At 39.2% G+C, this 144,179-nt stretch overlaps 1 protein-coding gene and 1 long non-coding RNA gene across 10 annotated transcripts; one reads left to right on the forward strand and one right to left on the reverse strand.

The window, feature by feature from the left end:
- Positions 1 to 3,014: 3,014 nt before the first annotated feature.
- On the reverse strand, positions 3,015 to 22,644 carry LOC135311923 (uncharacterized). 4 transcript variants are annotated; one of them, XR_010371475.1, is made up of 4 exons: positions 20,824 to 21,599; positions 8,701 to 18,508; positions 7,958 to 8,164; positions 3,015 to 3,858 (listed from the first exon to the last, which is right to left on the reverse strand). It is a non-coding gene; the product is annotated as an uncharacterized LOC135311923 (long non-coding RNA). The 4 variants fall into 4 exon arrangements; XR_010371474.1 differs by lacking the exon at positions 3,015 to 3,858 and adding an exon at positions 21,823 to 22,644 and having other exon boundaries at positions 7,888 to 8,164; positions 20,824 to 20,981; XR_010371473.1 differs by lacking the exon at positions 3,015 to 3,858 and adding an exon at positions 21,650 to 22,644 and having other exon boundaries at positions 7,888 to 8,164; positions 20,824 to 20,981.
- A 432-nt stretch (positions 22,645 to 23,076) lies between these two features.
- Positions 23,077 to 71,700, forward strand: PCMTD1 (protein-L-isoaspartate (D-aspartate) O-methyltransferase domain containing 1). 6 transcript variants are annotated; one of them, XM_064442729.1, is made up of 8 exons: positions 23,077 to 23,376; positions 25,307 to 25,433; positions 45,384 to 45,810; positions 49,893 to 49,995; positions 62,184 to 62,355; positions 62,918 to 62,938; positions 63,941 to 64,064; positions 69,013 to 71,700. In XM_064442729.1, exons 3-8 carry the CDS (start codon positions 45,504 to 45,506, stop codon positions 69,381 to 69,383), a joined length of 1,098 nt encoding a protein of 365 aa, XP_064298799.1. In that variant the 5' UTR covers positions 23,077 to 23,376; positions 25,307 to 25,433; positions 45,384 to 45,503; the 3' UTR covers positions 69,384 to 71,700. The 6 variants fall into 6 exon arrangements, with proteins under 6 accessions (XP_064298799.1, XP_064298800.1, XP_064298798.1 ...); XM_064442730.1 differs by lacking the exon at positions 25,307 to 25,433 and adding an exon at positions 44,970 to 45,013; XM_064442728.1 differs by lacking the exon at positions 25,307 to 25,433.
- Positions 71,701 to 144,179: the final 72,479 nt, after the last annotated feature.

A 144,179-nucleotide genomic window follows, 5' to 3' on the forward strand; every position in this document is an offset into this window, starting at 1 on the left:
CCCTATGAATGAAACCAACTTTTTCAAAAAATAAATGACCTGTTCCAAGCCCCAGAAGCTGATAAGCCACAAAACAGAATCTAGATGGCAATTACTCATTTGAACTGTAATATGTGCCATGAGTTTCCATTTCCCTTAGTCTCTCCTGAGCTGGTCTCTTTAGGGTTTATTAGGAATGGCTTCGACTAATGGATTTACCATAGAGACAGTCTGTCACTGTTTTGCTGTCCCAGTAGCCTCCTGATTTTTCAGATCCTGTTCAGATTGCCATGCCAAATGGCATCCACATAACTGGAAGACATGCCTTCAATTTCTGGGGCCTCACGCCTGCCGTAGATAATATCAAATGCTTTCAATTATATCTCTTGACAATTTCTGCTGCTCTTTCCAGGTAGGAAGGTCTAGATCCTCCTGTCTTCATCCCCACAAATAGTCAGCTCACTGTTCTGGTGGAGCACTGCCTCAAGGCTTTTAAAAATTGAAGTACAGTCAGACACTTAAAAATGGACCATAGTTTTCTCAGCCAATTGGCACATCTCAGCTTAACTGCCGAAACAGGGCTTTCACAGGAATTTCTTTGAGAGATCTTAAAGACACGAGCAGGGTACTCACAGTAACAGGGCAGTCGTGATCTAAAGATTGGTTTTTGAATGTACAGAACGGTTTTCAGTCAAAGGGATGTAAAAGTTGAAGTAACTGGAGTGTTGTGGAGTTTTTTAGTCATTTTCAATAAAAATGTGTGGGTGAAACGGGTTTGACCCTTTATAAGCAAGAGTTACTTTTATTTTTTTTTTTTCTTTTCACATTGTGTGTGTGTGTGTGTGTGACCTCCAGGAATAAAAACAGCTGGGGATACCAAAGTCAATTCCCTTCTGCCTTTCTTTATATGGAGCTGGTATTTATAACGAGCCTCCAGTCAGCTCTGTCACGTTAAAATGAACTTTCTGAATTATTGTTGTTCGCCTGATTTCACAATCAGCCCTTTGCAACCCACTACACTGTCACTAGCAATCTGACCAAAGGCAAAAATTTCTTTAATGTCTAGATTGGTTTATGTTGGATAATCTCAACAATTTTCAGCAGCAGTAGTATTTAAACATAGGTGGAGTGGAAGATAACAGAAAATCTGAATTTTCAAAAAGCCTCAGGTATCCGCTTTTCTTTCTCATCTGCTGGAATCCTGTAAGTTATAAATGTTGTGGGCTTTTTTCTTTTTTATTTCTGTCTTGCTAATACTTTGTGTCATGTCTTGGGTGTAAAGGTTAGCAAGTTTTAAGACTGATGGTCTTTGACATAGGAAAGTGACCTCTCTGTTAGAAAGCCAGTAGATTTATACAGCTACATATGACTACTGTGTTTAAAAACTTGGGTCAAGAAAATTATCAATTTATCTATCAGGTATATCTCTGTTGTCCTTTTGATGTGGATAGAGTGTACAAACTATCGTCTTTTGGAGCAGCACAGGAATAAAGTGGCCAGACACAGTACCTTTACTTACAGCCTGAATTCATTTCCAGTTACCACTTCCTATATATTTTTCTTTACTTTTCCATTACCACCTCTGCTTACTGCTTTTCAAAGAAAGACAGTACCGGGTAGATGAGACTGGAGGCAGGGACAAGGGGTTGCCTCTGCCTATTGTCCATTCATCATCTTTTCAATCATCTTTCCATCCCCTCTCCTACAAAAACACAAAACACTAGCTAGGTAACTCTTCTTCCCATATATATATATCTGCTGGGGTAAAATAAAATACTTCCGCTGTCTGTTTCTGGTAACCGTTAAAAAAAGATTCACAGCAGTTCTTTTTAAGAAAATGTATTAGGTATACAAAGCATTAATAACGTTTAAAAAATAATTTTAAAAAATTTCTTATCTCTGGCAGCAACAGAACTGTTCAGCTGCTAGGGTCCAGGTCAACATGAGCTTTGAAAAAATGCTAGAGGTAGGCCACTGATGCATATTACCAGGATAAATCCTTTCTTTGTCATCTAGTCTTCTTTGTGCAATAATGACCCATAGGCCTAAACTCTGAATAAGATGTGATTTCTTTCTAGTCCTATGATAGTGCAATTCAGACTAGTGCAATTAAGTCTGCCCGTAATTCTGCTTCAGCACTGGCAGGAGTTTTACCTGTTGCAAGGACAGTACAGCTCGCCCATGACAGGGCTGCAAGACCTTTGTACCTCTTCGAAGCAGCTCTGAATAAAACCTCACTACTAACCTCAGCCACTTGTCAAAAGAGTTATCAAAACTGTACATAGCTAGAATAGCTCTGTCACTGAGCTATAAATCAAGGGGGAAGAAAGGATGCACTCCCAATTCTCAATTCCCGCTTTTCCACTACTTGAACTTGACATAAAACATGTGCACCACCAGAGGGCATTACATGCCTCAATAAAATGCAGACTGATAATTTGAAAGGAAGGGGAAATTCTTCTGGCCTTCTTAGGATATTGGACATCTTATATAACTAACCAAAAGCTTAACACAAACTGAACTATCCCAAGCACTGGGTCTATCAGATATTTCTCAAGTACTCATTCACTCCAGGAGCTCTTTTACCGGGAAAAATAGTAAATTAACTAGTTCTCACTTGTAAACAAAGGGTGAAACAAAACTATTAGAACTGAAAACATGTTTTTCCTTTTAAACAGATGAATCTGAGGAAAAACTAAGAAGAGCATGTTTATTTTCTACCTAGTCATTGCATAGTTTTTGTTTTAATTTGTCCTACTGCTTAGCTAACACACTGCAGCCTTGTTCTACCTAGTGAGCCATGTGTTTATGTAGATTTTGCTTTACTATCAAGTAACACTGAATTCCATCAGCTGGGGAGCCAGTCTTTTGGATATCATTAGTTATAGAAATATGGCACACTACATTTGTAATTTTAAAATTATATTAGAAAAATAAATCTTTCTTGCTTTCATTTTACAAGTCTGTAATCTTGCATAAGTATCCTGAACATTTTTTCTTCATCTCAAAGAGCTTAACCTGTAGACAGCCTCTAAATTTATATCTATAAATTGTAATTTTATATAAATCAACAAAAATTAACATAGTCATTAGCAATGAAAGACAATGACTGGGGAAAACACAAAGAAAACAGCATTTGTCGTAGTTCTGTGCCGCTTTTCATAGCAATTGGCTTGTGTGCATTTAATTTTTTTCAAAGTCTGAGGGTTTTAGCAGCCCTTGAAACGATCCCTTGATTTCAAACACGAAAACAACTTTATCATGAAAAAACAAATTGTTGATCTTGAGATTCGAAAAGAAGTTCTCTCACAAACATTTTTCTACCAAGTAATATCTTGCTACTTCATACTACTGTTGTATTTCTGTTCTTCAGGTAGAAGTAGGGTCTCCAGGGAAAGCAATACAACAGGAGAGTTCACATACTAATGCATCAATGCGTAATTATGTGTTACCAGATAATCTAATACACACTTCTTCAGTATAGCACACTAGCAATTTTCTAGAATGATCTTTTTTTAAAAAAAAGAAAAAAAAAAAAAGAGGGTAAAGAATCACCTTTATTTCAACCTAGCAGACAAAATTTGGAAACATCTGTAGTTCTGAAATGCATTAAAAACAATGCTTACTGAATAAACTACATAAAGTAACACATTGCTTTCTATAAATACACTGAATTACCTTTGAAGTTGTTGATGAAACTTTGTTATGTAAGAAAAAATCTAAAATGTAGATAAGTCATCAAATACTAAGAATGAAAAGCGATTTCTTCAGTGGAACACTTTTTTTTACACAAGGATGTACAGAATATGGTAGCCAATGATCGTTTCATACAAAGCATTCCAGCTCTTCAAGTTTGTAGATGAGTACGTAACTTCAGATCTTAGAATGTAAACATAACATAGTAATTATTTGTTTGTTTACAAGGAAGGCACATGCAGTGACCTAAATCTATTGCTTGGATATCACAAGTCCATTGGGTCATTTTCAAGGTGATTTACAGAATACCATTTCTGGGTAGGATGCACTCACTTGCCTGTCCATCCAGCATGGTTTTGCTTCCTTACTTGAATACTGGCATAGCAAATTAATAGCTTATCATAATGTATATATCAGAAATGTAACATCTGGAAGTACAATGTCTACATTTAAGTCCAATTCTAAAATTAAAATACTATTTCCTTCTGCTTCAGAGGACCACAGGAAAAATGTCCTTCCAATAAAAGGATAAATGAGACAGGTATACAAACACACACAGACACTTTGTGTATATTTTCCTTATACTTATTTCAGAACTCGGCAAAACACTCCATTGGGTGTAGATGAGAAAAGCCCTTGTCCAGCTAAGCCTAAAATGATCTTAACTTTCAGTATCATCTAGGCTGCTCTACAAACAGGAAGGAGTGTGCTAGGAAGCAAAGGCTAATTGGTCTTGAAAGCAGCTGTCCTGACAAGTAGAATATATATTCACGAGAAACTATGGGGCAATATTAATTCAAACTCTAAGGTTAATAAGGATAGTATTTGAAATGTAAAACTCTCTAACACAAACAAAAAAGTTCTTTGAGGTTAAGCTTTGATGTTTAGTGACTGTTATCCACAAAGACTGTAAGTCAGTGAACTACAACTCAGCTCAAAGCCCATTTCTGGATATGGCAGTCCCATGCCACACTGCTGTAAAAGCTTAGGCAGGTGCTCTGAAATTCGAGCTATCAAAGTCAAGGAGATTGCTCTCAGGATAAAAAAAAAAATACCTTGTGCTTCATGTTGGAAGGAAGAGGTGGCAGAAAGCCGTAAAAATTCCTTACATTTCCTACTGCTTTTTTTGACTTTTTAAAAATGTCAGCTGTGTATCACAAACACCGTGTAACCCAGTTGGCATGCAAAGAGATTAATTTGCCTCATGTCAGCCAATGCCTCTTAAGTAAAAACTTCTGCAGAAATTATAAAGAAAGACTTAGGTATGTGGTAAATTTTCACCCTTATCTTAACCAGTAATAAGCTTAATGAAAAGTTATGCTCTCTAGCCAAAAGGCTGGCTTTCAACAAATGTTTTGAATAGTCATTGTTACTACATCATTATCACATCTGATTCATGAATGGGGGGGGGGGCTTTTTTTTTTTCTTTTAACACCATTTTTTCTTTTTGATAGACAATAGATAGAAGGGAGTTGCTAAGAGTTATCCCAGATTATAGCAAATCCTGGACAAAAGTGAAATTTAGTTTAACCCACGTGGGGAAAAATATGCTGCCACGACTACTGGTGCCGAGAATAGGAACTGCAGGTCAATGGCAGCAGCTGGAGGGAGTCTAAAAAAGAGGTGAGAGGATAGAAGTCAAGAGCGTGATCAGGGGAGAGAGGCCTCTGCATCAACTTGTAAATAAGCCCTCTAATAACATTTGCTACTTTGTTAGCATTTGAACAATTCAGACTCAGATATGAAAGATTGTTTTAGCTCCCTTCTCTCTTATGCAGGTCCTGGATGGCTTTAAGCAAAACACTTCTTATCTGAATAATGAGGATAAGAATAACAACATTTATCTATCTCAAAGGGCTGATTATGAGAATAAATTAGATGCTCAGATGTTACAGTAATGCGTTCCAGTAAATCAAAAAGAATTTTCCAAACAAAATAGATCACGTTTACATTATTTTTAGAAACCTACAATTCAAAATTCCCTTTTTGGCAATCATAAACTGTCTGTACGTAAGTAAGGAATTTCTGGATGGTTAATCCCAAAAATGTGAAGAACACTTATCAGGGAATACTTCAGCTAGTTGACAGCAGAATAGATAAAGAGGAGACTATTAAATTATTAAATGACCTACACTACAGCTTCTCATACGCAGTTTTGCAGCTGGAGAAGTGACTGCTAGGATGCTTAGTTTGGTCTCTTCAAAATGTCTACAGTGAGGCTCTGGTTTGAAAAGTGATTATGTAAAAATAGCACTTCCTACTCAGCAGATTTGTTCTTGTGTGCTTTAGTGGGGAGAGAGAAAAAAGAAAAAAAAAAAATCACTGCATGTCTTCACTGCTGAGCCACCGTATCTCTGGGGGAAGAGACTGCTTTACTCCAGTTCATGCAACTTCATCAAAATCACCAATTTAAAGCTATAGTGTACCTAAGCAAAACCTATCATTTCAAAATTGTGCCCTGCATAACCTCATTACCTTCAGCTGAATGGAAATGAATGAAATGAAAGGAAATAAATCCTTCAGACTGAAAAATCATGATTGGATTTCCTCCAGCTTCCTATCATCACCCAAACTAATCAAGCTATTTCTCCCCCAGGTGGAAAATGAAAAGAAAGAAAGAGGTGATGATGATCCTTTTTTTAAAAATTTGGCAGGTAGTCTCAGAGCATGGAGCCCAGATAAGTTTCAAGAGGTTACATGAGGACTACAGAAGGCTAATAGTATGATAACAGCTGCTAGTACAGGGATGTAAGCAATGAAAAAACCAGATCATGCAGTTTGGCCAGCCTGTTGCCAGGGTTGCCAGACTCCTGAGTGATGGAGTGGGCTTTACCACTATTAGCTGCTTCCAAAGAATCAATATATCACAACAAATGTTCCTCTTTCAGCCTTTCAAAAGAAGTCGTCTTTATCAGTATGATCTTTTTCCCCAAGAAGAGCAGATGAAGAAGCTCTTGTAAAAAGGAAAAAAAAACAAAGTACAATTCTTAACACTGGAAAATGCATACTTAGTATCTGTCTAGAGATTTGAAAGGATACTTTGATCATTCTTGCCAATTACATACCTGTTAGAGGCAAGTGTATTTACATATTTAATATTCAGCTAATCTCCAAAAACTTCTTTGATCAAACAGACATGCCATTTATCCTCAAACGCTGTGCCAAAATCTCATCTCTAGATAGCCTAATGTGTGAAGTGATGAATTTGTTTTTAAGTCTTTTACAGAATGCCTTCCATTTTTCACTTCAGATTAAAACACCTACCCTTTTAACAAGTGTATTGCCTCTCCTGAACACTATCTTTAAATATAAAAGAAATCATACCAGAATGGTTCCCTTAGGGTTTTGCCTTTTGACATTTCTCTGCTCAGAAAACTTCTGAGAAGGAAAACTAATGACATTATGCTTGCAGACACAATCCGTTTCTAAATGAACAGAAATGTCTACATATTTTTCCTTCCTATCTGTGACACATTCTAGTGTGCCTTGTAGACACAGATCCTGAATGACCTTCACTAAGTCCCTGAAGCAGCAGGCTTACAAGCTTGACTAGCCCTAGAACTACAAGTTCTGTGTTAGCGTTTCTGCACTCACTGAAAATGGAAAGATTACTTTGTAAGTCTGCAGGAAAAAAGCGCAAAGGTTCTGACAGAAGCCAGTCCAGCAACAGAGGTTTTGCAACAGAATCTGGACTCAGGTCTGTTACGTTAGAGCTAGACATGACAAATCCCAACCCAAAGGTGTCATATTTTTGTGATCAAATTGTGTTCTTACGTAATACGTGCTTTCCAAGCAATGTCTAAGCTTGTAATTCTTTCCTTCTTCAGTGCCAAGCCTTCTCTTAGATATCCTCAAAAAACTCCCAAAATGAAAATCCACCCAAAAGTGGTTTATTCAACAACGAAAGAGATAGAAACACAGCATCACGATTCCTTTATGCACCTAGAATGGAGTATTTGCTTTGAACCTCAGACTGGGTCTTGGAGACCTTTCAAGCATGGTCTACATGTATACTGAGGAAGTACTGGGCATTCCTCTCGTTACAGTACCAGGCATTCTAGCAGTAGGGAGTTAAGACCTCTGGCAAGTAAGGCATACAGTCCGATAACTAAACTGTAATATAGCTGGAGTCACTGTCAGCAAAGCACCCCTTTACAGTCCTAAAATTGAAGTGCCACGAATGAGTCTCTTAGAAAAAAACAAACACTGTCAGACGTGCAGGATGATTTTATTGTCAAGTCCTATCAAAATTACTCTAGTATTTTCCCAGACTACTCCTTACCATTGCCACTTTGGGGAGCAAGTGTATGAGGCTGCGTATGCAGGCAGCTCTGGTCTATCCCACCACAGCAGGCTGGGGTCCACCCATCAGCAGTATGGCTCATCAGAGGCACTCAGGACTTGAAGGAATAACCGGTTTTGTACGATTGTTTCATGGTGTGAGATGCAACTGTACAGACTTTGAGCATGGACCGCAGAGCTCGCTAACCTATAAGATGCAAAATAAACAATCAAATATTAGAGAGAAACAATTACAGAAAAAATGCTCCTTTGTAGAGTGTAGCAACCTTCTCATCCTCATATCACAAAAATATTTTGGAGGTTGTAGAGCATTTTTTCTAACCAAGGATTAGATCAGCAAACAGTAGAACTCACTACAAGAATACAAATAATATTCTTAAAAATTTACAAAGATAAAATTAAATAGCCTTCAGCGAGAAGGCTTTTTTAGGGTTTTCTTTCCAAATCACTAGACTGGTTTTTTTCTTCCCCTTAGTCAAAAGACTCATTTTCTTTGCAAAAATGTTTTTTTTTCTACCTGGGAAAAATGTGTAGAAACAGTTTTACTGAGAAGAATTCTGACACTTTCCTGGCAAGTTGCAGTGATGCCTGGTGAAAGTAGCTAAATTTTGCTCTGGAAGAAATTTGCAAAAACTCATGAAAACAGCTTTTGAACTCATCCAAATGTCATCCCCCTAAAGACAAATCTAAAAAGAAATGTCAGGATTGTAATTTTTTACTCACTTCAGGAACTCCATTTGGTATACTGCCTATACGTTAAAATATTAAAGATTTTTTTTTTTGCCACAGAAAAACCACTGACTTCGAAGTGTTGGTTCTTCTCTTTTGAAGCTGCCCAAACTGGGTATCTATCATCTAATTTATCCAGGAGACTGTTTTGCTTCTAGCAATCTCACTTTGAAGCCTCCAAAATCTGGTAAGACCTATTAATGGAAAAAAAAAAGTTATGTTTTTGGTTTTGTTTTGGTGAGCGCTCCAGTCATGAAAAGAAAGTTCACAAGAAATTTGCATCCAACTAAGCAGCATGACAGGGACTTTAAACCATCTATTCCTGACAAAACTCATCTTCAGTGTAATGCTTTTTATATCCCCTGTCTTCATAGTTCATCTCCTAAATGAACTTTAGAAGCCTCTCATTTAAATCCTTCATGGGTATAACCTGTTAAAAGGTGCTTCAGATGACAACTTAATAAAGGCTGATCACGTGAAAACAGAACTGAACAAGATGAGATGAAATTAGAGTACTAGTCTTGGGTTTCCCTATTATTTTTTTTCTAATTCTGAGAAATTTGTTTAACCTTGCTGTGCTTCATTGTGCTCGCTATGAAATAAGGATAATGACACATGCCTATTCTACAAAGATCTGGGAAAATTATTATCTTTACACTGAAAAGCTATGGGAATGAAAAGTATCATTACTTCACTGTTATTTAATTTTATTAAAAATTAATCTTCAACTCCCATTAAAGTTTTTGGTTTTAAATATAACAAGAATTATATTTAAATTTTCTCTATGGGTAAAGATGTTTACTTATTGAATTGATTGGCAGATCCAAGTCCTTTTAGAAAAATAGAGTCCATCCTCTGTTTGAAGGAGGAAGAAGCCCTATCAAGTTTTTATCACTGGTTTAGTTTGGATTCTTCCCAGCCATTTTGTAGTGTTTCAGGTCTATGAGCTTTTGGGTTTTGCTAGCATTACAATGCTGCTCTAGTAATTACACTGTGAAGAAAAATAATCTAAAAATAAGCTAAAGAAATCAAGCTCTCTGGTGTTAACTTCCCAGATGGGAGGAGAACAACAGTAGGATGCTGACTAAACACAAATCTCTCTGCAGCTTTTTAATAAACATTCCTTAATACAGTGCTGACATAAATAAGCAGTTTCAGATAATTTTTTGTTAAATATGAATCTTATGACAGATCCAAGGTCCCACTAAAATTTACTAACAATTAGGAGTAGCACAACATAACGCCCTCCTTCCTTTGCACCAACCAGTGACTGTGTTTCTGAAAGCAACTCTTGCAAAATAAGAAGAGTTGTTAGCAGAAAGATATCTACATCAATATCACAAGGTCAGAAGCTACTTGATCTGTTAAAAGGGAGCATTGTGATAGTGAGCTACACAGGTGAGATGCGGTAATAAAATCATATAATAACATTCCCTGTTCCCAAAGAATTTACACTCTATTATTAGGCAGAGGAAATAATGAAGAGATTTTGGATGATACTGACCTTTGCAATAACACCACCTTTGGGTGTTACCTGACCCTGTGACCATTTCCAGAAAAAAAAAGTGTGCAAGAATAACCCTAAAAATATTTAGAGGATGCTTAAATAATAACCATCAAGGAATGGTTTTACTAGAGTTAAATTTTTTTATATCTATATTTATATTTTAATAAGTTTTTATCGCTTCCAATAAAATGTAGGTATTGAGTAAGCTGGTTTGAAAATCTGACAACTGGTTATAGTAGGTCAGATTTACATCCTAGTGCGCTGGAACGTTTACATCATGTCTCACTAAGAAGGCAATTGGCATTATTTGAATGCTGGGTCTGTACCTTGCCGTGTTCCCATGTCTTTTCCTTTCTGTGAAATGAAAAGCATATTTCATCCTCTAACTAGAAATGTCTTCAGACATTACAGTCCCCTGCAGCTCTGAGTCACAAATCAAGTACTTATTACAGTCTGGACTCTCAGTGCCTGATTGCGTTTTGATTCCCAAGTTCTGATTGCGATGAATGGTGTCGCTCTTCTGCAAGAGCTAAACTAGTTTTAAAAAGCCACACAGACACTGCAACCATATACTTAGTTTGTTTCTGTTGCAGAAAAATGATTAGCCTGTGATAAAAGAAATTAATTCTAATGTTTGAAGGGCATCAGTGAATGAATTAAATGAAGGTTCTGTAAGACTTCTCTTATATTTAATCACCAGAATAAAGAAGAGCTACTGTTATCTTCTGCAATGATCCTTCCTGGCTGCAGGGTAGAAAGTCAGAATAAAGAAAGGTAATACATTGACTTTATTAATGTCAGCGGTAGTAAAGATAGTACCAAATGAAAGGCCACAAAAAAAGCCTCAGGGTCACTTGGCTAGACGAACTTGCAACAGCAGTGTATGCACATTACAGAAGGAATTGAAGCTACACTGACAGCCAAGGTCTAACGGGCCCAAAAGTTATAAGCAAGAAATTTCACAAAAATTTTTAAGGATATGGGATAAAGTTGGCTTGAAAAATGTCTAAAGCTGCTTCTGTGTCATAACAGAGAAGAAAAAACCCTAAACTAGAATCCAAGAAAGTATGCCATTTGTAAAATTATTCAGAACAACCCTTAGATGCCTATGATGCATCTTTCATTGTGGCTTTCTAAAAGCTGTTTCTAGTGAATTACACCAGCAAATAAGATGCTTCTACTGTCTCTTCTTCACAGCTGAGGTTCAGGAAATTACTGCAATCCCTTTTTCTTTTATATTTGTAAATATTCCTCTAAAGATTCTGGCAACTTTTGGAAGGTATTAGACTATCATGAAATACATTAAGAGCTATGCAGTAGCCTTCATATAATTTTTTTTGAATGTTAAAAGATGTGTACAAAGAAAGTAGAGTGTGATTAAAGAGCTTTAGTTGTGTGGGGTCTTTTTGTTTTATACACCTATTTTTCATCTGTCTGTGTAATTTTACCCTTAATACAGAAGTATATGAAGAAACCCCATGAACCCAGTTGGATACCAAATAATATCATTTGTCACGAATTTTAGCTACGTGCTTATTTACATGCTGCTTAGTTTCTAGTGGCTTCTACTGTCCTAGAGACTTGAAACCATTTGGATGCTATTCTATTAATAGGTCTTAATCACTAACTTTGTGTCATTATGGGTTCAGTTTGCTATTATATGCCAAAAATACAAATGGCTTTATTCAGGTGTTTAAAACACACTGAGAAAAAGTATCAGTTACCTTCTTAGAGAAAGGAAAGTTCTTGAGCTTCATTTCCCATTCTGCAGATTAAGCCCTCTTTCTAGAGAACAAGAGCTTTAAATCAGCAGGGCTCTGCAATTACCGACTACTTAGAAGCCAAAGTGAGATTTAAATGTAAACGTTTGCCTGCCACAGACAGATTTACCTGTAATCTAGAGTACACTCAGAGTTCTGTTTTTTCAATAGGAAATGGTTATGTGAAGCACTGAAACACCTGAAAATTAGCTAGATACAGACTTTAAAACCAGGAAAGCCAACGGAAATAATTAGTAGGCATTCTCTAACATTAACAAATTGTTCAGAATTCTGTTAAATAAAGTTCCATTCCTTGAGGGAGGAAAAAGAGGTTTGTATTATCCTTGCATTTTTGCCTGCTTCAGTAGCAGGGTATTAAGTCATACAGAGGCAAACGTAGCACATAAAATAATTAATTGTATTATTTTTCTTCAATATACTAAGACTTTAATTGTTGCAGGATCACATTCTGCCATTGCTATAATGTATAGCAAAATGTTAGCAGAATACATTTATACTTTTCTATCTCAGAGTCCACTGAAGACTTTCTTGCCACTGAAAGGCTCAACGCACACACAAGAAGAAACGCCATGTAGGTATACCCTCACACTTGCATGTAGCCCCATTGATTTCAGGCTGTTATTTTACTTGAGAAGTTGCAGACTTCAGCAGAGCAATTTTCACACTGTACAAAAACCCAATCAAATAACTTCATCTCTCATACATGGGTTTTCTTCAATGGATTTTTTTCTTTTCATCTAATTGTATGAAAAAGTAGAGACTAAGTAAAACAGTTAAATGCATATAATCCATATGAAGATGTATAGTTGTTTTATTGCCAAGTATTTGATTATTTAGGTTTTTTATTTATTGGGGTTAGTAGAAAATGGAGAGCTGCCAGGAAGCAATATGAAACAATCTTTCACATGATGTAAAGGGTGGAGACTTCAGCACTGATTCAGATCTTCTGGATTACAAAATGCTCAGTCCTGTAGCTGCACACAAGAATGAGCTGGCTTTAACAAGATCTTCCACTAAGAAGAAGTAAGGGGAAAACACTGGCCTTCGGCATTTACTCAAGGCTTAATGCAAGCATTGGTCTGCTTACTTGTCCTTGCCTTGCACATTAAGATATATGCATTAGGCCAAATAAAACAAATGAGAAAGATCACAAACCTATTTGACAACAATTATCCATATAATTTCTACAAGAGACCTAATGCCTGCTAAGGTAATCTGAAACAATCAGAAGCTTTTTAACTTGGTGTACGTTAAACATGACTAATCAGTACAATCTTAATTTGGCTATTATACCCTGCACTCATGTATTCACTGCAAAGTTTGGCCTCCCACCTTATGTCATGACAGAGCTCCCTTTGGGCTTGATCAGTTGAAAAGCTCAAAGTCAGGGCTGAGTGCAGCAATAGGCTGTAATGGCCCTGACGAGCCCCACCTGGGACAGCCACTCACAACCCCTGCCTACAGCCCCAGAAGATCCATTTAGCCTCAGGCTGCTCTATGTTGTAGGTGTACCTACCATTCCCATCCCTGCACTGCTGTTCAGGTTTCCTGGGTTCACCTTATATCTAGCTTGTTGTCTTGCTTTTTGCCTTATGTTCCTTGGACTGTTCATAGGATCTGTTGCTGTTACCACCCTGCGTTGCTTATCTAGCTCAGGCGCTACTGGACTGTGCACTGGCAATGAGGGCACTGCTCATCCTGTGCTGTGGCAGCTCTCATCTCCTGGTTTGCCTTTAACCTTAGAGTCTTGCTCTTGCTGCTCCCTGGTACTCAGTGGCTACCATTCCAGTCAAAAGTGAATCTCTCTTAGAAATGAGGCACCTGAAAGCACTCAGCGTATCATGCAAATAGTTATGCCTGGAGGAGCCCAGGTCTACCACTCTTAGGATCAGCATATTTCACTTACAAGATTTGCCCTCAGAATCTTTTTTTTTTTTCCTTTTCCTTCTTTAGCTGCTCTTGCTTTTCAGAACCTTTCTAAAATGTGCTAGTGACACTTCCTCCATGATGCAGACCTACAGTCTAGTTGTGCTTCAATCTATATGGCTTTGTATGAGAATAGTTGAAGGCAGAAAATATATTGCAGTCAGTGCTAGCAGAAACAGATGCAGAAATGACCAAAGAGAGGTTAGTATAGTCAAAAAGAGAAAAAAAAAAAGTTAAAATCTTGAGCCTTGTTTTGCACTAGTCTCATTAGCTATTTTATGCAACCTATTCTAACTTCTCAGATCCTGGTTTCATGTCATGCTCTTTTCCTTCTCTCTCATCCTTTGTTTCCTGCCTTGTCCTTTTACCCACCTTCTCTCCTTTGCTCTTCCTTAATCTTCTCACTAACTTTACATGCCATAAAGTCGTGAAACTAACTGTATGTTTGCTACTGCCATATAGTTCACTCATGTATATTGTTCCCCATAGCCACATTCAATTAATTAATTTCAATGGCAGTATCTTACTTAGCTAACCTCTCATAATTTTTACCTTTCTCACCAGTGCTTCAAGAACTGGAAGAATAAAACGGGAGAATATTCAGGTCATTTAATTTCTTCTACTACATACCTAAAGGTGTCGTGTACAGCCACAGATGAGGGATTCTAGGAAAGCATTGTAATTAACTGGTTGAGAACAGATCTGTTCCAGAGATCCTTTACATCTCTTGACAATCTAGTTTCATATAACTTATAAATAATGTGCTCCTCAGACACAGTTATGAAGTTTCACTTTGACTGCCCCAGCCATCTGCACATACATCAAAGGCTTAACAATGGTCAACTGCATCATCCAAAAAGCAGATAAAAGCAAAAAAATTGGTGTAAAACCTCTGCCAAATTTGGAGGAAAACCTCAATTGTTTTTTTGGAAAGCATCAAGAGTTTGGATGCAGCCAAAATAAAAGAATGTTTTGTTAGAAGACATTTAAAAAGCAATCTGCGTGCTGAATATTGATCACAAATCTTTTGTTAGGTCTGTTGGATCTAAAATATTCTTTCTCTGTTTCTCATAAAAATACTTAAAACGTAGAATATTATATAGAATATAAAGATAACTTTCCTCATCTTTCTTAAAGATAAAAGCAGCACGTAAGAAATACCTACATAACAGATTGTCCCTGTAAGTAGATGGTTGGTCTTAAAAGCTTCTGAAATTGTTGCATATAGGCCAGATGACTAATGATAGTAAGAGGGCTAATGATAGTGTACTATCAACCCATATACAGAAGAGAGGCTCAACAAGTTAGATGTTAATTCATACAAATTAAATTACACATAATTCCATGTTTGTTTAACAAAATCGGGCAAACTTACAGGCAAATTATTTAAGATACAAAATACAGTAACTTCCTTTTAACATGAGTCGTTCAAGGGAAGCTCTTAAACTGTTTGGTTTCAAACTATTAATCATGGTGGCATATAATTTTTCTCACTTCAAAGGACTGTGTTGCTTCTAAAGAAAATAGCAATATAAATTTAGCAAAACACCCTATTGATTTAAGCAAAGGATGACACAGAGTCTGTTGTTGACTCACTGTCAGTTACAGCCAGAGACAAATCAACATATTTCCATGGAGAATGTCTCGTGCTTGCAGTTTACAATCAATGACTAGGACAGAGGTGATAATGTATGACATTTTCTGATGACACAATCACTTTGTATCCTAATATACCTCTGAGACAAGTTACAAATGGTTGAAAGCAGAAACACTGAAAGAAGACATTTCTTTTCCCATCATGGGTCATGAGAAAAAAAAAATGGAAGTAGGTATCCATAAACTTTTGAAAGAATGGCTTAATATACTATATTTGTAAAATATCATTACAGATGAATAGGTTACTTCTATACATGAAATCTAAAAGACAAACACTTGTCTTGGTACCACATTCTAAAATATTTTTTAGCATATGATTGCATGACCAGATTTTATTTTATAGTACATCAACTGTTACCTAGATGTGATCAGTTTGTTATGTCTATGAACATTTGGTTATATACCCAGCAGTGACTACACGCCAGCCCGTTGCTATGATCTCAGGCTTGTTCTTAACAGAAGAAAAAAACCAGGAAGGCACAAGCAGTAAACTGGAAAAGTAATCTGAAGAATGCCAGACAGCTGATCACGAGACACATCCTTGAGACCAATGCCTATGGCCACAGATTCCATTTAATCTCATTTTTAATTTCATTTCAGTAATTTTCATCTTTAACTTAAAATATACGTACTTTTTTTCTAGCATGGGCTTTCCATGTTTCAAAATATGAAATGAGCATAACTTGTATTCTGACAGCTAAAATAACTTCTGGCTCTGTGTCATCCTTTGCCTGCAGCCAGAAGCACTCCCAACCTGACTGCTCCAGGAGGCCTGAGAGTGCTAACACCACCCTAGCAGAGAATTTCATGGCAAGGGAAAAAAAAAAGCCTCCTGAGCTTTTCTAACCAGATATATGCAGGTATATCAGTTTTGGTAATTAACACTGCTATTTTTGCTTACTCAAGTCAACAAAAGAAGTTTCTGCTACTATTGTATCTCTTTTCCTCTGACTTAAAAGGGGCAGGAGAGCTGGGATGCACAGATTACAGGCATGCCAAATAAATGTATGTGACTCAAACCCCAACACATTTTATTTGAAACTGATTCTGTGTTCTTCAGAACAGCACAATCGTAGCCCACACCACATGTAACACTGTTCAACTGCTCAATCCAATTCACGTCTGAGAAGAGTGTATTTCAAAATCTGCAGCAATGAAAATCTCTATTCCTAAAATTACAAATGCCTTAGCAGGTTATAGTACCAACTGTCTTCATGAAGGGGGGCAGGAGAAGGAGAGAGTGTGTAGTACTGAAAGAAAACTGAAGTGGCAAGTTTAAGACTTAAGACCAGTAGGAATACTCTACAAAATCACCTGGCACATAGACATAGCCTGGAGTAAATGATGATTTACTCCTTTTAAAGATGCCTTTTCCCATCAACTAGCTCTGGAGCTCTTGGGAGACATTATTCTGATCTAAAACTTGATCAGCATATAACCATTTTTATCTAAGACAGTTATGCTGGGTTTGTTTACTCAAATGGCAGATTAACAAGGCTGCAGATGCAGAGACACTAGAGCTTGCATATGTAGATCTTACCAGTCTTACGGGGGAAATCTTTTAAGTCTCACCTGTCAAAACAACACCATACAAATGTGACTAAACTACTTCCAGAGCCAGGCCACACCTGAAAGCTGTGTAGCTGCATTCCGGTTTCAGAGGTCCACATCAACAGCCTACAGAGCCAGCTGGATGTTTCAGTACTCATCAGATCTAGGGGTTACAATGTGATATGGGACTCTGCAGTCACACTAGTCCCTTACAGCTTAACTATCAGTGGTTTGGTGCTGTATCTGCAACTGAACAGACTCAGCTTGGGTTTGGCACTCTGTGCAGGCTGGTTCAGTTCCCTTCCTGGGAACTTGAACACCGCTTACTATAAATCTTTGGAAATGACATGATGGCTGCTGGGATACAGATGACAGCCACAGAAGGTACATTCCACATCTAGGAGCAAAGAATGCAAAAATAAAACATTTTAAAAATATGATAGGCAGGCCAAACGTGAAGGGTAAGACAAACTGCTTTCCAGCAGTTTTTTCATTACCTTTCCTTCTGTGTTACTTAACATTTTCTCAGTAGTACAGTATTTTTTGCTCTGAGACAAGATGTTAATGTGGGAAGACCAGGTCTGCACGAGAGAAGAAAGCCACTGCAGCACTTGTCCATTTCAGAGCCCCCTTCCTGAAACAGGCTACGCCAATGACAACATATGATACAGTGCGAAGTACGTGCTCACTGTATCCAATTGCCAGAAGTGACATCTACAGTAGGGAGCAGAGGTCAGTATCTGAAAACTGTAACTGCTACTTATACATGGTTTCTGTGCTTGTAAAACCGACCAGTCAAAGCTTGTCAAGAAGGAAAATCCACCAAAATACAGAAGGCAATGAAAAGAAAAATTAAAAAGACAAAGGAAGAGCTCAATACATATACTGCATGAAGGCAAGAACATCAGGCAGATCTCAGTGCAAGAAGACATACAAATCAGACAGAGAGAATCAACTATGATTTTAAAATGCTTGATAATTAAAGATGAAACAAAAGAGCAGAGTGAGATTAGATTGGGGGGAGGAAGTCCAGTAAGATTGAGGAAACTAGAGAAAAAGATTAGTTACATGTAAAATAAATGAGAAACGGGATGTTACACAAAGACTTAGCAGAATTTTTAAGTTTTAAACATAAAAAGTATATGTGTGTTCAGTGTAGTTTCAGTATGAAGACACTGGAGTTTTTTTATTTTGTAGAATAGAAGGAAAGCAGCAGCTTCTGATTTCCGCATCAGTCCAAACATTGGACTAAGAATAAGTTCAGAAAACAATGGATTCTTCCCATCCTCTTATGCTGCTTTTGGTGAAACTCTTTGTCCAGTTCTTCAGCTCCAACATTTTTAATTTCTAATGTCTGCAACATTGGCCATGGATTGTCCCTCTGATGCGAACAGTGAAAGAAATAGAAACAGCAATTACCGTTAACTCTGAAAACTCTGGTCCTACCATCTTTCTGAGGACAACTTTTTGTTTCTGCTCCATTGGTATAGTGGAAGATGATGGATATTTTCAATAACGAAAAATATGTGAGAAGAAACCCTATTAAATATGTAAGAATTGGCAATATTACATTTTTCACAATTATTTTATTCAGTTGAACCACTGACAGCTGGAACTATTTGCTGGGTTAGAAATTTATAATGTTAACACTTCTCACATCTATTTTAAAAATGACTTTCAATTTTTGTCTTAGCTTTTTGTCTGCCTATGATGTAATATCAGGTACTACCCACCCAGATCTTTTTATCATCCCACTCAAGCCAATTCATCTGAATATACAGACAGGGTCTATGGTTTAAATAGATATTTAACCTTAGCTTTATGGATTGGGTTATCTACTTACATTTCCATAGAATTTTGATTTTAACATATTTTATGTTGGTTCATTTCAATTTTACGACTCTATTGGGGTATTTTTTTAATGATGGCTTTCTGGACTACATGCAGAACCAACACTACATCCTGGTTTATTTTTTTATTTAATTTTACCACCTTCAAGAAGCATCAGTTGAAAACCTCAGGCAGAAGTAACCTCCAATAAAGAAGGAATTCTGATTGTTTAGATCTCAGGGCCACCATCAATTACTTCTTAATTATTTTTTTTCAAGCTGACTGAACCTCTATATAGCTAGATACTAGTTATAGCAAATGTGATTGAAGAAGTTAAGTGCTGACATTCAGAACAGTTCTTCAGATGTTTGTCAGTAAGGAAAACAAATGGCAGGTAACCCACAGAACAGTAAATATCCATAATTAAACCAGCTACATTAGGATTTCTTTCTACGTATTTGCACACAGTGTCTTTTTCACACCTAACGTGGAAGCCAAGGCAAAAAAATAAAGAGAATGAAAAATTACCAGAAAAACCTGGTTTCATTAACTGCAGAAAAGAGCAGAATCAGAAAACAATCACTGTTTCAGAATGATAGTAAGTTATGAGTACTTTCTAAAACATTGTGTCAACATTCAAATGAATGCACTACAGTGTGGAATAAGTAATTAGAAAGAGAGCTAAGGTGTAGGCCTCTTATACCCTTCTCCTTGCAATGGCTTTCCATAGCTAAACAAGCGAGTGAAGAAATTCTTGCTTGGTATGGATAATACTTAAGAAATCTAAACATTAAGAAATCCAACAAAACATTATACTGTCATAGCTTTATTAGAATTAGACTGTATTGAAGAACATAAAAAATATTTTAAACACTGTCAGCCAAAGCTCTGTCAAAAATCATCCATCTCTAACAATAAATTTTCAAGAAAAATACTTGTTTTGTATATATTTCCTGTAACAGTTGAAAATATTTTAAAATGGTTATTCAGTGACGCAGAAATAAGTTGAATCTGACTCAACTTAAATGCAATAATATGTAAATGGTTTTCATTAACTAAACTGAGATGTACAAAATTATAAGCAGTGTAAATTACACATTATTTGTTAGTTCTATGTTGGCAGGATTACATTCAAGGAATGCAGTTCGTACTTCACTACTTTTAAGCTAATGCCACTTTTAAGAAGGTCAAAATGCTGTTTTAGTCTAAAGAGGAACTTTTTTCTACATAGGTATATTTAACTTCTTATTTAACTAATCAATATATGTGACATAATCTTTATTTGAAATAGTTTTCATTATAAATTGCTGTGCATATCTAATTTTCTTTTCAGTATGATAATGGTTAAGTCTCAATACTTAACCTTAATTATCCCAAGTAGCAAATTTCAAATTTAGCGAACAAATGGCAGTCTTGAATACATATTTTTCTGTTAGGCATCTGAATGGTATAACCTCCACCAGGAGCACAGACTGAAGACAAACTGTAGTCTTCCACCTAGTTCAAACTTTATTTGCATCAGAATAAAGTACTGAAACACTAAATAATGCCTAAATCCGCAGAGACAGTAAAAAAACACCAAACTTTTACAGATTAATTAAGTTCTGGGGCTACATTAGCCTACACAACCCATTGTTTTATGAGGGTGAAAGGATGTTCACTGTGCTTCAGCTCTACATGGATTTTGAACTCAGCGAATTTATATCTAGAGCTTTGATGGGTCTGTCATTTAATACTTGAGATATGTTTTTTGAGAATATTAACTTACACTGAAATGAAAAGAAAGGTTACCCAAACTACGCACATCTCAAATTTAAAATAATGTGACAATAAATATAGATAGATACTGCAATAGAAAGTATGTACCTTACTTCTGTTTAGATCATGGATGACAGGAGTTAGAGTAGATCTGGAGAATCGTGCATGCTTGTGTACAATTTTCTGCGAGACCTGAATGCTGAAGCTTCTTTTCAGCTCTAAGAGAAGACAGTAGAATGCCCTTCCTAACTGGATATCCACGTCCACTGTAAATGGAAAAAAAAATGGTATTGGTTCAAGCATAACATGGTAATTTACAGGAGAGAAAAAAAAAAAGCTTATCAGAAAATTCCCTTAAAATTAAATGAGCCAAATCTGGCCATAACTTCTGTTCTGAGTGAATACTAATTAAGAGCACCTTGTCTGACAGGTAATGAGTAGGAGTTGGTCATGCATGAGAAGATCTAGGATGTGACGGGAAGAGAGGGAATGAAAAAACAGGAAACCCTCATACGTATGATAGGCAGGGAATTACACACACTTACTCCATCTACCTAAAAGTTCTTAACAGAAAAAATATTCATACTCAATGCCAGAAAAGATTAAGTTTACTGTCTGAGGGCAAGGTGTATGTGAATGTAAAAATGGAACTTTTCTCCTCCCCTCCGTTTTTTCCATGCAAGGGCAGAAGAGTTACAGCAGCAACAGTATAACAACTTGTAGGACCATTTGAATCCCTCGGTCCAGCTAACAAAAGACAGAATTATTTCTCAGTCATAACCCAGCAGAAACTCTCCCCCTTGTTTACAGTTATCTCCACCTCAGTTGTTGCCATCTACAACCATTGTGTGCTGCAGTTATCAACTAATTCTGTGTGTCCCTCCCCCGCCTCCCCTCCCCCCCACCAGAGTAATACTCACTCCTGGCCTCTTACCAGCTACATTTTTGTGTACTTTATTTCTCAGGGCTTTTACTTAGAAATCCTGTTCCACCAGTACTCAAACTTTGGCTAAAGCTCAAAACTTTATGCCTCTCAGCTGCATTTCGCAAATCTCAATGCTTAAACCACTCCAGATTGAATTATCTTTGTAAATGTCATCAAGTTACCTAAATTGGTGTTTTTACTGTAATAACCACTCTAGATCTTCAGGTTTTTATATCCAGTAGCCTGATAATCCATAACACTACACCTTTTGCCTGATCACTTGGTGAACATGAACTTGCTGTTACACAAGGGTGAATAACATCCATTTTCTGATACTGATCTCTAGTGTTTCATTCCTTTCCTCCATGGAAAACTGATTAGCCAAGCTGCTGCAAGCCCTGACACCTGTGTACTTTTAATTCTTCAAAACACCAGGAGCAGCTTACTTTCCCCACTCTCTGATTCCCCAGGTCTCGCGTCATTCCTCCAGCCTCCTTTGAAACCAAACACGACGCGGTGCCTTGAAAACCTCACTTGAGACCAGGCCTCAGAACGACCCAATACTTTCGATCAACCCAAGCTTTCCCCGCCTGCCCCGGGGCCCTGGGCTGCCTCGACCTCCGCTCGCTCCCGCCTATTCCCTTCCACGGGCCTTTCGCCTTTCCCTAATCCGAGTTTTCACTGGGATCTCTCTTCCTTCCTGGAGTTTTTCAAACTATCTCGTCTCTCAGAGCATCACCAACATCAGAGCCTGAAGTCCCTTCCCTCGGCGGGGGGTCACCGCCAGAGTCCCCTCGTGAGGAGGCCGACAGAGGCGGGATCCGGGAGACGCCCGCCCGGGCCGCCCCGCCCCTCCCCCTCGCTCATCAGAGGCAGGCGAAACCGCCGTAAAATTAGGAAGGCCGGTGAAAACCAGAGCCAATTTCAGACGGGCACTGGGGACCTCGCGCAACTTTCAAGACCCGGGGCTGAGCAGCTGCTCCTCCTCCTCCTCCCCCTCCCCCAGCCCCACCCCCACCCCCCAGCCGGTGCCGCCAGCCCCCCGCCCGCAACGCGGGGGGTTGTTTCGCGCCGCCCTTTCTCCAGTACGAGAAGCTACTCCTGTTTTCCTTCCTCCGCGGCTCAAGGGAGACACGGGGGCGCTGGTGACAGGGACGGCGGCGGCCCGGCCCTACTCCCAGGAAGGGGCCGCCGGCCTGGTGGGGGACAGGGGGGAGCCCGCGGCCGGGCGCCACCGCCACGGGAAGGATCCCCACGTCCCCAGGCGACTGGTGACGAGCGCCGTGAGCGCCGGCCTCCCATTGGCTCTCGGGCTGGCAAAGCACGGCCAATCGCGGCTGGAAGCGGAGCGGCTCGCCTTCCCCCTCCCTCCCGTCCGGGGGGGTGGAGGAGGTTCGCCGCCGGCGGAGGCAGGGTCACGTGACCTTCTGTTTACATCCTCTCAGCTGTTGGGGCCCCTCCTCCCCTCCCCTCCGCGCTCTCTCGCACCGACACGGACCGCAGAGACCTGCCGACCCGTCCGGTGTGCGGGCCGGGGCAGGGCGGCTCTGGGGGCACGCCGACCTCCGCTTGCGCCGGCTCCCCCCTCCCTCAGCGATCGCCCCTGCTGCGCTCCGGGCGGACGACCGCAGCGCTCTCCTGCCTACATCCTCCCCCCCCCCTCCCCCCCCTCCCGAAGCGGGTGCCGCCGCCGCCGCCGCCGCCCCGCTCAGGGTCCGGGGCCCGCTGCGGAACGGGTGAGTGTCCTGCGGGGAGGGGAGGGTGGGTAAGAGCAGCGCTCCCCGGCTGCGGCGTAGGGGCCGCCGTCGGACAACTGGGACGGGGAGTTGCGGCGGGGGGTGGCGGCGTGGGATCGGGGCCTACCGACCCCCCACCCTGCTCTCGCCCCCCCCCCCTCCCCCCCCGGGCGCTCCGGTTCCCATTGTCCGTTGGCACCGCACGCAGGCGCGTGCCCTTCTGAGGCGCGGGGGGGGGAGGTTGTTTTCGCGCAGCCGGGACGGGGTGAGGGCTTTGCTGCCGCTCGCGTCTGCGGTGTGGGGAGGGACGGGACGGCGAGAGTGTGCGTACGCCCTCGGCATCCCGCTGCCCCATCCACCCCCCGCGTCCTTTTCGCCGCCTGCGTAATAAGTCCTCTGTGGCCCAAGAAGGGCTGGGAGGAGAGGCGGTTGGTGCGGCTGCCGCCGGCCCGGGCCAGGTGTGAGGGGACGGGGACGAGAGAGAAGGTTCCAGCCTTGAGATGCGGGCTGGAAGGGGGGCAGAGGCAAGGCGAGGGCAGCGCTCGGCCCCCGCGGCGGCTGTGCGGCCTGCCCCCGCCCCGTGGCGCCTGGGGGGGGGGGCGAGGGGGGGTTGCTTCTGAGGACATGCGGTGAGAACGGGAGCTTGCCCCCCCCCCCCCCCCCCCCGAGTCCTTGTAACCTCAGGATGTTGAGGAAGCTGCGTCCTCCCCCTTTGGAGGAGGCAAAAGGGAGTGTGAGACAATATCTTGTTTTGTTTGAAGAAAAACCTATGGGCTAAGAAAGGGTACCTTCTCTTTAAGGAGGGGAGGTGGTGTGGCAGCAGCGAGGGGAAATTACTTTGTTTACATAAATCAAGCCTGTGAAACGCGCGATAACTTCGCTTTTCGCCCCGTAAGCCGCGGTGGGGGGGCGGCGGCAGGAGCCGGTGAGCCTTGCCCGGGGGGCAGGGGAGGGCTGACCGTGCCCCCCGCTTTGCCATAAACGCGCATTTTGTCTCTGTTTACATTGTGGTCTCTCTTTTGGCTGGGAGCAGCGTAAGGGGAGGAGCTGGAACTCGCTGCGGGGCAGCCACCTCCTCCTCCTCTCCCTGTTTTCTTTGTTGTTATCTTTTCGGGGGAGGCGTCCCGGGGTCACGTCTGCCTGTAGCTGAGCCGCGGTCTCTGGCTGATGTGATTCCTCTTCGGCCCGAAACCTCGGGCCGCCTTCTTCTGTGCTTGTGCAGCTCTTGACTTTCCTCCGTCGTCGCCCTCCTCCCCCGTGCCTCGGCTGTTGTCAGCGGCTCGCAGTGGAGTTGGAGGAAGGGGAAGGGAGGGCGGAGGGGGAAGGAATCTTGGCATTTATTTGATACGCAGTCAGCAGCCTGGGCCTGCTTTGTAAAGATCTGTCGTCTTTGACAGCTAAAGGGAAAAACGAAAAACCTCGTATGGTGGAAGGAGGGGTGTGTGTGTGTTCATTTTTTCTTGATGGGAGACGAAGGAGAACATCCTCAGGGTCTGTGAAAGAAGAGATTGAAGTGCTGAACTGCTGCAGTGTGTTGAGAATCCTTGTGTCCTTGCAGTACTTACCTGTGCCCACGTAGCTACTGTTCTCCCAGTGAGTGTTTTTTACTCCAGTCAAGTAAAAGTCAAGCACAGCTGAACTGCAGACTTTAGCAAAGAAGTAGTAGTTTTTTGTGCATGAGACACACGCACAAAAAAGAGACACGGGTAAGGATAGTCAGCACTTCAGTGAGTTAATGGAGATACCCAGTCCCTCTTGACCATATGCCCTCTGTGTTACAGAGAATGCCTTTAATATGCAAGATGCAAAACATCTTATGCTTAAAGTCAGTAAATTACAAGAGTGTATTGTGAGAATGCCTTTGTAACCATAATTCATTATTCTTGCAAATGAATCATAATATGTGTGATACATTTTTTTTCTTCCACAGGACCCTTACGTTACTCTGGCCACTGGGCAGACCATCTCTGGAAGGAATCAGGCTTGGATAAATGGAGCTGTCTTCTGTAGAACTCCTGCCTGATTTGTTGGGAAAGTTTGAAAAATATTTTGGATATGTAGGTGGACAAATATGTGAAAGATCTATTGGTATTTTAACTGACTTTGGGTGAATATTATAATGATAGGAATGTAAGAAGTACGTGAGTGAGGTCAGAGAGCCACAATGAGGGCTTTGGAGATGGACATTTAGCCAGATGTTCTTTACAACAGTCAGCATCCCTCAGAAATGCAAGGAAAAACAATTAGATGTTGTTGGGAGGTCTGCAGTGAGGAGAATATAATGAAGTCACAGAAACAGAAAAAAGTATGTAATACCGGACAGCCCTGGATGGCCAAATGTTATTACTGGGTCTGTGCAGGATTAGGTTTCTTCCCTGCATAACCTCTGATCTTCACTCCAAAAAAATCTTGTAAAAATCTTTCTGCCTTTCCTAATTGGCTTTCTTTCTGTGTTTTCTTTATCCAGTCTCAGACTTTGTGTTGTGACTTGTTGTGGTTTTTGACCAGCCAATTTCAATTTTGCAGTACTCTGTTTATAAATTTATGAAGTCTTGTCATCTTTATAGTCCTAATCTTGGCAGTTTTATGGTTTTTGTTGCAGTCTTGTGTTTGCCTGTCAGTGACTGCCCCAAACTGCAGCAGCTCCTTTTGAAGAGGCTCCTGCCTAATAGGAGGTTAACAGTAGAACCTGACTGCCAGACATGTATTATAGTTCTCCGTGCCCGTGCTGGGCTGTACCAGAGCAGTCACTTGGCTGTGTTTCTGTAAACTTGAAGTGCAGTTGCTTTGTGATAAGTGTGTATTCTGAAGCTAAAGGTAGGCTTAGGCATGATACCAGTGCAGGTGGAAGTCTCTAAAGAGCATGTTGCCTGTGATTTTTTTTTTTTTTTAGGCAAACTTGAAAGACAGAACAGTAGCAAATAGAGATCAAATTTGAAGTTCCTACTGCAAGACATGGTTAGTAATGCAGATGCAGGTGGTTTTTTCCCAAAGATGCTCCCAAAACTCATTATTGGCAAGATACTTTTTCAGTGCAGTGTTCCAGGAAGGTTTATGCCACGAGTTTTAAGATTTCCCCAAAACAAATAAATGAAAAGCAATTCTGAAATAGTTAGGCAATATGGGAATGCTCATCCAGTCTTCAGTACATGGTGCAAAACACCTGAGAATATAGTTACTGTTTCTGCATGAGAAGCGTCTTTACATGTACCTGTTCTTCTCATGTCCTGCTTTCTTCCCATTTTCAGCAGGAATATCACAGAGATTTGTTGTTTTACCCTGCTGAACTGACAGTGATGCTCTGTAGCTGATCATTAATTAGCTCTCTGTTAAGAAAAGTGCCTTGAAGTCTACAGCACTTGGCACTCTTGAATGCAAACATCACTGAATATTATCTCATTTATTTTGCCTTTTTAGAATGTAAATTCCTTAAAGCGAAAGTGGGAAGAATATAAGTGCCATCTTGTTTTGCAAATGAATAATCAGGTATGTGACTGGCCTAAGGCACTCCACGAACCTTCCAGTAGGGTCAGAAGTTGATCTGCATGTTTCATCTTCTCCAGCCAACAAGAGTGTGGATTTTTTGGATGGAGAATTCTTTTCATGTATCTGCTTTGTGGAAGTGTGTGACCACATTGTTCCACTTCTTTCTTTTAGGGAGTTTTACGGAGTAAAGTCAAGTAGTTTATATTAAATATTAGGGGCATAATTACATTAAAACATCAGGAAATAACTACTGTGCTCCAGTTCCTTTGGGACTTTTTTGTGTGTACTGGATGTTAATGAGAGCCTTCAGGCTTGCTTAATGCAAGCTGTTAAAGCAGTTGCTGCTGCTATGTTATTTAAGAAAATTGGGCTGGACTTCTGGGCCTTGAAGAAAGGATAGAATTTGTAGCAGCTTAGGATGCTGAATACAGTTTTTTTTCAGGAGTGAAAGATTAGCTGGCAGCCATTCAGAACAGTAGTGTTAGTCCTCTGTCCATTTTGGTTTGGTACATCATGCCAACTTCATGTTTCTGGGTTAGCGTTGCTACTGCAAAGTTGGCAGTGATGTTAACTAAACCCAAGGAGCTTGAAATCCTGATGAATATGTGTGTGGATTCTTGTTAAATGTCCTTCTGATCGGAATCTTATTGGAAACCTTGAAAGTAAGAAGTGAAGTAAAAGTAAACTGAAAGTAAACATGTCTTTGAAAATGGCAGATAGTGCAAAGAAACTTATTTCTGAAAGCAAGAAGTATTGGAAGTTGTAGCTAGAGAGCAGCTGTGGTGTCCAACGCTTGTATGTTGTGACTGCAATTGGTATGTGACATGTTTCTCCAAATTTTCAGTCCTTTAAATTGAAGCACAGAAATTTAAGTTTTCCTTCACTGTGAGGAGAAAACACTAGTTTAGAAGTCATCATAGAGCAGTTAAAAAAAAAAAAAAAAAAGACAACCCCCCCCCAAACTCCATAGCCCTAAAATAGTTTGGAGGTGACATCAGGAGTCACCATGGTAACTCTCAGGCTACTGATTCTGGTGTGTTCTCATGTGGGTGAGTTCTAGAGTGGAGAGGTGAGTACAGAGCAGGGGTAAACTTCTCTGGTTAGAGTGCTGTCTTGTGGCAGAGAAAGACTTGGAACCCACTGCTTAGAAGTTGCATTTAAAGAAGGCTAATTTTGAGGTTCTGGCTTTGGTCTGTATAGTCTGCAGGGAAGAAAGGATGAAAATATCTAGTTTATTACAAGTGCAGAACATTGGGTTCTATGACTTGCATGGAGTTAGAGATGTAAGATACCGTGTATGTTGTTAAGGTGACATAAAATATTGAGGCTTAGAATTTCTTCTGTCAGTATTGCATTTCACTCCAGATTTTCTTGAAGTAGTGTTTGCTCAGCACGCAGTTGCAAAACAAATGCTGAATTTGGATTTGCGGTGTTTCTAGGATGTAAAAGAAGACAAATGGAATTAATGTTTTAAAACCTTGTTTGAGGAAAGAATCCATAACTTGCTAACAAAAACTTAAAAATGAGGTTTAAAAATGAATTAAAAAAACTAATAGGCTTAGAGCAGGTGGTTTGATAGCGATGTGGGATGTTCGGAATCTTGCGTGAAGGACACTTACTGAAAGTGCTTCAGGGCATCTGAGTTGTCAGTATGGAGCTGTTAAATACAAGATACGGTTTACTGAAGGCCTACATTCTTCTGCAGTTAAAAAAGAGGAGAAAAGGGAGGGGGCGGGGAGAAGAAAAAACAATACGGTGGGCAGGATAAATCTAAGTATAGGTAGCAGGGCAGTTAGGAAAGGGAAAGCCTTTGTCTTGTTTGCTAATATGCGTGCTTCACTGGAGATTTTGTGCGTGTTTATAGACACACAGGCTCAAGGAATATGTGCACAACTAACCAGTTGTGCAACAGCATCATGACTCTGAACAGGATCTCTTTCCCGAGAGTTTTTAGAACCTGGTGATGACAGACTGCACAATTCAGTTCTGGCTACAAGTCAGAGTGTCTCCAGGTTCGTTCTCTTGGTCTCGTCTCTTACGAGTCTCTTGGCCAATGATGTCTTAACGTTTATCTGATTGCTTTTCCACTCCCAACTGTTACGTTCCTTTCAAAGGACACATCCCTCAGCTTGTGTTCTAAGAGTCTTAAATCACACAGCAACAGCAGCTCTTCTCGGTTATTTGTGGGGAAGTGAGGACAGGATGCGGGCAGAAGAGTTTTCTGTTGTGTTACTTAACACTAATTGTTGCCATATCGTAAGCCAAGTAGCTTATAGTTAGCATGAGCACCCAAAACAGCACTGGAGGTCTGTGTTTAAGCACCTGAATCACATAGCCAGTATCAAAGGCTTGCTGTTACTAATACAAAAGTTTTTCTTTGCATGATTTTTAAATAGAAAGCTGGCAGTAATCATTATTATTTCTTCCCTTTTTAAAAACAATTGGCTTGTTTAAGTCCTAAATGATAGGTGCATATTTCTAATGGCAAATTAAGAAATCTTGAAAACTATTTTCAGGACGAATAGCAACAACTTTGTGATACTGGATAATGTTCCACCAGGAGGCACCTGACTGTTGTTGGGAAGATTTTTTTCTTTTTTTTCCAGCTGATGTCTACAAATGTTTTTATAGATTTAGCTGTAGGAGTTAGAGTCAAATCAGAGTTCTTACGCAATAGTAGTTTAAGATGTAGTGAAAGGCAGCGTGCAGTAATATAGTAAATATAAAATACGTCCAGTCCTGAATGCAATTGTTCAAAGTATGTGTATTGGTACTATCCTTCAAGCAAAACAGAGAGCATTTGCTATCAGTTTCTGTTGTCATCAGGAGTGAAAAGGAACTAAATTTCAATGAGAACATCTCAGATATGACATGTCTTACTTAATTCTGTGTTCATATTTTTTTTTAAAAATAACAGAAAAGCAGCTTCTTCAAAAAGAGGTACCTGTATCAATGTATGGCTTCCATACGTGAAGCGAAGTGATTGGAATTGTTTATGGAATAGTCAGCTAGTGAATGGCATCCAGCAATTGATATACCTGTGGTGGCTCTGTCCCAAATGAAAGGCTTGAATCCTTTAAATGGTCGTTTTAGCACTGAAAGAGGAATTAGGACCGTGTGGTTGGGAGAAAACGGGAAGTGGTTACTATTCTAAGGATTTATTTGTGTTATTTCTGTGACGTGTTTTCAGTGGATATTCAGGAATTACCATGTGGTTTTCTTGACAAATATTTGAAAGAAAAAGCCATGTAATATTCCTCAACGCAGTCAGGACCACTGTGCCGTATAATAGTATATATATCAAAGTTAAAACAGATAAGAGAATTGGAGACGCTGTCCTGGTAATCATATTTCAACGCAATTGGTTTTGCTTGATAGGTATGGCTATAAAGTGTATGCAAGTTAGCATTGCTGAAAGAATGAACTCTGAAATTCACTGAAGGAGATGCTTAATTTCAGCACGCAAAGCAGAAGGTTAATATTCCTGCAGTACTAACAATTTCAAGTAATTAGGAACTCTGTGAGTACTTCTGCTAGGACATCAGTTTCCCATTAAAGGATTTGATTTCCATCTGAAAATGATGGAAAGTTCTTGTCTATTCATGTTGTTTGCGTTGGAGTCTGGCAGGTGGGGTTTTGCTGGCTCTTCTGCTGGGGCATGTGACCCCACTGTTTATTTGCAGAACTCTCCCCTTTACCCTTTTGAGAATGAACTGTGGTTTTTGTTTCCATTCCATGTAGTCACCTGCTGTCCAGTTTCTTAAGCTTTGCTGTGTTCTTCCTTCAGGAAACTCTAAATTTGGCATTACTGTAGTCAGGAGGTCAGTGAAACTGGAAGGACACAGGAAAGTTGAGTTGCTGAGTTTCTTGTAAATTCTGCTGAGCTGACAGTTGCAACATTATAAATCCCATAGGCCTTAGCTTCTGCTTATTTACTTCAGTTAATTACGCATTCGTTATGACTAAGACTCATTACTGCCGAGTTTCCTGAGATTCTCTGATGTTTTTTGGAGTACATTTGTCAGAAAAAGTCAATGTAGGATTTGACTTCTCCATTCTGGGATGCTCTGGATAAAGTGGAGTTGTTAATGATACAACTAAGGCAGGTTATGTGACTGTAGCAGCCTCTTGTGTTATATCTGTAAACTACACTTCTCTCAGGTGAAAACCATTTGCTTTGTATGACCAAAAAAAAAAACCCCTGATGCGGTAGAATTATGGGAATGAAGATACACATAGGCTGTGCAAGTGCAGAGCTGCTACGTCAAGCAATGATAGAAGGTTCTCAAATTCCATTTCTTAGTGAAGTATTTGTGTGAACATCTTGAAATGGTCACTGAAGTTTTCCCAAATGCTCCAAATTTCCTCCACACCACATCTGCTGTTGTTTGTACTGTAAATAAATCACAACTTTGTAGCCATATTTGTAATAGTACTTGATTCACACCTGGAGACAAAGAAAAAGAATAGTGCAGAAACATTTTCAAGTTAAAAATGTGCTTACGTATTTTGCTTTTGGATTTTAAAGAAGGCCTATAAGGAGTTTTGTTCAAGTATTTCTAGTTCTTAGTTCAGGCATGCGTGGCCCCAGGCCCAGCCAGTAGTGAGGCTGAGCACGTATTCTCGGTAGCACACAGATGTATTCAGCATGTATGTTTATAAATACGTAGTTGGCCACCACAACAACGCAGAAGACATGGCACTAACGCAAGCACAGACAGCGCCAACAGCCTTATCCTGTTGCCCTTTCTGATGGTCAAGCTGAACGTCTGCTAGTGGCAAACGCATGTATGGATCCTTCCAGTTACTGGGTTTAGACACCCATTCTGCCCTGAAACTGGCCCTTGGGTCCGTTTATCCCCCATTGCCTCTTGCACACACACACTGATGCTCAGCTACAGGTTCTCCATCCAGCAGCTCACTTGGAGCCCCCTTTTCCTCCAGCAGTCAACTCTTCCAGTTGCCTCAGTGGGACAGTCTGTCACATCCCTGGTTCCCAGGCCACTCTGCCAGTTTTCTGGCTAGTCCAGTTTGGTGCTCCCTGTAATCACACCCTGACCTGGAAAAGCTCACCACCTCCTTTGCAGGCACCACAGATCTGTGGGCACCTGTGACCTGTGGTGTGACTCTACTTGTCATGTAGACACACATGCAGACTGCATAGCCCCAGGAAAAGAGTTGCAAAAGGAGATTAATGGGCAGACAGGACAGACAGTGGTGATTTGGGGGAGAGCAGAGCTAGACACGTATTCTGACCTGCAACCTCTTCACATGTGACCTGTCCCTCTTGTCACCATAGCCCTCTGTTTTCCCATGCTTGTTTCTCCCCAGCCACTTTGATCCCTTGCTTTCCCCACCTTTGGTTCCTCCCGTAAACTTCCAGTAACAGGATTTGAGCAATCCCCAAGTGTCTTCTCTGCATCCCATGAGAAATCTGGTAGCCCTACAAGCAGTCACACCTCTCAGTCTGAAAAGTGCCCTGGAGAGGCCCAGTGGTGGTGGGGACAGCTAATGGTTCTCCTGTGATAGTCCTGGGAACAGCTGGGTGAGGTTTTTCTACCTGCAAGTGTGCCTCTCTGCTCCTTTGTCTGTGTGCAGAATAGGTTTTCATCACATAACCTAACTGCATTCACTTTGATATGTGCTGGCAAATAACGTTCAATCATTTGCAGGCACAGCTGAAAATTTACGGCCGAAGTTACCGGCTGGCCACAGAGATGTGAATTAAAGCGATACTGTTACAAAAGCAATACTTTGAAATGTTACCTCAAAGTGTAGGGTATTTTAATAGCAACAGGAACAAGGAGAGCGCTGGAACGATTGCATGAAGCTTTGTGGAACAGGCTTTGATTACAGGCTTTGGTAACAGTACCAAAGCTGTAACCATTTAAATTGCAAAATAAGGAGTTGTTGGTTGTGTTTTTCTTTTTTCTTTTTTTTTTTTTCCTGGATGACTTGCATTTTTGTAGAGACTTGGTAGATTTTTAAAGTATATTTAGTTCATACTTGGTTTGTATGTTTTGAGTTTTGATAAATCGTCGCTTTCTTTTGGTAAGAACTATGAAGGGATAGCTAATCTCTGTTTTGTATAAAGTAGGCATTGGATATCTTAAGAAATAGGGATTTATGGACAAGGTCACGTCATTCTAGAGTATGTTGTTTATGGATTTATGGTATGTCTGGAGGATTAGGCAGATTATGACATAGACCTTAAAGTGTGACGTTCTTGGAGATAGGCAGGATTTGGGGATTAAAAAGAAGTAAGTTACGTGCAAGTAGATATCCACCACTTTCTTTGAGATAAATTAAAAGCAACTGTTAGTGTGCACATGTTTTAATAAACAAGTTATATTAGAAGAAAGTAGTGAATCCAGTGTGATGCTTTCAGAAGATTGCATCAGATTGCAGCAGTGACAGAATTTTGTATCGTGGTTCTGAGAAAGAGAAGCAGGAAACAGAGCAGGTCTTACTCATTCATCCTTCTTGAAGATTACAAGCCTAAGTAATACAGTACCTTCTCAAAACATACCATTGTATTGCACTGGACTATCTTAAGACTCTAGTAAACAGGATCAGGACTTAAATTTTTTATTTATTTACCGTCTCAAAAGAAGGGGACACGTACTAAAAGTTGGGATTCTCAGTCTGTGAAAGTAAACATTTTGATTGTACGGTATTAAAAGTTGTTTATGCTGTGATTATTGTATGCTGGTTTGATGCTTTTAGATAGATTTCTAAAGGTCAAAAAAAACAAAGACTTTAGTGCACTTGGAGCTTGGTAAAGTTGATAGATTTTTTTTTTTTATTTGGGCCTGTTTTTTTGTGTTGTGTGTGTTTTGTTTTTTTTTTTTTAGAGACTGCAGTAAATGCATAGCTCTAAGATGAGGTTTCAAGTGTCAGGAATGTAGCCATCTTCTATTTTTACACTTGACCTCGTTTCTATTTTCTTTTGCTAAAGGCAACAGGCGTATGTTGTTCTGTTGCTGCTGGAAGTGGTTTAAATAAGTTGAAATGTTTATGTGCAATAAGCTTTTGAACTTTAGCACTGGCTAAAATAGTGAATATTTTGTTGCAGGCCACATTTAGCCTACTCAAAATTATATGAACTGTGACTTGATCTGCTAAGACTTGTAGCTGCAGAAACTACATCTGCGGAAAAAGGTTAGGAAAGTATGTTTCGGTTCATGTACTAAACCTGCTTTGTATTTCATTATAAAAGAGGATCACCCACCCCCTCACCCCCAGCTGTTACTGGTCGCTTTCTGAAGGTGATACTGAAAGTAAAGAAGCACCATATCTTCCTGTGGTTTGTTACCTTCTGGTCACCACAAACTAGATTATAAAGCATTTCCTTTCATGAAGTGAAACAGATTTTGTTTTTAAAATGTTGAGTATTTGTCTTATCCTTTATGTCAAGGTATCTTACTTGGCTTATGATCAGGATAATGTTAAAATTTGCAGAAATGTTTGTGTCACTTGTATGCCTTACGCCTTTTCAGACTAAAAAAGGACTACGTATTCCAGAAGTTTTTTGGTTTTGTGTGGGTTTTTTGGGTTGTTTTTGTTTTTTTTTTAACATGTCTCTACAACTCTTCTATTTCTTAACATTTGACTGTTATGGCTTATATAAACCTGCTTGAAATGAGTACTCTGTTAAATACCCTTGTACAAAGCTGTTTATTGTGGCAATGAGTTTTGCAGCCTGGTCACTCTGTAGCTCACTAATTCCTGTGAAATATGTGCACAGACAGCAGATTCTCTTGTGAAAAACAGGTGCGTGATACAGACTCAGTGACTATCGGACATCTGTATGTATTGAGCATCACCAATCATATCAGTCTTATGAAGGTCTGATATTTTAGTCTTGCACCAGTAAGCAAGCCACTGCTACCTGGCACCTCCTGTTTCTGTGGGTCTCTCAGGCCCTCCGGAGAAGCTTCTCTCCTTTCCCCTTTCTCCCAGCCAGCCTGTGATAACGCAATACTATTCAACTAGTTTGTACTAGATGGATTTAAAATAGTTGCCGTGTGGGAATGGGCAAAGCTGTAAGCTCACCTCCCAGGAGCTGAGACCTTAAAAAAGGGTGTATTATAAGGGGACTGCTGGGTTCTTTCATGGACACTGCTGTCAGAGGAAGGATAGAGTGTTTTCTGTATGTTGTACACTGGGTTAAGCTGACACCCTTTGCTTATGAGATCTTTTAGTGGAACTTCGACAGGTCACTAAGCTATCTTAGACTCCTCAGAGATAAAACCATTTTATGCAGCGTCTTACAAACAAGCACCTCCAAACTTTTTGGACTGTTGTGGGTAGAAAAGCAATATTAATTGTTTTGAAATCTACATTTGATGGGATACTATAGGGTAAACAGAATCGGGGCAGAGTTAGTGTTCCTTCACTCATAAAGGTATACATAAAACTTCTTGAGATGAAATCACCAGTTGGCACATAGCTGACCTCTAATGGTAAGCAGCAGGCTAGCAACTATTGTTGACATCTTGCCACCGCATACTGTGAAAAAAGCATGCCTTGCTGCCCTGATCAAGTACTATTACCAGGAATTGTCTAGTTCTACCACTCAAGCTGCGTCATGTGCTGCTGCTGACGTAGTCATCAGTTCTTGTTGTTGTCAATCAGGTATTAAGATTTTTGTTAGCAGTTAATGTTGCTCTCTGAATGTATTGAAATAATTTAGATTTTTAAACCTTGTAGTATCACTGGACTGACATAAACTTTTGTTCTTCAGTTTTTCTGATGATACTAGGTAACAGCATCTTACTGCTTTGGAAAATTATTTTCAGAGCACTTTAGAGGCTATTTTCTTATCAGTGCTTCTGTTCATCTGCTTCAGAATATGAGGAGGAGCTGGTTCTGGGGACTGAGCAGCAACCGATTATTAGTATTGTTCATGAGTAATGGGCAAACTCTTTATACCTGACTGACTGATGTCTTCTGCATAGGTAATGATGTCAGGTGCTTATAAATCTCATGAGACTTTTGCAAAGATGGGCTAATCAGAGTACTCCAGAGCTGTTTACCGTCTCATCAGTGTCTCATCCATGGAGGCTTTTTAATTTCACAAATAAGAGCATTTCTTAACAAAAGTGTTATGGCAGATACTGGCGAAATTAAAACTTAGTGTGAAATTAGACACTAGCAAATTCTTTTAAGAGAAGGGAGTGTTTCACTGCTTGGTACCCAATTAAAGCTTTTTGTAAGGTGAATGACTGGATTCAAAAAGGTTGTAGGTATGCAAATCCCATGTATTTGAGGTGGAAAGTGGCGGGGAAAGTAGTTTTGTGCAGATGACCAACAGATAGTCTTTACTAGTGATTGAATCCCTAAACTAGGGCAGTGAGACAGTTTTCCTGTCTCTCAGCTGGGAGTTTTTGTAGGATATAATTAAGAAAGGTCAGTTAGTGGCCCAGAGAGCATTCTAGGATGTGAACACTGAAGTTGGGTCTGTGGTGACCATAGTGACAATAATTGGACAATAGTAAGCATAGCCCTAAATAGGTAAAGAGCACATCTGGGGACTTGCTTTCTGAGGGTATAGGGCTGCTTTAGTATTTAGTGGGTATAGGTCTACACCTTTCCATTTCAGAAACTATCCTGTACTGTAGATTTCACCCCGGTATGGGAAACTACACTGCTAGCTATCTCGGGTGGAAATGGTGAACTCTTATTTCTTTGTTTTGAAGTATCAGTCAGAACACATTTGTGGTGTCATAGGTGGGAGACTGAAGAAGAAACTGCTTCTGAAATCTGGGAGGCTCAGCTTTGCAAATATTTTTTTGGTTCCCCAGATTTTAAGCAGTAGAATCATAGAATTGTTAAGGTTGGAAAAGACCTCTAAGATCATCAAGTCCAGCCACTAACCTATCACTGCCAAGTCCACCACTAAACCGTATCCTCAAGCAACACATCTACCCTTCTTTTAAATACCTCCAGGGATGGAGACTCTACCACCTCCCTGGGCAGCCTGTTCCAATGCCTGACAACCTTTTCGGTGAAGACATTTTTCCTAATATCCAATCTAAACTTCCCCTGGTGCAGCTTGAGGCCATTTTGTCTCGTCCTACTAGGGAGAAGAGACTGACCCCCACGTTGCTACAACCTCCTTTCAGGTAGTCGTAGAGAGCGATAAGGTCTCCCCTCAGCCTTCTCCAAACAACCCCAGCTCCCTCAGCCGCTCCTCATAAGACTTGTTCTCCAGACCCTTCACCAACTTTGCCTTTCTCTGGACACGCTCCAGCACCTGAATGTCCCTCTTGTAGTGAGGGGCCCAAAACTGCACACAGTACTCAAGGTGTGGCCTCACCAGCGCTGAGTACAGGGGCACAATCACTTCCTTACTCCTGCTGGCCTCACTATTCCTGATACATGCCAGGATGCCATTGGCCTTCTTGGCCAATTAGGCTCAGCAAGGACCAATTCTCCTTAGTCGATGCCCAGCCTATATCTTCCACGTGGCCATGACTCACATTCAGCCAGCTGACAACCAACACCCCAGGTCCTTTTCTGTTGGGCTTCTTTCCAGCCACTCTTCCCCAAGCCTGTAGCGTTGCATGGGGTTGTTGTGACCCAAGTGCAGGACCCAGCACTTAGCCTTGTTGAATCTATGGCCCAACGCTCCAGCCTGTCCAGGTTCCTCTGTAGGGCCTTCCTGCCCTCCAGGAGATCGACACTTCCACCCAGCTTGGTGTTATCTGCGAAGTTACTGAGGGTGCACTCAATCTCTTCATCCAGACCATCAATGAAGATATTGAACAGGACCAGCCCCAACACCGAGCCCTGGGGAACACCACTCATGACTGGCCGCCAACTGGATTTGACTCCATTCACCACCACTCTCTGGGCTCGGCTGTCCAGCCAGTTTTTAACCCAGTGCAGAGTGCACTTGTCCAAGCCGTGAGCAGCCAGCTTCTCCAGGAGAATGCTGTGTGAGACGGTGTCAAAGGCCTTACTAAAGTCCAGGTAGACAACGTCCACAGCCTTCCCCTCATCCACTAAGCAGGTCACCTTATCACAGAAGGAGACCAGGTTAGTGAGGCAGGACCTCCCTTTCATAAACCCATGCTGGCTGAGCCCGATACCCTGGGTGTCCCACATATGCTGCATAATGAGTTCTCAGTAAGGAGAACTGAGTCAGGATGTGGTGTTAAGCTACCCCTTAAAATTTCCATCCAGGAAATATGTAGCATTCTTTGGTTTGCTTTGTAATAAAGGGTAATGAATTTTAAAGTCTTTATTAACATACCTGAAAACAGGTCTGGCGTATAGATCTGGTATATAGAAAATGTTGCTTTCAGCATACAATCCTTGCCATTGTGTGAAGAGGGTAGATAGAATTTCAGCTGAGAAAAACAAATCCAGTACATAAGAAAACATAGACAGAGAAAGGAATCCATCCCAGTCCAAAGAAGCGGGGTGGGGGAAAAGTGAGGGTTTTTTTGTTGTTGTTACTGGATGGATAACCAACAAAATTCTATGTTGTTGTATTACATTTTACTTCAAGTTCCTGTGAACTGTCTTCAATAAAAAAAAAAGTAATAAAAACAAGTCAAAAGGTTCATTAGACAGTCAGCAAGGTTGGTCTAAAAATATTGTGTAACTACCAAGGTTAAGGTCATTTGATCATGAAATCTGTGCTGATGTGCTTGTGTTGTGGTTTAACCGCAGCTGGCAACCAAGCACCACACAGCTGCTCGCTCACTCTCCCCACCAGCCATGATGGGATGGGGGTGAGAATCAGAAAGGCAGAAGAAAACTTATGGGTTGCGCTAACAACAGTGTAATGACTGAAATGAAATAATAGTAAATTGTAGTGAGAAGGAAAACAACAAAAAAGAGGGATAGGAAAAAAAACTAGGAAAAACAAGTGATGTAACCACTCACCACCTGCCAACCAACACCCAACCAGTCCCTGAGTAACTCTTGCTGCCCTCCAACCAGCTCCCCCCAGTTTATACACTGAGCATGATGTCATTTGGTGTGGAATATCCGTTTGGCCGGCCAGTTTAGGTCAGCTGTCCCAGCTGTGTCCCCTCCAAACTCCTTGTGTAGCTCCTTGCTGGTAGAGCATAGGAAGCTGAGAAGTCCTTGACTTAGTTGTTCTAAGCAGTCCTTACACTAAAGCATCAGTGTGTTACCACATCATTCTCATGCTAAATCCAAAACACAGCACTACACAAACTACTCGGAAGAAAATCAACTCTATCCAGCCAAAACCATGACAGCTTGTCACTGCCCATACGCTTGTGGAGTGCCGTAAGCTTCAGTGCATCTTCTGAAAGAAATGCAGTACCACGTGTGGTGTTTTGTATGTTCAGGTGACTGGAGGTGGAGGAAGAGTGAGAGCAAGCACACACCTGGAATCTTGTATAAACAGCTGTTGAAGGCCTAAACACGAGGATCAGGGTTTAAGCTTACATCAGACTTGACAAACATTTTCTGCCCAAGTAGGTCAATGCAATTCAGGTTAAGTCAGTAGTTGTAGCTGTTTACATTCATTTGGCTTAACATTAATCCTGTGATCTGTTCCTTGTTCCATTGCTATATTACAAAGAGCCTTGAAGTATACTTTGTGGAATGCATTACATTGGAGAGCTATCTGTACTTGTCTTTTTACTTGTTTCTGGTTAACTTGAAAAGCTTCTTGAAATGATCCGCTGAACAGTAGGTTAAGAGTGAGTGTTTATGAGTGAGGTTAGTCTATACTCTAGACTTAAAAAATGTGCTGTGTTTCCAATAGAGTTTTCTGTAATGCACCAAGTAGTATGTTACTATATCCTGAAAACAAGAGTTTTCCTTCCTTTTAAACTATTCGGAGTGACAAAACAAATAGCTGTGGTAGAGAAGGCAATTCAAGCAGCACCTACTTTTCCAAATTTTCCAGTTAGACTTTTTATTGCTTTTAGTAGCAAGGCATATGTATAAAAGGTTAAAAAATTTTTGTAAAGGCTACATTCTGAAACACCTATGCATCCCACAGTTTATTCTTATTTTTGTAGTCACCTGCTATGATAACCTCCAGCACACAGTTCATATTTTGGTTTTCTCCAGCCTTTGCCTGGTGAAACTGTTGTTACATTTTCTCTTTTCCTTTCAGACAGTAGTCAGTCATTCTGGTTATTCAAAAGGTCCTGCTGAAATCTTAGACTCAGCTCTGCAGTTCGGCGTTGAATTTCCTCTTATGTGGCACTGTGGCACAATGCTTGGGATGAACAGGGAAGCTAAACTAAAAATGGAGTCCTTTTGTTGTAAGAGTTGTTGGATGGGCCGAGGACAGGCAAAACATGATCTTGAGTTCATTATGGCTGTGGGAGTGGCACGAATTGAGTCTGGTCAGAAGTAGGTCTAACACTTGGTCAGTGACCTGGGAAACTTTAAACCTCTGCTAATGAGAGTGGTGTTGCTGACTTCTGCCACGAGTAAACTGAAACTGTTAAATGGACTGAAGTTTTTCAAGTCCTCGTGCACTTTTGTGGTTAATTCCCTCCTATTGCCAGTCACAGAATATTCCTTTTTGGGGAAACTTAAAAGCTGACTCCTATGTCTATATTAGTGAGTAGTTGAGTGGTTTATTGTTCTCATCCACCTCCTCCCCTCCTCCTGGATAAGGGGGAAGGTTCACCAAGCAAATTTGTATGTCATCTGGGTTTAGAGTCTTGATTCACTGTGCTGTGGTGTGCTCCAAGCTGATAGCTTAGTGAAAAATAGTTCTAAGGAGGAGACTGATGTTAGTTCTGTGGAAGAGACTTGAAATATGGCTGATCCCATTTATTATATATTCGCTTCTACTTTCCCCCTTTGAAACAAAATAAAGAGTCAAGTTAGTAGGCCTAAATAACCTATATTTTTAAGGAGTCATCTGTGTAGAGTCAGCAAGATACTAAATATGTGAGATATTTGACATTGTATGGATTTAGCGAAGGCAAAGTTTTGTCTGTCAAATTAAGTGGATTCCTTGCTGGCATGGTATTTAATCTGTATTTAAGAGTGTGCAGTCCTTAGTGACCTCAGGAATTAACTTCAAGTGCAAATGTGTTTGTAAAAATTCTGAAATGTGCAAAACTTGCATCCCTTTGAGAGCTGGCAAAAAAAAATCTTGGCAAACCTTGTATCTGGTTACTAACTTCACAGATAAGAGTTCTGTGTAGCTTATAAAACGGTTAAGAATTAAAATGCACTCAGATTGGCAGCACTTCTTAGATTCACAGAGCCAAAGAGCACCTGTTCAACTGATGTAAAAATATTTTAAAAAAATCAGATTTATTTATGATAAGGAATGCCAGTAAAATTGGTGACAAGTTAGGTCAGAAACAGGTCAGAGGTGTTGTGATACCGTTGTGTGGATTTTTACAGAAACTAGAAAGCGTGTTGACATTTCATTTTTATTGTGAATATAAGAAACTTCAAGATAAAGTGTTCCAACTTGTAAAAATAAATTCATGAATAGTGTGGAGTGAGAAACAAGAGGTTTTTTAATTTTAGCTGTTTTTAATCAGTGAATGAACTTTATTATTCAAGGCTATATTGAAATTTTAACTCCTAAGCTACAATTTCTGTTGGCTTCTGTATTACAAAGATTCCGAAGGCTAAAGGCAATTGCTGCATTTTCTTATGCACCCTTCTGCTTACTTCTGAAATTTCTGTAACTTAGCATAATAGGCATCAGAATGCTGCTAGTGCTCTTTGTGAACTTTGTGCCTTTCACTCTAGGTATTGCTGAGCTTCAGAGGATGCTTTCTGAGAGCTTTGCAGCCTCTTATAAGTTTTATCGTAGTATGCTTTGCTGTCTTTATCTTGGTCCTGGGTCAGCTGTCACAAGAAGCTTTTACTAACTTGGCCTTTTTCTCCAGCTGTGCTAAAATTCCTTGTGTGGTGGTTTCTTATGTGTGTTTAAAAGAGTAGAAAATGTATCCTACTTCACACATCTATTGCCTCTGTTAGAAGCAGGTAATTTTCCTTTCATAAGGGAAAAGCTTACAAACATAAAAGCATTGGAGGGAAGTAAAATATCACAAAATATTTCTCTGGAGCACAAGAGGTCACTTTTCATGAAAAAATCTATTTAACTTCCTAGGGTGTTGTGGTTTGTTTTTGGTTTTGTTTTAACAAAAATACTTCCCACTTGAGTAGCATTTTGCAGAGCACCATAGTTGATTAATGAAAGAAAAAAAAAAAGCAAGGTATCTAAAGAGCAAACAATATCACTGTCTCTACCTAATGTCACCTTTTTCAGCTAGGGCAGTGTATCTAGAATAAGATGGAGCATTCAGCCATGCTTCCAGCTAGCCACTGTCTTGTGCTGCATAAGTGCCTTGTTCTTGAGAGGAGGCTCTCCGTTTTTGTTTTCCTCCCTACTATCCACAATGTCATGCTGTGTACCAGACCTTTCCTGCTCTTGCCTTTGAGATTCTAGTGGATGGGTGTGACCTGGTGGGTGTCACTTGGTGGGTGTCATCAGTGGAAAATCTTGTGATACTGCAGTAACTTTATCTGTCAGATAATACCAAGAATCTAAAATTACAAAATACCTAAAGAAATTAATTCTGGTTTAGCATAATGAGTGTATTAAATTTAGCAAATGTTATTTATGGGAAAGAAATGTTGTATGAAATCAGTAAAGCCTTTCTGAGAGAAGCAATAAAGCTTAAGGTTGGAAGAATTGCCTTTTTCCTTCTGAGCCATTGGTGTATTTGCCTGCTCACCAGTTGCATGTAGATAGTTGGTGAAGTTCTCCATCTGCTGGTGCGAGGTGGTGAGTGCACTCTCTAGTATAGGGCTGGAAGTGGTATTTCTGTTTCTCAAATGTAGCAGCTGCATTAATCTTCAAGAAACTCGGTTCTTACATTCATTTTTTAATCAAAATTATTTCCAGACAATCATCAATTTCTTAGGATGAAGGGATGACAAAAACTATAGTTTTGGTCGCTGTAGATTATTTAACTTGTTAACTATCACTTGATTCAGTGATTCATTGACCTTTTAGGTGTGATGCAAGTGCAGACAAGTGAGGTGGGCAGGAATACTTTCACAAATTATTTTTACTTTTTTAAAAAATCCTCAAGTTCTGTATTTCCTGTCTAAATTGTCCCTTAGTTTTTTTCACAGATAGGAAGGGACTTTCCTGTGGGATTAAACACACAGACTTAGCTCTGGAACACTATGGTGTTGAGAAGTGCAGTTTTTCTACTTTGACTGAAGTTTTTCCTGATAGTTGATAGTTGTGCCTGGTGACTTGCCTCTTTCCACTCCAGGATGTCAGTGAAAATTGGTTTTGCTAAAGGCAGAAGCACATAGCTAAGTGGTGAACAGTCATCATTTCACCCATGATTTTACCAGGGCTCTAGCAGCTCTGAGCATTCTGCTCTCCCCCCCACCCCCCTTCTTTTTTAAGTATGTTCATAGTTAAGGAGAAGCATTGTGACTGTATGATCTGGTAATTTGAGCTCGTATCCTTGAAATTTTAAACCTAGCTGTATATCTTAGCTCTGGTTCTATATGGTTATTCACTTGTATTAGTGACTTGGTGTTTCATGTAAATTAATGTAAGGCAAGGATAAGGAAACAATTCTGCCAGTCAGAATTGCAAATAGAAATTAGGTTTCCTTTGGAAGGTTGTTTTGTGATGGCCATCTAGAGAGGGGAGGGATAAGAATTGTGTAACTTTGGTGTTGGATACTGCAGACACTTTTTTTTTTGAGCAAGAAGAAAGTAGGCCAAAACAGATTTCAAAGTTTAGTTGTAGTTTTCCCTTATTTAGGATTATCTGAATCTTTATATATACCCTTTCTGCTCAGAACTGATTTTAATAGTTTTTATACTCCTTTGATTCTGGGCTTGGTGTTCAGAAAATTGAATCTACTCACTGGATGACAGTCCAGCCCGTGAGCATGGTTTTTGCATTCTCAAGGATGTCTCAGTGCTTTACTTCAGAAGCATAGCTGTTTACAGTTTAATCATTCAGGAAAATAGTTCAAACTCCAGAAGTCTTTGTTTAATGTTGCAGTGGCGGGGAGGGAACTATCAAATTTGAAGTTGCTTGAAGTTTCTGGAAGTTTCCATTTGGTTTTATGGAAAGGTTTATTAGTACTGTTTTGATAGAGACCTGTTAAATGTGGAAAAGGATTTATTAGTGTTCTAAGAAGGCTCTTCATTTAACGTTTCCTAAACTGAATTCCTAAACTTAGGAATTCACAAACGCAATCCAGATGCCCAGGGTCATTTAAATTACCAGAATGAAGCTGGTTCCTGACTCATGAATTTGCACAAATAGGCATGTACAAACAGGAATTTGTTGAATTGTGTTGGAGTATTCTTAGATAAAAGATTACATTCATAATTTTAAAAAGAATGCTCAGTGAAATATGGTTGTTTGAAGAGGCAGTTGGAACTTCTGAAAAGGTGATACTCAGCAATGCAATTACAGAGTCGGGGGTGAGTGTTTGGTTTTGTTATTTGGTTTTTGTTTTGGGGTTTTGTGGTTTTTTGTTGTTGTTTTTGCTTGTTTTGTTTTGGGTTTGTTTTTTTTTTTTTCCTGAACTAGGTTACCTAGAACATGCAACAAGGTTCATGATGGTCTTTTTATTTCTTTTGGCTACCCGAGCTGACTTTTTTGTAATTAATGTTAGTAACTAGCTCATTATGGGTACTCTCTTCATCTAGAAGTGGTAGATTAAACCTTTTGGTTTTCCTTTCTTTCAGTCTTCTGTTGCTGTTTTGCTGGTAGTTCATGCATTAAAAACGTTAACATGGATTTTATGAGTTTAGTGATTAATAATGTAATAACTGCAGACAAAATACAGATCTGAATGAATTATTTTGCAGTGAATATGCAGGGCAGAATTCATGAAACTTGCTTGTCCCTTAAGCGCCATCAAGCTGTTGAAAACTTCTAGGTACTTAAGGAATTCATATTCCTCTAGTGAATATGGCAGGCATTAGGAGGAACTCTGATACTCAAGGGTTTCCTGTGCTGAATCCAGAAGAGAGCACTGTGTGGTTGTGTCTGCACTAATATTCTGGTTCAGCTCAAAAGTGAACATCTGAGAAGCATTTCCTGGACATCACCACTCTCCTGGCTTTGACTCCCACTGCAGGTGATTCAGAGCATGTGAACCTGGTTCCTTTCAAACATAACTAGGTTGGTATATGCTCCAACTGCTGTTGAACGTTATTTCTCAGGATGGGACTAGAGCAGTTGCTGTCTCCCCAGATACATATAATATGGGTGACACGTTCTTAGCGCTGTTTTCAGTGCCCATGTAAACTCTTACGCTGCATTGCTTGCTAATGTAGACAGCCCATGTTGACCTATTAAAGCTAAGCTGGGAAACATTGGATTGAGTTAAAATCTTGAAGGGCAGAATTTTGATCAAGTGCTAGCTGTCCTGACTCTTAATAGTTCCACATCACAAAATGATCCAATATTAACAGTATTTCATCACCCCCTAATAGCTGTTGATTTGTTTCTATTTTGAAACTCAAGTTGTGTAAACATATCTATTTTCCAGGGTTTGTTTGTGATGTGCTTCTGAAAGAAGAACGGAGAATCCATTACATACTTACACTTTTGGGAAAACTCTCCTCCTAATGTATTTTGCAAGCTAACTGAATTACCATAGATATTCAGCATGGGAGGAGCTGTGAGTGCCGGAGAAGACAACGATGACTTAATTGATAACTTGAAAGAAGCTCAGTACATTCGCACTGAGAGTGTGGAGCAAGCCTTCAGAGCAATTGATCGTGGTGATTATTACCTGGAAGGTTACAGGGACAATGCTTATAAAGACTTGGCCTGGAAGCATGGAAATATACATTTGTCAGCACCTTGCATTTATTCTGAAGTCATGGAAGCACTGAAGCTTCAGCCTGGATTATCTTTTTTAAATCTGGGTAGTGGAACCGGATACTTGAGTACAATGGTGGGATTAATATTAGGTAACTTGAATGTTTTTATTTTAATATAATGTTTCTGCATATTTTTAGAAGATTATACAAGCCCTGTAAAACTTTACTTTCACTTTTAAAATGACAGTACTATACTTAAGTCTGGGTGTTTTGAGATGTGTTGTTAAAATAATGTGTATGTGATCTCCAAGCTGTTCACTGACACTGCAGTTCAGTGGCATTTCATGGAGTGTTTTGGAAGAGGCAGTTGTTCCTGCTTGCCTTTCTGTAGTCTAAAATTGTCATTTGAAAGGAAACAGTCCCTGTGTTGCTTAAAAGGAAAAGGCATTGAGAACAGGTTTTGAGAACTAACATTTTAGTCTGCGTTAGCACCATGTTTATACCCTTACTCTGGGTTACTGTTCTGAGTTTATGGAAGGAAAAATCTGAACTGCAAACACTAATGACTCTTGAAGAAACTTAATTAAAAAAATAAATATCAGCATGCAAACGATAATTTTAAAATACATTTATTTAATCATTTTATTAGTGAGAATGTTTTGGAATGTAGACTGATAAAACTTTAAGCACTGCATGTCTGTAGGTTTTTAAAACTATTCTAACAGATCAGCACTGTGTTTCTTCTTCTGTTTTCAAATACATTTCCTGTATGGAAAGAAGATGGAATTAAATATTGCTGTCTACATTCGAATTTCAAAACCTACCTGAGAAAGAAAAATGCTTTAATTCTTCCCCCCCTCCCCACTATTTAGAATATAGAGCATGTGTACCAACAAATATTTTTTTTACAAACAAATTTTGTTACATGAAATAACTTCATTTATTTTAGTATTTAGTTTTCATGGATATAATAGATAAAATAGTTTTCATACATCTAATGTTATTGACTGTATTACATGGAGTTTTCATATTTCCTTGGTTGCAGAAACCTTGCTGACAGGTAATATACAGATTCTGTATATATATATTTATGTACACAACTGAGGTGTGAAGAGTTGGTTTGCTAATTTTCAATTAGTTTAGTTACTTTCTGTCATCTGTGTGTATTTATTAAAGAGTAAAAGTTATCCCTAATAGTACATAACAAACATCACTTGTTGACATCTCCGGCAGTGTCTTTTGTTCCAGTTAATACCAATAAATTCCACAGATTCTACTGTTCTCTTGTGGAAACAGGAGTTATGTTCATTCACAGGTCAAAATAAAATAAAGAAAAAGATACCTACTCTATTACTGTGCCCTTTTCAAGAGTGTTTCTGTTTGAGAGTAGATATTTTTAATTAGTAGTATTTTAGGTTCAGCATTCTATTTCAATATTAAAACAATTAGTAATATTACTGTATTTTTTTCTCTGAAACGTTTGCTTAGGGTAGTGAGTAATGGTATTTATTTCTCTGCCTTGTGGAAAGCTTTGTTATTTCATTATTCTTTCTTATGATGTTGAAAAAGGAAATTGTTGCTTATGTATATTGCCCTTGCATCTGTGTATTTCTCTAACCTATTTTGAGTGGCTGTTTGTTTGGCTGCTGGGTGCTCCTGGGTTTGACCTCTCCCTGTCAAGCAGAATTCCTATCCCTTAGAATATTATATGCAGAGTTGAAGAAATTGAACAGGAAAAGACTTGTCTTCTTCAGAGGGTGAGATTGTCTGACAGACCCCGAGGAGCACGGTTACACTGCAGATATTCCCACAGAGGCAGCTCAGGTGATGATAGTTCTCTAGCAGGGCTGAGGAGCCTGGAGCAGCAGTGGTTTGGCTACTCACAGAAGAGGACTTTCTGTGTTTCGGTAGTGCTGTACCCAGTCTCCAAAGTCTGCTTAGTGTTGTAGTGTGGTTTGAGTGCTAGGTTAAGGCATGGAAGGTATAAATACAATTTGTGTGCCTTTATTTGCTTACTCTACTCCCTTTGATGAAATTATTAGTTACATATAATCATTATTCTTTATTTTAGTGTTTGTTTTAAACCAGGGAACAGCTGCTTTAGCAAAGAAAAATAAACAGAAGTAATTTTCTGACAAATCAACCATATATATTTTTAAAAGCTCACATTTTCTTAACCCAATTTCAGTGTGCACTGCAAATAGTAACAGAGAACCATGTGGGTTTTGACAGTAGTTGAAGATCTTTCAATTTGACAGTGTAGCGAGTAGTATTTCTGCCACATCAGCAGTGTCAAAATGACTAGATTAAATTAGCAAATAATTTTAAACTGGTAAACACTTGCAAGTATAGCAACATACCGAAAAAAAAAATTCAACCCACCACTCCATAGAGATTAGATTAACTGTAGTTGATACCATTAAAATATAAATATAGTTCAGACTAGATGGTGGAATTGCTAGCTCATCATGGTGAAAGAGCCAGTTGACTTTGGAGAGTAATAAAGAAGTTGGTTTAATGTTTTTAGAATGGCTGACTCTTTGCTTAAATCTACAGCTGTGACTTTCCTGATGAAAGAAGAGGACATGTTTCTTGTAATTCTGTTCGAATTATGAATACTGTGATTTATCATGATGCGGTGGTGTCTTGCATTTGTAGATTTAATTTCAAGCTGTTGGAGCAACTGACACAGGTGCTTTAGTTCTCTGTTTTTCAAAATCGAGTATTGAAAGGACTATATATGTGAATTTTGGGACAGATGAAGTGGACACATTTTTACGTTAAGAGGTTAAAGGAATGGTGATTAATTTTTAATTAAAGACGGCATACCTTGGATGCTGCTGCATGCTGTAGAACTGTAACTACACTGGTTAGCAACATCATAGCCTATTACTGTGTGAGGGAACATTAATTATTTAAACACCTAGGAAAGGATTGCCTATGCTAATGCTTCTCTTAATGTAATAGATAATAACCTAAACTTACAGTAGATTTGAGTGTCAACAGGAGGTATGTGTCTTCAAGTTTTAAGAACATCCCTCAGATGAACCACCTACCTCTTACCTGCCATCAGAGAGGTCTTACGAGCACTGCCTATGGCAAAGTATTGGATTGGTTTTATCTCACCTCTAGTAGCAAATGTTCTAAACTACGTTAAGAGCTGCAGTTATTAATCAGCTTAGTGACATTTTTTTCTTGCAGTAAAATGAAACCTTTCTCAGTAACCCTAGGTCTGTTTTTGTTGATTGGTGTCCTAGAAAAGACAAATTGAATTCTGTTTCATTGCAGTAACATCTTTGAGCTAAATATTTAGGAAATATTTAGAATGCAGTAGAGGATATAAATATAAATTTTGTCTAATCTTATTGATGTTTACTTTCTTTTCTTTCCCTTCCCTTTCCCTTTTCCAATTCTATGCTCCAATGACTAAAGCCCCTGGGCTATGAGTGCATGTTAAATATAGAATCCCCACAGCAAATGTGACTATCTGATTCGGATTCCTTCCTGATGTGGATAATCCTCATAACTGTCTCATGATTTTTCTTCCTGAAAAATACTATTAACTTTTGGCACACAAATTGACTTGGAAACCTACTTGGGTTTGATTGCAGGAAAGCAGTGCTGCAACTGTGATGGGATTGTGATGAGTGAACGTAATGTGGTCAATTTCAGTGTTCTAGATGGAAATTAATTATTATATAAGTAAATCAGGAGCAGACTTCTGATTTTTGAACCTGTAAAATAGAAGAGCAGATGTGGCTAAGGGATATAATACCCTGTCTCTGAATTGTCAAAAGCTGAAAATCTTGCTGTAAAAAAAATTTCAGAATTGAAGTACCAAAATACAGCCTAAATAATAATTTGAAATGTTTGTATTCCAACTAAATACTGCATTGAAAAATAAGTTGCTCAGACTGACAAGTGTAGTCAGATCAATTTTTTTTCTGCATGCTTATGAAGAAAATTAATTCTATAAAATTGTTTTGCCACAGTTCTGTCCCTGTTCTTTCATTGATCCTTTTGCCTTTTACTACCTTTTTAAGTATTGTTAATGCAGATGCAAAAAATAACTTAGTCTAGTGTTGGGAGATTTCTGTGTCTTACATGACGTTGGTGCTCTCACAGGTGAAGGGTATAATACTGTTCCATGCAGTTGTGCTGTGCTTAAAAAAAAAAAACAAAAAAACCCACAACAAACCAAAAACCTAACACCCTCCTGTTTTTATTTACAGGACCTTTTGGAATAAATCATGGAATAGAGCTTCATTCAGATGTGGTAGAATATGCCAAGGAAAAATTGGAGAGCTTCATAAAATACAGTGATAGCTTTGATAAGTAAGTATCTCATTTGTCTAGTTCACTTTGCAGCAACATTTTTGCTTTTAAAATAAGTGCGTCATTGCTTACGAGTTTAGGGAGGGGAGAAGAATGGCATCACACAATCGAAACATAAAACTTTAATTTTGTGACACTAGTTCATGAGGTAAGTTAAACCTTAAGAAACCACGCCTTAGAAGTCTGGGAATATTCCTGCTGTGTAATGCTTACCACAGTTGATTTCCCTGCATTTTGGCTGCGTGAATACATGCACACATATGTATGTGCATATATACATATGTACTTAAAGAATTACATGATATGCAGGTGTCTTTGTCTGCATTTATAGAGTAATTTGTATCCATTAAGTCAGTTTTTATTATATAACTGGGCATCATCTTTCTCTACAGTATTAACTTTTTTCTAATGTACCAATGTTGATCTAGACATGAGTATGTTTATCTGTTTGTCTTCATGTTTATTAACTGAAGAGATGGATTTAGGAGTATTTATATGTGCTTGTACACCACTCATTTTTACTGGTATACTTCTTGGTTACAGTGCTTTGAACGTTACTGGTTCTACCTACTGAACAATTTTTATATTGTTAGTTTTAATTTGGCAAATAAGAATCTGGATCTTGGACCTCTCTGCCTCTGTGAAAGGGAAACAACATTCTAGCTAGGACTGTTCTCTGTGAAGACTACTTTCCTTACAGGCAATATGTTCTCAAACAGTGATTATAAGGTAGCTTCTGGAAATGCAAAAAAGCTTTTGAATTATAGGAGTAGCCCAAGAAGTGCACATCCTATGCCTCTTCTTTTCCCTGATGGGCAGCAGAGAAAATTCAGTCCCTTTACCTCTGTTGTAATGTGTCTTATGAACTGCCATGCTCTTGGTTATGTTGGCTGGAGCTCAATCCACTTTTTTCCATAAACCAAACTTCTGGAGCTCTGGTCTGACCACAGGCCTTCCTCCTTCTGCTCCTAAGTAATAGAAGGGTCTTCATTAGAGTATAAAGTTAAGTTTAAAGTATCATCCTAGTGTTACCTAGATCTGAATTCAATTCTGTACTTATGGTATTGACAAGATTATTTTAGTACTATGTTCCCCCATTAGAATAAATAAAATTATGTAAGAGGAAATGCGTATGTTTCATTACTACTGTCTTAATTTACGTTATCTGAGGTTAATACGTACAGAAGCCAGAAAAAATAAAAATTGATTCAGTCTAGAACTTTATGGTGCACTTTATATAATCAGTTTTACAAAAATGTGTGTGAAATGTGGTCACTTGTGATCATTGCTAATATTGCACTAGTGGCTCTATTAAGTTAGATCTACCTGCCAGCTAATCAATTCCTGTGCATCCTGTATTCCTGCCTTTTTATAGGTGTGTGTACTTAGACATACAAAAAGTTGGTTTTGTTTGAAATGTCTTTCCAATCTGGTGATACATTTACGTGCAGAAATTAAGAGAAATTGAGTGAAGGGGTAGCAAGGAAATGTTGTTATTTAAACACAATCTGATTAGGATATATATGTAAATGAACATCAGAACACTGGGGTTTACACTTTAAAACATGCAAGAACTGGAAGAAAAACCCCAAAGTTGCTAAACTTAGCATAAGTGAGTGTCAATGTTGTATGTATATTGTGTTTGAAGGGAATAAGTGATCATGTAGTAAATGATCTAAATATTCTTAAAGGTGAAGAGGTGTATTTTCCCCTAATTCAACAAAGATCAGCTCTGGGGACAGTGTTATAAATGCTGTGTGTTATTTGAAATGATAGTTAGATTGATCTTTAGTTACATGGTGTTACTCCAATGAGGGAAAGAAGTCAGCAAGTTGGTGAACATGATCTAAACTTTATCACTAATTTGTGTGTTGTATCTTGGCATAAGCTTTGTAACAGTCCACCTTTTCCTCACAACAGTAAAATAGTAAGCAATGGCTACAGAAACATCCTCCTTACCAACCTAACAAAAATTATACTTCTATGAACGTGCTCTTTGATAGAAATCTATTTGGTAATAGCTGCACTGCAGCTGACATGGTACTGATTGACTGGTTAGATTTTGTGTTTTATGATGGGATTTGTAACTTGTCTGTGTAGCTGATTCTGATTAACTGCTTTCTTTGTAAATAATGTGGTTTTTAATGTAGTTAATGAAGATGGTGTGTGGGTTTTTCTGTGATGGGGTCCTCCTATATTCTTTTTTCAAATATAAAGTAATTTATACAGCATGTCTTGAATTTTAATCTGCCTTTCAAACTAATGTGCTCTGGGTCAGTAAGTCTGGTTTTGATTCTTGTTTCAGTAACTTCTTCCTGCATCTTCATTTATAAGTGAAAGATACTTCCCCAAAATTGTGCAGACTGTGGCATCTGAACTTAACTACTGATTTGGTCAGCTTAGTATTCGGATGAAAGACCACTTAAAAAAAAGGTGTGCGGTGTCTGTCTGCTGTTGAACACTGGTGTATACCTAGCAGGCGTCCTTAATGTTTGGAAATAGATTTTATGTGGCAGACTGGTATGAATGAGGCTAATTGTCTGAGTGGATGTGTGCCTGTGATGGGGAAAACACCTTACAATTGACAGCAACCTCTAACAAGGCACACGGGAGACAGAAGGAGCACAGAGACCACGATCCATTTTCCTGGCTGTAACAGAGTTACGCGGATGGGGAATTCTGTAAAACTTTGCATTGCCACTTCCCGCGTTCTTTCTTTAGTGTATAATGTTCTTTCGTCTGGTCTCAATATTTCAAGTGATCTACTTTTGAAACAAAAAGCAGGGTTTTAATCTTATGGGTAGGTACTTGGAGAGCTTCAACCTAGATCTTAAATAAATACTTTGTAACTTTGTGGTGTTCCTTCACTTGGAGCAATAGGCCATTGTCTTTGCATATGACTTCTGCGTGGATCTGGGTCATCATGATTTAGGTAGGGTTTTGCCTGCTAAAGCAAGATGGAATATTGCTTTGGTGCCACTTCTGTGGGGGAATGATTCAGTGTTTTGTGTTATAATTTTTTTCCTTGATTCCTGATAAGAACGTTGTTGAAATGTAATAAAAAATTTACTTTTCTATGATTGGGGTAGGTGCTTGACCAAAGACTGGAAGCAATGTAAAAATAGCAAGTCCAGAAGGATTTGAGACACGCTCCCTGCCTAAAGGGGGGGTTGTCTACCTCTGGTAGCTGGGCTTCTCTTGGTTTTGGCCTCTTGAACTCTTCATCGGAGGAAAAGCTTTTCAGGTACCTGCTTCAGAAAGACAAATAATTGGAGTAATCACTTGTATCTGTATCCATATCCCACCAATCTATAAAAATAGTTTTTCTCTAAATGGAGGTGGAGTTGTTCATCCTGAGAGGTAAAATGCTGTCTTGATTTTACTTGACAATATACGTTTGCCAGTTTGAAAAGGAGTGCCGTCTGAAAGCATCTGAAAAGTGTCATCATGGCTGAGGTGCAAGGATTTTAGGTATAGACTAAAGAAAGTTCTCTGAGTCAGAAATATGCATAAGGCTCTCTGTTGTTCTTAAAATCTTCAGGAAATGCATGCCAATTAAGGGGAAAAGAATCATTCCTTAAGAAGACTCTTATCTAAAACACATATGTGCAAGTATTAGGCCCCGCTTCACCTGTTTATTGAAGGGGAATGTGTTGTCTTTTCTGCTCCCAGTCAACTTCTAGACCTAGAATATCCAGCTCGGAGGGAGAGCCACAGGGCAAGGCTAGGTTGCCCATCTTCTAGCACCCTATCAAAAACCAAACCTGGGTAAGCTGGTGAAGTCCCTGCTGTGAAAGAAAATCACCAACCCTTCTCAGGATCAAAAGAAACTACTTCAATGGTAAGTGACAAGAACCCTAGTACTACTTCTGGGATAACTGTTATGGGTGAAACGTCTTCCTGAAGTCCTGTAGTAGATTTTGCTGGCATTGAAAAACAGTAAACTTAATCTTCCAATAGAATATTCGTTTGTGTTCATTGAAATTCAGGGTTCCTGCTAGGACTCTGAAGGCTTACATTCTTATCATTAAAGCACATTTGAAACATAAGGTTCCTTGTATACACACAAAGGAAATAAAGCTCCTGTCTGCCTGTACACCTGGTTAATAATTTCAGTAAAAATCTGGAGGAAATTTTTCTGCAGGAAAAGCAAACTGTCTCCAAAACGCACTGGTGGCTTTCTCAGTTTAAATTTTACTAATAACTTAGTCTTAGTTTCAAACAGCATAAACAATGTTTTGGGCTTTTCTAGTGGTGAATGAATTCTTGTTGAGTTTTAGTCTAACCAGAACAACACAGGGACTACAAGAATTCCAGTGGGATTCGTTGATGCCAGAGGCTATCTTAAACAAAAAGGAAAGGAAAGTAGGCTTTTGGAATATCCCATTTTCATTTAGAGATATTAAAGAGAAGTACTGTTTCTAATCACCTTGGAAACCCAGAAGGCTCCAAAATGACAACTCTGTCTATTTTTACCTAGGAAGGAAGTAAACCTGCATTTTTCAAGTAGTTGATAGTTGCAGAAATACATATTCTTGCCCTCTCAGAACCACACGTAAAATACCTTTTAGAAAGAAGTAAATAAATCCCATGGTGGACACTGCCTTTCTTTGGAAATCTCTCATTGCTACAAGTTTGATTGTATTTGGAACATTTGTTGTATTAAAGTAAGGGTTGACAATTGTCAGTGCATGGATCCTATAAAATCTGTTGCTTAACAAACACCTGCAGTGTAAAATACAATTTCAACCTATAAAACCATTTTTCTGCTTCAGTGGAAAAAAAGGCAAACACTCCTCTGATCTTATAAACAGATAGGTTGTTTTCCAGACTTGTATCCATGGATGTAATAGGGCCCTGACATTAAACTGAATTGACAGATTTTTTTTCTCATCTCCCTGTTCCTGCCCACTTTTTTTAAAATTCACTGTAGAATTGATAACAAGTATTCCTTCAGTATAATTCTTCATTTTGCCACCAAAGTTTAGAAAGACTACATAATAAAGTTTAAATTTTGTAAACCGGTGTAAAAGGGAGAGTAAGGCTAGTCATAAGTATTTTTAAGAACAAATGTTTGAATTTTTCTTCAGAAAGAGTAATGTGTTTTGGTCTACTTCAATGAAACTGATGAAATGGGAATCAGAAATTATAAACAAGATAGCTTAGATCATATAACGGAAGAACCAAGACAATTTTATTAAAAAATGGAGGTGACAAGTACAAGCAAATTAGAAATGCAGGTTTCTCACTCACTGTCCTACAGCATTGCCTGGAAGCTGAAAAAATGTTCAGGACAAAATTACTGAAGAGAAATTTTGCCAGTATCACTTCTGGCTATTACTCTAATGCTTATTAAAATTACTATTGTAATTGGATGCAAGGGACTTGAAAGTTGTCATTATAGATTTTGTTTTCAAAGATTTCATATTTTTATTTGTTTCTGTTTGTTCTAACATTTGTAGTGTACATGCAGAAGGTCTCACAAGCAATGATACTAATAGGAGGTAAAATGTATGTAATTTTTCAACAAAACACAGTAGCAATCCATGAGTATGCGTTTATACATGAACCAAAGACTAGTTTGGAGAGCTTGAAAAGATGCTTAAACGAGGTGGAGTGAACAATGGAGAAAAAATATTAAAAAAAAAAGGGGGAAGAACTTGCTGTCTTGCTGCCCTGCTGTTGTCCTAGTTAAAGTGCGTTAATTCTTTTCCTATTAAAAATAGTTTTCCCATATTAACTGATGCAGGTTTTAAGTTTCTTAGCTAGTGATTTAATCTTAAATGGGCATCACTGACAGGATATAACATGGGAAGTATTTATTGAGAAACAAATGGGAAAACCTTTTCCTGCAATATATAAGTAGCTTTAAATCTGATTGGTATTAGCTCTAAAGCAGTTTTGCAGTCAAGTAAAATGAGAAAGGCTAATGAGGCATAGAAATTGGAAAGTATTTCATTATTCTGTTGCACATTCTGTGGCACATTATAATACACAAAGCCACGTGAGCATTGACCTTCATTTGTGGTTTTCAAAGAAGATAAGTTTTATGTCAGTTTAAAACCTGAAAAATTGACTAAATGATCTGAAAGCTTCTTCAAGGCTTCTTTCACTGAATGCATTAACGTTTAAACAGGTTCTAGGAGTACTTGGAGTAAAATTATTGATTTATGGATTTCTTATGTTTGACATAAACAATACTTTCAGAGCTTCCCCTTTTAATGCAAATGGGCAAAGGAGCCAGAGCTTCCTAGATCAAATTATTTATAGCTTTTCAGTCTGTCTTAAAACAACCACAGGAAATGCTCATTTTTCACCTGCTGTAGCAGTGTTTCAAAAAGATAGGCCATTTTTTTGTTGGTGGAAAGAGTAAGAAACTTCTAAACCAATCTGCCAGAACTGATCTTTTTTTTTTAAACTGATTTCCACCAACAGCCCCCACCCCTTGCTCCCTTCTTTCCCCATCCTTGGGGGGTCCTTTTGCTGAAAATTTGGTCAGCAGTAAGCTGGAATTAGGACAGCAGTATATTAGTGTAGGACAAAATTAAATGGTATTTCCTTATCACGGTAGTAAAAATAGTTTAATGTTTTATCATATGTTTTCAGAGTCTACACATTTTGCAGATTCATTTCAATGTCTGGTTGTTGTATTTGAATGGTTTAAGGGAAGTTTTATATAAAGCTAATTTCATGAGTTATACTGGATTTACTACTCTGCTTTGGAATATGTATTAAAACCCATTTTATTTCCCATGAAAAGTTATTAATGAAATTTGTCTTGCAATTCTTTTGTTCCAGTGTAGTGTCACTGTAGTTCAAATGGCAAGTGTTAACAACTTGCCAACCTTTTCTTAGACATCATTAAAGTTCAAGAGTAGTCCTTTGTGCCCTAAATTTAAATAAATTTAAATAAATTTAAATAAATTTCCTATTAGAGGGGAATTACTTGAAGCAGCTTCATGGTACTGAATGAGATTTCAGACTTTTCGGAGGGTTTGAGTTGACTGACTAAAGGAAATGAGTGTGGATGGGAAAACAGTATACTAAATTCATTCTGAAATGGGTTTTCTTTCTATAAGGGTGGTGAGCAGCAAGCTGAGATGTAAGTGTGGTTAGTAAATACAGGGGTAGGCAGAAGTGTACTGTTAAATGAAGTCCTGGTATGAATGTATTACTCGAGAGGTGTAAAATTTAGCTGGAGTGCTGCTTGTTTTAAGAACTAATTAATTTTTGTCTTGGCAAAAGGCAAACCAGTTTAAATGGTTCCTCAGCACTGCTTTACTTTCAAAGCATCTTGTAACACGTTTTACTGTTTCCTTTAAACACAAGCCTGTGGAAGCTGAAAGTTGTTTTCCCTTCAAATTACTTGATTTTTCTCCCCAGTCTTACTAAACTTGTTCCTTTTTAAAGAATCAAGTATGTATAACACTTTAAAAAAAAAAAAAAAAAAAAGAAATTCATGCCTACTTGCCCCTAGTTTCATCTTCAAGAGACATCAAGATAACATCCTGCATTCATGAAGGCTAAATAGATAGACAAGCTTAGCCCAAGAAGCATCCTGTACATCTTCAGTATGAAGTAATTAAAGGGTAGGTTCTGTGCGTGGGTGTTATGGTAGGACAGACTGATGAATCCTGTTTGCTATTAGAGTAGGTTATTCTACTATGTTCTCTTTTTTTTAGATAATATCTTGTTATCACACAAATACTAGATTGGTGGATATGGATACAAAAGCAACAAACCTTAATCTTAGTTCTTTGCTATAAGTTTTTTTTTAAATGGATGTTAATTTTATTACAACTTTGTCTTGGTATATGGGGAATCTTCCTTAAAAGAGCATGGGCAGTTACAGTCTACTACTTGATTATTTTCTTAAGTTGCTGCAGCAAAGACAGAAGTGCACTTCAAATTCTGCAGAAAATTTTTTACATTCGGCTGGAAGAAAAGTACTGTGGATGTGTTGAGGGTGGCCTTGAAGCGGCCATCCTTGAGAGAGATGGATGACAAAAAATGCAAAAGATGGAAGGGCAGAATCAGATCAACACCTGTTTTATGTCCTTGAAACTGCTTGATTATCTTGGGCCATTGCTAAGAATTATCTGTGTGCGCTTAAATTTATCCTATGGCAAGTGCTTGTTTAAACAGAAATATTGCATTGTTATGTTATCTATAATGGGAACTCCTAATTTCTGTTCTTTTGGCTGTTGGTTCTCTCATAATCAAGATATGAGATCTAACTGAAGAACCTGATGTGATTAAAACGTCTTCAGATTGTTACAGCGCTTTATTTTTTCCCCTTTTTTGGCATCTGATGTATGAAATAAGAGGGGTTTTTCCATGTTGCTTATATAATGCCCTGCAGGGCTACCCTCGCCATTTGGTAGAGGTGAACAAACGGTAAAGAACACTTGGCATTCTTAGTTCCATTTCATGTCAGTAATTAAAAAATATTTAAGTGAAATATTAACTCATCTTGATAGCTTATGTGATTGTTAATACTGCATGTTAAAGCAATAAACCATATATTTTCAGCAGTGTCATTAATCTAATAAAAGATAGCTCAGTGTAACACAGAAGGAAATTGAATATCTCATATGTTTTGCTATCCTGAAGGCAATAGGAATAAATTCAACTTCTGGATATAGTGACAACTGGGAGTAAAATAATTTGGGTTTGATTAGATCAAGTTCCATTGTAAAACAGTGTGGTTGATACTACTTTCATACTATAAGACTAACAAGCTTGTGATGATGTTGGTAGGTGTTTCTAAAATTGTTTGCTCCCTTGTATTTGCAGAACCTTTGTATTTAAGCTTTAGATAATCTCCTGATCAAATGATTGAGTCTTTGATACTTCAGTAAAACTGAACTTAACTTTGCTTATTATTAAAATTATTTGGGAAAGTTAATAGAACAAGTTCTCAAAGTCATACTTTAATCTTTAATGCATGATAAATACATGCATTTATCAGCTCTTTCTGATTCAGAGGCGCGTGTATCTTTTTGCCAAAATGGAATCAGCTGAAGATTCAGGGAGTGGGAAGAGAGTCTGGTTGCATCACTGGTGAGGTTCACTTCACATGGGAGTGTGGAGGAGCAAGGTTCACTGTTGTAGAATTTAACTAAGTTTGAAGCGTCTGTAATATTCTACTGCATGAACTCTGTATGCCTTTATTTCTGGTATTTTGTCACAGCTCATACCATAACACATGAAGCAGTTGGTTCTGTGGGAAGCACAAATGAAGAGGGCTGGCTTTTGAACTTGCATGTTGCCATGACCAGAGGCAGTTTATAACTTTTTCCTCCTGTTTCTTCTACTCGCTTTTATTAAACTTTCTGAGTAACACGAAACTACAAGTGGCAATTCTTGAACTGCCTATGCTTGAGTGGGCAGCTAGCATACCAGTGCCGGCCAGCTGGGTGTTACCATTGCACAGCCAGGTGCGCTAAATCGACCCCCTTGTTTTTCATCTGACATGGACTAAAGAGATGTCTTCAGGAATTACATGTACCCTGGTCTCTAACGGTGTGTAGGTTTGCTGTGGGAAATTAGCCTTTCAGGAAACTCCTGCTGTTGATGAATTGGGTTGAAACTAGCTGAAGCTATGTGGGGGAGGAAGGTATTTTTTGAAGTAAATGGACTAACAGATAACGAGCTGTTTTGGTCATAAGCCTTGTGTCTCCACAAAACTGTGCTACTAACGTGGCGCACAGTCCAGCCAATTGGAAGTGTTTGTAGACAGAGTTGATCTCTAGTGCTTAACCGATCTCATTCTTAAAGGTGTGATAGGAAGTTGCTCTGTGTCTTCCTTTGCACTTTGTGCCCTTGTGGTTGCAAACTGTGGAGCTAAATGAGAAATTCTCTTCAGCTTTATTTTATTTGTAAGACCACTGTGGATTTTCATTCACAGCTCACGTATATAGTATTTTGTGTCTGGGGAGTGTTCTGTATGTTTTTGTTTTGTGGGCTTCTGTTTTGTCTTGTATTTTTGCTTCCTTGGAGAGTGTGGTGTTCCTCCTTGTTTTAAGAGGGTGTGACCAGTGGCTTCATGAGCTTTAGGGTGGTTTCTAGTAAAGGAAACAGTTCAGGAGTATCTGGTAATAAGCTTGCCAGCTTTCAGAGGAGCATTCTGAGAAGGTCAGAAATCATGAAGGTTGCCAGAGTAGGCAGGCAGGCTGTCTTCATTTTTCTAAAACTAACCAGGGACTGCCTCAAGATTTGAAACTGCATTTTAGAAAAGTACCATAATCTCTCTCTTTCTCCCTGCTCCCACCCCCCTTCCTCTTGTACTTCTGAAGCCCACAAAGGTACTTCCATTCAGACTTTCAAATTAAATCAATATGGTGATGCTTGACTTAAACTGTAGGAAACCTGAAATAAAAACTATAGCATGAACTGCCTGATTGACCTTCACTGAATGTAGAAAAATACATGATAGCCCAAGTTCTTATGAAATGAGATCACTTCTTCAGTGGTGTGATCAGCGCCTTGGGTTTCATATCCTTCCCAGTATTTAACCTTGCCTAATATATTTCTAGATCTTTCTGTGTTAATCTGAAGTTATTTCAACCACGGTTCAGGCTGGGCTAGCTGCCGAGTTGTGTGCAACAAGGCAGTCATTCCCAACTCCCCCTCCCTTTCCCTTTTTTCTTTTTAGTCTACCAGTGTTGTTTGTAGCTTTCAGTTTTTCCTCTGGATTTGGATGAGGAAACATCGTTATGGATTGTTGGCCACGTATAGCACATGAGCTGTGCAGTAGTTGTTAAAGGATTCTGGGATCTGCTTGTGATCAAAGAAGGGAACATTGCATTATTTTCAAGATCAAGCATCCCATCTTGGGGGAAAAAAGTATACTTCAAGCAAAAACTTAAGTTTAATAGAATTCTGATTTGTTAATGGCAGTGCTGTAGATAGGAAAGTCAGCCAAGCCTTATAGGCAGCATCCCTAAGCACTGAAAGTTGCCAAGCTTCGCTGTAACTGAAGGAATATTGGTTTGAATGTTGTCAGGTGTTGTAGTGGGATTTGCTACTGCTAGCCAAGTGAAAAAAAGAATTCTTTTCCAATGAGAGTCAGCTGTGAAGTTTATAAAAAGGCTGGATGTATTTGAAGAAGTTTTTAGAAAAAGGAATTCCTTCTGGATGAAGTTTGAGATGCATTGGATTTTAATACTGCCAGATGAATTTTATGAACTATTTCATGCAACAACAAGATGTTAGGTTGTACTTAATACTTTTTTCAAAGGAAACCATACATCCTCTCTATAATCAACTGTGTAACCTCTCTTCTTAACTTGAAAGTGTTTGGAGAAAACATAAAGTTACTTGCTGAAGGAATTTTTTTACAAAAAAGGTAATCTACATTTATTATGGCGTCAACAGCTGAAGCACTAAGGTGCTGCAGAGATTTGAAAAATGTCAGAAAATATCAATGTAATGGAGAATCTATGCAGCTTTGGCAATAAAGCTCTAGTCTGTATGTCTTTCCTTTGGCATTTCATGCAGTCACGGACTACATACAGTCCCTGCAACTTCTGTTATAAATGTAGATCCACTTAAAAGCAGTTGTATAATTTTAATTTGCTGATGAGAATTAGAACAGATGCTTCTGAGATAATGAAATTTTTTTCCCTTGCTTTATGTGTGGTCAAAAAATTCACAGACTCTTCCATTAAATTTGTTTTTTGGGAAAAGTGGATTGAGCTCAAGGTGGAAAATTGGGAGGTAGTGGAAAACGAGTCTTTTAAAAGCCTAATTTTAAAAAACTTGGATGGGGGGTATTAGGAAGTTAACTGCTCTAATATTTATTCAACAGCCTGGATATCACACATTGATAAGTACACTTATTTAAAGGCACTTCCACTGTATGGCTTGTAAGGTTTCTTTAGACAAATCTATTTGCTTGCAGTTAGAAGGTCTGATGCTTTGAGGCCTTCTCGGTTTTGCGTAATACGTAATTAAAATTGCTTACATATTTTTCTTTGGTCCCTGATGCAGCAGAAAAAAACCAGATTATTTTTGAAGTAGTATTGCCATAATACAGACTTTTAAACTATAGATGCTAATGTTTTTTCACTACATAAGCAAAGTTATGAAAATTATTTTTCTGTCTTTATCTGGACTGGCTTTTCTTAAAAATACTAATTTGAAATGTGTGTCCTCTGTTTTGTTTTTTTTCTTCTTCCCCTTAGATTTGAGTTCTGTGAACCTGCCTTTGTGGTTGGTAATTGTTTGGAAATAGCCTCAGACAGTCATCAATATGACCGGATTTACTGTGGAGCTGGAGTCCAGAAAGACCATGAAAACTACATGAAAATTTTATTGAAAGTTGGAGGCATTTTAGTAATGCCTATAGAAGATCAGGTGACTTAGTGACAATTTCCCCTTTTTATCTTTTAGTATGCGAAATATATAATTTAAGGAATGCTTTTAAATGTATATTTGACTAAGTTCAGCTATGTTCAGCTAATGATACCTTGATTTAGTGTTTTGCTGTAGTTAAGCAGATATTAGTCTTTTCAATGAAGTCTTGAAGTTTTTTCCCTTAAGCTTGTAGGAAAGCATCAGTATCCTGCTTCCATCAGTCTGTGGCAAAACTGTCTTCGGTGAAACCAGAACTCCATTCATAGTATTTTCAGTGTATTATACCAGTCCCAGCACTGCTTTGAATTCTCCTGCCACACAGACATTTTCAGTCAGTACTTCAAAACAAAGAAACCACCCTCTAAATGAAGAGATTTTATTTCAGAGAAATATCAAATAGTTATGATTAGTGGGACATAGTAAGGGGAGGAGAAAACTGAAGGAAAAATATTGCTTACTTCCAGCAGTTTTCAATGTTGCTTTTCCATGTTAGATTAAATGTTTTTCAGACAGGTGTATTATTTTAATAATACTTAGTACTTTTATCACTTTTCATCCTTAGATCTCAAAAGGCTTTACAAAGGTAAGTATTATGCTCCCTGTTTTACTAATAGGGAAATTGAGAAAGACAGATTATGTAATTTAAATTGATGTCCTCCTAAATATAATTACTAAAATGCTTGTTGGCAAACATGCTAGTTACTTTATCTTCCAGAAACAATTATCACATTATGTGTCTGCTTTCTCAAAATACCAAAGTGATTTAAATTTAAGCCTAGCCTGCATGATTCAGTTCCATAAATAATTTTTTTAGTATTTAGTGGAGTAAAATACTGTCAGCTGAAATTGATGGAATCCAACTTAAAAGTAGTCATGATTCGAAAGCAAAATTAAAACTGTGAATATTTCTACCTTATATACAAATGGTTAGGGGGCTAGACCATGTAAAAGTATAAGGAGCAGCTGAAAGATCTGGGTTAATCTAGCCTGCAAAGAAACAACTAAGGGAACATTTAATTCCTGACTTGGCTTCCTAAATGGGTGGAGAACTTACCTAGGAGACAGGAGTCCAATTCTCCTTGCAGGCGCACAGCAAACTGAAAGAATAATGTTACAAATGGCAGCAAGGGGGCATTCTGCCTACATATAGGGGAAGAAAGTCTTAATGAGAGTGGTTGCACAATACAGCATGTTGCCTAGTCAGGTTGGGAAATCTCAGTCCTAGGAGATGTTAAACTTCATCAGAAAAGTGCCTGATTTAACTCTGAAGTTGGTCTTGTTCAAGCAGGGGGGTTAGGACTTCAGAGGTTACTGTGATCTTTTGGAAAAATTAGAAAAAGCAAAACTTACCTTGGGCCTTAATTTTCCAGCTGTACCTCTTCCCATTGCTAAGGAGCCTTATTCAGTACTTTAGTGACCAAGTGATATTTCAAGGAATAATAAAGTCCTTTCTGTTCATTAAACAACCTTTATAAATTAATTTGGAAGCAAATCAAAATAGCAGTGTGTTTGAACACAAATCTGAAGAGCATTGAGTATGACGAAACTGTGACCACCGATTTATTTTGGTTTTGTTTTTATGCAGCTAACACAAATTTTGAGAACGGGACAGAACACATGGGAAAGTAAAAACATCCTTGCTGTTTCGTTTGCTCCACTAGTGCAACCAAACAGAAATGACAATGGCAAACATGATACTGTGGGACTGCGTAAGTGTCACTTGTGCTCGCTCCCTTTGGCTTGATGGGTTGTTACAGTGCCTGGTGGTAGTAGTCTGGAAGTGGGGAGGCCATGCTTTGCAGACATAATATGATAGAACAGGAATGTAGAGTTCAGCAAAGCAGTAGCTCACTGATGTGTTTTTGTGCTCCTGGCTCATGTTCTGTGTTGCTAAACAATTAATATTCTGAATTAAAATGATACAGTGTTTCCAGCTTATTTTTCCAGCCATCTTTTCCTTTTAGGTTCAGCTTCTCTCTTTCTAGCAAGGTATAGATAAAATAGCAAGCTAATATTAGATCTGTCAGGAGTGCTAACTTTCTGATGGTCTCCTAGAGAAAATATTTATTATCTTCCCCCTGAAATGGAAGGAACAGGCCTAAACAGCAGCTGTGGTACTGTAGGATATTAATAGCTGAGTGTGCTTGTGTCTGCCTGCAACTGACATGGTCACGCCTAGCTATTGTTTAGTAGCCACTGGGGTTGTGTTTCTAGCTGCAATGTTTTGAATTAGCTTAGTAAAGGCATTTAGAAAGTCTCTGAAAGTAATCCGTTGCCAAGGTGCTGAGATACCATGATAAGGGGAAGGGGAAGAAAGTTGTGGAGAAAAGTGTAGAGTTGGAATTTTCTGTCGAAGTAGTCAGTGCTAGGAGTAGAGCTTCAGCAAGATGTGGGGATTTAAAGCGAACAAAGAGTCCATAAGATAACAGCTTTTCTCTCCTGGTTTGTTTTTTTTTATGTTAACAAAAAGGAATTAATCCCCCTGGCATCCTCTTAATATGTTTCTTGCCTCTGTTGTCCAAAAAGCAAATTTGTTGACCGGTGTTCAATGAGTCAATAATCACACACATGAGAGACATTGCTTATTTATTTCAGAGTTGCGCAAGCCTGGGTGCTCAGTGGTTTCCCACAAACCAAGCACACCGGGTCAAAATCGCAGTAGGTATTTGTACAGTTAAATGTGTTAGTGACACATAATATTCATGCCCCCCAGCTAGTCATTGGTTAGTTTCTTTCTCACTTATCTTAAAGGTGCAGCTTCTTTTACATGTAGTATTCATGCTCAGAGAGTAAGGGGCTTATTTGAGTAGAGGGCTTTCTGACCTATAGGCATGATTTTTAGTATTATAATGAGGATAGTCCACCCAAAGGACACTTAGTTCTTACCAAGTTGGCAACATACATAAAACATCCTGATTAGTTGTTCTCATTTTAGGTCTAATTGCCCTGGGATGTCCTTGGTTAAATGATACTGACTTTGTACTTTATCACCTGACTGAGATGGGAGTTTTCCCTTTTATCAGTTTCAGTCCTTCTCCAAGAACACTGAATGTCTGTTCTTCTAATCAGAGATGATTAAGTGTCCTGTACTTACTAGCTTACATATACAAAGAACATCTTGGCCTAATACAACATTAGCTAAATTTCTTGAACACCTCCATGCACATTTCTTAACTATGAAACAGGTATAAACCCTTCAGGAGTCCAGGATGTCCTGTCATTGCGTTGCCTATAACTGCTGATCTGGCTACTAATTTTGAGAGTGTGTGTGAGTTTGCCGAGGATAGTTCCTTACCATAGTTATCTTTGCTTTTTTTTCCTTCAAAGTATAGATGATCCTTTCCTTTATATAATAAGTTCTTTTGCAGAAATAATTCATTTTCGTTGCTTTAACACTTGCTTTTTGGGATTCTAGAAGTAATTTCCTGAAATTAACTTGGAATCATAGAGTAGTCTGGGCTGGAAGGGACCTTTAGAGGTCATCTAGTCCAACTCCCCCTGCAGTGAGCAGGGACATCTTCAACTAGATCAGGTTGCTTAGAGCCCAGTCCAACCTGAACTTGAATGTTTCCAGGGATGGGGCATCTACCACGTCCCTGGGAAACCTGTGCCAGTGTTTTACCACCCTCATTGTAAAAAATTTCTTATATCTAATCTGAATCTACCCACTTCTAGTTTAAAACCATTGCCCCATGCCCTCTTGCCTGTAATAATTTCAAAATGACTCTTCAGTGAGAAGAGGAAAATTACATGCAGATGTGCTACTAAGTTGGCACTATTTGAAAGAAAAACGACACATTAGGGCCTTGAAGTTGCACCATAAAATGAAATCAGTAAGGTATGCTTTTTCCCCCTGCTCAGGCTGGTCTAGTTTTATCATGAAGCTTAAAAAAAAAAGTAATGATCTGAAGCTGAAGAAATAAAATTTCTAGCTAATTCCTTTTTTACAGTAACGTCTATTTGTTTCAAATCCACACACCTATGAATTATCTTAAAAGTTCAGAATAGTCTAGTAAACATTATCCTTCTGTAAACTTCAACCAGAAATTGCAGGTATCACTACTAAGTAAATATGGAGTCTGAGCCATACTTTGGGCAACCCTTGAATGACTTCCGACAAACAGGTAATGTTACATACAGACTACAGGTACAACCCCCATATTTACATAGGGCTTAGTAAAATGTCTTATCAGCCAGTCATTCTTGAAGTAGAATCTTTTTCTCATGGAAGACTAAAGGTGTTGCTAAAAGGAATATTTTACCAACTTAGTTGTCAGTTAGGACACAGCTTAGTGCTGCTAGACTTGAAGAAGTCGACATAAAACATCAAAAAATTGCGTTATTATTCTCTTAAAAAACAAATATCCTTAATGTGAATAGTTTGATTAATCCTTTCAGGAGAGAAGCTAAGGCAGATTGGCAGTAAATCACATCCAGATTCTTATGTAATATGTAAATTATTTAAGATGGCTTGTTCAATACCAGAGTGGTTATACCTGTGTGGCAAGTTGCAAGCAAGGATGAACTCTGTCTTTGGGTGTACTGCAAACTGCCTGATAACGGTCAAGCGCCACTAGCATTGGTAAAGTAATCATTTTGCATCTCAAAGTTTTACATTTGAGCAGGTTATTAACATGGCTGTATAGCTTCATGCTTCACTTAGCATGGGAAGTAAAACTACATTGACCCACAGTATACTGTATATTGTAAAAAGTCTGTCTGATCATGAGCCCAGTACATCGCTGTTCAGTCACAATAATAGATTTTTTTACTGAAGTGCAATTTTCTTTTTTATTTAATTGTAATGAAGGAGAAAAGATGAGACTTCTTAGATTCAGTTAAATTTTACTGTATTTTTGAGTTTGGTTACCCTCAAATGTAATTTTTAAATATTAAGCAAGTTTGAGAAGAGTTATATTTCTTGGTGTCCTTCTGAGTAGTTCTGTATTTAAACAGATTTTATATTACCTGCATAGGAAAGCTTTCTGAGCGTCTCACTGTAGGACTTCGTTAACTATCCTTCCTACCTATCAAGCATTTTTTTTCTTTCTTTTTTCTTTTTGTCTTTTTTTTTTTTTTTTTTGGTTAATACACCAAGTCGGAAGCTTTCTGAAATCTCATTTTCTCTATGCTGTGTGTGTGTCTGGGATTTCTGAACAGAAGTGCAAGAGCTTTAGGCTTTGACTTCCTTTATGTAGTATGAATTGTTGGTAGTTCCCAGTTATAGCTTATGATCTGGGATGTGTGCATGAGGAGCTTACTTTGTCTTTAAACCTTTTAGATGCTGTTGTCTTCAAAATGAAATAGAATATAATCAGTCATAACTAGTACTGAAAATGGTTGTTTTATATTATCTTACAGGATAAAAAAGCTGCTTTTACACTTTTTCAGGATGCAGTGTTTCAAAACTTTGTTCCACTCTCTTCTGAAGGAATTCTTTTTCCTTCTGATTTTAAGAAGTCTCTCTTACACAGCTATGTTTACGGCATGAATACCTGCTAGTCCATTACTTCAGCTTAATGTACCTTGTGCTTGCATTTACTACGATTGGCATACAATCTGCAATTTGTTTAGCCGTGATCTTACAAATGTGCTTTGGATGGTTAGATAGGGTTTTGTTCTTGAATTTCGAGTTTGTTTCATATTAAGTGGGGCTTGGGTGGGGGGTTTTTGGTGTGGTTTTTTTTTTATAATTTCTGTTGGTATTAGCTGAAATCAGTATTGCCAGTCATAAAGGTCCTTTCTGTCTCAAATATGAGTAACTAGCATGCAACTGAAGTCAGTGTATAAAACAATAGATTTTGTTTGAAATACATTGAGTATTTTTTAAGCTGAATGCAATATTGGAAGTGTAATTATCAAAATTATTTCTTCACTAACTTTTTCTGTGCTGTAGTCCCCATGAATTTTATGCTACTTCGTACAGGAGGAAAAATGGCAAGCAAGAAAGTTGAACAGGCTGCAGTTGTGCTTGGTTGTGCTTGTTTTTTGGTTTTGTTTTTCTTGGAATTAGCCAACTGTAGCTCATCTAGGGCAGGCATCCAACAGCCCAGCAACACTTAGTCATCCCCTACCTGTCTGTCATTGGAAAATATGTGACTTTTGCCTTTTTGTTACTTGCTTCTTTTTCTTTGGGACTTCAGTAATTTTGATTCATTTTCTACTGCGAAGATACGGGTGACTTACCTGGTAGGTCAGCTGTGAAGCTGACATGATCCTCCCTTATCAGTTAGGTTCAGTAGGAACTAGGGGAAAGCATAGTGAGTAGAATAAGGAGGCAGAAAAAAGGCACTTGCCTAAACAAATGTGGCATAGGGGTAAAAACTGTTTCCTAGCAGCAGGATCTTAAAACAGTGCCAGCAGTAGGTCCCAAGACTTCCCAGGTGCTAAGAGGTGACAGTATTTGTTGTATACTTTCTTACATTTATTAAAATAATCTGTTCATCCTTTCAACTTCTCTTGCACATCTCTCAAAAGACCTCTTACTTTCTTGGACTGTGCCATAAGGTTTGTGAGGGTGGCTCTACCTTCCCTTGTTTCACTTGCATGTTGAATCACGTATTAAAATTCCAATTGTTCTTGAACATCAGCCTCGCACCTAATTTTTTTGCTAGAGGGAAAGCTCACTTATTATAGCTTAATTTTCTTTCGTTTTAGCTCCATGTGCTGTTAGGAATCTCCAGGACCTAGCTCGAATATATATCAGACGCACCCTCAGAAACTTCATAAATGAGGAGATGAAAGCCAAGGGTATTGCTCAGAAGGCTCCTCCGAAACGAAAACGCAGGAGATGTCGTAGACGCAGGATTAACACCTACGTGTTTGTTGGTAATCAGCTCATTCCTCAGCCTCTAGATAGTGAAGAAGATGAAAGAATGGAAGATGATAACAAAGAGGAGGAGGATAAAGATCACAGTGAGGCCCTGAAGCCAGAAGAGCCTCCTCGAAATCTCTTGAGAGAGAAAATTATGAGTCTACCATTACCTGAATCTTTAAAAGCATACTTGACCTATTACAGAGAGAAGTAACTTGTTTTAAGTAGAAGTAATGCCTACTGATAGTTCCTTTATTCTTGAAAATGTAGCATTTATTAAGAAGTAGGTGGACAAATTATTACTAGTCTTTCATCAAGACTGAAGTACAGCGATAAATCGTAACTTGTTTCTATCTTGTCTTTGCTACAAGGAAGACTTGCATTCAACAGTATAATCCCTTTTTAAAAATCTATTTTTCTTTAAATTTTGAAAATGCTGTTTTAACTCTGATAGAAATATATATATTCCATTATGCAGCACTAATCAATATTTTGCATGGTAAGTCTCTTTTGATCCCTAACAGATTTGTATTGATAAAAGGATGAGTGAAATTTTATATATGCTAAATAATTGTTAAACTTGTGCATCTGACTTGATAAGCAATTTGTCTGTATTTATTATTATTAGGGGAACATTTTAAACATGCAGACCCTTATCCTCTAATGTCAGAATCAGACCCTTTTAAAGTTTATTTTACTATGGCTTTGTTGCAATCATTATTACTATGTTGGTATAGATGTATTCCAACAACACAAGTGCAATAAATGTATACAGACACTGAATGAGCTGGCTTTAATGAAATACGAAAATACAAGTTCTGAAATGTCAGATGACCCTGCTACTTCTGCATTTATGTCTTTTGCCAAAAGATCTTGAGAAAAGTAACAGCTTCTCTCAGAGCCTTAAAGAAACATCATACTGAATAAGAAGCAAAGCGATGCTTACTTCAGCTCTGCTTATATTTAACTCCATTCTACACTTCCAGTATTTTTAACTAGAGGCACTTCCTCATTTGTGGGAAGTTTAGGGCAGTGCATTTTGTTTATTTCTACAGCTCACAGCATTGAGTCAAAATGTTTGGTAATACGAGTTTGTGATTTAAATATCAGTCATCTATATTTACTGCTTTTAAGTAGAGGTAGAATTTCAACAAAGTTTAGTTTGTATTGCCTACTGGGATAGCTATAATAGTAAAAGTTAGAATTTGTTCAGCAAATGCACTTTAGTAAGTGAATTTTATACTTAACATGCATCTCCAAGAAGGTAGACTTGTGCTAGCCTATATTTTGTTCCTGAGCATGGCTCTTACCACAAAAATATTTATAAAATCATATGCATCTTTTGGAAACCTAAGAGTAGCAGTGCAAGTGTGGGGACCCACAACAGTGCTGACTGAAATCTTTCTATGGTTTTTCCTCTTCTAGTTGTGAAGTTACTTGCAGTTCTCGTTTTTAATTTTGCTTTTACCATCTTAATTTCTTCATTCTCTGTTGTAACATAACCATGAGGGAAAGCAGTTTATTAAGAACTTGGCATGATACGCATTAAAAGCCACAATCATTGGAAACATCTGCCTGTTGGACCCAGTGAAAAACATTCCTCTTGAAATACCCTGCACAATACATTTTGTAATATTGGTAAGATTTTTTTTTTTCCTGTGTAATAACAATTAATCAAAATAATCATATCTTTCTAAAACAGTAAATGTTCCCAGTCCAAGTATTCATAACCAGTCAATATTCATGTGGTCTAACAATCCAATATTGACTTCAAAGTAGATAAGCATTTTGTTGCATCTGAGAAGGAAGATAATACGTAATTCCACGACACTGACTCTTTATGGTGCATTTAATGCTTTAGTCCCTGGGTTTTTAAAGCACATCATAGTAATGTTTAAGTGGAACTTCATGAAGGCCTGTTGTACCAGCATGTGGAGTTACTTTCCGCAATATATTTACAGTATAAGTAAACAAAACTATTTGAAGTAAGTATTCTGACTTTATTTTAAAAGCGGGAAAAACTAATAAGAAATAGTTTTCCAAAGTAATGATACTAATAAAGTAATTGTGATGCTTCAGCTATAAAAATTGAACATAATCTTGTTTTAAATGGATTATTTTAGATGGAGTTTAAATAATCTGAAGTTTGAGATGTTTTTTGTCTCTCCTTTTTTTGGAATCTGCATCCAAAAGCTCAAGAGTATGAGATTAGTAAATATTACTTAAACAATTTTAAGGACTTTATACAGGATGCTTTTGGAGAACAAATTTCTGCATTCTTTCACGCCTGTATACTTGGATAAATGGACAGCGGATGACTTGTCATGATTCTCCAGTATGTAAGGTTTTTTTTTTTTGGAGTCACTGAAAGAGAATGTTTCTTCTGTGTTTTATATGTGGATTTATTTTCACTCTTGAATTTATATTTACTTAAATAAAAAGGTAGAAACGCAAAATGAGTTAAAACTTAATTTTTGCCATCTCAGTTGATGATGGGGACATTGTTGCAATAAAATGGTTTTTTGGTGGTTTCTGCTTGCTTGAATTTCTGTGTTTCTGTGCAAGTATTTTCAGTTATCTGGAAATTCAGATACCAGTTTGTTCATAGTTACGCCAGTAAGTTCTTAATAAAGGCCATTCTTGAATTTTAGAAGTAGAGCAATACACCTTCTTGCTAAATTTCAAGTTTTTGCCAAGGTTGGAAGATTTATAATACAGGAAAGCTATTTTGGACCCAGCACTTACTTCTGAAGTACTCACGTGGAGAGTTAGTTTCTTCTGGATAGCCCAGAAGCTTTACTTGAGCTAAATGCTCAAGAACAGTTTTGTGTTTTTTTGTTGTTGTTGTTTCTAAATACTGTCATTGTTTTCATCCTCAACAGAGCAACTATCTAGGTCAGAATAAATAAGGAAAACTTTTGTGGTAAGAATAGCAAGTGGTGAGCAACTAGTGAGTCACACTTCCTATTGAAATCCCCTTTTGATGCAGCCTTTTTTTGTTAGCAGTTAAAGGAAAAATAAAAGGTGGGTAGGCTAAGCCGACTAGCAATACTGTAATTGTGGTCAGTGTAAGGAAGGATGTCATGAGTTGGAACTTCCAGGGGTTTTTATCTTTTGGTCTGGAGGAGGTCTTGAGAGCAGTGTAGTCTTTTCAGAAGGCCTGGATTTTTTTTTAATCCTATGTTGTTCAGGAAAAACTGAACAGCTGTTTACCAACAACTCAGGAAACAGTGTTCATTGAAACGAACCTGAACACCTCTCTTCAGCAGAGCATTGTGTCTTGCTTGTTTAGGTACTGGCAGCTTGGTCTATTTTTTTTCTTTTTATTAAATGCCATAATTTTTTCTCTAAACTACTTTTTAAAATGCATATTTACCTGTCAGTTTGAAGGCAAACAGAGAATGTAATCAAATGTGCTATGTCCCAATTAAAGCTGTTACAACTCATCACATATTAATCCATATCTCCTCAAGAGTGTCTCCTTCCATCGTTCATGTAATTAAGTAAAACCGAAAACTTCTACATTTGGGTGATTTACTAATGAATTTTAAAAGATAAAGGAGTTGTGTGCTGTGCTTTTCTTAGAGGCCTATACAGCACTCCGCCTTAATGAGCTGCAAATTATTTTGGCAACACTTGAATCATGTATGAGGTCCTTTCCACCAGCTTGTTTTGAGAAGGTCGTTGGAGTGTTAGTGGAACAGTACAGCTTTAAAGCTGTGTGTTTCTTGATATCTTTTCAGTAAAATCTAGATGACTGGCTTGGTAAGTGCCTGTCTCTCTGACTTCTGTAGCTTCACCATGTAGATGTCAACTTCTTGAATTACTCTGTTCAAGTAAAGCTGGCTTGTGTAGCCACAGGCTTGCACCGTGTTTATGGTCAGTATAGAACCAAGAGTCTAACACTTTCAATGCTTTTAACCTGATGGTAACATTTTCTTTCTAGAGTCTCCATCCTCTGCTGCTGTGAACTCCTAGTCTATTTAACACCTTGCCAGGATGTTTTGCAAAATACTTAAGTGCTGGAGAGAAGTGAAAGCACTGCAGAAAGCACTGAATTGTTTTTCTCGCCCTCTCCCTTAATGCATTCACAAGCGGCCATGATGATCGTAGACCGGAAGGAGAGGGAACAGAGAGCGAAAGTGTATCAATACATGCCAAGTGCGGGGGTTTTTTTTAACTTTTTATGAGAATTTCCTTGACATTTTACTAGCATCTTCCTCCTGACTGACAAATAATTCATTAGGGTCTCCTGATTTAGGACAATACTGAACAGTTCTACTGTTCTACTGTTGACTGCCCTATTTCAAATATCTTTAGTACACATGGATTCTTCACAAACTGAAAAATGGTCCTTGCAGGCAAATAGACCTACAGGGCTTTTTGTTGCTATACCCTTTTTCTATTAGTTGGGTTTTTTTTCTCTCTGACATCGTTTGGAGCTCTTGCACCAGTATATTCAGTTTGATCAGGGTTCTGCATACTGTCATTTTTGAAGTCTAGTGGCTTCTATTCATGTAATGTTTCTGAAAATTGGGCCATTTTAGTAAGGACACTTAACTAGTTTGGGAGCCTTACTTCAGACTCTCGCTTCTGAAATTGTGTTGGTGAATTGCAGATCTTTATTACAAACCTGTATAACAACCTATGTGTCCAAGATAGAGGGTCTTGGCTATCTTCTTATGTAAACCATCGTGACCGAATTGGTCATTTTTACTGAAGCTTTCACTTGATTCCTGGTCAAGATCTGGAGGCTCACTAATCCCTACTTCCTAGAAAGGAGTAGGTAGTTTTTCTCTTTGGAAGGTGTTACACTCAAAACCATTGTTTTATGCATAAGGATATATATACACGCACACGTACATACACATGCTCACACACCCCCACGCTTACAGAGATCCTAACAGTCTAGGAATCATGGTTAGTCTAGATTGAATATTTTCGGATAGGGTGCAGTTAGAGTACTTCTATAAAGAGGAGAAAAATAACAATAATAATCACAGTAATACAATTAAAATTATAGCACATGCACTTCTTTGTTCCTTCTCTTGGAGTTATGCTCAACCTCCTTTTGTTTTCCCTGAGTGTTAAGTCCACAGCTTGCTACAGCTGGAGAGGGTAGCACAAGAGTTCTGCACCTCTGCAGTCCTTCATGGGAAGAATATTTTGCTGATGTTGCTGGTTACTTCTTACTTTCCTGGGATCAACTTGGGAGTTGTTTATATGTTGGATAATGTTGCTTTTTGTATCTTCTTTATTTATTGTTCTGTAACTCCAGCCTGTATCCATGTTTATGATAGTCCCGGTATGTTGGATACTATATTTTGTTGCCCCTAACAACAGTTGTGTCAAGCTTTGGGTCTGCGTTTTTTTAAACTGACGATTATGGAGAGCTGTGCAGAGCTGTGGGATCTCCAGTACCGAGTGTGGGCCCCAGCTCTTGCCGTCCCATGCCAATATTCACCTACACTGCCTGCTATGTCCCCATTCCACAGGGCCCCTGCCTTTGTACCTGGGACTACATTTCTCCGCACTGTGACATTGTGTGAGAACGATAAAGATCTCATTCTGCCAAGATCAACTGCTTGATACTATTTGTATAAAACTAAGATTGTACCGCAAAGGTAAACATGAGTGAAACAGGTTACCTATAGATACCAGTTCAGCTAGAGAGATTGCTGTCACAGAATCACAGAATGGTAGGGGTTGGAAGGGACCTCTGGAGATCATCTTGTCCGACCCCCCTGCTTGAGCAGGCACACCCAGAGCAAGGGGCACAGGAATGCATCCAGGTGGGGTTTGAATGTCTCCAGGGAAGGAGACTCCACAGCCTCCCTGGGCAGCCTGTTCCCCTGCTCTGGCACCCTCAAGGAAAGAAGGTTTTTCCTCATATTGAGGTGGAACTCCCTGTGTTCGAACTTGTGCCCATGGCCCCTTGTCCTGTCATTGGGCATCACTGAGAAGAGTCTAGTCCCATCATCCGGACACCCTCCCTTTAGATATTTATAGGTGTTGATGAAATCCCCCCTCAGTCTTCTCTTGTCCAGGCTGAACAAACCCAAGTGTCTCAGCCTTTCCTCATAAGGGAGATGCTCCAGTCCCCTGATCATCTTGGTAGCTCTCTGCTGGACTTGCTCAAGAAGTTCCATGTCCATCTTGAACTGGGGGGCCCAAAACTGGACACAGTACTCCAAATGCGGTCTCACTAGGGCGGAGTAGAGAGGGAAGATAACCTCCCTCGACCTGCTGGCCACACTCCTTTTAATGCAGCCCAGGACACCGTTGGCCTTCTTGGCCACAAGGGCACAGCGCTGGCTCAGGGTCAGCTTGCTGTCTGCCAGCACTCCCAGGTCCTTCCCAACAGAGCTGCTTTCCAGTAGTTCAGCCCCCAACCTGTACTGGTGCTTGGGGTTGTTCCTCCCCAGGTGCAGGACCTTGCACTTGCTCTTGTTGAATTCCATCAGGTTACCCTCAATCCAGCTCTCCAGCCTGTCCAGGTCTCGTCGTGCTGTCACAGCTAGCGTGAGTAAGAGCTATGAGCAGGTCCAGAGGCCTTGCAGGCTCAGTATGAAGTGTATGGCCTGCGATTGGTAATGCCAGTATCATATTGCATGGTTACACAAGGGTGGAAACAAGCTTCCATACCTCAGAAGTAATCAAAAAACACTTTTTTTTCAGGGTTGGGACAGAAGGAGGGATAAAGGGGGAGTGAGAGGTGGGAAATTTGTGTAGGGTGAAGTGAATGGTAAACAGTAGCAACAGATCAGTTTATATCACAGAAGATTAAGCAAGAAGTTTTTATTGCCATTTCAAAATCTTTAATTTCTCCCAGTTCCGCCCAAAAATAGTCTTTGTATGTTAGCTTGAAAGGAGATCTTGCTCGGTGTTTTAACCACTTCAAATACCTAGTTTTAATCTTTCTAACTTTAATTAGTTTTTGTCCTGGCCTTCAGTTTGTCTCTCTAATAAATGATACGGTGCATATTTGTGCTGTAATCATTAAGAGCAAACATACAACGTCCTGGTTTTGTACTGTTTGCTCCACATCTGACAAATTTTGTAACATTGACTTCAATAATCTGTTGACAATGGTGACCTTTTTGGATCAACATCCTACAAAGCTAAGTCTGCTATTTGTAGTATTTTGTGTGTTTTAGTTTGTTGTGTTTTTTTTTCAAAACCCAACGGGTTCCTATTTCTACGAAAATAAAAAAATAACACATCCCTAAAAAATGCTTTCCAACTTTGGTGAGGAATTGTATCAAAAGCATTGTGCATAATAAATCACACCAAAAGAGGGCAGTATTGCCTTACAGGAAACTTAAAGGTTGTGTGCTGACAGAACTGGTAGAAAAGACAATAAAGTAGTAATAATAAAATAATATCTACATTGATGTTTTATAATTAAATATTTCTCCGAGTAACTTGCTTAAATATATACCTGAAGGATGTCGAATCCTGATCTTGGGTCCTTTTATAATTTTTCTAAATACTTTTCTGAAATCTCTTTTTTAGAGTTGTAGTGTAATAGGCAGCTGCTTCTAGGGCATGCTTTAATGCAATCTGAGACCTTTCCAGAGTCGCTGATGTGGATAAAGCCTTCCATTCATAGAAATTTAAGGTACTGCACTGTAGAAGAGCCTGTAAGGGCTTGACTGGCTGCGTAATTGGGCATTAGATGTCTACAGCTGCCAGAGATGTTTGGATTTCATACTACTGCATTCTTGAGACCATATGTGAGAACTGGACATCTGGGCATGTGAGGAAGGCATGACTGTGTGGAAAATTGCCATGCGTGATATCATCCATACCTGTGCATGATTCTTACAGACCTGTATAACGCAGTCGCTGCTGCTGTGCTTGCTGTACCTAGCTGCTGCACAGTGCTGCTGCTCGTCTCCTGAGTTGGAGGGCAGTGTGTGTTGCAGAGGCATTGGCTGGAGGGGAGGCAGTAATTGTGAAGCAAATATCCATTAAATGTTATGAAGCATGTGGCACTAAAACCAGGGATGGCTGAAGCTTTGTCCGTGGCTAAAGCCTGTCCGTGGACAGCCTTTCCCAGAGAAAGAGGTGTAACCTGAGGGGGAGCACCCTGGAGCACTGCTGGCTGCTCCGTTGCCGAGGGCCCCAACAACAGTTTTTTCCATCCCAGATCCTCTAGCTGTGCCACAGAGCCCAGTCCTCTCTTCGGTGTTTGCAACAACAACCAAGCTAGCTAACCAAGCTAGCTGTCCAAGCCCCTGGATTATGCAAGCTGGCAGTCTTGCAATCCTGAGAGTTGGCAGTCTCTGGCAGCTGCTGATTTACTTCTGAAGATCGGAGAAAACATGGTGGCCAAAAAAGCAAGTGTCATATTTAAAGCATGAGACAAACAGATCTGTCATACTGTTACCACAGCATGATCTCAGCTTTGCTAATGATGCCAGTGCTGAGATGAGCATTGGCAACAAGCTTACTCAGATGCAGTTTCAACTTCTCCTGAAAAACAAAACCCATTTCTAAACTATTGTGATAGCAGAGGGGGAACGTGAATGCTGGATGTTCAAAGGTGAGAATGAGGCTTTGCATGGATGCAAAGGTTGGCAGGCTTGTTAGCTCAAATAGCACAAGGCACACACACAGACCAGAGTTTGTACAGGCTGAGGGGTGGGAAAGGGGTAACCAGATCCATCATCTCCTGATGAAAACCTCTAGTGCTTTGTTCCACAGCCCCTCTTTTGTACTCTCAGGTGCTCCCTAAAATAGGGGTTGTGCAAATACATTGTAGAAAGCTGTTACAGGTTCATCACCTTAAGTACCTGCACTCAGTGACTTCTATATCCAGAAACTGGGATTTTAGATTTTCTTTAACCCTTACTAAATATTTTCAATAATGATGTGCATCTCCATGACCTTATCTCTCTTCAAGAAATTGGCTTTAAAAATTAATCAGACTTCTTTTTTTCCCCTTGAGCACAAAAATATATCTCCTTAATTTTTTTGTGGAGAAGGGGAGGTAACTGACATTTTGGGGAGTGATAATGATGTGATACTAACTTGAGATTAATAATAAATTCTAACTATTTTCCTGTAAACACAGTATCTCCTTTTACTGCTATTAAAATCATCACACTAATGTCCTTTTTCTCTGCAGTAGTGGTAGCAACTGTGGTGAGACAGATTTAGTTCTGTCACAGGAACCTTGCTTTTTCTTATCCACTATTGATCTTTCACCTTACATCTAATCCATGGACGCCAGTGGTCACTAATTGCAAGCCACTGCCTGTATAAGATGCTGGGAGAATGTCATCTGTAGGAACTGATCACAGATGAGATGTTGAATACCAGTGGATAATGGAGTGACTAGATCCTTTTCAGGCAAATAATTAAAAAAATATCAAAGGACATGCAAGTCATACAGGCAAAGGTCCATAAAAGAGTTCAAGTGTCCAGCTGCCACTTGAGGCACCTAAAATAAAAGTTTGTCTGTCCGTAGCTTCTCAACTGCTACTTCAAAGCCCATGGCAGGCGGGTGGGAATTGAATATAACTTAGTTGTCACCGAAGTCTCAACAAGGATCACAGAGCAGGTATTTCCCCAGTTCAGTGTGTCCTGAAAGCATAAAACACTCCTGCTGAATCAGGCCTCAGACCTCAGAGAAGGTGAATGATGCTACTGCAGACAGCAAGAGATACTGGTGCAAGTGCTCTCTCAAAACCAGGAAGCCAAAGGTTTCGAATGAAAGTTCCTCTGTGACTGGTAAGAGACCTAACTCCTGTGCTGGGAGGGTTTATGGAAATGAGTAACAGCCATTTCCTCTCTCAGGCTTCAATAGTTACGGCTGGTTGAATTAGTTCCCATGTTATCATGGATGGCTGTGAATCCCAGGCTGTTCCTCACAAGTTATCTCAGATGTGTGACTTCTGCAAAGTAGCAAGATACTAGTCCTCACATATTTAACTCTTCTGGGGAAAAAGAAAGCCCCACTATGGTCTTAGCACCATAGTGCAAAATGTGTATTTGCTTGTGTGTGCTTTATGTTACGTTTAATTCCTCCCCCCCCCACCAGGGATTATAGCTTTTGTAAGTCAATTGCCTCTGATGCAGCTTTGCTTTGCAGCTAAGTTGCTTGGAGATTTCAGAATCAATATTAAAAAAAAGGGAGATTGAAAAAGCTATTGAAAGTGTTCGGTCACAACAATGGCAAAAACGCCAGCTATGCTTTTTAGACAATTTTTAAAGCTCTGTGTCAAAGCAATTTCCTAATTAGTGCTTGGTGATATGGCTAAGAACAGACAATAAAATCATTAATGAAAACAGCTGAACAAGAAGCTTCTCACTGTATTGTTCTCTGACATACTAGAAATAACTATTCTAGAAACTTTACCTCTTTAAACAGAATATAAATTTCTGACTTAGATTTTACCTATAACATCAATGTGCTAGCGTTTGCAAATGTAATGTATTTTGATGAAGAACAGCAGTCTACTCAGGAGTAACTGTGAAAAAGGTGAAACCTGGATTCCATTCAAATCAACAAGAGTTCTGCTATCGCCTCCAATAAATGCTGGATTTCGCTCTTCCGAAAATTCTTATCTCTGAAGATTTTATAGTATAAGACAAAGGAGAGATGAAGTGTGTGGGAAGGAATATGATATGCAAATAGCGTGTAACCAGTTTCATGTCATATTAGTTTTTACATTTTATTTTTTCATAAATAATTAATTAGAATTTAAAGCTTTTTCTGGATTGGTTTGAAGTGTGTGAAATAGAGCCTTCATAGGAGCATGAAGGTTTCACTGGAATGTGAGAAGGAAGTTTGGAAGATGAGAAAGAACTGTGAATAACAGGCATAAAGGATGCACCAGGTTTGCTCTGGGTTTCTACTAGTAGGAGAGGGTAAGAGGGAGCAGGACTAATGAACAGCGATGAAAAAGAAGATGAAAGATGATGTTGATAATTTTTGTACCCAACCTCCTGAGCTCCTGAGGTTTGGTAAGCCTCCAAAGCCCCGGCGGGACCTGTTGGCTCTGGTAGGTGGTGGCTGGGCTTCTACTGCACAGCCTTGCTTGACTTCTGACCTAGTCTGACTAAAAGGGGGACCGACTGATTCTCCCAGATCTGTCCAAAAAATTCACAGATGGCAAGAAGATCAATTCAGATGCTTGTAACATTTCACTGACACAAGTCCTTATGTCTATAGAGTGGGATGGTCTCATTCACATTGAAACCCTTTGGTTCTGCAAAGTTCTCCAACGCTCTTGCCTTTGGGGTCCAATCTAAAATATATGTAAGGCCTCAAAGGGAAAAAACACTTCAACAATAGTCCACTGAATGTTTGCGATACGCCCTTGCACTTCTGTGCTAGATCAGAGTGTTTGAAAATCCTCTTTGTCTTTTGAATGTGCTAACTTCTGAGGTGTAGATTATTCTGTGTGGAAGATGAAAGGAAATGTGATTTTTCTGAGTCTCTTCCACTGCAATTATTTTCATTTTAATGGAATAATTCAGTAAACTAAAAAATGGTTTTGGTGGATAGGGTCCTTACTGGGGAGAGAGGGACTTGAATTTCAACCTGCAATCTAATGTGTGTTTAAATATTTTATTTTAAGCACCCTCACAAGGAGCAAACTAAATCCAGAAAAAAACAGGTAGGTTTTCTGTCCAAAAAGGGGAGAATGATTGATGGAGGGATAAGAGTTTGGCTGAGACATCTCTAAACTGCAGTTCCCAGAGGGGAGGAAGGGACAGAGAGGAGGGGAACATGGGAGCTGGGCAGGGGCAGAGCCACAACAATGGAGATGCTTCGGACTGTAAAGAGGTGAAAGGTAGCAGATACATGGAGAGTGGGGTGGGCGGGAGCTGTGGCTGCCCCCGAAAAGAGAATGAGATGAGCGCCCTGGCAGCCACAGGGTGCTGATTTGGGTAACAGCTCCAGCTCCCTGTGGGGTCTGGCCAGCCCTTCCCCAGCCAGGGCTCACCATGACCGCCCCACCTCCCACCAGCACAGCATGTTTCCTTCAAGGGAGCAGAGAAAATATTAGAAAACCATTCGTGTAGTAATTCAACTACTGAGGAAAGAAAAAGCTGACATGGGCGCTTTGGTTTTCTTTTTTACGAGAAAGGAGCAGCACAGGCATCTATCAGGTGACTGCTCACCCCTTTCAGTTTCAGTGAAGATAAATGGTAGGACTCAATGAAATACCCTGTTCCTAAAATTGTAAAATCTCAAGACTCACCTTCCAGTCCCTCCTTTTCTTCAGCATTTTGTTTTAACTGAAAACTCTGCCTGGCCTTTGTGGTTCTCCTGTCGCCTGGCCTCAGCCTTGGTTTTGGGGCCTCACAGACACAGAGGGAGGGAGAGGGCTTAACGCAGGGCACCACACATACCTTTAAATCTGCAGTTAAACAAGGGGCTGACTGCAGATGAGGAGAGGAGTGCTGTGGAATAGCTCTTTGGTATGGGGCCCAACAGGAGGCTGTGAATAAAGATACTCTACACTCTGGTCCAAGGGAACATTATTAATTTTCTTTGAAGATGCCAGTCTATTTCCATCAAAATGCAAAGCTGCAAACAAAAAGCCTGTCTTCAAAATTTTCTTCTTAAAACTTTATATGTTGCCTGGCAATAGGAGCACTTGCCTGTAGGCAACATGCCCAAGAGATAGGGAATGCTACACAATGCTAACGCTAAAACTGTGAGATCTAAGCTGCTCAGTGGATCTAGCCATAAACTCCAACGCTGCCCGCGGATCCAAGGAAACAACCTTTCTCAGTAACAGGGATGCAAGAAACCTGGGCAGAACTGGAGGCTTGTTCAGTGGTCTGTTGGTGACTACATGTCAGTAGCCCGTGCCTCAGTTTGCCCATCGGGAAAACATGCTTAGTGTCACTGAACCCCTTTGGCAAATGATTTTACAAGAAGCACTACTCCACTACAAGAAACACTTTAATATTTAAAGGAGACCTAATGCAGTTGGGTCTAGGTCTTGGTGCAAGACAAACCAAGTCAGTGAACTGCTTTTTTCCTAGTTTCTTCTTATTGGGAAGGAAAGGGGAAGACAGTAACAAAAGGCAGAAGAAGGAGCAAGAGCAAGAGAGGGTGAATTTGCCTGCCTAGGCTTCAGAGAATGTGTTGTAGCTTTTATGCTCTGCATCTAAATAACTTCTTGGTGGTCCCTTCCTGAGACTGATATTATATCTGAGGAACTTTGGAAGTGAATTGTGTTAGGCAGCTCTCCTCTTGCAAGGCAGCTTTGTGTCAGCAACATTTGCCCCATTGCCCTGTAGGCACATGCACAGCTCACTTGTCCAGCCTGGTTTTCATTACTTTTCAGGTGAGGAGAAGCTTTTCCTCTGCCTCCCCTTGCCCTTTGAAAAGTCTCTGCGCTCACAGCCGCGCAGACACCTTCCTCAGATGTTACCCCAGGCCACAGGATAATGGCCTTGCGCTGCCTGGTTTCAGTAGAGCTCCGGGGAAGGGTCAGACCACAGGTAACTGCCTGGGTTGGAAGAGTTTGAGTGGCAAGGACAGATGGGGTTGGGGGCAGTGGGAAGGGGGACACTGTCCCAGTGCATGAGCAGAACCTCAAAATATTTGGATGTCTGGAAATACCGAAAGCAAAAGTGCAGCAGCTCCAAAGTGCCTAGTGCTGGCAGGGCCTCTGAGCAGAATAAAAGGCAGCAGCAGCAGGACAGAAAATTGTCTGCTTAAATAAGAAGTGCTCATTTCCTGCACCATGTGGCTACATCACACGGTGCTTGGGTGTCCTGGCTGCGTAAAAAAGCTGCTGGATACTGTGGTGATATAAATAGTAGGAAATGTCTTCATATACATGGAAGCCGAAGCATATTGGATGGCAGGTCCATCCAACGAGGCCACACAATGTGCCCTCTGGTGGAGGGGGCTGATGTGCATTTGAAGGTTTGGGCTTTGCTGGTTCTCCTTTGCTGCTAAGCCAGGATACCTTTTTATGTGCTCGTGAGATAAGCCTCCCACACCGTAGTTTGTAAAGCAAACTTCACGGCACAGCCAGTAATGGCAGATGTTTTTCAGCTTGATTACTTCTACTGTCATTTAGTTAAGGTTCCCATGTGTAATTTTTGCTCTCCTTATGTTTGTACATCAGAAGGGGATGCTTGGAAATGCTTGTTTTGTGGGAGTGTAATATGAACAAGGAACACTGGCTAATGATTACAGCAGCATGGGATTATCGAATGACTATTATTTCAGTGTATGTGCTTGTAAGTGATTAAGTTTTTAAGCCTGCCATGTCTTTGTGAACTGTTTAAAATCAAAATTAGCTTGATTGTAACTGATTAAAACTGCTGTGAACAAACGCACTCTGCTTGCCTGTCCAATTCTCTTTGTGTGGATGGGATGATCTGAGTTAGGAGTTGTGCCAGTACGCCTTCAAGAAAGACTTACAACAATGTTGAGAACTTTGTAATAATTGTTTTTTTCTTTATAGTCTCGATAGCAATCTGCCTGATGCCTTTTTGGAGCCTCGGAAGCAAGTGGCAGTTTATTAAATGGGTGAACAATGGATGGCTGGAAATTACAGGGGAATGAAAGAACTTTGGGTCGGATTTGATCACAATTGAATTAATCTTCTCAAATACAGTGTATTACCTGAAGCTGTTTAAGCAGCAAGTTTTATAGCCTCAACACTGTGTGGTGTTCCTTCATTGATCTGAGCTTCAGGAAAGAGAATTTGAAAGTTTCAGCGTAGTTCACCCACTTATTCTCCTAAAGAAAAAAAAAAGAGCAATTTACAGTCACAGTACCTACCTACAGCTGAATGCTGGAGGCCTTAGTTAAGAAGTCAAGTAATCTGTGGATTATTTTAGAATTAAATGATGAATTACAACAGGGTTATCAAAAATATTGCTATTGTTATTTGTACTGTTTAAGTCACTAGTCATTCATGAAGGACCCACGTGTCAAGCTTGTTGCATAGTCCATGCACTGTCCAGTTTACAGTCTAAGGTCAGATCCTGCCTATTGCCCCTCCATGCGGGAACCTCTTCGGTGGAAGGCGGTCAGGTCCTACGTAAATCCTGCCAGTTTCCTGAGGGACCCTGTGAGATGCTGCCCACAGCTGAAAAATATATAGAAACGTGTAGTAGAGGGGGTGGAATAGCACTGGAAAGACATGATATACACAGTATAGAAGAGAGCAGGTGAAAAATCTGTAGAAAAAAATCACTGAAAGCTCCTGTTTCCTCAGTGGATGCATTCTGCAATTCTGGTTCATCTGGAGAAGATGTTGCTTGCCAAAATGTTGTTTAGGACCATCAGTGTCCAAGTGCAATATCTTTTGTGTCATGGGCCATGCAAAAATTAAAAAAAAGAGGGTCTTTTTGTGAAAAGTTGTGTCATTTGGGAGGGTGCCAGTTCCCTCAAGGCTGCTGCATGTGGGGGATCTACCATCTACCATAATAAACATCACTGTTGTGTACCTTCCACAGGACGGAGCATGGTTTTATCTTGGTAGTTTTCATTATCATTGGTGCTGTATAATTAATCAGTGTTTTGCACAGCACCAATATGGGATCCTAAAAGAATTAAAACTGCATGCTCCATGGAAGGTGGAATATACATAGAAAATTAAAACCTCGGGGAGCAGAGAGGTTTATCTTAAAGTATTTAAATTAAGTAAATGGTAACAAAGGTTTGCGGTATATTACAAGCAATGCCTTGAACTCCCACAGTGTACCATTTTTCAGGCATGTGACCTGAAAAAAGAGACAAGTGATAAAAGCTCTGCTCTGGAACAGATCTGCTTACTTAACATAAGAAAAAAAAAATTACCTAGCACTGTGAATGTACCCACACGCACACTGGGGAAAGGTTTGTATGCATTTAACTGACCCTGTTTACTTTATTTATTAATTTAAGCTATAACCTTATTCTGTCAAAGTGTACAAAACTAGGGCTGTTTTAGCATAAGTCAAATAAACTTAAGCTAAATGCAAAATTATATCTGCTTGAAATCTTGTCCTGTATCTTCAATATTAACCTGGTTATGCATGCATGTGACATACCACTAAAGTCCCTCAAAGAGCACGAATTCCCATACCGACCTAAAGGGTGGAAAATACAAAATTTCCTGCTTTTTTGAAATGGATCGGAACATTGGGAGATTTAAAAAATCCTGATAATGAATATAGGGTTTTTTACATGCAGCTGACTGCTTGCTAACAAAGAGTCTAACATTGTCTCAACTGTTTCAGCTGAGTGCTGTGCATCGTTGCAATATGCTATGCAATTCTCTGGTGAATTGTATGGGTACGTATCTAAAATATAAACAACAACTGAAGAAGAAGTCAAATAAATAAGTGCAATACTTTGCTGTCATTTGAATATAGGCGATGCTTTCTGAGACATAAATTTTAAACCTGTTTAAAAGGTACTTTTTTTTCTATTTTTGCATTCCGTTCATATATGGTAGGATGCATTTCTCTCACTTGGATTGCATCAAATCTACATTTAATCTATTTATGGCATTTTTTCCTTGGTGTAGAAATGAAGAGTTTACCTATTTCTGTGAAGAAATGAAACAAACTGTAAAAAGAATAAGGTTAGTTAAAAAGATACTTTTCCATCTTGAAGAAATAATTTCTGCTTTGTCAAGTACAAAGTAGCATTTTGCTTGAGATTTGGCGGTTCTCGTTCCAGCTGTTAACCTGTGCATTTTATTGGATCAAAAGAAGTTCATTTTTCCTTAGTGCAAATGGTGATCAAATACAGCTTTGTTTTGCACGCCTTGGATGATAAAGCTGTAATTGTGGGGTGGGGTGGGGGGAGTGTTTCTTTCATTTTGTTGTGTTGCTCTTTGAGCTGGAAACCCTTTCAGTATGGCCAAAAAAGGTGGGTTTTTCTGTGGATGCTTATGAAAGCACTTAGTTGTAGAAATGTTGTGAGCTTGATTTGATATCTGGTTTCCTGAACAGAGTCTGCATTCTTCATCTGCACCTTTCCACCTGATATCTTGTCAAACCTGTCACTCAATGACTTTAGAGACAAAGACAGCATGGATGGTCTCTATCCAGTCTATAGGTCTTCTGCTTTGAAGTTTGTTATGAACATTTCTGGTGTCTTAACTCTCCAAAATTGAAAGGAGGAAGTAAAGAAGACACAAAAATTTTACAGTAGGGGTGGCAGATGTTTGAGGTCCTTCAGAAAGATCAAGTGATGTTTAGATTCCAATAATTTCTTCAATGGAGCATGCTCCTGTTCATTAAATGTGTATTTTGATGTATGGTATCATGTGGCTGCACAAATTTGCTTTAATACTGCCAGTGTCCTGGACTGTGGGAGAGGTTGTTGGATATATCTGAGGAGAAGCAGGATGCTTTGGCAAATGTATACAGAAACCAGTCATGTTTATGCTTAAAATGCCTGTATGTGGCTGTTTACATCTCATCTGGTACTCCTTAGCAGTATGATCTGGCAGATGAGAAGTTTTCTCTCCCCTCCAACACCCTACCCTGATTCTAGGAGTTTCTGAAAGTATTTATGAGTTCACATTTAAGCTTGAGAAAATGGGTTTAAAGAACTAATAGAGCATTTTGTAAAACATTCCCCTCTACCTTTTAAAAATGTTTTGTCCAGGTATTTCTGTAAGGAATATCCCATCCTTTGATGTAAGCATCACTAATCTTCAGAATGGTTCTATACAAACAAGACCTAAGAGGCTCTCCTCTAGTCTTTCCCCATCTATGCTTGCAAAATATTGGGATGCATGCAAGACTTTAATCTACTGGTTACGTTTCCATTCATGAAAATATAGTCATACAGCAAACCATTAGAGGTAATTGAGCTCCTGGTAATGCCCACCTCTGCCTGAATCAGTAATTACAAGTCAAATTTAAAGTGCATATATATGAACACATTTAAGGAAACTTCAAGTATACTTCTTGCAAAGAAAGTGTCCTTGTGTACCCTTCCCGGATACTGGATGCTCTGGAGCCTGTGTTAGATTTTCCTAAAAACCTCCAAAAATTATGAAGCAAAGCATCAAGGAAAAATACAGGAATTCTCCAGAATAATTTCTAGCAAATAATTTCCCACTGTCTATTTTGCCCTGTTTGGAAAAGTTTCTTGTAACGGTCTCCATGCCTCTTAAGAACCTCTTTTCCATTCTTCTTTTCCTTGGCTGACAACCTGTTTTCTATTAAAAAAAAAAAATAATATAAAAAAAGCCAGGGTTTGTGGCTGTAGGAATCATCTTTCCTCAGTTGGTGAAAGCCGGCTGCTCATTGCTGCCTTTGAAGAGTCCTGTAATACAGTCATCTGATTTGCTGCTGTTGTAGCACTAATGAACTGCGCACAGCTGATGCCTGGGATGCGCATCCTGTCGTTCATGAGGAACACAGAAAATACTTCCAACACGCTCAGCAATGTCACTTTGAAAAGAATTTAATGACACATTTCCTTTTGCAATATGCAGCAAGAATAAAATATGCAAGGAGAGATGGATAGCAGAGGAGAAAGGAAAATATTTTAGCAAATCTTTCTGATTTAACTGTGCTTGTAGGACAATATGTTGCATTTTTACACTCCCTTTCTTTTATGTATATTTGTGTTCCACAAAATTAAACTGAGAACAGGTTTTATTGTATAGAATAGGGATAAGTGCAGTTTATTTTCATTTTTATGTAGTTGACTGGAAAATACTTGAAGAATGTTATTTCAGAGCATCATTCAGAAATTGTCAGCTGGTAATGATCTATGAAACTATAAACTTCTCAGTTTCTAGGTATCAATGTTGTTATGAATTCACTGTTTAATAAATTCCTTTATCAGTACCTTTCTTGATACTGACTTTAATATTCAGTAGAGGTGAAAACAGGTTCATGGAATGTGTAAATGACATAAATGCTTTTGGAATAATTTGTACTCTTTTTGAGGTGGGTGGGCTGCTTTTTGCTATAAGCAGGGGAGAAAACTTTGTCAGGCTGTTATCCAGTTTCTAAATATTGATAGGTTATCCCATCTGTCCATTATTAGAACTTGTTTGGGTTTTGTTTTGGTTTTGGTGGGGGTTGTTTGGTTTGTTTTGGTTTGTTTGGTTTTTTGGTTGTTTTGGGTTATTTTTTTTTTCTGTAATAATGGTCCAGTTGTAGACAAATCTATACTGATTGCACTGTCTGATCCTACAGGACTTCTGGTTTCATGTTTCCCAGATACCTTAGCTAATGCCTTAGCTAATGAATGGGTAGTCATCACTCACTACAGCCAATGGTGAAAGACTAGAGGAGAAGTTACTTTGAGAATTGTCATAAAGTGATGCCGTTGGAGAGTAGTTGGGAATGGATTATATTCTTGGGTTTTAAAAATATAATATAAGCTTTTTATTTTTGTGTATTTAAAGGCAAGATTTCTGAGCATATGAAGCAAGTATGAGTAGAGGTTTTTTAATGGTTTACAAGGGACTCTGTTAATAAGTTCACCGTCAATAATGGAAAAAGAAAGGACAAAAACTATTAAAGGGTGTGCTTTCAAATTTCTAATGGGTTCACTAACTTATAAAATATTTGATGGGTCTTTTTTTTGTTCTTTCTTCTTTTCTCTTTTCTTTTTTCTCTTTTCTTTTCTCTTTTTCTTTTTTTCTCTTTTCTCTTTTTATCTTTTCTCTTTTTTCTCTTTTTCTTTTTCTCTTTTCTCTCTTTTCTCTCTTTTCTCTTCTTTCCCTTCTCCTCTTTTTTCTCTTTTCTCTTTATCTTTTTCTCTTTTCTTTTCTCTTTTCTGTTTTTTCTCTTTTCTGTTTTTTCTCTTTTCTTTCTCTTTTTTCTTCTCTTTCCACTCTTTCCCCTCTTTCCTTTTTCCTCTTTCCTCTTTTCTCTTTTCTCTTTTTCCTTTTTTTTTTCTTATTTTTCTTTTTCTTTAAATAATAATGAACAAAATCACATACAAATTTCCCTAGGTTCATGTCTTTCACTTAATGGGAGGAGATCAAAACAGATTTAGTGTAAGTACAGATCTCATTAGTGTATGCTACTGTAATGGTGTTAATGTCTGATAATTCATTCCAGCTTCGAGTGACAGCCTGAGGTAATAACTAGCATATTCACATATCACAGGCAAGTTTGGGTAGGGCTTGTGGTAATTGCCTCCAAGTTCAATTTTTTTTTCTAGAAAATGTGACACATTTTTTAGGCAGTTTCTCCTGATAGGATGGAATTTCTAATGACTGCCATGCTTACTATTTTGTATTTGTTCATGTCTTAATCTTTATGAGTAAGTAAGTCTGGAAGAAAATTCCTGGTTAATATAAAGTTCACATGGTGAAAAGTGGGACAGAAAGGTACAGAAAAAGCAAAGGAAGGACACCCAGGGGACACTGCTGGTTCTGTTCCTTTGATTTCTGTAAAAGGGTGAGCCCCAAGGCCCACCCTGTCAGCTCTGGTCTGTGCAAAATTGTCTTGTATGTCAGAGTTTTCTTCCAAAAAACTACTGCCTTATTACATTTGAAGTAGGGAATCTTTTCTTACTTATTCCACTATGCTCCTGTTGCTTTTCAGCAAAGCCAAATGCAACATGTCTCTGCTGTTGTTCAGTCTTTCTGTTTATTCCTTGTGCCCTTTTTGATGAACTTTTTAGAGCCTGATGCAGATTTTGGGACAGTAAATATGATATCAGACTCCTAAAATCTGCATACCAAAGTGCAAATATCTGCTTTGTGTACACACAAAATGACGAGGGCCACATATTGGATCCCAAATACCAATATTTGATAACTTCAACCTGTTCTATATAAAATATAGTCCCATTGGTAAAAATGCTGTTTAAAAATAAAATGCTAACAATCTCTGAGGAACTCTTACATCCTCCTCTTTTTATTTAATCTGTTGACAGCACCCATGATTAACACATCACAGTCTACTAAAATGAAAGGTCCAGAAAAATGCTGTGTGTGCCACCACACCAGACACTGTCTCCAGAGATTTGGTCAGCAAAGGACCAGGTCCCTCACAGGCAACACCTGATGGACTGAGCTATGGCAGCTTGAACTCACTGAAGTGGGCATCTCTATACCGCTGACATCTCTCACCTGATGATGGCCCAGCAAAACGCCTTTTTGACTATTTGCTCTAAATGTCAGCCTAGGAATTGGGGTAAGTGAGGTGTAGCTGGTCTTCTCTGGCACAAGGCAGATGCCTACCACATATCTGGAGGACATAAAATCTTAAATCACCAGAATACGAATCATTAGAGGAACTGCCAGAGCCTGAGTCCCTCTGAGCAAAAGCTTTGTGGCAACAAGTAACACTGTCCAAGAATGAAGTGTTCCACTTGCTGGTTCCTACATGGTATTTGAATGTTAGCTGCTGGTACCAGCATAATTCCTATGGAACTACATCTGTCCAACTTTTCTGATAATTAGTTGGAGGCAGCATGCTATCAAATTAAATAGTAGAAAGAATAATTGGATTACTTCAGCAAAATTTGCTTTCCTTGTGGCCAATGATATGGAAACAGACTCCATTATTCTTTTTCTATTTTAAATTATCTGGCAGATTTGGAACTGTATTGCAATTTAAACTGTAAAAGAGCAAGGTACGCTGCACTTATCCAATTTAAATACCATTTTTGCTTCTCTCCAGACATACTTTAATATACTTTGGGGCATGCACTTTGTGCGATTTCAATTGCTTTTCATTTCTTAGGAGTATTTCTGCTACTTCTACAAAGGCTGCTAATGGTAATACTTGTTCCTTTTTAGTCATGAAATTCAACACCACACAGAAAAGCACAGCTTATCCCCTGGCTTACTTAAATTGTCTCATTACGTTTGCAGTCTCAAGTAGGATTAGCAGCATTAGTCCATATGGTAGTTCTCTGCAATGTTGCAGAGACATAAAAATGCATATTATTCAGATTTCCTGACTGATAAGAATTTGATTTTTTCAAATTCTTTTTCTTTTTGCTCATTAGGGTGCTAAATGGGAAACTTAGCTCAGTATCCACACAAAACCCATTTTCATAGAGCAATTTAACATTTGCTAAGTTTATTCTTTTTCTGTCTCTACTTAGCTGTTACTGACAGTGTAAGAAATCTAGTGGTTTTTTACACCACTCAAAAGGCTTACACTTACATAACCTGTCAATTTTCTTAATCCATCAAAAGGTGGGAAAAGAAAACAGAAGCAGTCTAGAAATGATACGTAAATAAAATAAATACAACTTCTGTCAGGGTGTTAGTATGTGAGAATATGAAAACATAGCTTTCATTTATATATTTTCAAATTCTTAATGAAGTGACTAGTCTTGGTTTACACTGTTAAAAGCAACTTCCAAGAAAAGGGTAAAAATATATTGATAACTGCACTTTAAAATTCTGTGTTGCAGGTCGCATGGCACATGTTTTTATGTAGTAATGGCAAAGGAAGAAGAATTTGGAGACTTTCTTCCATTATTGCTGATTCTCATTGGATAGATCTGCAACTGTGTGAACAAGCACGCGTCGTGCTGCTAGGTGCCAGATAGAAACAAAACTGCAAAACTACCTGAATGAAAGAATGAGGTGTTAACAATGACAACAACAAAAATGTTTCCAGCATTATTTGATTGCTTTTATTTTATTCATTTAACTGGGCAAAAGAGATTTGAGTAAGATAAACTGAATAAGATTTTAAAAAACAAGAACAAAAAAACAAACACACACCCCAAACCCCAAAGCTGATGAAAGTGAGATTTATAAAGAGCTTGAGAAGGAGGTAGAAAACAGAAGACTTTGAGAATGAGCTAAAGTAGTTGAAAAGATAATCTTATGGGATTGGAAGACAACAACATAAACAGACATGCAGCAGATCTCGAGTGGTAGATTCCCATTTTATTCGAGTTAAGGCGTGACAATGCAAACAATTAAATTCTGCTAAGACAACCACGTTAGGCTGAACTGAAGAGTTTGGATACTGGATACATGGTAGTGAATTTGAAGAACTAGAGCCTAGAAGCAGAAAAGCATGAGGAGACTATAATCAAAGGCCACAAAAATAATGATTCTGGTTGTGCATGGCAAATTTATTTCAGAAACGACTGGGGTGAAAGAGGAAAAATGCAGCTTGAACAGTTTATCAGTTGACTGAATAAATTGTCTGTGTCTGCATTTGACTTGTTTTATACTCATATAATTGTCCTTGCTGTGACTGCTGTAGCTGGTGTATCAGCACTAAAACTGTGTCCCAAGTTACTTGCACTTTGTTGTGTCATTTTAAACATAGGAAGGGCAAACAGCTTTTTTAGGGATGCAGAAAAGATGTTTTTATGTGTTCAGTAATGGTATAGAATCACTGAATATGAAACATATATATGTATCTAGGAGAAAAAAGTTGTTTATGCCCCTGCTGTACTTATTACGCTTTCAAAGTTTTAAGCAATGCAGAGGAAGAGCCATGTTGTTGTTCCAAAAGAGTGCATCTTAAATATTATTACCAGCTTAATAGTTATTACCAGCTATTTGTGTGGGTATAACTGAATCCACAAACCTTTTCATTCTAATTCATGTCTCTTTCTTTCTTATTACTAGTTTCAAATCATGTTCTTTGTTTGAAAGCAACAAGACTGTTGCCATGTTTTAATTCCATGTACTGTCTGTAATTAGTAGAAAGAGGCACTAATAGAAAAGCTTTAGCCCCTGTGCCTAAGTCACATTGGTGTGAGTAATTCAAACAGCTCTTGCCTGCACCTTCATAAATTTCAGATTTGATTTTATCAGTTATTTGTCATATTATTTTCTAGGCATTTCTGGTATTTCAAGTGCAGCCTCTAACTTTAAAACTGGCCGTTATGATTTAAAACAAATAACATATTTTTTTTGTTTACATATGTTTCTGGTTAATATTTTCTTGCTCTTTGATGGAAAACCAGCATTGCTTGACTCCTGCCTGTGGTGTTGCCCCCATCCCTGCTCTCTGCTGAGGTACCATGAAGCAAATGCAACATCAAAGTGTCATGGTAAGAGTGGCAAAGACTCTTTTCTTCAGATGAAGGGAGTTTTCTGTTTACAGAGGTCTGTCAGTCTGTGTGTGTTTGTTCTGTAGTGTCCTTTTCATGTCAAAATGGGGAATAGAGTTGGTGAATATCTCTGCTCTGAACCACTTACAAGATTAAGACAGGGCTCAGTTCTGTCCCTTTACCAAATGTACCAGTACAAGGTGTGTTATGGGTTACTTCAGAGGCAAAGTATCATTTCTGCTCAGAGAGGAGAGGACTTGCATTTTTCTGTGAGTTCAGGTTTATTTGAGAGACCAGAGATGCAGAGATGGGGGGAAGGTGAGGGAACTCTAGCCCCTCTGGACCACCTCCCCAGGCAGCAGCTCCCAGAACCAGTGGTCATCTATGTAGCCTGGCAGTAGAGAAGCTTCCTTGCCAGGAGGTTTGGGGGGAAGAAGCAAGAGACCTTGATCGTACTGGGTAGAGACACAGAAGACAGAGTGTCTCTCACACAGTGTGTGAGCTGGCCTAAGGAACTTAAGAGCAGCTTTCCTAGTCTTATTTCTGGCAGCCCTACATCTGGCATGGTTAGCAGAGCATATACTTTAAACACTGTTTGTTTCTTTCCAGAGTAAGGAGATAGAAAGACAGAAATCAGATTTGTTAACTGTCCAACAGGCTTGACAGAGAAGTTTCATAAATTGTACTCATTCAAGGTACTTGCCTGTGGCCATTTGCACTCTGTCTTAGTAACCAAGGTTGAAATGACATATTTGTTTGGGAAATCTAATCGCCGTAATACCAAGGCTCTGGGCAGTGAGACTGGCTTGACATTTATGTATTACCTCCTCTGATACAAAGTAACATGTTATTTCACATTATTGCCAAATTTCTGGCTTGAATTTCACGTTCTCGATTTTCTCTCAAAAAAACCCTGTGTCTAAATCTGTGTAGCACTGTTTAAAAGACTGCAATCACCTACAATTGTCCTACCTACAATTAGCATGGTAATTTTTTACTGTAGTGTGGAACCGAATTGATTGAAGTTGCAAAATCTTATAATGCTGTAAAAGGGAAGGGAAGAAACACTGTCTGAAATAGCTTCACTTCTAAACAGAAAAATTTTTAGTACTTCTCAGAATACATTAGTGCTTCTTTAATTCCTTGTGTGTGTGTTTGTATTTGAAACATCAGATGTAGATGGAGTACTGAGCGAGTTTAGGAATAATTTATCATCTCTGACTTTTTAATGTAGATGTTTAATTTAGTCTTGTGTAAGTTTCAATTTTCCTGTCCTCTTTCTTTTTATTTTTTACTGTGCCAGATGGATGCTCTGTGTTAGATAATGTGGTTTTATATTTATATGTGTAAGTGCTTTAAAGTTTCTTTGTTTATAAAAGTATTTCTCAGGGGCAGAGCCTTTCCTTGTCTCATATACCCAAGTACCCTCCCCTCCACCTGCTCATTTAGAGCAACACAAATGCATGCTGCTACACTGAGGCACAGGAGAGCTCCCATCAGCAGTAATTGTTGACCTACCACAGTTCCAGTCAGTGATCAATAGATACTACTTTGCTGCACAGCAACGGCGCAGAGAAATTGCAGAACCCACTGAGAATTTGTTTTCGACATGCAAACCCGGCTGATGGCCTTCAACTGTAACAGATGTCGAAGAGCGACAGGCACCCTGGGGCACTGTTAAAGTAGTGCTGGAACTTGACTGGGGAAAAAAGAATGCTATCAAATTACTAAGTGCATTCTAACAAATCACATCAAAGTGGAGAAAAAGCCTGAGCAAAAGAAAATTACTACTTTCATTTTCTTTCTTATCTTCTGCTCCGACACAGTATGTGTGCTGCCTTATGCAATGCTATCAACTACCGTACCAATGAGCAGTTCAGCTGCATGAAATGACGGAGTTTTTACAGTACTGGCCAAGGGACTGTGTTGCAGGAGAAACTGGAGAGATTAGGAAGACCGTGTACTCCTAGGAATGCATTAGCTAACATTTTTACTTCTGTATATGTAGATTCTGTATATATATGTGAATATTTGCTAACATTTATCCTTAGATGACTATATGAATTCAATCCAGCCCAATGCAGAGGAGAAAACTAAGTTAAATATGACATTTTGCCCCTCCTTCTTGTGTTGATCCTCGTGTTTACAATATTTAGTCCAGCTGTTTTGCTTACTTGCAATGCCTTTGCTCCTGGAGATGTTAACTCAGAGTCAGGACTAGGTTGTATAGTGTGTTTTTAATTTGTTGATAGCTTTGGCCATCACTGTGTGGTCATGATCAGCAGAATTGATCAGACTGAACATGCATGTAACTACAAAACTACATGTGCATGGGCTCCATTTATTCCCAGAAAAAAAGTTCAGTGAGCCAAAAATTCTACTAATACTTACAGAAAATCTGTCTCCAAAGGGAAAATAAAAAGGTAGCTGTCTATTTATATTTTTTTTTCTGGGTCTTGAAATTAATTATAACTATTTCACCAAATGTAAAGAGGAGATATTATAAAGGTGTTACTGACGTATATCTTCAAGTAGCCTCCTCTTTGAAATACAAAGCCCCTAATGTTGCTTATACTAGTGCACACTCTATGCACACTTCTCACACACGGAAGGTCTCATTACAGACAATGGAACTAGCATAGTGCTTCAAAAGAATACTATACTTCTGACAGCAAAATAAAAAATACATCTGGGAAGATGGTGCAGTCCTACTTTTGTGCCCTGCCATAGCCTGGGGACCATGAAAGAGCCCATCTCCTAAAAACAGCTTTCCCAACGGAGGTTTAGAATGGAGTTACGTGCTACCCAACTGGGTTTAGGACATGCAAAGCTCACCGTTGCCCTGGGCTTGGAGTGACCTTTCCTTTGAGCAGAGTGAAGAGCATCTCTTGTGCAGCCCAAATTTTATGTGTGCGGTGGGCCTGAGGAGAGCACGTACTCACTGCGCTCCTGGACTAGGCAGGGCTGGTGCTGTTCCCTCTGCATGGGACATTCAGAAGTTCTCCAGAAACAGAAAAAAGAAAAGTACTGTGACTGGAATACTGATACAGAAAATGTCACAATAATATTGTTATTACTATTAAAGTTGCAACATATACTTCTATCCCTTTTCTTTGGGTTATGTTCACCCTTCTCCTACTCCATTGGGTCCAAAGGTCAAGTGGCTTCAGCCTAGTACTTGGTGTGTGGAGAGTGTTACAGCATGTCACCGCTATCTGGAGTCCTTCACCAGGAGGAATATGATGTTCATGTTACCATTTTCCTGTCCCATGATCCACGTGGGATCCACCATTTGTATGTTTGCTAACACTTTTATATTGTTCTTTTTCTTCATTGATCTGCAGCTCCTGGTTATATTCAGATTTACAATATATGGTACTCTTTGCTATTAGATGCTATTTCCTTTTTATCTTTGCTAACTCAAAGACCAGTTCTGTCCAGCTCCAGGTCTTTTTTTTTGGTTTTTTTTTTGTCTTTTTAACTGACAATTATAGAGAGCTGTGTGCAGCTGCGGGGTTGCCAGTACCAAACAGCTGGACCCATCTCTTACCATCCCATGTCAGAATTCACCTACGCCACCTCCTGTGTCCTCACTCCCCAGGCCTCTGCTTTCATACCAGGGCTGCACTTCCTTGCACTACGGGCATTGTGTGAGAATCATAACTATCTTGTTCTGCCAGGAATAACTGCTTTTTACTGCCATCTATATAAAACTAGGGTTGTACCATACAACAAAAATGAGTAAAACAGGTTAACTGTAGACACCAAGTCAGCCAGAGAGATTGCTGTCACAGCTAAACTGAGTAAAACACCTACAGGCAGGTGAAGAAAAGCTCAGATGTAGCGAGCCTGGAGACCTTGCAAACTTATTACAAGAATGTGATCTGTTACTAGCAGGCAATACCCTATTACAGGGCTACACAGTTAAAGAAGTAAAAGGTGCTCTTGAATACACGCGGCCATTTTTAATATGGTGCTGACGTTTCTCAGAAATTCTCCTTGTCATCAGCCCATCTTGAACATTTGGATTGCTTAAAAAAAAACCTTTGTCTTGGATGTAAAAAACCAGTTTTTCTCAAAGAAGGACTTCAATTTACAATGCATAGCAAGAACACTGCAACCCTATTTAGATGTCTCAGCTCAAGTAAAGCTGTTCTGTTTGTATTTTAACACCCTCCACCTCCGCACACACTCTGATAAACTTTAGCTTTTAAGACTCTCCAGCTGTGCCTCCAGCAGTAATTGGGGTCATTAGTCTTTGCCTCCCCAGGCTAATTACCAGCACAATCCAAATGTCATCCCCTAAAGAAATGGAGCTTGAACAGGTTAAAGGCTGGAGCCACATGCAGATAGAAACAAAGGGGAAGAGAAAAGATAAGTCAAGACTGTTTTCTTTGTCTGTATTTTATCCTCTATCTTAACCAACAAGTTGTCCTTGCTTCTACAAGCACTGTTTACTTTAATAGGCTCCTAAATCTTAATTTTAAGTGAGGCAAGCACAAAAGAGATGTTTGTGTCTTGGCTATGTTCCTGCTTAAATTGTGTGCCTCTGAAGTGTGGGTCTTAACTAGAAAAGAAGTCCTTTATATTTTAGTCTGAAGAGTGCACTGCAATCGATTCTAGTATCAATTACCTTTGGTACTGGCATGGTGGAAAACTAAGGGACTTTTTCCAAGTTTGACCAATGTTAAAATTTTAATCCTGGGCTGGAAGAGCCAGAAGGATGGCTAATGCACTGTAGTATTAAGTCTTCTTTAAAAAGTCAGATTTTGAAGTCAGTCTATGAGGTCTTCTATGTAAAAATACAAATGGGGAGAGAGAGATGTAAAAAGCATCTTTCTTATACAGAAAATATTCTGATTTGACCTTAAAGTATAACATGGACATTAAAAATTTATAAGTAAATCCTTGAAGTCATACTAGCATATATAAAGAATTTGTTTAAAAGCTTTGCTTTGGCAAGTATACTCTATTCGTGACCTGGGAAAAAGTGTATGCAGAAGTGCATTCTTCTGATGAATGGAGGAAAAATAAGTTTTCACCCCAGATCCAGAATTTTGCTCTAAATTGTTGGTTGTGGTTGGCATACTAGGTACTTAGTAAGAGGGTAAATCAAGGGTTCTGCCAGTTTCTGAAAGCGTTTCTGAGGAAAGGTTCACCATATCGCCTCATGTTTCCAATGACTTATCAGCATGGCTGTAAGTTAAAATGATTCTACGAGGAAAAAATGTAAATTAGTGGGTATCTAGGGGAGGATTGCAGCTGTATTTGCATTCCTTTAATAAGAGCATGAGACAGGAATGTGCACTATGCAATATTTTTTCCCTAGATAAATATATAGGGCTCTACTGCATTGCTGTTACTGGGGACTGAACTTAGGGCAAGCTTTTGGTCAATGAAGAGTGGATTTAGTGAAGCTGCTTTAGGACCATTGGCTATTCGCTGCATTTGATCATTCAGAGCTATAGCTTTTGGAGTATGGGTAGGTTTTGTGTATTGCTCTGTAAGGGAAGGAATATAGAAAATGGATTCTACTTTTATGCAGAGTATCTGAACTTTATGTGCCGTGTGAGCAATAAAAGGAGATCTGAGCGTTAGCTTCGAGCCTGCTGCTTAGGCTTGCAAGTAAATGCTTTGTAAGAATGAGTTCTCAGTAAATGAAGGAGTTGTGCTCACCTGACACTTCTCCATTTGTGTTTACAGCCCTCTTCCATGTTTTGGATATCTTCAATTTTCACAGTTTTGAACATCCTTTAGGCTGTCTCTGGAGGAAAAAATCAAATTTTGTGAATCAAATAGTTACACGGTGTGGGAAAATAATGGAAGACTGACAAGGGGGATTATAAACAAGCTCAAGTGACTTGCAGCTGGGGTGTCAAAGCCCATATCTATCATACTAATTGGTGTCTGGCCTTGTGAGTTGGACAAGTAGAACATCTGTGTTTAGACAACATTGGCCTGCGATAAACTTCGAGGGATCCTGTCGAACATGCTTGAGATTTCTGCCCTGCTTTGGGAGAGATCAAAGCACAGTGGTAAATTACACCTGTGAGAATCCCTGAAATAAAGGCAAACCCAGCATGTTCGGTGATTCTCTAGCACGGACTGAGCTCCGTGGTGCCTGTGTTCCCACTTGTGTGCCTCTGCCCAGGTGCTGCTTCAGGGATCTCCTGATTGGTGACGTAACAAAAATAAATTTACTTTTTGCATTTCATCTGTGGTGGTGTGGTTGTTCCTGCATCCTGCCTGTGCCAGCTCACACACACAGTTACATGAGAGATGTGACAAAGTCCATCTCAACTGAATGCCTGGAATGTATGTAGATTCGCAATCATTTGTAGCTAGCGTAGCATATTCACAACTAGACTGAGTCCTTTATTACAGATTTATGATTACAACTGAAGCAAACTGATCTCCTTTGTGATGGAGAGAAAGTATTATGTACAACAGACAGTATAGATTGCATGGATAGCAAAGACCTAATTAGGTCCCATCATTGCTCATATTTTAGGTGGCCGAATGGTAATGCTTTTTTGCTGTAAAATTTCTCTGCAAAATGGCTTATCAATAGTGAAAAGATTTCAGTTATGACTTCACCTGTACTTGAAGAAGAACAAAAATGTGGGCATGAAACAATCACTAAGGGGCAAGAAAGGGACGGGAGATTTGTGGGCAGAAGATGTGGAGTGAAATATATGGCTTTTTGTAAACAAGGGCCTTGCGTATTCCCACTGCTGCAGATCATGTGTTCGGGTGTAAAAGTTAAGGGAGCAGCTTCAGAGTCCAGGAATTCCTGATAAACCAGGGATGTTTTGCAAAGATGAGGGTTACAGCCCATGTGCCTGTCCCTTCCATGTTACGTGGAAAGATGGCAGCATCTTGCAGGGACCCTGTGAGCCTCCCTACCAGTTAGGGGAGGATATTTTTCCCCAGATGTGAGAACTGGAAAGTGAAACTGATTTAAAATTTTCTGCTGGAGTGATATGCAGAAACGCATATTTCTCCATATTGAAACTTTGTTTGAAAATGTTGATGTTTTTTCCCCCCTAAGGGAATCGACATGGAGTTTTTTCCAGCCTTGTATTGCAGCTGCACTGCAAAGGAAGCAGAATACCTGACTCTGTGCCTCTTCTGTGGCTTGGCTGGGGAAATAAGCAGGAAGTGTGGGATTTACTCAAGGGCATTTGGAGCAAAAGTCTTTTCAGTCTCATGTCAAGAAAATAAAATTGAAAGATCTTTGTAATTTCTATGTTAGCTGGTGAGCTTCAAGTTGTGCGTTGCTTCTGCAACACAGGTGTTTCTGAGAAATTCTGTCTGCAGTATGTTCTGCAAGTTTGATTTTTGCTGCCCTTGACTCTTTTTGAAAAAACACAGTTTCATTTTAGAACAAGCTGAGATCAAAACTTGCCATGTTGTTTCATGACAAATTATGTTTTGTTAGTAGTTTAATATCCGACATAATTTATTACATCTATTCATAGGTCAGTTCATCCGCTTGCCTGAAAAAACTGTCAGAAAACCTCTTTGTTTGGTATTGTACTGTATATGCTTAGGAGTATTTCACTTTTCTTGGTAACAAATTGCAAAAGCACATTTTGAAAGCCAGTTGAAATTGTCTGTGAAGAGAGTGGAGGTTTGTTTAGTTCTGGGTTTTCTTCCCCTCTTCAGTTTTAATAAGTTTGACATTTGTTTTTCTGGACAGATTCTTTTCCATAATTGCAAACTTGAGAACTGCCAGCACTGATGTTCCTCTTCTACCAATTTAGATAAAGTTTCCTATTCGGGCACCTCTTTTTATTAGTGTAGACAGATTGTGCCACAAATGGTTCATTACCTAGAGAGAACTCAACAGTTTTTAACAAAAGAAATAATTTTATTTACAGGCAAGCTAAGAGACTGTTCAACAGAAATAATAAACATCTTTTATCAAACTCACTTGAACAAACTGTAACTGGCTATTGGCTGGAGTTCTGCATGAAGTTGCAAATTGAATGTAAATTATGAACAAAAACACTATTATCCATATTTCCAGTTCATCTCTCTTGTGTGGTGCTTTTGCCTGTTACCCTTTCTGATTTACTCTATAGCTCTGTCAAGAGGAGAAAGAAATTAGAGATCAACAAATGTATGAGACGTGTATGTGTGTGCATGCATGTGAGACTAAATTCTTGTGAAATACTAGACCAAATCACTGGGTTCTTAAAAAGATATCTAAATCCTTTGTTGCATCCCCATGTGGCTACACACCACCAAAACAAGAGACTTTCTGAGAAGAAAGGTTTTTCTGTCACTTTTTTTTACAGCAGATGAAAGTATGACTTTCAAGAATAAAAATATTTTATGATGGCTTTGCCAACAGGGCTACTGCTAAATCCGCCTCACTGGCTGCTCCAGGATTCACTTTTGGTGGAGGACAAAAAAGTAGAAAATGCCTAAATTGGTTTCTTTGTTGACCCTTCTAATTCCCTATAGAAAAATGATGTGTGAGCAGTATGTTCTTATGCTTGGCAATCCTTGCTTGACATAAAGCATCTTTTGAGATTACTTTAAAGTTAAACTGGGACCTGCCTGCAGTTTTGGTGGTAGCGTAAAGCCACTGTTTACCTCTCTTCTTTACCTCTGTGCTGGATATTCAGGACTTGTTCAAAGTACACATTATCTTAGCACAGTCTGTATATATGGACTTCAATGAGTAATACACCTATTGCTGAAGACTGAAAGGATCGAATCCAAAGTTAGTGAATGGTGATAGTCAGATTTTGATTAATGGACTGAAATTTCTATTTTATACCAACTCCTGTTTAGCCAGCAGTACAGAAATGCAGTGAGTTAGCCTTGGCTAGCAGCCAGGCACCCTCTCAGCCACTCTCCCACTTTCCTCTCTCAGCAGGACAAGGGGAGAAAATAGGAAGAACAGGAACAAGAAAGCTTCTGGGTTGAGGTAAAGACAGGGGGATTGCTTACCAATTACTGCCACAGGCAAAACAGATTCAACATAGGGAAAATGAACTTAATTTATTCTCAGTTAAAATAAAAATGCTCTTAGTAATTTGGGTAGTGATAAATAAAACGACAAACATTAAAGCAAGACCTGTCATCTCCCCTATCACAGGTTCATCTTCACGCCTTCATACCCCTCTATCCCCACCACACCCCAGGTGGTGCAGCAGGGCACAGGGAATGGGGGCTGTGCTCAGTCCATAACAGCTCCTCTCTGCTGCTCCTTCCTCCCCTCACTTTTACCCCTCTCCAACATGGGATCTCCAAGGGCAGCAGTCCTTCAGGAATATCACCTCCAGTGTGGGTCCTCCAGAGGCTGCAGGGGAATCATTTCTTCTGGTGGCTGGAACACCTCCTCCCCTCCTTCTCTGGCCTTGGTGTTTGCAGAGCTGCTTCTCTCACATTTTTCTCACTCCTCTCTCACAGATGCTGTGCAGCATTTTTCACCCTCTCTTAAACATGGTACCACAGAGGAGCCACCAACATTGCTGATGGGCTCAGCTGTGCCCTGCAGTAGGTCCACCGGAGCTGGCTGTGCCTGGCACGGGACAGCCCTGGCCCTTCTCACAGAGGCCACCCCCGAGCCCCCTGCTGCCAGCCCCTGGGCACCTGCACCCAGTACAAGAAGCTGCACAGAGCACATCTGGGATGCACTGGAAATGATCTCCAGATGCTCAGTGGCTCCTCTGCCTGGGATGTCAGGAACATGTCAGGCCCTCCTCTACTGATGCAGCCTGGGCTTCTCCTTGAAATGAAGTTCAGCTGGTTTTGTCTGGCTATTAGAAGAAAGTGATAATGGCATTTTTAATGCAGCTCACAACTTGAGGAGGTTGCATTGCTTTTTATTGGAAGCTCAGAAGTTCTTAAGATCTCTTTGACATATGAAGAGGTTTGTAAATAAAAGGAGAAGAAGATGGACATTTAACAAGGGTAAAAAAAAAATCAGATCCATTCCCTTTTTCTGTTCTATTCTACAATGCATTAAAAACATTACAGTTTTTTCAATCTTTAAAAGACCATGAAAACAAGCAGGTCTACTACTGCTCTGTAACTAAAATTCTGTTTTCTTTCTTCCATTACTGCTATGTGAAAAAGCCACAAAAAACATACAATATCTTTCCTCTTCAGTTCATTTAAAGGTCCTCTTTGGTGTATTAATGGCAACATTTTAAATGTAATTTTACTCATGTCTTTTATTTCAGAAGTAATTGTTTATAAAGTAACCACTAACATGACGATATTTCTGGTGAATGTGATTGCTCATTAAGTAGGTCTTCCCAAGACACCTCTAGTGAAAACGTGTTATTGACCACTGAAGTTAAATTAGGAAAATTTATCAAGACTTCTGGAATCTGTTCTCTGTTTAAGGCACAAACGCTTTCTTAAATCCCAGTGTTCGTGGGCAAAATATATATGTTGTGTGTTTTAAAGTTATCATCATGTAACTTACTTTTAATTATTATTGACAAATCTTTTTTCTTGTGCAGATATCTTCTGGTTGCTTATGAAATTTCTAAGCAAATCTTTGAAACCTCAGTGTTGTTCTTGTGGGCAAGCTGTGCTTTTTAATCTTTTCCTTGCAGGGGGGTGGAAGAGCCTCCTCATTGCACAGAGATGTGTACACAGGTATAAGCCCTGGGAAGAAAAGTCGTAAATTTATTTTTCTAAGAAACTTGGAAAAAAATGTGTTTATCAAAATGAAGTTGTTTTGGGATGCAAGATACTCTTCTTTTCTCATAGCTTGTATAGCCTGGCTTCAGGAAACAGTACATTTTTGTGGAAACAGGAACATCTACTACTTCAGAGGGAAGACCAGCATGGCATTTAAACTTCCTCTATTCTTTACCTAGCTATGTATGACAAACCGAAACTCCAGAAAATTTTAGTACAATCCATTTGCATGACAAACATTCATCTCATAGGAAGGAAAAGTTGTAATCTTCATTTAATATTCTTTCCAAACGTGTTACATTTTGGGAAACTGTTATTTTAGTCTATGCTGAAAAACTTACTAAACACACACAAGAGAAATGAGGTGAAGATGGCCTACACAAAACAATGAGACAAAATTGATACACGGTGGGACACTGTAGACCTTTTTAGGTAAGCTTCTCATGCTAGCCTCCTGCTGCAGTTGACAGAAGTAAAAACCCTCATAGTCTGGGGTTCTGACCTATTTTTAGTTGTTTGCTTTAGGACAAGATGAATCACATGCTAGAAGGAATGTATTCACAACATGATCTTGAGAGGAAGACTTGGGTGCCTAGCTCAGATTTAAACACCTGTGCTATAAGATTAGGGAAGAGGAATCCTGTTCCTCTTCACTTATTTCTTCTTGGTGCATGATGGGAGAATTTGACAGGTAGATGATTCTGTGGATAGCTGTTGAAAATACCACATTTTGAGGAATAAATGCCTTGATTCTATTATGAGTAATATTTAACAAACTGCAAAAAGAGATCGGTAGCTTACAGAGAATGCATATATTCCTGACAAGTCACCTTCAGGGAAATGGTCTTACTTACAACCTTGGAAAGAAGAATAGTTTAATGATATACTTCTACTTGACTGATTTAATGTCTTTGCTTTAAAAGAACAAAAAATCATGCTCATTGTCTTGAGGCTGTTGTTCAGACTCTATTTTACATTCTTACATGGCACTTTTAAGGACCACGTATTTATCCACACAAAATCCCTGGAAGAAATGAAAAAGCTACTTTTCCACTTTCTAGAAATGGGAATCTTAAGCACAGACAGACTTTGCTGTTGGCCAAGTCCCACAACAAATCTATCCCAGATGAGGAGACTTGAATGCATCACACCCAGGTCCTTGACTTTAATTAGATCAATCCTTTTTGTCTACAGCAGGCATTGGTAGGAAAGCTCATCTGTACCAAGTACAAGTGTGTGATGGTCATAAAAAAAAACCTGTTTCTCCTGTCAGTAGTTTGATTGTACTTATCATTGATCCAAGAACTTGCTGATGAAGCTGTGCTGCTTCTGGAATGGGACTCAGTTTATCACTGCATAACACTGTGCTATGTCTATAGAAACATATGTTGCTTCAGAAGTAGCTCACACATCCCTAACATAGCATTGAACTGTGAAGTGAGTTCTAAAAGTAACAGCAGGGTAATCCTTAATATTTGTTTTCTCAAAGGATCTGTATTTATAGCAGAGCTTGGATTCCTCTGGTTGTGACGTGATCTTTTGACTTTAATAAGTTAAACCACACAAAATATTCAAAGATGGGTATAACTACTAAAAAACCCCAACTCTGCTAAACAGTAGCTTCCTGCATGGGTGGATAAGCCAAGAAAAAATCAAAGCTATGTTGCTAGTCTGTATGTGTATATAGATGTATATATGCACACACGTACAACTTAGGACAATACGGGAGCTTTTCTGTTTTTAATCTAGCTGGCTTGGGCACTGGTAATATGGTAGCTGAGAGACCTGGATCAGCACAGGCTGCAGGACTTGCTGAGGCAGCAGAGAAAGCTTTTGGATTTCTGACGTGCTCTCAGTTCTGTGGCTGGACTTGCAAATGTATTTGAATAAATTAGGTTACATCTGGCTTGGCAGTGTTGTGCTACATCTCACACTAAACATGCTTTGCACTGGTGTATGATAAGGGTAGAAAAAGTAAGGTCTGACAGCACACGGCAATACATTATTAAGTTAGATGAATTTTTCTCTGATTTACAGTTACATTTACAGTCTTACAGCATCTCTATTGGTCATGCATGAAGCTGTTTTTGCAGGCAAATGGGAGGTTAAATCCCAAGCAGTCTGGTGGTAAACAGTAAAGAAAAAGGGTCTGTTTATGTGATTAAAACTGAATATTAAATATTGCCATTCTTCCAAGCAAGGAGCAAGAACTTGTAAGCAGGAGACAAAGAAATACAGAGTTGGGCTTGTCAATGAAGACATATCATTGTCATATCTCAGACATTATGAAGAACCTTCTGCTAAAGGGTGGTCATCTGGCATTAAGTGCCTGCCACAAAGGCATGGAAATGCATATTTCTAGTGCTGATTTAACAGAATGACTGGGGTGGGAATGGGTTAACATGGAGGATATGGGGTATTTTACTGTTCACCATAACTTAGAAATTTTTTCTGGAGCAAGCAGAACTTATTGTAATAACCAATGTGAATGCTCTAATCTTGCCTCTACTGAGATGGTACGTAATTGGAGTTTTCCCAGGGCAGCAGTGTTAGCCCCAAAAGTAGACCTTTGCTGGACTGTGCCCTATGTGAGTGCAAGACAAAATCTGTCCTTTGAGCCCAAACCTCTGTGCAAAGTTGTGTGGAAAATCCCTTTCCAAATCTGTGAAAGAAGCAGATACTAGCCAAAACACTCCTCCCCTCAGAAAACATACTTTTAAAAAAACTTTTTAGTATGGGGTATGAGAGACTGACTGAGCCTCTGCTAAAGATTTTTCCCACTTGCCAGACAAGTTCTTTAATTTCTAGACTAGAAATTAGACCAGAGTGGAAGTTGCCCTTCTCAGGCCTTCCCCTCTATCCAACTGCTTTACCATGTTGTTGTGGTTTAGCCCCAGTCAGCAACTAAGGACTACGCAGCCGCTTGCTTGCTCCCCGCACCCTGGTGGGATGGGGGAGAGAATTGGAAGAGCAAAACCAAAACAGCTTGTGGGTTGAGATAAGAACAGTTTAATAATGAAAATAAAATAGTGATAGTAATAAAGGTAATGATAATAATAGTGACTATGATAATAGTAATAATAATAATAATAATATAATGAAAAGGGGAAAGAGAAAAAAAACCCCAAACCAAAAATACACACAAGCAATGCAACCGCTTACCACCTGCCAACCAACACCTCCAGTCCCCAAGCTGCGATCGCTGCCTCCCCCAGCCAACTCCCCCCAGTTAATATACTGAGCATGACATCATATGGTACGGAATATCCATTTGGCCAGTTTGGGTCAGCTGTTCTGGCTGTGCCCCCTCCCTTCCCGGCTTCTTGTGCACCTGGCAGGGCATGGGAGGCCGGAAGAGTCCTTGACTAGTACAAGTGCTACTTAGCGACAACTAAACCATCGGTGTGTTATCAACATTGTTTACATACTAAGTCCAAAGCACAGCACTATGCCAGCTGCAGTGAAGAAAATTGACTCTATCCCAGCTAAAACCATGACATGTGTAGAAGTACATATTGTCTGGGTACCTCGGTTTGGGACCCTGGCATCTTGGACATGTATCCTGACTGATCTATTCCTTTTTTTCTAGCCCTGTGAATAACTGAGTGTTTTATAACAGGCAGAACACTTCAGCTGAGAGCCTGAGGGGGGCGCACCTCAGACAAGTACTGCTGTGTGTGTTTCTGAGCACAGTCTGGTTCCCAACTCTGTTCTTGCTCTCTTCCAGCCTGGCCAGTAAAAAGTTAATTTACTGAAAGTTCAGTGTTAAAACTCATATATTTTCTCAAAAGATGCAGCATCCATGTAAGAATTGTTTCCAGGGGAAAAGGAAGAAAGAAAAAAATAAATTCCCACCCAGCTCTAATTCTTATCCGCACAGGCATTTCCACTAGCTTCATGGGGATGACTTGTAAGATCCACTCACACAATTAACAGTCTTGCAGAACTGAGTTTTAAATCAATGTTTTTTCTTTTCCAACAGCCAGAAACCCTGAGGAGTGAGAAAACAGAGCCTCTGAGGACAAATTGATAGATTTCTGATCTAGAAACACTTTAATTTTGTGTTTGTTGCAAAAACATTGTGCTGTCTAATGCAAAACAGGCTTATTCATTAATATTATATTCTATCACTAACAGTCTCCACCAAATAAAGACCAGGTTTCCTTTTAATTTCAAAGAGCTTACAGGCTGTAATTCTCTTTTTAATTCTTTTCCCTTTCCTAATAACCATTAGTACTAGAATTTATTGCCAAAATTAAAACAAGGTAAATTCTGCAAACCATGACTTTATGCAGTTTTCTTGTCATGAGTTTAATTTGCTGGTGCTAATATATGAAAAATAGGTTGTAATAAATATAATATGTTTTGGGATGTAAATTTTTCAATGCTTTTTTTTCAGCATTTTTTTCTGTTTTTTATTTTTAATTTCAGACGGTGCCTCAGAAAATATCTGGATGAGTTTGGGTACTGTTTTCCCCTCTGAGCTTTATAGATAATATGACATTTTAACTTTTCCCTTTGATGATTTTTTTTTAAAAGGATTGTTGAGACTGTGCTGGGTTTCCTCTTTTTGGAAGAAGTGGATAATCACACAACACTCTGCTCTGAGGTAAAACATACTGTGTCTGTTTTAATCCTTGTCCTGAAACCAGACTGAGGACCTAAAAAACTTGGGTAGATTGCCAATAAAGTTAAAGTTGAGAAGGAATGGAGAAAAGGAGTGGGAAAGTACAGGAATCCTAAATGTGTGTCTTGGGTGACTTGAACAGATCCTGGGGGACAGTATCTCACCGATAATGTCGTGATGTTTTCCACCTGGGGGTCATAACCTGCTACGCTGAAACTGGAGCCCTGAAGTCCTGGATCACAAGGGAGTGCTCACATAGCTGCCATTGGAGGGATTGCTCTTTTTCTACTCAGCGTATAAGCAGCTGCTAGGAAGTTGTGGTCAGTATTCATCTCTGGTGTTTGAGAAATGGAGCTAAGGAGTGGTTAACATAAATAATACCTCTTCCTCTTTTTTCGTCTTTTTTTCTTTTTCTTCCTCTCTCAAAGTTAAATTATCAAAAATCTGGGTCAAATAATATTGGGATAACTTGAGTCTGAACCTGAACAGGCAAATAGGGCCTCGGAGCCATGATCTAACAGTGCTCTTTGGTGAACAGAGTGGTGGAGTCTCCACTTGAGATGAAATATCCCCTAAATGCTTACAGATGTCCTGGTAGCAGAGGTAGCCTTGCTGCCTAAAGAAATAGAGAAAGGTAATCACTCTCCACTAGCTCATACTGAAAAATATTAATCAGGCAAATGTTGTAACTCAGCAGGAGCACAGCAGAGACCCTTGAATTAGCTCCTAATAGATATGGGGACAGCTGAGCTTATTAGGTTACACACATCACCTTAAAAACACAGCCATACTGCTTTTGGGATGTGTGCCTGGCTACCTTCATGGGGCTGAACTGCATGGTTTGCATGATTATCATCCAGCATAAGCTCAGGGATTTCTTCACTCTGCCTTTTTATGTGGAATAAAATCCCTAGGGAAAACAGCTACCTTCAGTGGTTCTGTCCCACTGTCCAGCTGAGTCACCAAAATAGTTTGAAATAAAAGATTTTGGATTAGGATAGTTGTGCACATACAAGGGTATTGGAGCAGGCATTAGGAAGAGAAATGTTGGTTTGCTCCCTTAGGAGGAAAACAGAACAGCCGTCCCTTTTGTTGCGTGGCAGAGTATACAGGGAAATGAAAAATAAATGCATGTATGCTGGCTTTTACACTAACGTCACTTTTTTTTTAAAAAGACTTGTTCCAGTTGTGGAACAAGCCTGCTAGTCTTGAACACCAATCCAAAATTTCCAAAGGGAAAAATACTTTCAATCAGCAAATGGTAAATTGGGCCTGGTGAATGCAGGAGGGTAGTTTGTTCCCAGAGTAAGAATCAAGGACTGCTGAGATTCTCCAAGAGACGGGGTTCTTGCTGAAGGAAAAGGCTTACAGGTAGGGATTTAAATGGTTAATCTCATCTAGTGAAATTTAAGTCAGTGAGTGTTGTAGGAACCTGTTTTCCAAGCAGCTGGCTTTTGAGTGGTGTTTTGCTCAGGTGCAAAACTGCTGGGGGCAATTTTAGGAGACACAAGACTGTCTTGGCAGAGGTGAAGGATCCCATCCCGAAAGTTGCTCCTGCAGCCGTGTGGTGCAGGCAGCTGCACAGTGTCAGCTCCAGCTACCCTTTGCAGCCTTTGGGGATTAGGGTCACACCCCTCCCCAAGATCACCAGGCACATGGTTAGGATTTATAAAGAAGCTGTACTCCACATGCACTAGGGGATGTTTTCTAAGGTCCCCTTTCAAATTTAGTATAGCTTACTGCTCCTGTGGGAAGCATCCCATCCTCGTGACTGAGCATGTTTGTGAACACAGTGTGTTTGCAATATTTGTTGACTGTTATACTCTTATTTATGTAGTCAAGTTTCGCCCATAGGTTGAAAATATGCAGCTATACTCCACAGAATGGCTCAAAGACCACTAAGGAAAATATCAAGGATTCTTATTCTGTCCACTCAGTCTGTGCAGCAGCTCAATGGCAATTGAAATGCCACTTGAAATACAAATTTAAATTTTGTATGGGAACTACTAAAGCTCCTCTCATTCCTAGCAATTTGAAAAGTTGTTCAACACAGCAGGCTCAAACCTCTAGTGCTTCTTCAAAATATGAAGTCGCCTGCCTCTACGGCTAGCACAAGGCTTCAGAAGAGACACTAATACAGACTATAGAAAATGTAATGTTGTCAAACCTATGGAGATTCATTAGCATTTGTTGACTTTTTGCCCTGTTTCACAGTAAATTACTCCATATTATTCAGCTCGTCTACATACAATGAAGGAAAGAGCTCAGCTATTCTTTTTCTATTTCATTCCTCTGACTGTCCTTGTCCTTGACTTTCTTTCTGTTTGTTAAATGAATAGTGTCAATGGTGACATGATCAGTTCCATTATGAACCTTCCTGTAAACAGTCATGTATTCCATGCAGCGTCCCTTTATATTCGTCATTCACAGAGTACCTTGCTCACAAGAGATACTTCGTTTGCAGCAGTTTAAAGCTGTATAGTGTTGGGGAGGATTCCTGCACAGTAAGGACACATCCATCCAAACCTATGTTGTGTTTCTTTGTTGGAACTGTAGGAAAATGGTCAGACAAGGATGGATTTCAAGCCCTCTGACCTTGTATGTACCATTCTTGAGCTGATGTGAATGCTTATGTTCAAGGATGGATCCTACTGAGATGTGGATCAGAGGGCTGCCTGCAGCCACCACCTAAATCCCTGGCAAGGCTGGCCCTTGTTTGCCTCCCTTACTGAAGGTTCCTTCTGTAGTTTGTGCTCCTTTTCATTTACATGAGGAAAGTTGTGGCCACTGTCACGGTTAAGCAAAAGTAATTAAGGTTTATGTTGGGGAAAACTTGCGGTCACTCTAATTCCATTTGGGTTTTGGGTTTTGGTTTGGGTTCAGTTTTTTTTCTTTTTCAGTACAATATAAACCCAAGAAGTTTCCAGACCTGTTCTCAATTAACAAGTTCCTAGTTATATTAAAGAAACTCAGAAAATTAAGAGTTCTACACTTCTGTTGCCAACCAAGTGATTTCTCCGTTGCAGCTGCATCACATCTGTGAGCAAAATAAAGAAGTGAGTCTGATTCCCTAAACTTTAAAAAAACCAAACCAAACCAAACCAAACCAAGCCCTCCAAATGCAGACTGACTGTTTAATTATTTACAGGTGCTTATTCTGAGGCCTGAGAATTGCTCCAGGTCTTTCTTTTTCAGGTATGTGGTTATGACACCTTCTGATAATGTCTATGATGGAAATCCAAGATTTAAATCCTATATTTTTGTGCCTCCCTTACACATTTTAGAACCACAAAAACATCTTAATGGGACTTTTCTTATCCAAGCTACGTCTCTTCACAGCACATTATACAAATGTTGCAGTCTCTACCTATGGCAGGCAATGATGGGGTAACAAATCCCAATGCCAGACCTCAGGAAGCTGTTGGTTTTGTAAAAATGATGCTGTCCGACCTGAGACCTGCATTGCAAACTCCCCTTATCAGGGAATTCAAGGAGTTATCCTATGCAAGGGTAGGCAAGGACTGCTGTCAATCCCTTCAGCAGGGCCAGAGCTGTGTGGTTCAAATGACACGAAAAGTAGATGGGGAGCTAACTGGGACTATATTGACCAGAGGTCAGTAATGACCATTTAAATCCTCTTTTCATGTGGTGGTAGTGTGGGGAGGCAATGGAAGCACTCATATCAACATTTTTCTGTGTTTCTTGCTGTTTTGTGTACTGACAGCACTACACATGTAAGATGTGCATTTGAAACAACAAGTCATACTAGAGGTGACTGGAGTTATACGAGGATAAAAAAAGAGTTAGAAAAGAGTTGCTATTTGCAGTCTGAGTTCTAATGGTGAGAAAAATCTGTCTAAGCAGTGTTCTCTGATCCCTGTTGCTTGAGAGGTCAAGAGTGAGCAGTCTCCTTCCCAGGAACCTTTCGGCTACTCTCCTGTTGCTCCCTGCAGAGCGAGGTTTGTGTTCTGCTTTTCCATTACCAGGGAAGGAGTTTCTCTTCCTGCTGTTAATCATGTTGCTTTTCTAAGTCACAAGATTGAAATTTGTCTCTTTTCTTTGACAGTTTCAAAAATGTTGGGAAAGGCAGTGGATTTTCTCTCTAGGTTGCTATCAAAAGGCATGTGTTTCTATGTGGGGTGATTTTGAGCTCAAGACTTCAAACTCGTTTGAAACTTCTCAGCAGTGTAATTTGTGCAGCTGCCCTCTTTCAAATGGGACTGGCAGAAATGAACAAGACACTGTCCAGGTAGCAAAACTTTTTTTACTGCCATTTTCTGTCTTTCAGGTACACCCCTGTACCTGTGTCTAGCAGTGCCCATTCTGACTTAGCCAAGATTCTCAGTTTTGAATATAATATTTCTGTTTTATTCCATATTCCTATGCTGCAATCCCAGTGGGGCAAAAGAATGCCTCTCAGGCTTTCTGGAAGAAGATGCCTGTGAATGAAGCAGTTGGCATCAAGTGCTCATGTCTTGAACAGATGTAATTTTCCCCTTTTCAGAGCCAAATGTGTCACCTGTGATGTGTCTAATTGCTCTGAAATCTGGGCTTTACACCCTTTGGCAGAGCATCTACAATGAAACTCTTGTTTTCATGAGCTAAGGCAACTGTGTTATATAGTGGCATATGTCCCAGTTGGTAGAGAAGAAACACCTTCCTAGGAGTTAGAGAGATAACAAAATATTGCTTGAAATGCAAGGAAGTACCATGGAAGAGTCATTTGGAATAAATATTCTATTTCCATTTCAGAAGATAAAATTTTTTCTTGTTTTTTTTTTTTTTTTTTTTGTTCTCTGCATGTGTCAGTGCATTGCTTATCTATTACAGAAAGCTAAAAGTAGTTTATGACTTCTTGTGATCCATCTAAAAAAGACTCTGCAGCTGAATCGGTCCTGGTTTCCAACTTTACCTTACTAGTGGACTTGCTAACCTTAAGCATCCAAGAATTAGATTAAATCATATGATTTAAATTATCTGACTGCTGACAAATATATTTTGGATTAATATACTGGCTTTCTAATTCTTGAGATTAGCATATGTCTATATAATGGTATACCTGAATTATGTTTTCAGGTCTTAATTTATAATCAAGAAAATATTTAAGGTAACACTAAAGAAATTATAAATTGTCTGTGCATGAATGTGGTAACATAATAAGTAATATACAAGAAGTGTATGAATAATAATGATTGGCACATTGATATTGCTGGGGCAAATGAATGACATAGTAGCTACTATGAGCCTTAGAGCAGGTAGACTTCATGGTAAGACTTCACCTCTGTGCACTGCGTATTTAAATGAAGTCAGTGCAATGTATGCCTTGCAGGTATGGTCTATAGCCGGTGTAACAGTGGCAAAAATGCTTCCTATTGAATCAAAATTCATACTTTGCCAAAACCCTGGTCAAAATTCTTCATTTTTATCTTTACTCGAAAATAATTGCGAAGTAGTTTGAACATGAGACTACAGTAAAATATACAAGTCCCTTTAGAAATACCTGAAATTATATTCATTCTACTAATGGTATATTTCTCTCTCTTTCCTGCTGATACATCCTTCAACTTCTACTTATCACCTTTGTTTTGGGCTTTTTACTTTAGTGTCTGTTGATCTAGGAAAAGAAGTCTTAATAGAAAACTAAAATTGGTGTATATGTTCTTAACTGGACCAAACTAAAAGATTTCAACATTTTTTGTGAAGGCAAAACCTCTAAAGAGAACCCAAACCACCAGACTCAGTAGATTAATATGAACAGTGTGTTTCAGTGTGTTTCAGTTTCATTTGGGCAATATTTTTTAATATGAATAAAGAGTTGGAGCAAAGTTGTGGGGTATAGAGTTTTCTTTTGTCTGTTTCTTGGTTGTTTTTGTTTAGTTGGTTGGTTGGTTGGTTTGTTTTGTTCAGTGACCACAAAAATGTTCACAGCCTCTGCAGTATCCCTCTTGACTTATTTGGATTTCAAAAGGCTCCTTAGTCTTTTTAAAAAATTAGATTATGAGACCTGTGCATGAAAAATCTACTGAGACTGCCATCTATTGCTACTGTCTGTGACTTGTATTTCTTCAAAAACAGCTTTCTCCTGCTTGTTTCAGGTAATGAATCAGGACATTAAATTAGGTGCTACTTGAAGGATTAAGATACTACTGAAACAGAGTAAATTTACACAGCCACCACTGTAACAACTCCTGGCAAATTTAGAGCTGATCACGTATTCCCGTTACCTTCATGGATAATTCCCAAATTCATCTATTCAGGCAGAGAAAGCAGGAGCCTCTGCTCTAGAAGTACACTTCTGTATGCTTGAACGAGTGCTTCCAGGAGCCCACGAACACTTGACTGTCAGCCTTCTGCATTGACACAGAAGTGTTGAGACAGTAGGAAACACACAGGTAGGTGACCTTTGCTAACAATTAACACTGGGGCGTTAGGTGATGTTATTTTTTCTTAATCTCTAAGGAATACATTGTTCTTTGAGGATCTGAAAGCAAGCTAATGGCATAAACCCTGAGCGGTGGCTGAACTAATGTACTCTGCTTATATCTAGAGCTGTTGCATCTAAACTGTTTCCTTTACATTAATCAGGTATTGTTTTCTTTCCTTACTTAACCCTTCTTCTCAGAACACTTTTCACCCTGATTTTTATATTGCTACTGCCTGCTTTATTCCGCACTTGTTTGTTTTCTTCCCTTCATTTCTGTTTCTCTCTGCCTTCTAAGGAAATAACAAACCTGCAACAGTTGAGTGGTCAAGTGCATCCAAAATAAAGTAAGCTGATGCATATGGCATGGTTCAATGGATGGAGCATTTCATTCTGCGTCAGAAAAAATTCCTTTCTCTGCCACTCATCTTTTTTGCAGTGCTGAACAAGCTATTTCATCTTAATTTAGGTAGCAGTGAGACAGGTACAATGCTATGTGCCTTCTTTTGCTCACTTTGAAATTCAGATTTGTGACATACTTTTTGGTATAGGCATACCTTTTACTAATTGTGGAGGTAGGTCTGTTTATGTGTGGGTGGCATAAAACAGAACAGCTAACGAGGTAGTCTTTTTCTGGAACTGCTTGCCTATAGAATATGTTCCTGTCTTTGATCTGTAATAGTTTGTCAACTTTTTCAGATCATCTCCCAAAGAACATCTTAAAATACATGATAGCTGAGCGTGGAGGTCATGGAGAGTGCAGAACCCATGCATCTCTCTGCAGGACTGCTGTGTTAGTCATGTCTTGTTTCCTACTGTCAGAAGGGCAGTGCCATGAGACAAGTGTGCTCTATAGGACAGCACTGCAGGACAGTGCCAGTGGTGATGCATCTTCAGCATACACCAGTCCTGCTGGAGCTGCAGGCATTTCAGCTACTTCAGGCAATGCCCGATCTCACAGGCACTGGGCAGAGTGTTGCAGACACATCCAAGTGACTCTATGTGGAGCCAGTGCAAGTCTGGCTGGGCTTATTCATCCTGGCCTGGCCCAGCATCTGTTGGGCTGGATCTGAGCTGGTTTGTGCAGAGCTACTTGGGCTCTTGTACTGCCTGGCCTAGTAGCCCTGCTATAAAGAAATACAGTGAAGCTCTAAAGTAATCTGCAGGCTGTCAGTATGTGTCCAGCAAGGCTTGATGATTGCATCAGTTTTTGGATTGCAACAACTGCATGGGCATGGTAGTCCACCTGATCTCATACATCCTCATACTGGAGTGCCTGAGTCTGTTTTGTATTGCAACAAGGGCTGCACGCAATGAAGCTGCTATATAAGAGGTTGTCATCTGCAGCTGCTTTAAGCTGTCACCACAGTAGTTGTGACACTGAGGGTGCCAACATAGCCTAAGTTTGGGTTTTTTTAGTTTATTTTTCATCTACCAGATACATGAGGAAAAAAAAGCGAACAACATAGAATCATAGAATCATTAAGGTTGGAAAAGACCTCTAAGATCATCAAGTCCAACTATCAACCCAACACAACGATGTCTCCTAAACCATACCCTGAAGTGCTATATCTACACATTTTTTAAATACCTCTGAGGATGGCAACTGTACCACCCCTCTGGGCAGCCTGTTCAATGCCTGACCACTCTTTCACTGAATAAATTTTTCCTAGTAGCCAATCTAAACCTCCCCTGATGCAGCTTGAAGCCGTTTCCTCTCGTTCTATCATTAATGACCTAGGAGAAGAGACCAACACCCGCCTTGCTACAACTTCCTTTCAGGTAGTTGTAGAGAGCAGTAAGTTCTCCCCTCAGCCTCCTCTTCTCCAGGATAAACAACCACCATTCCCTCAGCCTCTCCTCATAAGACCTGCTCTCCAGACCCTTCACCAGCTTCGTTGCCCTTCTCTGGACACGCTCCAGCAACTCAATGTCCTTCTTGTAGTGAGATGCCCAAAACTGGACACAGTATTCAAAATGTGGCCTCACCAGTGCCAAGTACAGGGGCACGATCACTTCCTTACTCCTGCTGGCCACACTGTTCCTGATACATCCCAGGATGCCATTGGCCTTCTTGCCCACCTGAGCACACTGATGTCTCATATTCAGCTGGTTGTCAGCCAACACCCCCAGGTCAGTCTACACCGGGCAGCTCTCCAGCCACTCTTCCCCAGGCCAGTAGTACTGCATTGGGTTTTTGTGACCAAGGTGCAGGACCGGGCACCTGGCCTTGTTAAACTTCATACAATTGGCTGCAGCCCATCAAGCCAGCCTGTCCAGGTCCCTCTGCAGAGCCTTCCTACCCTCCAGCAGATCGACACTCCCACCCAATTTGGTGTCATTTGCAAACTTACTGGGGGTGCACTCAATCCCCTCATCTGGATCATTGATAAAGATATTAAACAAGACTGGCCCCAACACTGAGCCCTGGGGAACACTGCTTGTGGCCGACTGCCAGCTGGATTTAGCTCTGTTCACCACAACTCCCTGGGCTTGGCTATCCATCCAGGTTTTTAACCCATTGAAGAGTACGTCCATCCAAGCCATGAGCCGCCAGCTTCTCTATAAGAATGCTGTGGGAGACAGTGTCAAAGGCTTTACTAAAGTCCAGGTAGACAACATCCACAGCCTTTCCCTCATCCACTAGGTGGGTCACCCTGTCATAGAAGGAGATCAGGTTGGTCAGGCAGGACCTGCCTTTCAAGAAGCCATGCTGGCTGGGCCTGACCCCCTGGTTGTCTTGTACTTGCCTAGTGAGCTCACTCAAGATGAACCGCTCTATAACTTTCCCCATTACTAAGGTCAGGCCTGATAACAGATAAGCTTTGGGCCAGGAACCATTTGTCTCCCCTTTCCTTAACAGAAAAATTCCCAGAACAAGACCATGCCCCTGTACTGGGTTTACATGGTAAGGTTTTTGTAGTGGTGGGGCTACAGGGGTAGCTTCTGTGAGAGGCTGCTAGAAGCTTCCCTTATGTCTAATAGACCCAATGACAGCCAGCTCCAAGATGGACCTGCCGCTGGCCAAGGACGAGCCCATCAAGTGATGATGGTAGTGCCTCTGGGATAGCGTATTTAAGAAGGGTAAAAAAACCCTGTACAGGTGGGAAGAGGATATGTGAGAGAAACAGCCCTGCAGACACCAAGGTCAGTGAAGAAGGAGGAGGAGGAGGTGCTCCACATGCCAGAGCAGAGATTCCCTGCAGCCTGCAGTGAAGACCATGGTGAGGAAGGTTGTGCCCCTGCAGCCCATCCCCCTGCAGCCTGTAGAGGTTAATGGTGGAGCAGATATCCACCTGCAGCCCATGGAGGACCACATGCCAAAGCAGGTGGATGCTGGAAGGAGGCTGTGACCCCAGGTGAAGCCTGCACTGGAGCAGGCTTCTATTAGGACCTGTGGATCCATAGAGAGAGGAGTCCATCTGCCTGCAGGCTTTCTCACAGGACTTGTGACCCCATGGGGGACCCACATGGGAGCAGTCTGTTCCTGAAGGACTGCACCCTGTGGAAGGGATCCATGTTGGAGCAGTTTGTGAAGAACTGTAGCCCATGGGAAAGACTGACACTGGAGAAGTTCATGGAGGACTGTCTCCTGTGGGAGGGACCCCACGCTGGAGCAGGGGAAGAGTGTGAGGAGTCCTCCTCCTGAGGAGGAAGGGGCGGCAGAGACAACATGTGATGAACAGACTACAACCCTCATTCCCCGTCCCCCTGTGCTGCTGAGGGGGATGAGGTAGACAAAATCGAGAGTGAAGTTAAACCCAGGAAGAAGGGAGGGGTTGGAGGGAGGTGTTTTAAGAGATAGTTTTTATTTTCTCATTACCTTACTCTGATTTTAGTGGTAATAAATTAAGCGAATTTACCCAAGTTGAGTCTGTTTTGCCTGTGACGATAATTGGTAAATGATCTCTTCCTGTCCTTAACACAAACCATGAGCCTTTTGTTATATTTTTCTCTCCCCTGTCCAGCTGAGGAGAGGAGTGATAAAGTGGCTTTGGTGGGACCCTGGCATCCAACCAGGGTCAACCCACCACGCCTCTGAAGCAATCCAAGGTAAAATCTGCTAAGGAAAAAATATATTATGCTGTTAAAGCAGAGTGCTTGAAAGCAGAGTATTCAGTATTTTTGGAATAGATGGAGATCAGTAAGAAAGTGGTAATGGACTATAAAACCTGTGAGGTTTTTTTGAGTTCATGATTATACTGTCTTGTAGAAGTCATAATTGCCACAAAAGAGTAATGAGTCAGCCTCAAATACTTTTACATTGGTAGAAATTTTTGCACTGAATATAATAGACCATCAGTCAGAAATAGCTTGGATATGTTGACTTTAACGTTATACAATGATTCTTCTCTTAAAACACTTCAAAAGCAGGTATAGAAAGTTGAAGTCTTAAGAGTCAAATAAAGAGAAACAAAGCAAGTCTCTGAGTCTCTGGTAGTTGTTAATTTGTGAGATAGCACGTGAAGAATACTTCCTTGTAGACTTGCCATGAAAAGAAAGTGAAGAAATTGCACTCAGAGCTGCAGCACCACAGTGTAATGTGCACTATGATTCATATGTATTGTTATGAAGGTGCTGGAATAAAATAAAGGAACTGAATGTTATCATTCCCTTGATAGATGAACGGGCAAATGGTTGTCTGAGTAAAGGATGGTATCAGAAAAGAAATGCAATAAAGCACAAAGATCTTTTTCAACTGAGCCACCCTTTTATCTTGCAGATAGTTAAAAAAAAGTGAGGTCATACATTAGAAATACGGGGGTTTTTTCCCTTTGGCCTAAAGGAGATATTGGCAGATATAAAATCTAGAAAAGTCTTTCAGTTCTTTTTGTTCTGTCTCTTAGTGGCTATTAGGAGGCATTCATCTTACAAAGAATTTTTTTTTCTTGTATGATGCTACCTGGCTTGGGACTTCAGTACTCTGGCAGAATTTATTTTACAGATTTTACAGATTTGTATGAACAAGGAATTTAAAACTTTATTAACAAGTCCTGCTTTTGTCTGAGCACAGGCAGTGAGTGGCATTGTGTCTTGGTGATAGCTGTGCTCAGAGCAGCGAGAAGGCTTAGGAAGGATGTGTACGTAAAGCTGCTCAGTGGTGCAGAGCGAGATGTCTCTGGCCACCTGCACACCATCAGGTGATGAGAGAATTTTCCTCTTGGAAAACTGGACCATTAGCTGTTGGGAGATGCTTTGCTTACTTTGCTGGTGTTTGTTGGGTTCTGCCAGGGCTCCTGTGAGCTGTTTCTGTGGCTGGCTCTGAAGCTGCTGCTCCTGGCCTAGTTCTAGGTTGGAAAAGTGTGAGCATGCCCTGGCCTTCTCTTTGCTCCCTGCTTTGTTGGCTGTTAATGAAGGAACTATCAAAAACATTCTGATATGTCTATATGAGTGAACAACTAAAACACAAAGGGGAGTTACCTATGAAGAGGATAACTAATTAACATTAGCATAATTGTACCTACCTGAGCACTCCATGTGTATTTTTTAACTTTCTGATTTTTATAGAGATGAAACTACACTAAACTGTACAAAAGAAATTCCACAGGCTTGATGATGTCTTTTTTCTTCATGTACATATTTCATTGAATATGTTCCAACCTATCAGTTGTCATTTATCTATGTAAATATTCAATTTAATTATGTAAACTTGCAATTGTTCAAACACTTCAAAAAATTTAAGTATCTGCAAAAGATTAAAGAAATGTTTCATTTTAATGTATTTATGCAGAACAGCTTGTTGGGAGGCTTTGGTTTAGCAATTCACTTTCCTAGTATGTCACCACTATTAAAGCTTACAAAGCTACATTTATTTTGATAATTCTCTGCTTTTGGTTTGCAGAGAAGCACAAAACTGCTCTTTTTTAAAAGCAGAAGTAACGAATAATTTCCTTTAGAAAATCTGTAAAACAATTTTCAAATTTCTTAGAGAAGCAGATAACTGCAAGTCCATAGGATGCTGTGTCCATGGACACAAAAAGCAGGGTTTTTGAAGAACTGCTCCTAGTAGGCAAAAACAGTAAAATAGAGCTGAAAATGCTGACTGATAGGAGGAGGAATTCCAGAAAGTTCCTAAAGCAGAAATAAATGCATCTTCTGGAAAAAAATCCTTTGGACATAACATATAAAGGTAGCCGGTAGGTTCCATTACAAGGGAAAGCAATTTGGATATGAGGGAGAGGGAGCTGTAAACATTAGAGTGGTTCCTCTCATCGGGAATTATTAATGTTTCACATTGGGTATTACCCTAAAAATCCTTTAAACAGCTGTAAAATTAGGTTAACATTACAATTAATATGAATAAATGTAAATTTCTGCTTTTTAAAAAGGAAATTCTAGAGCTGCTGAAAGTCCCTGGCCTCCATTAGTATTTACTTTCCACTGGTTTTGTCATTACCACCAAGGATCGCAACTTTTCTGGAAGGGCTTACAGCTTAGACTGCCTCTATCTTAGATCCTACTTTAGCCCCTCCAAGAGTTTAGAGGATCGAGTTAGGAACTTAGCATTCTTTTGATATTCAGTAAATAACAAACAAAAGTATTCGTGTTGACTGCTTTGTATATGTGTTGCAGTGCATATTGGGTTTCTCTTATTCTTAAGTGTGCTGCAATAATTAGGCCAAGAGAAAACAAATTGATTGTGCCATTTAATTTCCTAACAGAAGTGAAAGTAATTCTGATTTTTTGGTGTCTTATTTAATGCTGAAAGATTAACAATAATATCCTGGATGTGATATTGAGGAGTAGGCTCTTTCTGTGGGCAATAGGACAGTTTTCTGGTGGAGCTAGTGGCTGGAAGGAACACCTCTGCCTTTCCTGTTGGTAGTTTCAGGTGGCTTCTCAGTCCAGCAGCTGCTTTTACTCCACCCTTTTGAGAGATGGGGTGTGCAGAGATGCACCTGATATTTAAGAGCAGTCTACCTTAGGGGCACTCGTACAATTCAGGTAAGAGCATCAGGAATTTTTCCCCTGGTAGAGTGAAGAGAGGCTGAACAGGATGTAGCGAGAATAGAGCTTTGTGGAGCTCACTTGAGACCCTGTGTGTCATGTGTATGCCACAAGATGCATGTGATGAGTGGTGACCCAAAACCATGTTTCTTCCCTCTTGCCTTAGGGGAAAAAAATAAATAGAAACACTTTGACATCCTTGTTAGGTCAATTTTATTTGCTGCCGGGATTCAGCCTGCAGCATGTGGGCTAAAGCATGAGCTAAAACATTTGAAAAAACACAGTTCAATAAACTGTGAACAGTCTTTTGAAATCAAAACTTACCAAGTGAATTAGGTATAAGAGGAGCAACACAAAATGCAGCCCATTGCAGAGAAAAGGATCCTCTGTTTTCCACAAGCTCATCATGATATCTTCAAGAATATATTAGTATGAGGCAGCAGTAGTGCTGCTAGGATCCCGAGATGCAGCTGTCAAGTAACATCTGCCAAAAAGGGACTTGCTTCATTACCTTCAAACCTCTCTGTTGCTCATTAGGTCTCACCAGATGGGGATTCAGTATTTTGAAGTCAGTCATCCTGTATGAAATAGTTTGTTCATGACACTGATGAACAATTATCTACCCATACAGTTGGGACTTTTATGCTGTTTATTTCAACTGAGCGTCAGTACAGGGCACAACTTTAGCATTTGATGGTAAGAATAATTGAAACACAAAAGGCCAGTTTGGCTGACTACATGAATGAGACTGAAAGTAGATTGAAAGTTTTCTGTAACAATCCTGTTAATTTCTCTGTAACAGAATCTATTATTATAATCCCAGATAAGCTTTTGCTACAAATTTTGATTTATTTTATTTTTTTCAAGTACTGAAAAATACTGATTATAAATTTTAAAATATTGTTCTGACCCATCCAGTGGATGACAAACTGCTGTGCATTATAACTGTTGTATTTCTGTTGGGTGATAAATGTTTAATGGTTTGTTAGAAAATTAATTGCCAGTTTAATCAGCAGAGTGACTCACTTAAATATTTGAATTTTCACCTGCAAAAGAAGCTGTAAACATAATCTGTTCTAAATCCTGCATATAGTCTATTGGGTACAAATATAGAGCAATACCCTTGAAACAAATTCCCAGTTCTATTGAAATGTTTCTTTTCTAGTGTCTCTTCTTCACAATCCATAATATTAATAGAATAAACCAAAACATTGTCCCCTGAGTCATGTGAATCATCCATCTGTGAGGTATTGTATTAATGACTCTATGTAGCATTAGAATTTAAAAGTGATTAAACCCCTTGAATGATAATTTAAACCATCTTTTTTTCTCCAATCTTTCAAATAAATCAAACCACATAGGCAAATATGAGAAAGATACATGTCTGCACACACATACATACATGTACATATATATTTTTATACACACATTAGAAACTTACAAGGGAAATTATTTAAAAACAAACCAAACCCAAACCAATTTAGTTAAAATAATTTCCTTTAAAATAAATAGCATTTATATTTCATGACCAGATGCTGTCTTGCTGTCTCTGCTGAATTCTTAGCACACTAGATTTTCATTGACTTCAATGGGAAAATGTCTCTAAGAAGACTTCAGAAGATAACGCTGAAACGTCTGAGTCACCATGGACAGCAGGAGGCAAACTCTTTCATGGAAAATGTACGTGTGACATAATTGTAAAATTAATTTTGGGAAATATACTGTTGTACTGAATTAAATGCAGCAGTACATCGACATTTTTAAGGTCTTTTTTTGGCCATAGTGAAGGAAGTGGAGGGGGAGGCTGTGCCAAAAGCCTTCTTATCCCTTCATTGTGTGACTGACTGGTGGTTTCTTTGATAGCAGAGGGATTTGCACGCTCATTCACGCACCTTTTCAGGAACTTTTCAACTGACTGCATAGAGGGAAACTAGGGTAAGGCTTCCCTTCTCTTATAGTATGATGAGAATTGAGGCCATTTTATGAAAAATGAAGGTGTCGGCTTCCTCCCGTTTTCCAAGTTGCTTGGAGAACGTTGAGTAAAGATCTTGCTTTGCAGTTCTAGTCTGAGCACATGCTCAATAGAAAAAAACTTTAAAAAAATTTCTTATTTTTCCCTTATATCCTCATTTAACTAATCCTGATGTTTCTGCTATTGAAGAATAGATTTTGTGGTCCTAGGAGGAAAAGCAAAATCTCTATTTCTTGTTCTGGAATTTGGTAACGTAAAAGTAAGTAAGTACGTAAGTAAATACATAAGTAAATGAATGTCCTTTACCTTAAGGAACTCCACAAAGAACCCAGGTTTTCAATTTAAAGCATCTGGGGACCACAGAGCATTTGGGGACCACATCTTTCCAGCAAAATTTCACCCTTATAAGCAGGGTATTTCTGTATGGTCAGTTAGTATACATATATAGGTGCAAATGTATAGAAACACTTAAAAAGTAATTTTAAAACCAAGTCTAAAAAACTTGACTGTGAGCATTTTTCTTCAGAAATGTGACGGAAATTCTCCTATAGTTCAAGCTTTAAGTTGGAAAGGAGTTCCCACACCATTCTTGAAGTTTCAAGGTCAATATAGTTCTTAGTATATAAACGAAAAATAAAAAGGATTGTTTGTCATGTACATCGATTGAGACAGATTTACCTCTTTTGCAACTGAGGTAGAAAGCAGTATCAGCTGAAAAAAAATCAGTGTAAATCAGTAGCACAGAAACATGCTGAAGCTGAATGGAATAAAGATAGTGCAAGATGGCAGATGGCAAGTTTTGCATTATCCTGGAGTGTAGAAAAGACCCATGTTTAACAATTCCTAGAGGAACACAGCAGTTATTTGCTAGAATTCCCTCCCTCCTTTCTTCATAAATTATGCAAGAACTGTGTATAATTGCCCTGTACAGTTGGCATGTGGACTAACTGATAGGCCTTTATGCATTGTGTTAACAAAGCGCAAGGAATTCACCTTTCAATGCTCCTTACTGTATTACTCTCAACAGATTATAGCCTTGTAATGTCTCCAAAGTGGTGGAGTGACAACTTTTCTGCCTTAATGGTGAAGTCCAGTGAATCAAGGCTCTGCAGATTAGACATACCACCTCAAGAGGATAAAAGGATTTAATTTCATTACTAGTAACACTTCATAGCTACGCCTTTTAAGGGTGGCAGTACAAGCCATAAACTGACTTCCACAAGCAAGACGTTGTTTTCCAGGCAAGAAGGGTGTGGTAGTGTACTGGCAAGGTCTGTCATTTTAGTTTCTTCTGCACTAATGTGCTTTACTGTTCCATATGCTGAAAGATGGGGTGCTGCTGGACCTGACTGCAAGACCAAGGTCAAATATAAGGGCTAAATTCAACATTTCTTCAGGTCAGTGAAAGGGTGTGAATTTCAGTGGTTTCTGCTGCAAAATAACGAGCGTGCATTCCATCACCTTTTCTAAAAAAGTTTTTGCCTGTAGAATATTTTTGGTGTGTGTGCTCCCTCTCTTCAGAAATAATTTCAAATGTGTATAATGTATTTGTGCACATTTGAAAAATTACCCTCATGAATAGCAGAGACATCTTACACATACTTGCATAAAAGCGGAACATCAATATTTCTGTGCTTAATTAGCTTTTGTTGAAAAATCTTATCTAAAATTCAATACTTATTTGGTAGCTCTCAGCTGCCATTTCTGTCAAGTTAGATAACAGGTTGCTGAGCATTGTTAGTTTAAAATATGGTCTTCTTCTGGCAAAGGTGAAAGAGAAAAGCTGTTCTTGTTTCCCATCTGCATGCCAAAAGTAATTTATAGCAGCAGTTTTAATTTTTTTAAACATTTACTTAAATGTTTTTAATCAATTTTTATTGTGAAATAAAGTATATTTTGATTAAAATGCAGGCTGTGAGCTCTGGCAGTTTTACTAGTAATTTGTGACACTTGCCTTTTTTTTTTCTCCCATGGCTAGACTCTCTCACGTATAATTTACTGTGACAAAGCACTGGCCCCACTTACTGTCTATAAATACCAGCCCATTAGAAATATGTCTGAGGTGTAGCTTTTTAATGGTTGCATAATGTTCTTGGACCTGTAGTTAATGGAATAATAAACAACTTTTTGGTTGCAAAAGCAGTGAAGCAGAATGTTCCTCCATAAAAATCAGTTTATTGTGGATCTATGGATATTTCATGACAAGCACAATAATTTGTATCTACTTACAGGCAAATATGCATTCTTCTCACCTCTGTCATGTGAATATTTTTGAAAGTGTTAGGCTCATCTTATGATGAGCAGGATCTGGCTTTATACACTCACTACATAAAGAAGGGTAAAGGTTGTCACTGCAGTGAACCTCTTCATGGAATTGCAAGTAGTGCCAGTCGAGATGTGAATTAGACAGATTTTGGTTAAATACAGATGGTTTCCTTCTCATACACAGACTATGGAAAAAAAACACCTACAGCATATGAGTAGGAGGTAGGTAAATATGCAGAACTCAAGAAAAATCCATAGTTTATAAAAAGAACCCAACGCTATTAACTGGCTCTGTGCCATGTCTTAATTATAGAGCTGCAAAGTTTAGAAGAACTGTAAAATGAGCACAGTGAAAAGTCAAGTATGCTAAAGAGATCCCTCCAGCTGAGGTAGCAGTTAAAAGCAAGAAAGAGCGGGCTTACTTGCCTTTTAAAAATTATTATAAGCAAACAAAAGAAAAAAAATCAGAACAATGTCCATTTCTCTCAAGCTGAAATCCCATCAGAAAAATGGTCACAAACTCTCTGTATTTCTCTGTGAAATACTAACCTTGGACTAGTCAAAAGCAGTTAACCAAGGCCATAGACCCAGGCCATCATTCTCAATGAATTATTAATTTGAGTAGGAAATCTGTATACATAATCTGAGTACTAGTTATGTAAACTAGTCCTGTATAATCAGGCACAATCCTATTAAATACAGAAGACCAGAAAATATATATGGAAAGGAATGTAAAAGGATAAACAGCAAGGCAAATCATAAATGGCAAATATTTTGGTGATTTGATATCTATTTACTTTTAATTATTTTACCTCTTTGACTGGAAACCAGTCCAAGTCTCTGTGTGAAGTTTAACTCCAGTGCTTTGGAAACCACTTTATCTGGTGCAGATCATCTTGAATAGATGTTCATCTCATCTTTTTTTTTCATAGAATCACAGAATCACAGACTGGCTGAGGTTGGAAGGGACTTCTGGAGGTCATCTGAGCAAAGCCCCTTTCTCAAGCAGAGCCTCCTACAGCCACTTTGCCAAGACTCTGTGCTTTTGAATATCTCCAAGGATGGAGACTCCAAACCCCCCTGGGTAACCTGTGCCAGTGCTTAGTCACCCTCACAGCCAACAGGTGTTTCCTGATGTTCAACTGGAACCTCCAGTGTTTCAGTTTGTGCCTGCTGCCTCATGTCCTGTCACTGGGCACCACTGAAAGGAGCCTGGCTCTGCCTTCTTTGCAGCAAAATATCTTTGGGTATTTATATACATGGATGAGATTCCCCCTGAGCCTTATTTTCTCTAGCAGTCCTGGTTCTCTCAGCCTTTCGTCACAGGAGAGGTGCTCCTGTCCCTTAATCATCTTAGTGGCCTTTTGCTGGACTCTCTCCAGTAGCTCCATATCTCTTTTGTACTGGAGAGCCCAGAACTGGACAGATAAATGCTCCAGGTGTGGCCTCACCAGTGCTGAGGAGAGGGGAAGGATCACCGCCCTTGACCTGCTGGCAGGACTTTGTCTAATGCAGCCCAGGACAACATTAGTCGTCTTTGCTGCAAGGGCACATTGCTGACTCACATTCAACTTGGGTGTCCAACAGGACTCCCAGGTCCCTTTCTGCAAGACTGCTTTCCAGCTGGGCAGCCCACAGCATGTACTGGTGAATGCAGAGGTTTCAGGCTTTAGCAGTGAATATTCCAGAAGCCCATCAAGCAATTTGTTCAAGAAAATCCTTAAGATTAGGTGGTGTTTTCTTATTCCCATGTGAATGATTGATACATCTCCCTACACAGCCATTGGTAATATCACTTACATTGCCATTGGAAACTTCTGTTTTCACAACCACTTCACACTAATTTCAGTTAGTCTTGAGCTTGCCATATCAAGTTTTGTGCCATTTCAGATTTTTTTCCTCCTTGTATCCTTCAGCCCTGCATTAGAGACGAGCAGCAATTCACAAAGGAGTTGATTACTACCTTCTGAGTTGGTGAAACTACACAGCTACAGAATCAGCCTTTAGAAGGACTGTTATTTACGAGCTGCCTGCTTTTGTGCCATCCGTGAGGCTTTGAAGAAGTCCTCCTTTCTCTGTTCAGTGGAATTTAAAGAGCTTGCGATACATAAATATGTCTAATACTGCAGTGAAATAGTTTAGTGGCTTGAATAAAGCAGAGCCCAAGCAAGACAGGTATCAAATTATCCAGTAAAGGAAGTTACATACTGGCTGCCAAGTTTTAGCAATCTCACCATCTCTTTCTAAGTCTTCAAGAAGCACTTAAAAATATATCTATGTTAGGAAATGTCTCAAAATAATCACTATCAGTGCAATCAACTTCCTTAGGTGACAGCATCACGTTCAATGTTAAAAGTCTTCAGTGTGGTTGATAGAAGTGAGCTGAAAGAGTTGCTTCTGAATTAGAGGCCTCATCAGTTCTGCCAGCTCACTCTCTGGTTGTTGTTGAAGTCAACCATTTCTCTCTGTGACAATACAATTTTAAGGGGGAAAAAAGCTGTATGAGAAGTTGTACTTTTTCTGCAGACAAGTTTGCATTGGTGGTGTTGTCACAACTCTGAAGGTAGATGCTGATGTACAAAAGTATTAGTTGGGCAGGACAGGAAGATAATCAATCCTGTTAGATCTCTGTATTACAGACTATCACATAACTGATATTCTTGGTCAGTCAAGATTATATTTTTATAACTGTTTTTAGATTAAAAAAAAGCAAGATTTGTTTTGGACTTAGGAACGGTTTTTAAAACAAGAAAAGCTTTATGCTGATACAAATTTAGTGATCTTTGTTTACTGTGTATTAGGAACATGCCTGTCTGAAATATCAGTGAAAAAATGAATTGAGATAATCAAGTTTAATTTAGTAAAAATAAATTTTCGAAGATTTTGCGGACTTCTCATGTTCAGCTGGGAATACTCAAAGAAGTACTTTGAGGAGAAAGGAATGTGGAAGGAGCTTGAAATAGAATTGCACAGAACATCATGTGCATGAATTACATGTGCTGCAATGGAAAACAACAAATAACTGAACTATGAAATTGGTAGATTCATCAAGTATTATCCCTTTCAAGCTATTTTTTCAGATTTTTTTTTAGTTTCATGAAATATAAAATTTTCTCTTGTTGGCAATAAAAGCCCTTGGTGCTTGGAAATATAGTTAAATGCAAAAAATGCACACTAAGGTGAATTTAATTTATGATGTGTTTACTTTATTGGTACTACACTAGCAGTACAGTGAAAAACTAAGCATTATCTTGGCAGTCTCAAAGGTTTAATGGAGTAAAATCAGGAGGCTGAGACCTTTTTTTTGTTTTCCCTTTTTTTTTTTCCTTTATTTCCTCTAATTCCTCTTCTTTCATCTGTTGTGAAGGATGTTTGATTCTAGTAAGACTTGCATCCAGACCAGGTACATGACAGGGATATAGATAGAAACCAATTGTGAAAGAGGTGCTGTTACTGAAAGCCATCTTTGTAATTATCTACTGATAAGACCTTTATGAAAGAGATTTATTCCTCAAAAAACCATGATATATAGCATCTGTATACCATTTAAAATGTATTAATAAAGTAGATTGCTGTAAAAGGACCTCTTGCATTACTTGCATTGAGTGAAACATTCCCAAAAACATTGCTTAAATTTGTACAACACAATTTTGTCTGAAAATATATGTCAGTTAATGAAGATAAGAGGAATGCAAATTACATTTACATTACATGACATTCTAGTTTAGTACACCTGTTGCTTTATTCTCTAGCTTTTGAATCATTGTGGTTACGGTATTTCAGAGAATATAATTGTCTGATGAACTTAATTGTACTAAAAGTTACCACTTTTAGTAGTACATTTCAGTTACCTCCATTAACAGTTTTATATTAATAAGCAGATGTAATATTTTATTATAGTCAATTTGAAAACTGTGTAAATAATGTGAAGATATTTTCCCAATCCTACAAGCATAGTCCCTGCTTATGCCAAGGACAGCATGGCATTCAGAGTATATGCTTTAATCTCTAGTGGCTCTTCTAGTTTTCATTGTAATGTTAGACATATTTCAACTGATCCTAATGTATTTTAAAAGACTATATAGTGCCTTCTGATCTCTGCTGGATCACAAAGCAAGCTGTGGAATAGTCTCTTCTAACAGAAACATTAATCAATGCAAGTTGTCTGAACTGATTCATCGGGGCTGGCAGCTTTCCAAAACACCAACTTTTCAACAGTTTCAGCTGTGATAACTTTTCGTTTATCATGTGTTTATTGCTTATTGAGATATTTGAGGAGAAAATTATCTCTGAGAATGAAAATGAAGATGGTGCAAATAAAAATCTTATAAAGTGCATATGAATTTTTAACAGAGGGGTTATAAATCAGTTGTCATAAGAAATTAGTTACTGCATAGTAGTCATTTTACCACAGTCTTTCTTTCCATAAAGTGCTTTGTTAACTGCATCTCAAACAAAGTTCCTTTCCATTTTCTGTTGTTACTTTGTAGGGGATGTATTTAAGCAATGCATAAAATTGTGTTTATTTCCAAAATTGTTGATGGACCTGGAAAATGCTACTAGTTTTTGAAGTATCTCTAAATTGAGGAACTGCCTGGTTGCAAAGATGTTAGATGATGTTACTGGAGCTATGTAAGAAAGAGACTTTATTGTTTCCTGAAGTGGGGCTAATGAAAGTCCGGTCTGTGCTATCAGTCTCTCAGGCATGTCTTTTGTTGGATCCTTTTCTTCAGCTGGGATGAATTAGAGTGGGAGCGTGTTCTGGCAAGATGGGTCTGTGTATGCTAACTACTTGACTGCCATAAACTCAGAATAATTAATTCCTGTTGTAGTGAACTAACTGATTTATGCTCTGTAGATCTTCCATAAATAGAGCTGAATCAGTTACTAATGAGACATTCAAGGATCCCTTATTACATGCTTGAAAATTTTTCTAAAAAGTTTTAATTAAGCTTCAACTTACAAACTGTGTGCGTTTTTTAAAAAATGAGTTATAGTCAGTATACTGAAATTGGGATGCAACTAGTTGTTACCTGGTACTAAAGAAAACTTATTGTTCTCTTTAAAGCAAAAATGGGACCAAACATTTACACTTTGTTTCATATGGTTAGGCATGAAAAACACGCTTTGGCTATGTGGGGAAGAGTGTGCCTTCAGTGGCTGTATGTAACAAGTTTTGTAACAGAAGAGGGGCAATATTGAGATCCAGCACTACGAGGAATCTTCCAGCGGGTTCCCAGGCAGTGTTTAGTATCTGAGCTCTCAGGTTCTTCCCTCTATTGGGAAAGGACAGTCCCATGAGCTGTTCTTGTGAGAGCAACCGGCTGTAAAATGCTGATCTCTTTATCTAAAAATTGTTAATAATTACAAATAAAAGAAGTAAAAGGCTTTTAAATATCAGGAAATGTTCAGTTAGAAATTTTCACTCAAATACTTTTGCTTTTCAACTTCCCTGGGAAACCTGAAGAATGTTTAGTGAAAGTTGGATCTTTACAGCAATAGCAAACCCCTCCCCCTCTTTTTTTTCCCCAGTGAAATCAGCATTAAGGGGAAAAAAAAATCCATTCTTGAGATATGACTACTAAATGTATTTTAATGTTTCTCTATACCATGCACACATTTATTTTTCAGCTGGTTACACTATATTTCTCTTTCACATACTTATTAACTACAGACAGTTAATTGTGTATTTTTTCCCTGTATAGGAATGCTTCATTCCAATATAGCAGCACTTGCTCTAACCTGTTTTTATGTTTTATTGATCCCTGCCTTCATCGTACTTTACCTGCTCTAACCTTATTGCTGCTCCCAAGGTCCTAAATGTGTCAGTCTGGACAGCAAAGTCTCATTTTTCTTCCAAGTTATGACCCCGTCCAGAATTTAGCTGTAACTTCTGCTTGTCTTTAAATCAGGGCTTTCAGTTAGAGAACACATCCATGAAAAGCAGATGATACTTTCCAAAACTGTGGGAGGTCACACATAGCTCAGCGTAGGTGCTTCGAAGAAACTAAAAAAAAAGTCAGAAAAAATTCTAGTAGAAGCATAAATAACATCTCCAATGCACTTTGCAACCAGCACACAGAAAAACAGCAAAATAAATTAGCTAAGATTGCCAAGTATTCTTTCAAATTTAACTTAATTGAGATATGTGCATGTGTGTATAATTAACTCCAAAAAATATAGAAGAAAGTACACTAAAGGCAGAGCAGAGGTCTGGGACTGAAATCCTGCCTCTGTCAAAATCAGTGAGAATATTCACCTTGATTTTAACCAGGCCAGGACTTAATTTCATTTCTTCTTTTTGATTTTCCTTCAATGCTTTCAAGAATCCATCAGCAAGTATCCCATGGCCCCAAAAATCAGGATTCAATATGGCATATTGGCTTCAGTTTGGTAGGAAATGTATCATGGCTGTTTCCCTTACAATCTCAAAGGCTTGCTTTAATGAGAAGATACGTTCTTCCAACAAAATGATACAATGTTTTTGCATAGAGAATAAAAATGCCTTTTAAGAGATTTTCTGCCTGTCCTGCACTAACTTTTAGAATTCTGTTATGATCATCATACAGACGGGTGGAGAGGATTAATGAGGCTTTACTCATGTTGTCTTTCCCTCTCCCAGGATGTTAATAGTGTGTGTGCATGTGTCTAGATTAAATGAGGCTTTAATGTAACTGTATACTAGCAGAAGTAAAATGCTGCTTCTCTTCTCTTCTCTTCTCTTCTCTTCTCTTCTCTTCTCTTCTCTTCTCTTCTCTTCTCTTCTCTTCTCTTCTCTTCTCTTCTCTTCTCTTCTCTTCTCTTCTCTTCTCTTCTCTTCTCTTCTCTTCTCTTCTCTTCTCTTCTCTTCTCTTCTCTTCTCTTCTCTTCTCTTCTCTTCTCTTCTCTTCTCTTCTCTTCGCTTCTCTTCGCTTCTCTTCGCTTCTCTTCGCTTCTCTTCGCTTCTCTTCGCTTCTCTTCTCTTCGCTTCTCTTCGCTTCTCTTCCCTTCCTTCCCTTCCCTTCCCTTCCCTTCCCTTCCCTTCCCTTCCCTTCCCTTCCCTTCCCTTCCCTTCCCTTCCCTTCCCTTCCCTTCCTTCCCTTCCTTCCCTTCCCTTCCCTTCCCTTCCTTCCCTTCCCTTCCCTTCCCTTCCCTTCCCTTCCCTTCCCTTCCCTTCCCTTCCCTTCCCTTCCCTTCCCTTCCCTTCCCCTTCCCTTCCCTTCCCCTTCCCCTTCCCCTTCCCCTTCCCCTTCCCCTTCCCCTTCCCCTTCCCCCTCCCCCCTCCCCCTCCCTCCCTCCCTCCCTCCCTCCCTCCCTCCCTCCCTCCCTCCCTTCCTCCCTTCCTCCCTTCCTCCCTTCCTTCCTCCCTTCCTCCCTCCCTTCCTCCCTTCCTTCCTTCCTTCCTTCCTTCCTTCCTTCCTTCCTTCCTTCCTTCCTTCCTTCCTTCCTTCCTTCCTTCCTTCCTTCCTTCCTTCCTTCCTTCCTTCCTTCCTTCCTTCCTTCCTTCCTTCCTTCCTTCCTTCCTTCCTTCCTTCCTTCCTTCCTTCCTTCCTTCCTTCCTTCCTTCCTTCCTTCCTTCCTTCCTTCCTTCCTTCCTTCCTTCCTTCCTTCCTTCCTTCCTTCCTTCCTTCCTTCCTCCCTTCCTCCCTTCCTCCCTTCCTCCCTTCCTCCCTTCCTCCCTTCCTCCCTTCCTCCCTTCCTCCCTTCCTCCCTTCCTCCCTTCCTCCCTTCCTCCCTTCCTCCCTCCCTCCTCCCTCCCTCCCCACACACCCCCCCCCCCCAGCTGGAAAAAGCGGGCAAGTTACTAAATTTGAGCCAAAATTTCATGAGCTGTCTTTTGGCAACAACTGATTCCTATTTTCATCACCTCCTGCAGGGTATGAGCACAAGTATCCCATGGCTGGTGAGGATTCCGTCCATTGTACCCTGGGCTATAATTCAAGTCCATTCTCCAGGTTCAAAGCCTTGTATTATCTTCCTTCTTTTGGTAATATAAACAGTGACAAGAAAGAATAAAATCTTCCTAAAAATATTGTGTGCTACAGCTACTTTTGTGTCCTCCTGGCCTGCCTCATCACTTTAGGTTAGTATTGCTGGATGGTAAGTTAGTGCTCAGTAACATGGTAGTGACTGGCAGTGCTCCTGCAGCCTGGGCCCAGCCCCTGGAGGACTGAGTGATGAAAAACAGTCTTATATGTGTGGGGGTGTGTGTTTTTCCTAGCAGCAGATTGATACCTGTCCAGGTATATACTGGGAGTTTTCTTCCTCTCTTGAGTCTCTGTGAGAGCGCTTGGTATACTACTAGAAGTAGAAGATATTTTGGGATGAGAATTTCTGTGAGGTTGATTTGTGTTACATATCCCTCAGGCACTTTCTTAAAATCTTGTGTTGCTACTTCAATATTTACAGTCTCAGTTCCTTTGTCTCAAAACTAATTTTATTGCTTGTTACTCATGATGAATACTTCTAGCACTATGTTAAAACTATACATAATAGTAACATGGTATCCCCATGCTCGAAAGCTAAACTACTGAAAAATCAGTGCTATCATTAATTAAACAAATATGTGCCGTTAGATTTGTTTATGACCACACTTTTCTGCAAATTGCATTCTTAATTAGGCATGTAGCCTTGATGTTCTAACAACACTAAACATGATCACTTCTTTAAGCTAAAAACATATTGTGTTATAAAATTCTATGGAAATCCTAATTAGTGCTACAGAGTTAAGAAAATTTTCAAAATTTTGACAGCTAGATCCATTTTTAAAATATTGATCCCCATGCTGAATGATATCCTCCATAAATATCTTTCTGATGACAAGAATCGTATTGCAGATATGGCTTGTCTTTGAAACTGTGAAAGACATTGTAAATCACAGAATCATAGAATGACTGAGGTTGGAAGGTACCACTGGAAGTCCAAGCTCCCTGCTCAAACAGAACCATCTAGAGCCACTTGCCCAAGACCATATCTCGAGGGCTTTTGAATATCTCCATAGATGAAGACTCCACAACCTCTCTGGGCAACCTGTACCAGTGCTTGGTCACCCTCACAGTCAATGAGTGTTTCTTGATGTTCAGGTGGAACCTCCTGTGTTTCAGTTTGTGCGCGTTGTCTGTGGTCCTGTCACTGGGCACCACTGAAAGGAGCCTGGCTCTGCCTTCTTTGCAGCTAAATATCTTTGGGTTTTATATAAATGGATGAGATCCTCCCTTGAGCTTTCTCTTCTCTGGGCTAAACAGCCCTGGTAAATCACAGCTGCGTAAATGTAATTGAATTTGAATGGCTATCATCTGTTGCTTAGGGACTATACATAATTGTAGCTTGTATGAATGTGTTTGTATTGTATCTATGCATGTATGTATAAATGCATACGTATGTGTAAATAAATGCATTTTTAATATACCTGTATATAATAAGTATATATAGATACGCAGATATGTGGTTGCTTCTTTATGTGAAACACTGAAGTATGACCAGAGCTGAGGTTAGAATTCACATATTTTCCAGAATTCTTGATAAACAAATATTTGATTCAGAGGTGTTTCTTAGGATTCTGACTGCATTTCTTTAAAGATTTACAGCTTTGTTTTTTCTTAATGTATCTTTGGGATGTTATCCTATATTCATTTCAAGTTTATCCTAGCGGAAGAGCATAATTATTTTTGTTCTCTTTGTATGTTTAGCATCTGACTCCTGATAATCTCTCATCAGCCACTACATACTTTAATTAAATTATTAGTAAATATTTATATTATTTTATACTCCAAATGCAGAGTGTGCTGTCATTCATCTATTTTCAACTGTAGTGTATTTTGCTGTCGTAGGCTCTTAAGTACAATAATCGCTTTTGAAAAAGACAGATTATTTTTTGGTAAAATATCTGTGATGACTGTAGTCACTGAGTAGCCTACATCTAAGTTATGGGGATGTTTCTAAATGCCCAAGGTGCTTTTGAAAGTGGAATTGTTATTCTAAATGAATCTAGAAAACTACTTGCTCTCATATGTGTTGTGGAACATACTCCAAAGTATAAAAAAATGTCAATTCGAAATCGGTTAATGAGAAATTGGATACTGTTTTAATGATGTTCATTTTGGGTATGATACTGATATTTTATCATACTCTTGTTTTTTCAGACCAAAAGCCAGTCTGTGAAGGAAAGACAAATTTTCTGAGACACCTATTTTTCGTTTTGCTTTGTTTTGCTGAGCAGTTATAACTGCCCTTACTGTGGTGAGGTGGTGCCCTGAAAAAGAAAGGAGCGATTATAGTAGTTGTGTTACTTTTATTGCTTAAAATGCAAAAATAAAATTGTTGTTTATTAGATAATATTTTCAGTATTCTAGTAATTTTTAGTGACAAGAAAGCTTTTTAATTTAAGATTATTTTTTAACATTTCTTTCACTGTTAAAAGGTGTTTGAAAGTTAGCTTTTGTGACAATATTTTCAGGGATTTTTTTGTCCTGATGTCCTGAAGATTGAATAAAATTGTGAAATGCACACAGTCCACACATACACAGATACTTTAGTGGCCTGACTCCAGTAATGGTGAAATCTCTCCTGGCTGTCAACATGCTAAAACATTAGCATCAGAATAACCACACTAAATACCATGGGAAAAAATTGCTTACAAAATGTGTACTGCAAAGTGTAGCTATGGAATCTTTTCAATCTGATAAATATTTTAAATGAAGACTGTTTACCTCACATTAGTTTGGACCAACTGCATGTCTCATTTAATGTAAGTACTTTGTTTTCACCATATAGTGGTGTCACATCTATTCCTTTGAAAAATTGATGCTCATTTTTACATAATTCATAGTATCGTGCCTGCTGAGATGAGTGAAAAATGCTTAATATATTCAAGGCATTACTTCTGTAACTTTTCAAGGTCAGACATTTAATTGATGCTTGATTCTAATTCTATCAATGTCAGTATGTTCTTTTTAAAAAAGGGAAATGACACAGAGAGCATTTTAAAAATAACTTTTCATATCTGAAATGTATGTTGACTCTTCTATATAATGAGAACAGTTTATCATATAATTTGTATTTTTTTTTGGAAGTGGCAAAATTATTGTGGCCAAGGGATCAAAAATCTTTCCAAGAACAATACTCTATATACATCTAGTTTTATGTGGGCTTAAATTTTCCTTTGAAGCAGATTTTATTTGGTCATGTTCATAAACCTTACAGTCTTTGAAAGTTGGTCTATGAAGTTTCTACTCCCCTGGGAGCAGACAGGCTGCTGGACAAACTAAAATGGTTGCATGAAGGGTGTCCAGGGAAACAGAAGTGTGGTTATGCCTCATGGTCTTCCAGGCCTATGGGTCACTGGTTCTTCTCAGTTGTCCTCAGCTTCCCTCCAACCCCTTGGTATGTTTGAACAGAATATTCTTACCTCAGACCACAGTCATGAAGCTACTGGGCAGCTAGAACTGAGGTATGTTCACCTTCCACCAGATGCACTTCATTGACCTCCTGTGTTTTGCACCAACATAACAATGAGAGAACTGGGAAATGTTGGGAACTCATGTTCACCGAGGGATTCATCTGACTTGCAAGCACAGAAATGGATGAGATGTAAGGGCACCCAGTTAAACTGATGTATATAATTCCTTAGATGGCTACAGTAGCTTAGTTTTGGGGATGGCTATGCAAACAGGAGTGGAATGCCTCAGTTTTGAGCAATTACCCTAAAGCTACCCTAATACAGCACTGAAGATGCCAACCTTCAGAAAGTCACTTTGCAGACTAGCTCTGCGGTTGGAAAAAACATAATTAGGTCTGCAAAATGAACAAGGTCAAGCAAGCTCAGCTGGGAAAACTCCCAGTGACCCTCTAAAGGCATGCAAAAACACAAAGAACGGTGTAGAAGAAGCAAGACTGGCCCAATTCAGCAAGGGTGTCTATTGTTTTTAGGGAATGTGGAGAAGATGGAGCTAGAAACAGAGAGAGGAGTTACACAGAAATACAAATAATAAAATGTGCCTTTTGGCATTTTTGTTCTATTATGCCCCCACTGAAACTCTAATGGTACTTGGAAAAGTTTCCTGATGGTATTTTTCTTGTTAGTTTAATCCTTGTTTCAAAACACCCTTGGTGCCCCTAAGACTTGGGAGTAAAAAAAATGCAGTAACTCATTCTGTTTATTCAACCTTGTTGAAGTAGGATGATATTATGTATGATCTGATACGTGCTGCCAGTGTTGGACAGATGGTTTGTCTCATGGGAGGTCTGTGTCCCTAAACTACAAAGGAGAATTCTAAAACTTAAATGAAGTTAACTTTCTTAAAAAAAAAAAAAAGATCCTGCATTATTAAAAAAAAAGTAGTTTGATTTTTGTTTTCTTCATTTCTTGCCACATGCTTAGGAGTTCTGCCTCCAAATGAAATAAGGGAAAATTATATACAGCTATAGATTTTTTTGCTTTGCAGTGACATTACCTGTATCTTTTCTGCACTGTTATCTCTAAGAACCTAGGGAAACAAAGCACAAAGTAGATCATAAGAAATAGGGGTGGAGTAGAGCTGAAGAAGATAGTCTGGTCCATCTGTCTGCAGGTAACACTGACCCTACCTAAACCATTCCCAACAAATGTATGCCTAATCTTATTTACAACCCCCCAGTGATGGATTTTCATCTGTCAAGAAACCTGCTGTGTAGACGAGTGTTTAGTGATCTTCTTTGTTTAGCATTATTTTGTTGTTTAAGGTCTAGCTTAAATATCTTCTATGTCAGAAATTACTGACTTAGACATAGTAGAAGTGCAATATAATTTGCTTGTGTCAGTCTTGAAAGCTACAGTGATGTCTCCTTTTATATTTTTCATGCCTAGAGACTTTAAGTATCTGTTGATGGACTGTGTTCTTTAAATCTGACTGTTCTTATTGCCCCGCTCGGACATTGTTCTGCTGCTTCTCCACCTTCTCAAAAGCAAAGCCCAAAAGGAAAATGGTGCTGCAGATCAGCTAATCCTAGGAACCATCTGTAGAAGGTCCTTTTTTAGTGTCATGATTTGCTCTGGGAAAACAGTGACCAGGATCATTGCTGACTGTACTAAAACGTTTAAACTAGTCTTCTACAAACAATTCTTCAGTGTATGGTTCAGCAGTTAAAATGTTCCAGGGACAACTACTAGTGGGAATGGAGTGGGCATTAAGCCCACTTTCGGATGCTAAGGCACCTCATAAGCATAGATTCGGGCTGCTCCAGACCGTTTGGCCTAAGTGTCTGGGAACATTTCCAAGATCACTTAATTTGCTAGTATGAATGTTATGACTGCCATTGAAGAATTGCTCTTTATAGTAGCAACATATATTCTGTTTTCATTGAAGTTTTCTGGTTTCTTATCAGATTTTTCGTGGTGAAAACACATTTGACAGATGACTTCCTGAAAAAAATTGTAGATGTAGTCTTTTTTTTAAAAGTTACTGGTATCCTCAGCACAAATATTCTATTTTGTAGAACATATTGTGGAATTATGGGATTTGTTTTCTCTGTTTGTTTTAATCCTGTGGTTAAAAAAATGTTTTTCTAGCATAGGCTTTTCATGAATGGGGTTGGAAAGACAGGGAGAAACATTTCACATACTAGAATGGGCAAAGTCAGGGGAGGAATTGGAGCACAGACCTCTGTTTCTGAGGTCAGTGTCCAGATTAATGTGCTGTTGGGTATCTGAGCAATACCTACCTCTCAAAATTTAAGGATCAAAATATTTTGAGTTAGCTTAATCACAATACCCTTCAAATACTTGTTTGAGGAAGACGTCTCAGTATCCTCTTTTTGAAAAATGTGTAAAAACTCAGAGGAAAAATATACAAAACTTTAGCATCTTGTCTCCTCCTTGCCCTCATATTTAAGTCTCTGTTACTGTGGGGAGTGAAAAGCTAAATGATTTACACTCACAACATGAAAAATGTTTGTTCCATAGATCAATAATTATAGCTCCAATTCAGAGTGGCTCGGTTTTACTCTGGACACTGTTTTTTACGACGAGTTGAGTCTCCTGAGTTTCTGATATGCATTTATACTCCACCAATGGGTTCGACTCTGATTTTGAATTTTGTTGCTCAATTGAGGGTTTGTTTGGATTAAACCTACACATGACTGGAATCCTTTGGGTGAGCAAAGAAACAAGAGGCAATTGTCACCACGCTTTGTTATTTAAAAAGAGAAATTACGGTCTTTATTGAGGTCCCAGTTCCCACACTTTCCTTTCTGAGTTTTCAAAACAAAACCCTCATGTCTGTATGTAAAACCTAAGACATTTGAACTTGAAAGGCATAACAGATCACAAGAAAATCGAAGGAATTTAGAATTAATTTATTTTCAAAATAATTGGTTTTAAAGTGGCTTTAGGAGTGTGGGGATTTGGCTAATGGTTTTCACATGTCTGAGATGAGAAATATGAAAAATAAAGACTGATGCATAACATAACAAACTATCCTGTAAAATTGAAAAGCATACAATGACTGGACCATTGTACTTTGACAGGAAGTGATACAGGACATTTATTCTATTATTCTTCACTGTATGCTTTGCCCGGACGTAAGCTGAAGGTTGAAAGCATTCAGCCATCAAAACTGATAATGAAATCCAATCCTCAGGGAACTCCCACTCAGGAAACTGAAGCAGAAATGATCTTATTAGAGTGCATGTGATAGCAAATGAAAAATGATGCAAATTGTACAGTGGTACACGATAGTGAGATTTTTCTGGCATCCATGAATCACATTGCTCTGAACAGATGTAGGCATAGATTTGCTGTCCTGTAATACATTTTCACTGCTTTATATTAGCAGCAACCAAAACCTTTGAAATGAGGAGCTGCCCTTTTTGTAGACTACGAAATACTAAGGGCAGGCACTGCCTGTCCTGCCTCATCTAAACCAGGGACTCGAGGTTGAACTGGTTACTGCAGTTTGAAGTCTTGTCAGCAAGCAGGTACTCCTTAGTCCTGGAAGGCACTTCAGGGATAAGGACTTTTTTTTTGAAGCTAGTGTCTGCAGTGTTTGTTTAGGATGCTCTATTCCATATTCTCTTCTATATATGTGCAAATAAACACGCCTAATGTTAATTTGTAGGATGTTCTGAAGTGGGTGTCCCTCAGTCACTGTAGTTAACATAGTTCTCTTTGTATAAATAAGTAGTAAAAATAAGGTAAATATGGGTGGTACTCCCAGGTGTCCCAGGGAGAACAAACGATTGTTCTGTTCAATGGCTGCCTTTCTACTTCCAAGGATTTACCCTTATGCAAAGTATGAAATACTGTGTGTGCATGCAAATCCAGGCAAAAAAAAAAAAAAAAGAAAAAAAAAAGAAAACCCTCCAGGTATTCATATATTCTAGTATGTTTTTAGCAATCAGTGACCTCTGGTCAAGGAAAACGTGTACAGGATCTGGCTGTCTTTATTTTTGACCATTAATTTCTCTTGACTTTGTGCCGCTGCTACTTATGAGAATGTATGTAAAGATATGTGCTGGTCTTGGCTGAGAAGGGGTTAATTCTCCTCACTGTGGGGGTCGGCTACCTTTCCAGCTCCCCGCGCTCCTCTGCCGCGTGGCGGGGGGGGCTGGGAGGGGCAGGGCCGTGGTGGGGGCGGCTGACCCTGACTGGCCAATGGCAGGTTCATTCCATACCATGTGACACCGTGGCCAGTACATGAAGGGGGGGCAGCTGCTGCTCGGGGGCGGCGCAGCGTCAGGTCAGCGGGCGGCTGCGTCGTGTGTGGCTTGTTTCAGCGGTTTGTTCCCCCTCTTCCCCCCTCCCCTGGGGCTTTGCGCCTCTCATTGTTCTCCTTTACATTGCGTTTCTGTTGTTGTTTCTTTTAATTTTAATTATTAAACTGTTCTTATCCCAACCCATGAGCGTTACCCTTCTGATTCTCTCCCCATCTACTGGTGGGGGAGTGAGCGAGCGACTGTGTGGGGCTGAGTTGCCGGCTAAACCATTACAAGATACTAGAATTTTCTGATCTTCTTCTCTGAGAGACACCGCACAAGTGTTTTCCTTCTCTGCAATACTTAGCTACTGACACTGTAGCACTGCCAACACTGCTAAACTAGGGTGCTGCTTCACCATTACTCCTTGGAGAAAGATGTATCCAAACAGATGCAGTCCCTACCCTCATGGCCTTTACATGGAGGAGTCTGCTCTGCTTGAGATGTATAGAAAATCCAATATGTCAATATACAAAGAGGGAGGAGGGAAAAGTCTCATCTCCATTTCTAGTCCTCCTGATTATATATTTGCTTCTGGTTATATACAGAATAAGTTGTACTTGAGGACATCAGAGGGCAGGAAGGAAGAGTAATTTTTTACATGGAAATTTTTTATGAAGTTCAAGTTCTTTTTTGATGACTTGTGATCCAGTTAGTTTTTGATAATATTTTGGGTTTGTTGTTTTGTTTCTCAGTTGTGATTAACAAGAAGTTTCCACAGATAAAACTTCACTTTGCTTCTTTATCTATGCTTGGAAGTCATTCGGAGGAACTTTTGGAATTGTCTTTCATCTTGCTAATTATTGACAATTTAAGAAGAGTTGGCCTACGCTGCCTGTCCTAGCGTTTAGTGAAACCAAACAAGACAGAGCAAATGTTGAGTCACCACCTGTCAGCTGTGTGAGGTAAATTTCTGTCTGCCTCTTCTCCTTTTGTGTGGCACAGGACAGTTATCTACCTGTGAGAGATAACCGACCCTGAACTGCCCGCTATTTACTGTATGGTGACGTGCAGAGGATCATGCATGTGGAGAGCTAACTCAGAGCAGGCAACCCGCAGGAGGTTTTAGTTTAATGAGTCCTGAGGCTACATACCCTGCATGAAATGGCCATCTCCACTAGGATACATTCCCGACACCAGAATTTTGCTGCTGCTCAGCAGAAGAGTGAAGTTGTCTCAGGAGGTGGCCACAAGAGTTGGGGAGAAAAAAAATATCCGGTCTGCATAGATCCAGAAAATGACTCGATGCACTCTGTCCCCAAAGGATGGGTCAAACAATTTTTACTTATTCTATATGGCTATAAAATTGAGGAATATATTTGTAATAAATACCTTATGCATCATTAGTTCATGCCTCTTGGTGCATCTCACATTGAAATATTTCATTTTAGCTTTGGTAAAATTTTCATTAGATTAGTTTTGTGTGGCAAGTGATACATGTAACTGTGTAAACCTGCTGTAGGCTTCTGAAGGTTACATGTAGTGCTCCTTGGTAAGTAATGTCCTTTATCTTTTTTAAGTAAGTTGGTTTTTTAATAGTTGAATAGGTAGGTAGTTGATCTGTTAGTACCCAAATAAGGAACAAAACTCTTCAGCTTGAGCTAAAACTCATTAGCTGATAAGGAAAAAATTGAGATGCTTTTTGAGAAGTTTCTCTTGATCTCTGTGTGTCAGTCAAACATGCATGACATACTGACTGCTCTTGCTAGTAAGCTCTGCCTATTTGGTCTGCCTGGCTAATCCTATTTAATTGTGTCATGCAGTTCCATACTGCCTGGAGAAAAAAACTGAATGCCATATATATTTTAGCACTATACAACTGAAGTTATAATTAACAGAAGTTTATATATTTTATCTGTATAAAATAAGATACATAGATCAGAGTGAGCACTAAGTGTTAAATTGGAATAACCGATAATTTTTTTTACACTCTCAGAGCACCTCTTAAATGGTTATTTAACTTTCCAGCACCTTTAGGAGATGAGTCAAGAATAATTTATTAATATTCTTGTTGTCATAAATAGCAGACGAGTTTCATGAGGCAAAATGGCATCTCTATAGGTGGAAATGCTGAGTCTGTGGTAGATACAGCCTGGACTGAGAGTCAAGATTTTTAACCTGTGATTTTGTGAGCTGAGTTAACATAATTTATTTTAAATAGTTTCTATAGAATAGTAATGCTGATGAGAGCCTTAATTCACTAGCTCTCTTGGTTGTTATAATAATTATTATTAAAATACTAATATACCTCTTTATCTCTTTATGCAGTAAGGTGGCTGTATAATGGGAAGTAGCTATGAAGGTCATGTAACTTTTAAGGAGAATGAATCTCCACATATATTACTCCAATGGTCTTACCGCAGAGTTACTCACAGTTGGGTCTGTTCTGCAGTAAAGGCTCTCCTGGGTGTCTCCAGGCAGGTCCTGAAGGTTGTGGTGCCAGCTGGAGCTGGC

The sequence above is a fragment of the Phalacrocorax carbo genome, chromosome 2 (assembly GCF_963921805.1).
Source record: "Phalacrocorax carbo chromosome 2, bPhaCar2.1, whole genome shotgun sequence".
Lineage (NCBI taxonomy): Eukaryota > Metazoa > Chordata > Aves > Suliformes > Phalacrocoracidae > Phalacrocorax > Phalacrocorax carbo.

Bases quoted from the DNA above. Each gene is read 5' to 3' on its own strand.
- PCMTD1 (XM_064442729.1), top strand. From the start codon at position 45,504: ATGGGAGGAGCTGTGAGTGCCGGAGAAGACAACGATGACTTAATTGAT. The intron at 62,939-63,940 runs GTAAGTATTATG...GTTTTTATGCAG, and splicing joins TCTCAAAAGGCTTTACAAAG to CTAACACAAATTTTGAGAAC. The intron at 64,065-69,012 runs GTAAGTGTCACT...CTTTCGTTTTAG, and splicing joins ACATGATACTGTGGGACTGC to CTCCATGTGCTGTTAGGAAT.